Source organism: Amphiura filiformis, chromosome 14 (assembly GCF_039555335.1).
Source record: "Amphiura filiformis chromosome 14, Afil_fr2py, whole genome shotgun sequence".
Lineage (NCBI taxonomy): Eukaryota > Metazoa > Echinodermata > Ophiuroidea > Amphilepidida > Amphiuridae > Amphiura > Amphiura filiformis.
Window position 1 is genome coordinate 58,317,574 of NC_092641.1, and position 144,179 is coordinate 58,461,752.

The 144,179-nt window shown below is 36.9% G+C and overlaps 4 protein-coding genes and 1 long non-coding RNA gene across 7 annotated transcripts in view; 2 read left to right on the forward strand and 3 right to left on the reverse strand.

Annotated features, from left to right (window-relative positions):
- Positions 1 to 1,501, reverse strand: part of LOC140170363 (uncharacterized) — a 57,130-nt gene extending 55,629 nt beyond the window's left edge. For 2 of the 3 annotated variants that reach the window (XM_072193733.1, XM_072193732.1), the window contains exon 1: positions 1,293 to 1,501. In XM_072193733.1, coding sequence (XP_072049834.1) covers positions 1,293 to 1,353 — 61 coding nt within the window. In that variant the 5' untranslated portion in view covers positions 1,354 to 1,501. The remainder of the gene's footprint in view (positions 1 to 1,292) is intronic. The other variant, XM_072193731.1, reaches the window with a different exon arrangement.
- A 2,798-nt stretch (positions 1,502 to 4,299) lies between these two features.
- Positions 4,300 to 26,756, forward strand: LOC140170365 (uncharacterized). Its single transcript, XM_072193737.1, has 14 exons — positions 4,300 to 4,482; positions 9,652 to 9,911; positions 10,250 to 10,361; positions 11,212 to 11,369; positions 12,285 to 12,426; positions 13,066 to 13,250; positions 13,769 to 13,921; positions 14,894 to 16,039; positions 17,208 to 17,434; positions 19,023 to 19,320; positions 20,471 to 20,549; positions 21,085 to 21,212; positions 22,067 to 22,240; positions 22,811 to 26,756. Exons 2-13 carry the CDS (start codon positions 9,699 to 9,701, stop codon positions 22,136 to 22,138), a joined length of 2,913 nt encoding a protein of 970 aa, XP_072049838.1. The 5' UTR covers positions 4,300 to 4,482; positions 9,652 to 9,698; the 3' UTR covers positions 22,139 to 22,240; positions 22,811 to 26,756.
- On the reverse strand, positions 23,851 to 40,619 carry LOC140170366 (uncharacterized). Its single transcript, XM_072193738.1, has 7 exons — positions 40,321 to 40,619; positions 38,893 to 39,012; positions 34,812 to 35,004; positions 33,159 to 33,339; positions 27,034 to 27,230; positions 24,810 to 24,973; positions 23,851 to 24,005 (listed from the first exon to the last, which is right to left on the reverse strand). Exons 1-7 carry the CDS (start codon positions 40,511 to 40,513, stop codon positions 23,851 to 23,853), a joined length of 1,203 nt encoding a protein of 400 aa, XP_072049839.1. The 5' UTR covers positions 40,514 to 40,619.
- Positions 40,620 to 60,525: 19,906 nt separating this feature from the next.
- LOC140170367 (uncharacterized) lies at positions 60,526 to 64,357 on the reverse strand. Its single transcript, XR_011861532.1, has 2 exons — positions 63,773 to 64,357; positions 60,526 to 61,047 (listed from the first exon to the last, which is right to left on the reverse strand). It is a non-coding gene; the product is annotated as an uncharacterized lncRNA (long non-coding RNA).
- Positions 64,358 to 92,357: 28,000 nt separating this feature from the next.
- LOC140170368 (mannose-P-dolichol utilization defect 1 protein-like) lies at positions 92,358 to 105,214 on the forward strand. Its single transcript, XM_072193739.1, has 5 exons — positions 92,358 to 92,458; positions 98,098 to 98,163; positions 99,002 to 99,134; positions 100,921 to 101,125; positions 103,069 to 105,214. The coding sequence occupies exons 1-5, from the start codon at positions 92,362 to 92,364 to the stop codon at positions 103,315 to 103,317; spliced, it is 750 nt and encodes a 249-aa protein (XP_072049840.1). The 5' UTR covers positions 92,358 to 92,361; the 3' UTR covers positions 103,318 to 105,214.
- The last annotated feature ends 38,965 nt before the right edge of the window (positions 105,215 to 144,179 follow it).

Here is a 144,179-nt window from a genome sequence, read left to right on the forward strand (position 1 = left end):
GAGTTGTAGACTTATGTTTGTCCTGGAATGTGGACTGGTGTTTGTCCTGGGATGTGTGTATGCCAACTTTACAGCATAAAGGATTAGATTTATATCCTCCCACCCCCACACCCCCCCCACCTCGTCCACACCCCACACCGGCAACCGGGCGCACCCCACATACGCTTTAGCACCATACAGCCGGGACACACAACTGGACCACATTAGAGAAATTATCACATCTAGGCTACCCCCAGCATTATTGGTCGAATACGATAGGATTACAGTCATAATCACGTTAACACGTCCACCCAATAGGGCCAGTGTTAAAACTTGAATTCGGCAGGCGATCATGCAAGGAGCTTATAGACTTGAAACAGGCGCTGTCATTGATTGGTTAGGGTTAGTTTAGGGTTAGCATTATTGTTAGAATTAGGGTTAGGATTATAGGTTATGAATAGGCTTAGGGTTAGGTTACACAAAATAATTACTTGAAGGTTCGACACCGCCCCCCCCCAAGTTACTTGTTGAATCAAAAGCTAGCTAGTGAGGGCCGCAAACACATTCAAAGCCCTATGAAAAAAGTTTTTTAATTATTAATAACTGAAATCCTATCGTGTTCGACCAGTAATGGGACCGACCTACCGCGGACTGCGGACTCATCAAAGCAATCAAAAACATCTATTGTCATTATCTAAATCAATATATTATTGAAAAAACACTTTGATCTTGATGTTTTGAAAAAGTTCATTCTACAAATCATATACTTTGAAAACTTGCTTGATTTATTATTGTAAATGCGTTATGTACGTTTTACAAAAGTGTTGTTGTTTCAGCCCTCTTTATAACATAACTCAAGAACCACAGGACCTACAAAAGTATATCTGTGATATTTGAATTCTTCTACACGTCCACTATGAAATGATCAATGCAATTTTTGCCAAAGCTCACTACCATTCGCAAGATGCTGTTAACTACCAGATCGCAACAGTTTAAAATAGTTGCTAACCTTAACGTGCAATTTCAGCCAAACTGGAACGTTCTGGCAACCGGAGACATCTTCCCAAAGTTCCTCTGTGTTTACATTTGAACTTGAAGGGTAGTTTCTCAAGTTTGTATCCCCGGTTGTGGTTGTTATAAGTGCACCCCACGTGCATATTACCCACCGTTACACAACCCGACACACCAACATAGCACCAGGTCCATGTTCATAGTAAAATATGCAATCGGTGATTCTAATATTGTTACATACATGTCGCAATTCATAATAATGAAGTGAAAACCTTAAAATCATGTTGTAATTTGTTACCTACCATGAGTAGAAAGTAAATAAAACAACGCTGTGAAACCAGCCAACCAAAAACAGAGATGCATTTTGTTGACTACTATGTGCTTATATTAAACTGCATTAGGCACTTGTGTTGGCCAAAATTACATTTTGCTTTCCCTCGGAAATTCAACTTTCATAGAGGAAGTAAGCTTCTAATACTACTGATCAGAACAACACGTTTGTTATTTCCTGATAAAATGTTTAGAATTAGTTGACCCAGTGTCATGCATGATTATACACCAAAAAATGCCACTTCTAAAGAAATGGAACAAAAAGCAACGTCACATATCTACCGAAATATTTATTTATTTATTTATTTATTTATTTATTTATTTATTTATTTATTTATTTATTTATTTATTTATTTATGTATTTATTTATTTATTTATTTATTTATTTATTTATTTATCTATTTATTTTATTTTGTTTATGCCTATAGGCCTACCTCTACACAAACAGTTCCACTTTAGGGCCTATGTCTATTTATTCAATTAGCCTCCTAGTTATTCTTTTATGGGATATCCTACCATTTATTTCATTTACTGTGCATCATAGCCCTTTACCAGGGATCTGACTATAATAATAATAGTAATAATAATAATAATAATAATGATTATAATAATAATAATATTAATAATAATAATAATAATAATAATAATAATAATAATAATAATAATAATAATAATAATAATAATAATAATAATAATAATAATAATAATAATAATAATAATAATATAATAATAATAATAATAATAATAATAAATCTATGAATATTCTCAATCATCCTTAGTTAGATTAGGTTATAAATCTTTGCAACTGGACTTACTGTTTTTGTTGACTACAGTATCACGTCATATCTCTGGCGCTTCATCAGTTATAGTGCTCGACAAAGAATAGAGGTGGTTCGAAAGAGGGGTAAAGGAAGAAAGTTCGCAGGTAGGAACCAACTTTGAATCGCGGAGGGGGACTGCGCCACAACTTGTCTCACATCTACGAACCACATCAGAAAAATTCCTCGGCTCCAGTATGACCTCACACCCAGGCCCGTACACAGGGGTGCGGGGGGTGCGATCGCACCTCCCCAAATTTACAAAAGTATACAAAAAGTCCCAAAATTTCAGAATTTGCGAGCGTAGCGAGCAAAAAATCAGGTTTTTTACGCTTTTTTGATCAAAAAAGGTCCAAATTTGGGGAAGAAAGTCCACTTTTCACAAAATCACCCTCCCCCTCTGGAAAAAAGTTCACTTTTTCAAAATCAGCACCCCCTCAAAAAAAAAAAATCCTGCGTACGGGCCTGCTCACACCTACCACCGTGAAGTCACAGGTCAATAACACAGAGCATCACTACGCCAGTTGAAGCGTCAGAGATATGACGTGATACTGTAGTCAACAAAAACAGTAAGTCCAGTATGTAGGGCTGTTAAGACCCCCTTTTTCAGCATCGCTGTCACCCAAAGACCCCATATTTTTTTACGAACACATGCTCTGTCACCCGAAGACCCCTATTTTTCCATTTGATCTGTCACCCAAAGACCCTTACAAGTTCAATTTGAACAGCAACTTTCATTTATCACTGATTTTGTTACTTATTTTGAAAAAACAACAAAATTTGAAGCCATTTCGAACTCGAAATTCGATTTTCGAGGATTTTGTGGCGCTATTTCAGCTCTCACCCAAAAATTTCAATTCCAAAAGTCACGTTCTCACTCAAAGACCCCATATTTTTTACATTTTGCTCTCACCGAATGCCAAAAATTATGCTCTCACCCAATGACCCCATATTTTTTACATTTTGCTCTCACCGAATGCCCCTTAGTGCGAAAGTGCCAGCCCTACACCTATATCCATTTCATATTGAAATTTCCCCGGGGCTAGCTATGGGTCTCCTCTATCAAGTGACTAACAAAAGAAGTGCAAACATCACCAACATAATGCCTCTATGCCCATGCAAATTTGGTAAATTATGGCTTTGTACAAAAGTATAGGCAAATTTGATTTTCGGCTAAAAAGTCTACAAAAACGCGATTTTCACCGAATGTTTTCCTCAATCTGTCAATACAAAAGGAAATGACTATTTCAACCTAACTAACAAGTAAAAAGTTGGAATAATTTCACAAGAGGGAAATGGAAATCATTGATTTTACTGTAGAGACCAATGGACACCCCCTCCTCCCCCCTATCTATGGTCATCTTTGACGGTACGGTTATAGGGTAAAAAAGTTTAAATTAGGGGTTCATTCATAGGATTGAGGGCATGATCGCTGTTTATGCCCGAGGCGTGAGCCGAGAGCATAAACAGCGATCATGCCCGAAATCCTATGAATGAACCCCGTTCATACATACCCAACATTCTTAGCAATACAATATAGATGAAAATAATAAGGGTTTACAAGTTTAAATAACATTTCCATACCGTTTTCCTTCATAAATTGGAAGAAAATGAGTAGGCCTACTTGCAGGAGCAGCTCGGCTCATGAGGTCAACGGCCGGGAGTCAACGCGTGATACGCGTCATCTTTTGCGCCCGCGTGAGATGGGCGCGGTGACATGCGCGTATACGCAACACTAGCAAATCGTGGATCGTGTTAATTGGGTTCCAACGCTGCGTGACGCAGCTTGTTTATGCCCTGCGTACTGGTCATAAACGGTATTTATGACCAGCAAAAAAGAGCGCAAATCCAATCAGAAACGTCGTAATATCGTGAGTATGTAGGCCCCTATGAACTAAAATTAGCGCAAGTAACGGATGGATCTACGAGTAGCTTAGGTCGTTTGGGCGTAAAAGTGTGCGTATCTTTGTGACGATAAAAATATTATGGGGTGGTACACCCCCCCCTTCCCCTCGTAGTTCTAGGGGCATTTTGGCGCCCGCATCAGAAGCAAACGACATCAAATGAGAGCTCAGCCAGCTGGTGGTGGCGCGCTGTGAACATGGCCTTGAACTCAGGCTTGCTTGAACTTTGACCACACTGCATAAACAAAATCGTTGCTCACGATTGCGTGACAAAATATCAATGTACAGGCTCAGCTCAGGATGCGGCAGCATGAATCATTCTCATAGTTATTTTCGTGACATTAATGTTTTACAATGTTTTTTGCGCCTGGTTTTTTTATTTAATAAGAAGTAGTGTGCTGTGCCCGGGTGTTGTGCCGGTGACGTGTTAAAATGATGAGGTAACTATAAAACTGAATTGTAACTTTGTAAGCACTGTACAGTTGGTATGATCGTGCTTTGTTTCGTAAAACGTACACGGTAAAATGGTATCAATGCAAGTCAAGATAACGCCGTAAAGGTAAACTAAAGTATCGAAACTATAAGCTTTTAAAATGAACTTCCTTTTAAAGGTAGGTCTTTGCCCTGCTCCGTGTATTATACAGCTTTATATATACGTTGTGTGTTTACATTAAACCATTGACAGTGTTTTTTGTACAACAAACTGGTACTGTTTTTGACTTATTATCTACGACTATAGGGCCTATAGTAGAGCCATTAAATAAGAGTTTTGGAACAAACCGTTTTTATTTTCTGGGAATTTAATCCACAGATTTATTCACAATATTTCGGCCCTATAGGCCTTTATCAAGTGTGAGCTGCGATCCGCGTACCTGAAAACAACCAAAGAAAAGATGGTTGCGTGAAGTGCGTGCGAAAAGCGAGCGCGTGTTGTGCGAGAGCGTAAAGCGCACATACCATATGTGCAAATACTGTGTCATATTATGTAATAAGTAATAAGCAAGCGATTAAATGAGGTGTACTTAGTTTGTACACATGTGCAATGAGAGTGTACAATTTATCTTTCGATTAAGGGATCTAAAATGAGCGTTTATTGCGTTTCGACAGTATTTTTTGTGGGACATAAGAGCACCTCAGACCTATCGAATTGCATTCTGAATACGAAGCATGTCTTTCTGATATCAAATAATTTTCATTTTTGAAAATCAAAATATAATACAAATTTTATGACAAATTATAAAAATTTGCTATTTTTCAAATTTTTGATATAAAACAGTCCTCGAAGTAAATTATATAAATCTAATGATATATTCTTAAAGTGTATGTAGCAGGAAGAAAAGCCGACGGTCAATTGAAAATTTTGACCTTTCATATTGAAGATATGGATTTTTTCCCAAAAAGACCTAATTTTTTTGGTGTTTTGGGGAAAAAATCCATATCTTCAATACGAAAGGTCAAAATTTTCAATTGATCGTCGGCTTTTCATCCCACCTACATACACTTTAAGTATAAATCATCAGATTTATAAAGTTTACTTCAAGTACTGTTAAATATCAAAATATCAATTTTAATGATTTGCCATAAAATGTGTATTAAATTGCGAATTTCAAAAATCAAAATTATTTGATATCAGAATGGCATTCTTCGTATTCAGAATGCAATTCGATATGTCTGATGTGCTCAAATGTCCCAAAATAAATACTGTCCAAACGTTCATACCCCAGCCCTTAATATCATCCGATTATTTCCATCCCGTGAACATGGTTCGATCCATGCTAACACCTTACACCTGTTGCTATCCATGTTATTTATTCCAGATCAAGTGACATCTCATTAATTACACTCGTACACGATGTTTGCATAATTATCAAGAGAAACAAATCTTTAACTATTTTCTTTCTGCAGAAAATCCCTTGGCATGAGTCCATCCGCTGAAGCCACCAACGTGGTTTAACATTCTGCCAATTCAAATAATTATGAAATAAGAATCAAACAATTTGTCACTCAAATGCTATTGTTGATGTAAAATCTTGAATAAAAGAGTAACAGACCTGCATATGGTTCTTAAAGTTATTTAAAATCATAAAGAATTGATGCAGATGATTATTTTAGAACCGAAATAGCATAAAATTGTCCATAATCATTAACATTCAAAAATCTTGATTTAAATTAGTTATTTAAAAAAATCAAACAACCCTGATGTCTGATGTTTAAACCATCCTTATATGTTTATTCATATTTTGTCAATATTTCTGAAAACAAAATGGTTTAAATGTATTTTCCCGATTTATCAGACATTTGATAAACATGAGACTTCTGACAATGATTGAATAAATCGTCGCTCGCAAGACATAGTGTCGTATCAGCCATTTTTGACAAAATGAGATAAGATCAGTTTCATAATCTATGTATAAATCTCTTCATTCTGAAAAACTTTCAAGACATACATGTCATTAATTAATTAAGTATTATCACTAATTAGGTTTGGCGTACATCTCACTCAATGGAATTATTGTGTACAATATTCCCCTTGTTTTGGAAGACATAGTGGCGTATCAGTGACATACGCCACTATGTCGTAAATATGTGACATACGCCACTCTTTTGGTATATCCCTGTGTGGCCAATATGGATATGAATTCAACTATTATTCGACATACTGTCGTATCACGTGTCGTATGTCAATTTTGAATGGAGAATCATTTTTCAAAAAATTTGACATACTGACGTATAACTTTTAATGACTAATAACAATTAATTGGTGAATGACAGCAATGTATTTTATACATTAAATGTAACTTAAATATTTATATTTTCATATCCATTCAAAAAAGGGGACATTTTAATCGAGGCAATGTATGACAAACGGTTAAAAGTTGCAAAAACTTCAGATGCAATTATCTCAAAATGGCCATTTTCGTGATACGCCACTATGTCTTGCGAGCGACGAAATATATTTGCCCAAAACCAGAATTTAACTCACGATTGGCGGTTTCGTCTATCGTGGTCGACAGGCATCTTCAGAATCATACGATGATGGTAGATCCTCTTCCGGTTTGCTGAATCCCGACTGTAGATGGTGTATCAGTCAGGAGAGGATCGTATACGTGACTTAAGTAGTGGGCTCCCTCGTCCCTATGACGTTGGGGCCTCTTTTCCTGATCCAGATAGATTCTCTGATGAGTTTAGACTTTGAATCACACCCTTTACAAAGGATTTTTATATTGACTCAGTTAATGACGTGATTTTGATGAACAGCATGATCTGCTATGACCGATTTTGACTGTTCACTTGACGACTGTTGTAAGTTTGACGGGTGTAGTTTTGCTTAGTCTTAGACACCCTCGCTGGGGTTTTTTTTCTAGTGTTCATAAGACGAGTCTCGAATTTGCGACCATGGTTGCAGTTGATGCACGGAATTTCGTAGACGCAGACAGTCCATTGAGCGCCGCCCAAAGGTATGGGCATGCCTTGGGCATTGTATGGCAGCTGATATATTCTTACGACAGCGGAATAAATGTAAAGCGCTTTGATACATGTACATGCACTCATAGAAATTGTTCGTTGGCATTACTCAGTAAGTTGATGTAAGTCGTTGCGTCAACTTTCCGAGTAATTTCAACGCGTACAATTTTGAGTAACGCTGACTCGATATCATTATGTTGGTCGCACTCATTTGCACTTACTTTATTGAGTTGTTACAACTCAGAAAATGAAACTAGGTTAACATATTTTTCTAGAGGTGTACTATAGTATACAAAATTTTGCACTGATTACAAAAATAAATATTTGAATACTGCTAATTGTGCAGAAAATGATCCAATTACGTGAATTAAGTAACAAAGTACCAAATTGGAATAACTCAAAACAATAAGTACCAGTAACTTAATATGAACGAGTTACATCAACTTACATCTTGAGTTACAATAACTCAACTAATTGGTTCTTTGAACCTTATTTATTTTTCTAAGTTCCCTTAACTTGAATTCAGAAATTAGCATTACTTAAAAAGTTGACGCAACGACTTACATCAACTTTTTAAGTAATGCCAACAAAGTTGATTAGTTGACGGAACTTTTTGAGCTTTTTCAGCATTTTTTAAGTTCGGGTAACTAAGATGAATTTTGTTTTGGCAACTTTTACACTATTTTTGAGTTGTCCAAACTTACTCCTTATGAATTGCGCCAACAAGGCGAACAAGTCATTTCTATGAGTGTGTGAAAGGCGCTGTATAAATACAACAGTTATTTACAGGGTTATTTATATCTAACGAAGAGTGATACACCATCTACAGTCGGGATCCGGCAAACCGGAAGTGGTGAAGATCTACCAAAGAAATTTTTTCAATCTGTTTATCTACAAACCTGGTGAATCTATTCAGTGATTCTGATAAATGTTATTTTTAGTCCTGCATGGGTAAATCTCTAAAAACGCCTGTGTCGACTTCGGCAACGATGACACCAAATGACTGCAGCGCTGATAATTTGAAGTTTAAGAACTTCCCACTTTCAGTACTTCCTGCAAACCCGGACTAGAAACAATCTTGTTAGATAAATGAAAAGTAAAAACATGAAATATATCCTTTGTTTATCCATTCCATATTATTCAATCATTCTTTATTAATCACATCATAAAAATACATCAAAATTAACAAAAGAATGTACGAACACCCCCAGGACACGCTACACAGTGTCGACACCCTAAATATTTTCCCCTGGAACTTAATACTCCGTTGGTGAGCGACGGGCGATTGGTATTTCACCGAACGCAAGAAAAGGAGTCCTATCTGATTGGCTAGGAACCGATCCCTAGATCGCTCAGTGATGAAGTATAAACTCAAAATGTAGAGATGTATTCGATTCTATTTAAATCAATATTCTATTATTGACGCAGATAAAGAAAGTTGCATAGTGTCTCGATATAGTGCATTGTATTAAAGACTTGTGATTTAATATTATATACAGCACGTGGATCTGAGCTTTATATGATTATAATTCTCAAACAGTTGAATATATCACATTTTGAATGTACGAAAAATCGTTATTATGGTGAAAATGCAGTAAAATATAATGCGTGTAAAAACAACAGTGTAGTGACTATTGAAACAAAACCTGGCAACAAATCGAATTTTCTTGTAATGGCAACATCATATATATGGTACTCAGCATGTGCAAATCGTAAAAACGTGTGGAATAGAAACTCTGTGGTATCTCATATCGTGTAAATGGTATGCTTAACCTGAGTCGCTCGGCCTATCTCGAACAAAATCGCCATGCGTAGCTTTTGAAAAACGTGAGGATTCACCGTACTATCGCGGCAATTTTAGACACGAAGTTTTGACGCTGTGCGCTGAAAACCTGCGTTTGCAGGCCATCAAGCAGCCAGGAGGGCCTTAAAAAGGCAACACAAAACACAATATATAAAATACTACTACAATAAAATACATATGCCAACATGGCAAATGAGGACGTGGAGAGAAGCCTGGCAACAAGCAAGGGGAAGCTAGATTTTAAGGTAAGGAGCTGCGTCCCATCGGGGCTCATTACGAGCGCATAATCGCGTTATTAATTTCTGCTGAAATGATATTTTCTTTTCTCCATCCATTGTAGTGTAACAGTGGACTAATCATAACTCACCGTCATAATTCGTCATCACAATGACAGTTAACCTGTCGGAAATCAGTCGATTTCGTTGGCTCATCGTGTGGCTAGCTGACAACTTCGTATCAGAAGATATCCAGAAAGCTCGCACACTTCTTAAAGACAAATTAGGACCCAGGCATGAAGAGATTGGTGATGATGCCCTTAAATTGTTTGATGCATCGGAAAAGGAGAATCTGATTCATGATGAGGATACCCAACTTTTACGGGTAAGAATCTCTGGGTTTCTCAACCCTACCCTCTCTAGCATCGCCCCTGTGCGTGGTGCGCGTTTTCTAACGTTTGCTCTGATTGATTCTCGTTATCTAATAGAGTGTATGGAAATTATTTAATAATGAAATACCAGAACTTGCACGTGCATGGTACGTATATTACACGTAACTAGTTTAAGAAAAACACTTACATTTTGAACCTCTCTTACAAGTTTGCAAGTTGCTAACATTCGTTTCTCCTGACATCCCTGAGGTTGATACACCAAAATAATATCAATGAACTCCATTAATAAAGTCAGTTGGTTTCATACACGTGACTGTTGATATCATTGCAGGTGCTTCTTGAAGGTTTGGAGAGGATGGATTTATTGGAGGATTTAGATGAGTATGAGAGGGAGAGAAAGGCTGTAATACGGAGACTCAACAAGAATGCTTCACTTCTAGAAGGTATGTGAGACATATTGACTGGGACGGAAGTATACAGACCTGTAAACGAATTAAGGTATCAGTTATTTCCCCTAAAACAAAGACAGATATATGTCATAATTAGAACCTGTAGTCAATAGCTGCATCTTTTAGGTTGGATTTAAGACCTCATTCGTGGAAATCGGTCGAGAAATAACGACACGGTGATCCAAAATTCAGAATTTGCAGAATGTGCCATTGAATGCCCTATAGATTTGTACACAAAGCGTTCTCGAACAAAAGAACCAGCCCCATGCTTTCCATTGATTAGAACATTAAAATACAACTTTTGATTTCGTTCCTTCTTTGAGTTTTCGATCACTGTTTCTTTAATTCTCAACCTACAGTAAGCCAAAGAAGGTACCAGTTGTGTTCACCTATAATAAAGACAAATGTCAAAATTGAAACAAGCAGCCAATACCTGTATTCTTTAGCTCTGATTTGTTAAGACCTTATTTGTTGAAATTGATTGAGAATTAAAGAAACGGTGATCTAAAACCTAATGAAGAAACGAATGTAGCCGGTATCTACACCTAGTATTTGAAGCATACTGGACTATTAAAGTTAAAATCCATAAAATAAATTTAAAAATAAATACACCTATGGAATGAGAATTGGACCCTAAGCTTCCACACAGGGAGTGTGAACTTGAACATGTTGAAAATGGATTACCTGAATGGATGACTCCATTTGAAAGTTACACCCTCTATATGGGAGATTAAGATCATATATTCCATATAAGGGATGTAATTGTATTGACATCAACTGGAATAGCCCAATACTTCAGTAAATATTAATCTTTTTTGATAAATCATTTTGATTTCCTCATCAGGTCCATTCTTTGGTTATAGTGACATCATCGAAACGATAGTTGGCATCTTGGAAGAAGAGTTTGAACACATCCATTGTCTGTGCATAAGTGGGATGCCTGGCACTGGGAAAACAAGACTAGCAAAGGAGGCCTGCTTACGACTCAGAGAGTACAGAAAGGTGACGTACTTTATCGTGTACTTTTATGTGTTACCTATGCAAGCGCAAAGGAATGAATTTTGAAAAAGACTCGTTCTTTGCTTATCACTCTATGAATAATACAATATGAGAAAGAAATAACACTCGTGGCTGTCAAAATGTTTGACTTTGCAATATCACCTTTTTATGGAACAGTTGCAACTCAAGCAAAATGTAAAATGTGTGAGTGTCTTCCATCAGTCTTAGTGCAAATCACCTGCCAAACATGCCAAAGGCTACCATCCTACAATTCATTCGTCCAAATGATTATATGTGTCCAAAACAATAAGGAATATTCCACAATATGTTAAAACCATATGTTTATCCACACACTATATTATTGTGGGTGATCTTAGAGAGTTACTGACCATTGTTCTTTGCCATCACGGCACCACTGAGAGCACATTCCTTTATCCACACACTATTATTGTGGTTGATTTGAGAGAGTTACCGACCATTGAGAGCATATTCTTTGCCAACATGTTTAATATCCATAAACTAGTTATTACGGTTGATCTGAGAAAGATTTCGACTATTTGAGAGCATGTTCTTTGCCAACATACAGTAGTTATTGTGGTTGATCTATTAAGGAAAACCCGACCACACTTATTCTTTGTGTACAATGTAATTCGGCCTCCGGGCCGCGATTTTGTGCCAATAAAATCATATCATATCATATAAAATCATATCATATCATATAAAATCATATCATATCATATACCACTGAGAGCATATTATTATTTTATCCACACACTAATATTATTGTGGTTGATCTGAGATAGTTGCCGACTACTGAGATCATATTCTTTGCCAACATATTTTCCACACACAATGACATTGTGGTTGATATAACGAAAAACCAACCACTGAGAGCATTATTTTTTATCCACACACTAGGTTATTGTGGTTGATCTGAGAGAGTTGCCAACCATTGAAAGCATATTCTTTGCCATCATGCACGCATTTGACATAGAAAGCAGAGATTTTGAACCCAACAATTTGTTTGCATTCCTACGAAACTACGACTGCAAAGAACATGGTAAGGACATAAATAGGCCAAATCATAAACATGATAAATCTTAGCAGTATGTAAACTGATATTGGACTCTGTCATATCATAGGTATGTTGATTCGTCTAATGCACTCCCTTCTTCGAGGCTCGTGCATTATGTCATATTGACATATTAAAGCTAAAGAGTTACCTTTTCAGAGTCTGATTAGAGCAACGACGTAGCTTACGGCGCCATCACGGCGTCTTCATTCAGCGTAGTGATTACGATCTATGACGATCCCTCTCCTCTGGCTTCAATCAGGAAGCGTTGAGAGTATTTTCCAGATCCATATCTGCTGTCACTTGACCATCCAACGGGTCGTCAGGAGGAGAGGCATCACTACGCTGAATGAAGACGCCGTGATAGCGTCGCTGCTCTATTCAGATTCTGAAAAGGTAACTTTTTAAGCTTATGATAAATGTTGTTGTTGTTTTTGATTAGTACTGTGTACATGTATTGATATTTTTTCGGTTTTAGTTTTGAACGATTAAGACAAAAAAATACTGTTGTGACATTTGAGCAATTCATAAAGTCTTTCAAATGGATATTGTTTGAAATATGAATAATATTTAACGGCATACACTGTAATTAAAGCTTTCTTTCACCTGATGTAATATTTGTTACAGGTGGGGCCATTATATTCCTCGATAATGTGGACCAGCCACTGGACCCAGGATCATCTGAGCTTCCCAACCCTATGTATATGCAATTCAAGAGTTTCTTAGAAAACATCACCAACCTTCCAAACCCACGATTGAAAGTATTGATGACCTCACGACTTGGAGTGAAGAAGACTGATTTGAACTTGAAAGTAAGACTTTTAAACATGTTTTAACAATAGAGGTTATCCACTTTACTCATGTGTGACTTCTAACAAAAGGCGCTGGTTCCCGTAGTATTTCTCATTAAAACCAATTCAATGTATGACCTCGAAGTTACCTGCATGACTTTGGCGGGTTATTTTGAAACAGTCATGGTTGCAACTTGCACATGCATGTTCTTCTTTGGAAAGTCCTCAACATGGTATAGCAGTCGCTGACATAATATGCAGATTATAGAACACGGATAACCTCTATATAGGCCTAGTTTCAGTGAACCTTGGTATTGGATACTGAAACTACTGTACTCCCAGGCATACTTCATAAGAAGTTAACGATTCACGAATCTGTGACCGACTGCCCGAGAATCATATCTATTTTTCTGCTCATTCGATTAATTTCAGTAATTTGTTTCTATATATCATCGTTAATATCGCAATCATTAAAATAATCTTTCTAAAATCCACTTCCAAAACGGCAAAATTAATTTTTGAACATTTCAAAATTTCAGGTGATCCATAGTTTTCGTCTCGATGAGCACAACGAGTTAGATTTCAACGCTGCCATTGATATGTTCAGATATCATGCCGGTAAAACCAGTGTTGAAGATGAGGAGGTGAAGAAGCTGGTCAACCTTTGTGGCAAAAACCCACTTGCTCTCAAGGTAAGTGTGAGTGTGACTTATGGGCACATTATGGTAACAATCGTAACAGATGTATAGGTGAGATGGCATGGTATACGTACAGAGGTACTGCTAGCTTGTTATACTTTGATCAGCTCGTAAACGGCGGGAATTGTTAGGCTTTTACCACTACGCAGAAAAGTAGACCGACGTTAAAAGTGATATTATAATAGTTAACATGTTTGTCTATATTTTGCGTGTTAAAGAAAATAGACAAAGTGTATGACCTCAATGGATAGCTTGTGGTGCTTCTGGCGAGATGTCACAAGACAATCCGCAAAATAAAATATATTGATATCAATCCGCGATGTTATAAGGCCCGCCGATTACGAGCTGATCAAACTATAGTCATTCAAATAGCTTCAAATGTGTTCCTATGTTAGCTTGCATTATTGGCTCGTCCTTACCTTTAGCAACGGGCTGCTATAGACCAATCCAATTTCAGGCATTCCTACACATCAATGGCAGACATTGTTGGGTTTCATTTCACCTGAAATGTGAAATGATGCAGCCTTGTTGGGGATTTTAAACTGCATTCCATACCTGTGTTAAACGTAGACAAAAGAGTCTGTGAGTTTACAGCACAGGTAGAAGATCGATTTTTAAGCGGCTTATAATCCACCTAATTGGGCAGTCAAAACACCAGTTTGGTACAAATGGAACCCAGTAATGAAATTTGATCATCACTTGCCTCATTGGATTCGTCTATATACGGACGTATATCAGATCAGGTATTGGCCTTGATGCAATGTAAAAGGGGCACGATATGTCGATGATTAGACTGTTCGTCTTTTCTGATCCTCAAAAGCATTTGACAGAAAATTAGACGTACTACAAACAAATCGAATGTTAAACATGCACATGTATTATACCATTTATCATGTTTATTACTTTTAATATTAAAAGTGGGGATTGAATAGTAACGTTTCTTTTACAACCTTATAAACCACACAGGTAGTTGCCAGTCGCCTTCAAGATGGTAGCATTTCACCAAAAGACATGGTGTCTTTCCTGTCAGCAGACGCTGGACCTCAACTAGGCAATGTGATGAGGGCGCTATCACATCTTGGTCTCGCAAAAGATGACCAAATGGCTTTCTGCCTACGAAATTCCGTGGAATCTTTACCGGCAAATCACCGTCGAAATATCATCAAATTATCCGTCATACCAGGTTCCTTCACCCTCGACGCAGCTCGAAACATTCTCGACTACCGAAAACGCGATGTTGTATCACTGCAACTAGATTTGCAAACGCTGAAATACAGAAGCCTTCTTGAGAGTGAAAAAGATGAAGACATGTACCAAACGTCAACGAAAGGTCTTCGCTACCACATGCATTTGCTTCTGAGGTCGTTCATTATCCAACTTGTTGAAATTTCTGGCGGTGAATTGGCAGCGATATATAAAGAAGCAGAGAGGAGCTACCTGTCGTATTACGGGAAGAGGTTACGAAGGTTAACTAAGCGTCTTCAGGAAGATTTTGTCAGTGCCTTAGCAAAGCTTGACGAGGATAGAGCAAATTACATCAGATTCTTAGAAATGCTGAAAACATCAACAGATATGCCAGAAGAGTTCCAAGCACCAGAGACCGTGTGGTGGGTGTATCTAGCCGTCGAGCTTATCTACTTCACTGAAGACCGCTTAAAATTCTACCGATTATTGGCCATCGAGGCTAAAAATCGCGGCGACATGTTAGGTTACGCAAATAGCACGTCCTATGAGATTATGCAACTACTTGACCTAGGTCACGACGCAGATAGTCTCCTACAAAAACTTGCGGAGATAGAGGATGTCATCAATAATCACGTCACAAAAGGTGCAAGCAAGAGCATGAGTCTAGCCACTTGTTATTACGTCAGAGGTGATATACTTAACCGGTATCAGCCGCAGCAGCGTGCAGCAGAGGCTATCCCATGGCTCGAGAAGGCTGTGGATATTCGACGTAATATCTTAGGTGGGGAATCGGGGAATCATCTGCTGATAGCCAGAGCGTTGAATTCATTGGGCACAGCTGTGCAGACAAAAGCAGTGCTAGATCCAGGACCATCCATAGTGCATATTAAGAGCGAGAAGAAGAAAGCTATGAAGTACTTCCAAGAGGTGAGATTTAGTTGCTATGTTTTTCACATTCACCTATGTGGTGCTTGTACGATATGAAGACCTGAGCGTAAGAAGAGCGTAAGTCCATATTTGGCATTTTGAGATTGATCGTTTAAACTTTTTTTAAATAAGATAATTTTGAAACCAAAAAAGCCATAATATTGATACTTCTCAGGTACATGGGTACAAGCAAGAAGAATCATTTTGTATATCAACCAAGCAAATATCTGTAATATTGATCGATATTATATTAATCGATTTATCATTTTTGGACTTACGGTCTTCTTGCGCTCGGATTGAAACAAAAGCTTATAACTCAACTGAATGCAGCTGTTGGAAATATTTAACCATATTGGTAATCTATGTGCACAGACGAGCAATTTGACACCTTGTTTGTTGAATTTGAAGGTTGTTTTAAAATTTGACCTCAGATGACCTTTAACCGGAAGTGACCCACTAACTCATTAACCGAGCTCAAAATGTATGATTTTCGTAATCCTTGTGATAAGACAAGTAATTTGACATATCGCTTGACGACATTAAACATTTTTTTTAATTTTTGTTTTTGACCCCTCTTGACCCCTCACGTGACCCCTATGGGGAGGGCCAAATTTTTGTCTTCATCCTTTTTCGTCAAAAGTGGACTTACAGTCTTCTTGCGCTCTGGTCTTCATATGTCATTAGGCTAACCCCTGCCTCTAGAACAGTACGGAGTATTACACCACCAGATTGGAATTCCGTGGCCAGCCCAGGTGTAGTTGCAGGTGAATGGTATTGTACTCGCGTGTTGGATGATGATTCCAGTTTAACTTCCATTTGGTGGTCTGATGAGAGCGACATCTTGAATTAAATACTCCCAATATAAATTGTTTCACCAATGAAAGACAACTTTCAATTACAAACAAGAAAATCAGTCCACATCACGTGAGATGTTAGTTTATATATTCAAAATACTATCTGAATACATTCATATCCACACACAGGTTAAAATTGAGAGTGTAGGAGAATTTATGTCTGACCTATCCACGCTTGTATACATGTAATCTCATCCCAAATTGACATTGAGCATTTAAGCATAGAACCCTTTTTGTTGTGTAGTGGTGATTAAACCCATTAACCCAATGCTCAACGACTTGTGAAACTATATGATAATCATTTATATTAATAGGCGTACAACATGTGCTGTCGACTAACCCATGGCTCTGACAAACACCTTGACATCCCAACTTACGTCATGAATATTGGAACATGTTCTCACGAGATGGATAAGTATGAAGAAGCAATCGAATATTACCAGAAAGCTCTCAGATTGGAACAAGAATTGGGAATGGATGGCTCTGAGAAGACGTGCCTGACGCTCAAGAATATAGCAATGAGTTATTATGAGCTGGACAGGTATTGATAAATTATACTTAACAGTTTGTCCACACTGAAGTACCATGTGACAACTCGCGTGTATACAGCGCGTTAACAGTGCGTAGTGCTGCGTCTCTGCTGCAGGTATGCGTGCCTTCAAAGTCGGCACAATGTGTGCGTCCGCGTCTGTACTTTGTACTTCAGAGTAGACTGACTGTACCTCGTCTTTTGGTGATAGGCCAAAGGTTCGCTAGTCCGACAGTTCACTACGCCAAAATAAAGTTCGCTAGTCCAAACAATAAGTCGATAGTATACAAATATTAACTGTCTATGAGTGTGATGGTCGAAATATAATCACGAGGTGAAAGATAGATTGTTCCATTCCACGAGCCGGAACGGCGAGTGGAATGGAACAATACATCTTTCACCGAGTGATTATATTTCGACCATTACACGAATTTAAGACAGTTAATATTTGTTTTATATCACTCATGCATAAATTCTATTACTAAAATACTATTTAAGGTAGGAAATACATTTTTCATCAACATAAAAACATGTTTTGCCGTCATATACTTCACATTTTGGGGTCCACCCCATAACTAAATCGGCGGGTCCAAGAGTCAGCGCACGGCTTGGCGCAGGCGCACTACGGCAGAGCACATGATGGTAAAGACTATCAGACGGAGAGGGTGATAGTAAAAATGATAAATGGTAATCAACCAATGAACTGTCTAGAATTTATGTATGAGTGATATAATACAAAATATTTAGTTAGGTTTCGGGTTAGGGTAAGGTTTAGAGTTTTTGGACTATACAAGCGCTCCTTGGGACTAGCGAGCCTTAGGACTAGCGAACCTTGGGACAAGCGGATGTAGACCGTGTGAATCTATAATCTGATTAGCAAAATGGTCTCGGGTTGATTTTAGCATAAGCACTGGTGTTCGGTTTCGTGAAAATATTTTGCCCAATGGAAATTCTTTTGCGCCAATTTCTCGACAAGTGTATGACATAGCATGTGACATATGTCATAACCTGGCAGATTTGGGCATGGAGTTTTAAGGGGTCAAAGGTCAATAACATCTAACAATATTGACCTCTGATCCGCCTGGTTTTGATATACCACTTCGCATAGCTGTCATGTGTTACGAGTTGGTTAATGTTGGCTACTCTTGCCTGTCCTGTTAAAATGTCCCGACCAGCTATCTACGGCAACCTCCTTCACTAGATCACTTGTGCCTGGCCGAAGTTTCGTCAGCGTCATCTCCCAGATGTCAGCTGTTAATGCCTAGATATGCTTGATATAAAAAAGAAAGCATTGGTAATATATAATATAGAAGTGCATGAAGTATGCCAAATAATCGCTAAACCAAATTCCCTACACCCACACAAATCCTCACATGTTCCTGAACGGATAAAGTCACGAAGGAAATACATGTGTCTATCCTTGTGTGGTGCATTACACTAAAGCCTATTGTCAAAACTTCAACATGTTCAAGACCTTAGACATCTAATTATGCAAGCGATATAATCCCTGTTTTGATACTAGACAAGACTACACTGAGTATGATGAATATGTTTACATGAAGTTAATACCAACAATGACTTAATTATTGCAATGGTACAGATTCGAAGACGCCATACCGATAGCCAAACGAGCAATGGAAGGACGTCAGAAAATCTTGGGCCAATATCATCCACAAACAGCCCGCAGTGTTTACTTCGTAGGCTCATTGTATCTCAGTGCTGAAAACTACCGAGAAGCGCGCAAGTTTCTTGACGAAGCGCTGAAGATCGAAGAAGAGTTGTGGCGAAGAGGCATGCCTCATAGTTCAGACTGGTCACGACTTAGAAATCGAATTGAGAAGTTGATGATAACATTGCACAAAAGGCAGGCGCTTTCTAACTACAAGAAACGCTTCAGGGTAAGAAATGTAATGTTTAATATAAATCAGGAGTTTGGTACCACTTGGAGGGAGAACACTTGACGTCATTATTTATCAACAAAGGCGAGGGACTCGTCTATCGATATGCTTGAACGAGCCACTACACTGTTCAATGGCTTTCTTGTACTATATAAAATGTGGCGGGCAATTAAAAATGCACGTGCCCTTAGCAAACTAGGATGCGTACGCACACTGCAAGGCAAAGAGCAATGGAAATTGCCATAATTCGCGCGCATACTGCCGGGCAATGACGTCACATGCCAAGTGGTCTATAATGGGGTACACAATAATGCGTGATAGTAATTGAGCGGGAGTGGCTTTTGATGGGGAAAGCCCTGGGGGAGATCATCAAACTTTATACAAAGTCAAATTTCAAAATTGCTCATAACGAAAGAGTTGTTGATATGTTCGTATTGATATAAAAATGCAACTAAAGATCGGATTGCACAAGATGTTTCGTTACCTAACGAATCATCCTAAATTAAGATCTTTTTGACCCCATAGAGCTTCAAATTTAACATTTGACCTTTTAGAAAGTAACTCAAGAACCACATATCCTATAATTTTCATAAATAATAATTATAATCATACATTTTCTGAATCCTTATGATAATTAGAGGTTTGTAACGTGTTTGACATTTGACCACGTATTAATTCGATGACCTTTCCCGCCAAAAACTACTCCGGTTCAATTTTGCTATCAACATGATCATGCATTTTACCCCTTGATGTTAACTACCTCTGGTAGTGCAGATATGCCCACCCCCTACTCCAGTGGTACCTTCCAAACCTACGTGGATCGCAAACACTATAATATTATGCCTAGTATTCTGGGAATTATTCGAGTACGTACTTACACTTATTCCTACAAATGATATCGTATTTACCATGTTTACGAAAGGGACATTTTCAATACAATCAATCAGAGACATCATTTTTCCATGATGTAAAATGTGTTTGTGCTTTATTGGGTTAAATCCCATTTTCTTCCAAGTCACGTATATTATGTCTATCTGTACACGCCAAAGTCGTCAGTAAATACTAGTAACTACTGTCACTGTTGTTATTGGATGGTTTCAAAAACTTACAAAGCATTAAAAACAGAAACTTGACTTTCTCTACCCAACAGGAAGCCGAGAACGAAGCGAATAAAGGGAAACCGAAATTGGACCTGGATGACGATCAGGAATCAAGCACATCGTCGTCAGGTACATATAGTTTAAATTGTGGGATAGGCTTTTACGACGGGAATTCATAACAATTAGTTGGTTTTTAGCAGGTTCGCCGTCGGACAAGTTTAGAACTGTCAAGCTTTCGTCAGGAGTAGCTCTGACTTCTTCAGGACAAAGTACCTAAGAATGAGACATGTAGACCGACCCTTGCCTACTCTGCTTGTTCTCTGTTGACAAGGGGCAGTCTTCAGAGAACGGTTCTTTTCAGAGCCATAAGTAGGCAAGGGGCGGCATACATGTCTCATTCTTAGATACTTTGTCCTGAAGAAGTCAGAGTTACTCCTGACGAAAGCTTGACAGTTTTTAACTTGTCCCACGGCGAACCCGCTAAAAACGTATAGTGTACTTCAACGTATTTTGAAAATATCTGATGATTCATGACTTATGCAACTAGTACTTGAATCTATTCAAAACCATTATATCATGACCGCTTCTTCCCCACTACCTGAAAACAAACCATGTGCATTATTTTATTTTAACGCCGTTTTTGATGTTATTCTCAAACGTCTAGATTATAGTTCTGGCAAAAAACGACGTGCATCAACGTCCAGCAGCGAGACGTCATCCGAAAACACATCTACAGTTGACCAATCACAACAGAGGAATCTCGCAAAATGCTTCAACTCCCGGATGTTGACCGTAAGTATCATGACAGCGGCAATATACATGTAGTTTAATCACATCGGCGTTATACTGGCGTATTATTTAAATTGTAGGATTTAGTGATTCTTATTAGTATTTGTCTTATTGTTATTAATTGCGTTACTTTTATTGTTTATATTGTTTAAAGCTATATCACAACGAAGTGAGCCGGAAAAGATGGGACTGGAGTATGGATGTCCTGATTTTATAACCATTAGATAGTTATTGTCAATTCCGAAGGCCGGTTGTCTTTACTTATCTGGACAAACTTCTGCGATGGGAACCAAGTTTGGGGTTCTTCTATCGTCTCTGACTCCAGCGACCTTTCTCAAGCTATTCGTCGTATCTGATTTGCTTTACATAATACTGAAGATTTCATGATATTTAACCAACATTCTTTGTCCAGTGTGATATCGAGGGCTTAGAGCCAGAACTAACTATGTCCATTCCATTTGTTTTCTCAATTACATGTTACTCATTTCGGTAACAAATGGACGGTAAATTATGCCCTCCATAATAAATGCAAGTGACTTTGGGGTATATGCATGGTCACTTGAACAGTTAGTTAGACGCAAGTGACCATGCATATACCCCAAAGTCACTTACATTTTCTTATGGACGGCAGAATTTACCATCCATTTGTTACCGAAAATGTAATTGAAAAAACAAATGGACATAGCTAGTTCTGGCTCTAAGCCTTCGATATATTCAGCTAGTGGTATAAAGCCATATCTGATATATTGACTGTTATGTTATCATGGTTATAGTTTAATGTTGGCGAGTCATGCTAGCACATTGGAATCAGGAGTTTCGGTGAAAATTAACCTTTGAAATATCCTTTCTTTTCGTAGTTCGTGATGCATCTGATTCGCGGCGTAGTAGATCAGACAGGAAACGACGGAGATCTCCTGCTGACGGATTAGAAGATACCGATGACTCGTCGTCAAGGACCAGTGGTAGCATTCCTTCTGGTATCTCAATCGAGTTTCCACCACCGGTTGATGACGACGACGAACAAGAACAAGGTATGTCAATCATTGGTCTATTATATTGCCAGGAGTGCTGACGTGGTCAAACGTGGGTCATCCAATCGATCATAAAAAGTATGGTTGTTTTCTACTTAACATGATGCTTATGTGATGTACCCGTAGTAATTTAATTTGATCGTTTATGTTTACATTTAAAGATATTTCATGAATGATGGGAATCCCCTCTCAATCATGAACTACAATAAAGTCAGACCTTTTTATGGATTGGAAATTTCTGATTTTGTCTTACATACACGGCTTTCGGCTGAACCACTAGCAGGCTATGTTTATTAGCACATCTATGACAATGACAAAGGTACCAAATTTTGATGATTTTGACGATCGTCCGGATGAGCAAATCACTGAATGGGCCTTTAATGCTTCCACCGCCACTGCATCCCCATCCCCCCACCACCCCACCCCCACACATACACACAGACAGTTTTACTTGAGCCATGGTATTACATATACCTGTTGACATAATAGATGTAAATTTTAATATAAATTTATAAAGCAAATTATTTCCATTAAACTAATTCACTTCACCATTCATTAACCTTTTTTCAGGTGACATGTTTGACTGGAGTAAGGCATCATGGTGCCGGATATCATAAACACGATGAGATCATTTAATATTGAAGACGGTAATTTGTATGGAAAGCAAGGAGAATAAGATTTTTCTCACATATTACGTATGGATTTTTACGAATGAAGAGCTTGGTTCCAAACCATGTTAAGTCCACAAGCACATGTTTCTGATTTACCTATGCGATATTGCAATGGGTTGTGATGCTATAGGTATAGTAATTTCTGTTGGATGCACCATTACAAATGGATGGATGCTCAGATGAGAACAATAGTCTGCATATTGTTAAGCAGCATTGTTGTGGTAAATAATGGCTTGTTGATGGTACAACTCATTATTGCTAATGTCAAACTTGTAAAAGTAATTGTGATTGTATCACACAAGTAAATGAGAAACATGTGGTTGTGGACTTGCAAGCTCTTCAAATAGAAATTATACAAACGTATACAAGCAAATTTATATTTAGAATCTTGTACATATACCCGGGACATATACACCACTCTGTCATACACTGTCTTATTATTTTGAAAATTTTGCCGACTTGTTGTGAAACATAGCATTTCAATCGATGAATTTTAATGAAAGAAAAAATGATAATTGTATGCATATGCATTAAAGCAGAATAACTTTTTTTAAATTCTTTATAAGTATCGTAGTTCAGTCTCTCCAAAGAGATCATATTTTACATTGGAGTGAAAGTGGAAATTGTAAATATTACCATAAGGAGAAAATATATGGTGTGATCAAGCAAAATCAGTCCGAAGTCGGACATAATTATTAAATTTTCAGTTTCTTATAGGATTGTAAAGGGCATTTGCAAAGCTACATTTTGTAGAAAACCCCATTGAATTTGGAGAACCAGTGCAAAAGATGTGTGCAGTTAAAGAGTTTCCAAAACAATAGGAAACAAAACGAAGTACTTCCTTTGTTTAGCTATATCTCAAAATCAATATTTCCGACTTCCGACTGATTTTGCTTGATCACATCACATGTGGAGTTGATTTATCAATAGTAGTACACATCAAATGTTTGAATTCCAATTGTCTAATACAGCCAGGATATCTTCTTTTGAGCTGTGTAGTCCATCAATAAATCTTTGAGGTATTTGGCGTCCGGCCCTCCCTGACTCTGCTCCTAATAAGGACCCCAAGATTGCACCACGATGAGCATTTTCACCTGAAATAAATAAATGAGTAAATAAATATATAAATAAAGTAAATTATTTAGGTCTCCACTAAACATGCTAAACAAAAAGAGCGAGTCTGTTATACAATCGCTATTTGCGTAAACATTTTTGTGGGGGTGGATTAATGAATGTATCATAATTATAATTATCATGATTATGTGACAATTTCGTGGAATCAATGTACATTGAATAATAATAAAAAATTAATTTAAAAAAGGAATGGGGCGCCCAATGTGAGCTTGGACGTGATATGGTGAATTCCATGGCATGGTGTTTAGATTTGGTTAAGACAGCTCAATTCCAAATTTACTCGTGGGTGCATGCAATATACAAACATTCGTGTGTTAGGTGTCAAAGTTCATACACTTGATGTATTTGTTTAATTTGAGGTCAACTTGTGCTATGGATTAAAATGTACACTGCTCTCTTAAGGATGAAATAAAAACTCGACCGGCGGTTGACCGGGCGGTTCCGTCCGGTTGGAGCCGGTTGCTATTGTTCTGAACAATGGAACACGGTTCAACCGGCGGTCGAGTTTTGATTTCATCCCTTATTATATTTATAGTTAAAGATCGAGCTAAGTCATACGAGGACTGGTATAATACGGAAATCACCATTCAATATAAATTATTGTGATCAATGTTAAGGTAAACTATTGAAGTTTAGGATGCTAGGGGATTAGGCTGGAAACAATGCCCCACATTAATTTCAGTCATTTTGCCACTGCAAATAGACCAAAGGATATTATCAAATCCATGGAAATACCACGTCTTACGGAGGAGTATCAAACTCACCTCCACAGTTAGCGTTGGTCAGCACACCTCCTTCAAAATCATCGTGGAATTCTCTGGCTAAGAAGAACATGGACGGCAGCGAGCCATCAATATAACACGCCATACCGAAGGTTGATATGGCGTCTTGGTATACACGGAGACGGTCCTCTGATCCAGCTGTGTATCTGTGGAGACACAAATTACAATCAAGGAAAAAAATAGTTGCTCACTTGCGTATCATCTGATCATGACCCCGTATCCGATTAACAGTCTGCCGTGTGTTCAAATAGACACTCGAACTCCACCTTTTATGCCACAGCACAACCACCACCCCACCCCACCGTACCCCCATCAATCAACGTTGGGACGTTAAAAAAGTGCCATGTTTTGTTATCTGGAGAGATTTGATCATGTCTCACCTACTTTTTCAACCAAATCGACGGTAATAACTCTTGTAGTGAGGGATCAACATTTAACCACAAATTATCTCAGGCAAAACTCACTTCCTGGGAACCAAATAACCACACAAGGTCATATTATGTAACTTATTGACACATACTGCCCGTAGCTCTAATGACATCCTTGTGATCTGGTCAACTCATTGACAGATATACGAACCTCAGGAGGGAATTCAATTTTTGATCAATTCTCTCCAGGTAGTGAAACGTAATGCCAACATTATTTTCATTGATTGTGATTGGTAAATCTGTTTATGGTCAAAACATGAAATTGCAGTGTGTAAAATAGAGCCCGTCTGCCCGTCTGAGACGGGCTACTTTGTCTTAGGACGTGCAATTTTCCTAACCAGCCGGTCCAACGTACGCCCTGAAATGTTGCCACTATGTCACTATTATAGCTATAGGCCTAACTATAGTAGGAATTCCAATTGAATGAACGTAGCTTTCAACAGCTGCACTCGATCCAACCGCGATCGTATATCGCGTATTTGAAACTACAACGTGAACGCACGAACTTGGATACAATGCTAACCAATCACGAGTGGGTTGGTATGGTTGGATTCACTTCCGCGTTACTCACGCACAGTTGCACACGCTGGCGTACATCGCGCAGTGTACGCAAAAATTCGTCACGGTATTGAAAACTGCGTTCATTCAATTGGAATTCCCACAATAGAGGTTATCCGTGTTCTATAAGCTACATATCCCATCAACGACTGCTATACCTTGTTTAGGACTTTCAAAAGAAGTACCTGCATGTGCTACCATGACTGTTTCAAAATAGCCCGCCAAGAGTCATGCAGGTAACTTCGAGGTCATGCATTGAATTGGTTTGAATAAGGAATACTACGGGAATCAGCGCCTTTTGTTAGAAGTCACACATGAGTAAAGTGGATAACCTCTATAGAAGTGGCGTACCGACCGCCAGAATACCAGGACAAAGTTGACCAAATGTGTGACGTTTATCTTCCGTTTGCCCTTTTAGGCCACAATTACCCTTATTACGGCCCATTTCAGCATTAAAATTACATATTTTCGCACGCTTCGGCGCACACGTCCCGGTTAAGTCATTTTGGTATAGCGGGTCAACTGGACGATTTTGCAATTTTTCCAACCTTTGACTAGACACCAAGACAGCGCATGATATAATTTACATCAAAAGCAAAGTTACACGTGAAATGTATGGACAGGTTACTTTCAGGACGGACAGGCTACTTTTAGAAGCAGACTGTCCTGCGGACTAGTTGCGTTTTGGCTAAATTTTACATACTGGAAAAACTTAAACTAAGCTGAATAACGTTACTTGCTGTGTGTTAATAAATTATGTTTGTAGCGCGTTGTTTTTGCTTGTTTTTTGTTAGCAACTTGTATATTGTGCATGTAACATCATCAGACGTTTTACGTATGAGGTTATCCTTAATTCTCCGTAATAATGGTATTCCTCACTCTTTTATATGTTATAAACATGAACATAAAGATGGATAATAAAACTCAATTAATTTTGTAACAATTCTGAGCTGATCCTTGTTTCACCGTATTAAGCGTTTATTAAAAAAAGGTTTTGTAATAATTTCTATGAAATTCGTTTATAAGCTATTACTACCTTTAACAGCATTCAAATTAGTTACATCTTTAATTATAATGTATCTCTCAATTTTACACAAGCACATCATGCGATGCCATGAGGAGAGCGTCGAAAAAAAGAAAGAACGAGATAAAAACAGCAAAGGACAGTGATTTATTATACTTAGACACAGCAACGTCCTGTCAGATATTATTCTCCTTACCCTGCAGCCTCTTTAGCAAATTTCTCGGCTCGCTTGAGAATAGACGCTCCACCAAGAAGATTAGAGCTCAGAGCACTCTCTGCCACATCCTTCAACTTGGCACCATTAACTACAGCGTGCAGACTGCGTGCATATAATTCGACGTAAGGGTCGAGGCTTTTAGAGCAGTGTGTAGCACGAACAATTCGTACAGCATTCTGAAATCAAATTATACTGAATTTTAGAGGAAGAATGCGGTCAGAGACTGGCAGAGTCAATAGTCAAATAAGAGCTGGGATGGTACCCGAGATCCAAGGCGACCCGTAAATTATTGAGTCCGTATACTAGTATTCAGGGTATTGAAGATTGGACGTACGAAATGAACGCGTGGACAAAAAAGAAAATCCAAACAAATTGCCCAGTTTACATTATATCAAAGACAATTAAGGATATTAAGCATATACGACGGAAAGTCTTACTGTTATGATCTTTCAACCTAAACACCAATGAACACCATGCGCCATCTTTGTGCGACAGCCATGAGGCTGGGGAGGCTAGCCCAGTCCCCTGGAAAAAGTAAACCCGGCTCCGAGACTAAATAGTAGAACAAGAGGTAGCACCACAGACTACAGTCTGTCCACTTAGAAGTACAAACCAAATCTGTGGCATCGGGGTCAATACTTTGCGTCACACGCGAGCGCGACGCGACGCGTAAAGAGTGTAGTGCACAAATCGCGCAGCAGTTGGCGCGTCAAAGAAGCATTGCACTGGAATAATTATTCTCATACCTTCAGTTTCCGAGGTCTATTTACTTTGTACTTCTATGTGGACAGACTATACCAAAGTATTTTCCACCGTGATGTGGCAGTGATGTCAGTGCGCATTTCATTGGGCGCAGCTATAAATTGCTAGTGGTCGGGTCGCTCAAAGCGCGGGCGTACACACGCACGCGCTTAAACACGCCACATAGATTCACGCGCGAGAAACAGCTGCGTCAACGCTTTGACGTCACTGCCACATCTGCAGGGTGGAAAATTGCATACAGACTATTTATCAACAGTCAAAGTGCCCGTGCATTGTATGCTGTGAATTTTCGCATATTCATGAGGGCCGATTGTGCCGTGTCTAACAATCACGCCAGCGTTGCGTGCATTTGCGTATACGCGATAGAGCGGTACGTGCGTAGCAGTTTCGCCTGCGGCCTGTCGCATTTCATGGAACAATCGGCCCTCATTATCGGGTGATGCTGAGACTTTGACTGTTTGGAGTTTGTTATCTCTTTCGTCCATGGGTAGCACAGCCCAAATACAACGAGCTTTTCCAGTTGAAATGCATACACCCCTTACACAGGGAGTGTGAATTGAGTGTGATCGGAATCCGTCCCTCACGTGAGGGACGGACATCAATAGATTAATTGCTGTGTTTAATTAACCCTTGTTAAAATTTATTCCTTTAAGTTAGGTAAATATATAACCCTTCAACCAATAGTTATTTCATGCATGAAAATGTTGCCACATGTGCATCAATTATTTCACTATACAAAATTTTCACGTGTGAGGGACGGAAATCAATAGAATAAGCAATCACTACCATTAGTTACATCTTCAAGTTTTCTATTGAAACTTATACACATGTTTAATCAATATATACTTTTCATGAAAGAGTAATGTTCCATCTCTCCAAAAATTAAGAAATTTGACTCAGTTTGTTTTCAAGGCATCTATGAAGTGGGTCCAAAGTTTATGTGAGGGACGGACATTTTCTATGTGAGGGACGGACAAAATGTTACAAAATTTCAAATTTGGCAAGATTTCTCCAAATCCACCACTAAAGCTATCCTTGACATCTAAATGAAATGCAGTTGTCAAAATAATTCAAGTTAAGTGGAAATATCATATGATTATACCCCCTAAATACTTGTGTGAGGGACGGACAGCTTGTCTGTGAGGGACGGACATATGATGGCCTAAATAGCTTATTCAGTGTGTATTTCACTTTAATTTCAAATTACACATAAGTTTTACTTCATGCTGTTTGTTTTCAATACCCAATTGTAGTGTTACTGATAAAGAAGCAGTAATTTACAATAATATTAATTTTAATAAGTTGGTGTGAGGGACGGACAGACCCTCTTTTTTAGCAACAGGACCTTCAATTCCAAATATTTGGGAGCATGACCTTCTGGGATTGGCCTGAATTTGTTTTAGACAGACTCTCTGACTTGGTAGAAGATTTGGGTTTAATATTTAGTGGCCAAATATTTTCACTCAACATACATTGGTACCTGTACATCCAAAATAAGTTGGTGTGAGGGACGGACATGTTGGTCCCTTTATTAATTAAGGACTAATAACTCTTAGATTTAAAGATTGGTAATTTTAGTTTCTCTATCTCTAGTAAGATGAGCACTAATATTGATAGATAGGGTGTATGCTATTTTAATTCCTTAGAATATTTCTCAGAGAAACAACTTTTTGGATTTTTATCCGTGAGGGACGGACAAAATTTCTAGCATTCACCTTCCATGACCTCCAACTCTCTTCTGAAAGACATCTAATTAAAAATCTCATTGATATTTCATGTGGCAGGGGTTGCACTATTGATATGTAAACAAAAATATTTTCACTCAACATACATTGGTACCTGTAGATCCAAAATAAGTTAGTGTGAGGGACGGACATGTCCGTCCCTCACATTAATTAAGGACTAATAACTCTTAGATTTAAAGATTGGGAATTTCAGTTTTTATCTCTTGTAAGGTGAGCACTAATATTGATAGATAGGGTATATGCTAATTTAATTCCTTGAAATGTTTCTCAGAGAAAAAACTTTTTTGGATTTTTATCCGTGAGGGACGGACAAAATTTTAGGGTTCACCTTCCATGACCCCTCCTATCTTCTGGAAGACATCCAATTAAAAATCTCATTGATATTTCCTGTAGCAAGGGTTGTACTAATAATCTGTAAACAAAATTGACAATAGCATATAATCTCTTTCTAAGAGAAGTATTTTCATAATAATGCAACATAGTGTCCGTCCCTCACACTACAAATAATGCACGCAACTTTAGCGGCACGGAAAACACAACATTTGCGACAAATTTTTCTTTTTTCTTTTAGATTATTAAAATATAAACCTTTCCACCAAATTAAAACCATTTTTTATGGAAATTTGAATAAATCCAATTTTTTCACCAAATGTTACCCAATTTCCGATCACACTCAATTTCAAATGGGGTCACCTGAATGGGTGACTCCACTTGAAATCTGCACCCTTTGTGTGGGAGATCATACAGGTCATGTCTTCCATAGGGTTTGTATGAATTTCAACTGGAATAGCACAATAATAGCAGGAATTCCAATTGAATGAACGTATAGCTTACAGCTGCACTCGATCAAACCGCAAACTACAACGTGAACGCACGAACTTGGATACAATGCTACCCAATCACGAGTGGGTTGGTGTGGTTGGATCACAGAGGTCGGTATACACAAGAGTCGCATTAGTGTACATGTTCACGTAACCTCCTTCAACTAATTTGCATAGAATTGGACAGGATCGTATTCTGATTCGTCGCGCCTTCTAACCTGTTCTAATTAGCATACTTTTGGATGCCTCCATAATTTGGTATTACCTAATTAATCATTAATACCTCTATATGTTGTTTACATAGTGACGTCATTACTGCTGGTCACTTCGTCAAACATCCGACGAACGAACGTTTTGCAGTTTTCTTTTTATTACTGTTATATCGTGAAATACCATATACAGGGTGAGTCAAAAAAAGTGCAATAGAGCAAAGAATCGATATTTATGTTAGAACCAAGTTGAACTTTCCCATTATTGAAAATTCCTATAAATGCCACACTCAATAGCCATCTTCTGTGAAAAAATGAAGTGACTCGCTTTTACCGTTTAATTTTTATGAGTCATTTTGCTGCGATACCAAATTTCATTATTTGTCCATGAAGTACCGTGTATTTTGAATGGGAGCACACAATGCACGATAAATGCACTAGCTCTGAATCTGACTTTAACTTAAGGTGGTTCTGGACCCATTTTGGAAGTGCTCTATTTATGTTTTAAACATATTAATTGAGTAGGGCAGAGAACACTGATCCATATGCCTTTTGTTTGAAGCTAATCGGACATACGGTTTTCATAATACATACATTTTAAATGTCTTTGTATTGTATTGTTTTTATCAATAATCAATACAGTTAATGAGCTAATATGACTTGAAAGTGCTCATTAATATGTAATTTTTGCCAATATTTTGCTAAAATCCAATGCATAAATGTTCATAACATTTTTATTTAACAGAATATTGGTTTCAAACTTGGTCAAAGTGTTCCTAATGACTTCCAGATAATTTATGCATAATTAATGAGCTAGCCGCCCTAATTTGCATAATTAATTAGCATTTATGCAAATTAGCTCATTAATTATGCAAATATGCAAATGAGGGGGCGGCTTCACTATATAATACATTAGAACATATTAGAAACACTTTGACCAAGTTAGTTTCAGGGCAAAAGTATGCAAAATAAAAGTACCATGAACATTTATGCATTGATTTTTAGCAAAATATTGGCAAAAATTACATATTAATGAGCCTTTACAGTCCTTTTAGCTCATTAACTATATTGATTATTGATAAAAACAATAAGATACAAAGAAAATATAATTTGATGTAGTATAGAAACCGTATGTCCGATTTGCTTCAAACAAAAGGCATATTGATCAGTGTACTTTACCCTACTCAATTAATCTGTTTAAAACATGCTCAAAGCATTTCCTTATTTCTAGAAAATGCATCCAATACCACCTTAAATAAGGTTGATTTTTGCGTTATTTTTATTTCTTTTTTACTGTTCAAAGAAACTTTCTAACATTACATAAGTCCTTCATGCCCCACTCGACTCCAACTCCAGTTTTTTAAATCCCAATATGTCCAACTTACTGGATATTTTGAACTTCACTCCACTTCATTTCATTTTGACATTTGAAAAACCCGCCTACAAATTTATATGGTTTTGATAGAGAATAAACATCATTAAAATAAAGGGAAAATGAAAATAACAACAAATAATGTTTCTTCTCCTCAAACAAGACCAAGGGCATTAAACCTTTGGTGCTCCGTTTCATTTTAATGCCAATGAGGTTAAGAAAATGGCAGTGGTTCCAAATCTACCTTACACAGAGTGGACTGACATTCAAATTTTAGGTGTCTCTTGGACAAACATTAAAATTGGGTATCGCTATAAAATGTGTCATAAAAACAAAACGGTAAATGCTAATTCCTTGATTTTTTCACACAAGATCACAAATGGATATGTTAACTATCAAATGTTTTAAAACCTAAAAGGTTCAACTCGGTTCGTTAATAAAAATGGATTCTTTTCTCTATTGCACTTTTTTTGACTCACCCTGTAGCTGACGTGTTAGTCCAATATGATAGGAAAATATTTCTGGTGATTACCCCATGTTCACATTGGCTAAATAGGCTGTATTTTCGCTGGAAAGGGGCCGGGACTTGTCGGCCATTTTGTTTGCAAAAGGCGTGTTCTTCTCCCGCGTTACCCGGAAGTGGCAACACCAGACCAAATGACGTCATTTCTGGATTTCAACCGGGACGGTTATGTTCACTGCCATGCATTAGTATACGCATCAGCGCAGCTAGGTTTTACTAAAGTAAAACATCTTTGGGTTGGATTCACTTCCGCGTTACTCACGACAGTTGCACACGCTGGCGTACATCGCGCAGTGTACGCAAAAAATCGGCACGCTATTGAAAGCTGCGTTCATTCAATTGGAATTCCCACTATAGATGATTCAATTTCTCAAATCGTCTTTAGGGACCGATTACGGTACTTCATGGAAGATTATACTATTTTTGCCAGGAAAAGGTGGACACAGTCCTTTTTGATCGAGCCTTTCAAACTAATGATCACACTCTTGAAAATATCTATTTTACTTTCTTAATCTTATACTTTACATAGGGATATGGCGGTGCGGTCCTGGGGTGCGGTTCTCGGATATATAGTGGTTTCGGAAGCCACGTATCCAGTATAATGATCATAGTAGGTCTATGAACTTGATATTTACGAGCGAATTAGGGGATTGCGAAACTGTTCGCTCTTACCTTAGCTGCAACATCTTCCGTATGTCCCGCATAATGTAGAATGACAGGGGTCGACGTAACAAGTGCGCCTATACAGTCAATGTTATGATCAAGTTTATTGGAATTTAAACGTTTAATTCTCTTCTCCACGAACTCCATGATGTCTTTTGGTGATTTCGGTGATCCTGCAAGTTGCCAATCCCTGAGAACAAGAGGATATTAATACGTATTCAGGTGTTTCTTTGTTTTAAAAGTATCGTGCACGTTAAAAAACGTTTTGACTCTCCTCCTTCACATAAATAACGATTGGAGAGTGAGAAATAAAGTCGCTCAGCCAAGTGACGTAACTTGACTTTCGCAATCCAGGGTGCAGCCGGTCCGCCACCAGGAGGGCCATGCAAATTAAGGATGCAAATACCGATGTATTCGGTCAACTCAGATCATTTGAGCTCATTGGACAAGCGGTGGGAACGAAGCCCCACCCCCCACCCCCGGAAAGCCACTATGCTCATCAGATGTAGCCTAACTCATTTACTCGGGCAGGACAATGAATAAACACCCGTATGTTTATATATTTGAATTACAGTTATGGCATATAGCAATATAAATTGCCGTATAAATGGTTAACGCAATTGGACAAAATGGACACTTCGGGTTGTGGGCAGAGTGAGTTTTGGAAAAGCCGTTTTTCATATGGCATGTCGAATTAACTAATTGAAGTGTTTACAAGTTTTTACAGGTACTGGTCGTACTGGAAATTACATACTGCAGTTACTGTCCGTTTTCCTATACACAATACACAGTGCTCTCACCATTGACGCGTGACCTCTACAAATGATGTATGTTGGAAGAATGGACACTTGCCTATAGTTAACATCACTGTGTGAAAAATAACAGCCAATATTTAATTTATTCTCCAAACTTCTAGCAAATATATTTCTCTAACATGACCTAAAATTACAGCTAGGTTAGATGTTCAGAAATGGTCGCACATTTGTAAAATATGAGTGAGGGCAAGGCATAGCTAGCCAACTCCCCGTGTTAATTGAATGGAGATTTGACCGAAAATATTGGTATCGGACCGCTCACTTCTGAAGAATGCCACAAAAAAACGGTACAAGCTACATTTAATTTATTCTATGAAATTCTAGAAAATATAGTTTTGTAACATGTCCTAAATTTTTAGCTAATTTAGGTGTTTGGAGAGGGTCGCACTTTTGTGTTTTAGGAAGGATATGTAAACGACAGATAACACCAAAAATATGAAGAAATTATTTCCAAACCGTGTTAAGTCAACAATCATTATGTTGCTAATTTTCAAGAATGCTGGTTTACAAAAAGCACGCCATTGTCTCATTTCGTGAACAAAGGTACACATACCATTGTTTCCTTTCGTTTCCTTTATAATCGGTTACCCAACTGAAGCTATAATACCAGCTTTATTGCGATATCGCACATGTAAAACAGACACTTGTGCACAACCAGAGAAGATCCGATTTAATCAGTTGAGCTGTTTCAATGAGTGTTATCTTGGTTTAATAGCTTTTAATGGGGTTTAAGTCCTGCAAAGGTCGAGATGAATTCTACTGTAGACATGACTGCATCATGATTGCAAAAAAAGGGAATACGAAAACTCTCAACACATGCCACGGTTAGGTTTGAAAAGTTCCATACCTGAAGAATTCTCTGTCTGCCGATTCGGCATATGTATCATTGTGTGATCCAGGAGTGGTCATAAATTCTACATAGCGTGTCATGACATCAGTAACGAGATCATCTTCGGATTTCGAGGGATCGGCTTCTGACAGGAGTCTGGCGGTTTGGGCGGCGAGACGTGAATTGAGTGTGTTATCCCCGGGTGCCATACCTAGATGATAAATGGAAACAATATTATAAATTGTTCATCAATTAGGGCCTAACAATCAATTAGTAATAAACAAACACATAAAACATGATTTTTTCTCGAAGTGGACCAGAAAAAGTTCATTTTTTAAGTTAAAAGTTAAAAAAAAAAAAATAAAAAAAAATAGGAATCAGTGCACACATGTTATATGCATGGGTGCTGTATAATATTATACCATGGATCAGTGCACTGCATCACAGTATATGCTGTATTGCTGTATAATATTATACCAGCATCAGTGCACACATGCTATGCATGGGTGCTGTATAATATTTGTGTTGGGGTTCGGACATAGAGTTAGAGTTTGTCGACGACGACGACGTCGTCATCTACCGACGCGCGCACGGCGGCGCGGAAGCGGAACGATGGGAGTTATACGCGTTTCGTGATTTTTTCTGGACGCGTCTCTGTCGTCTCGCTTTCGACGTTATTCTAGACGTACGCTTTTGTCATTTCGCGACGTCGGGCGTCGACTTCAAAATTAGGTTAGGGTTTAGATTTAGGGACGGCTATCGTTAGAAGTACATATAGGATTGAGGGTTATTGCGATGGTTAGATTAGGGGTATGATTGTGGGTATGATTGTGGGTGTAATTTTAGGGCCCCCCCCCCCCCCCCCCATTTATAAAACATTCTTCCATTTAGACAACATGGGATATTTTTAGCATGCAATAACAAGATCCATTTTGCAAAATCACAGGTCCATTGCAATGCAAACAGACAATGTAAACAGCTAGCCCTCATTTCATATTCATAACCTTGGATTAAGGGTGTAAATTACAAAAGGTGTTACATAACAAGCATCTAGATGGCCATGCAGAATCATAGGTTATGTGTGTAGCCTACTGTAGTACATTGTAGTATTGGGACATTTGCCTACTGAATAGAATGCTAAAATGCACAAAAATTAAATGAACATCTGGGAAAAGTTAAATTATATTTTTTTTTAATTAAATGCAGGCTTTTTGCTAATCAATGGTTCGTTGGATGTGTTCGCCATCTCACGATGCGTCACAAATTACAAATAATTGACGCGTCATTTCAAACGGCATGCGTATTTAGCCGATAAAATTCGGTATGCATAAAATTTCATTTTAAAAAGGCTCATAATCTTGTATATGTTGTTGCTACCCTGTGGCGATTACAGATATGGCAATGACATGCATGCGCTCAGCTACATGCAGTTTCGGTCAAAGAAGAACGGCACTTGTTTACATTTTGAGAGCGTGCACAGCGTAAACACGGACGTGTGTTTCTGATCGGTGATTCAATCGTCTGACAATCATAACAACATACGCGGTAATCTGATTGGTGAGGGCACGGTGGCTCAGTGGTTACGGCCTTGGACTCATAATCCGAGAGCTTGCTCGACGTGCGTGGGTTCGATTCCCCGTCCCACCACCGTGTTGCGCCCTTGGGCAAGGCGCTTTGCCTCACCCCACCCAGGTGCAATGGGAAGCTGTTAGGGGTAGTCACAGTCGTTGTACTGATGGACCCTGCGCCACTTGTAGGCTGCAAACGTGGTTCCGACATATTCTAATGACGGTGGAATAAATGTAAAGCGCTTAGAGGCTGTTTACGGCATAAAGCGCTATATAAATGTCTACATTTTATTATTTTTAGTTTATTTTTATTGGCCGATTAAGCGTCAAAATGTCGCTCATTAACAGGGCGCTTGCGTCAATCTGAGTAAGGGACTACCGTTCTTCTCTGAAACTGAGTGTGGTTCAACATGCATGCACGTATATCGCTAATTCTACAAAATCCGGTGCCAATCCACTATAAAAATTGAAAATAAAAGTTGTTCAAAAATACCTGCTTTTTTGTTTATTAAGAGTAAATGTATCACTACTTTCAGATGTAAAAAATTGCCAACACCACTTGCATATTTTTCTTTCAGGAAGTCATGATGTTTTTTAACACTAAAACTCAATGTAATGTGAGCTACGTTACCGACTACAAAATGGGCTGGTTTTACCGTCCAATCCAAGGTCATAAAAAGCAATCTAAAGATCACTTGAGTGAAATATAAAACAGATTTCACCATTTCATAGAAGTTTTGAAGATGCGTAAATGAGGGTGTAACGTAGCTCACAGTAACGTAGTTCACTGGTTTTTAATGTTTTTAATGTGATTTGCGAACGTTAGAACGTTATGTCGGTTAATTCTAATATAAATGGGGTTCGACCACTGGTAGCTTTCACATATTATTAGGAAGTACATCTAATACAAGTGCATACTATAGAATCCTGGTAACGTAGCTCACCAATCTTAACATGGTCGGTCGAAATTTCAATGTTTACAACATTTCTATGCCAAAAATGCTACAGCATCACGATTTTTACTGTGATTTTAAAACCTATGAGTGTTTCCTTTCAAAAACCGCAAATTACATTGATACCTCTGTTTTACTTCTTTCCAATAACGTGTGTTCAAAAGGGGTAACGTAGCTCACAGCGTTTTGGTGGAAAGTGCAATTTATTTTAGAATTACACAAAGACGTTTTAATCACTAAAAATAATGTTGATAAACAATATGATGGTGCGTTATCTAATTAAAAAACAAAAAATATGTAAAGAAATCGCATTTATTCAAAGAAAATATTCAGGGTTAGATGTGACACTTGAGCAGTGGAAACGCATTTTTAGCGATTTTGGAGCCTTTGCAAGGGTTAATCAGGCTGAAGAAAGCATTTAAAGTATGGAAAACTTTATATGTCCGTGTAGATCTCGTTGAGTTCTACCAGAAAAACAACATATTTGATGCCCTAAATGCTCGACAAAGTGTTTGTGGACCAAAGAACGGAAAAAAGGCTATTGGCACCGGATTTTGTAGAATGAGCGATATGTGTACTGTGTAAGTAAGCTTAAACAAATTTTTGTGTACTCACTTCATCAAAATTGAATTCACTATAAATCCATTATAACTTGACTTCGACGAAAACATGGAATTGAATCAGGCCTTATAGTTAAATATATAGACCTAGCCTTTCAAGCACATGACACTGTTCACTTTCAAGTTTCAACTCTTATTATTTGATAAAACCGCCACTTCGCAATGTCGCCATTCTTATTTGATTTGTTTTTCTTGTTGCACACCACTATACATGCAAAAATCCTCATTGAACGACATGTTCATATTGATGATTTTGTCAATGCTGATGGGAACTACAAATGAAATTTGGTATCAAAATAAAGCTATTCATAAGTGATAATGTTATTATATTATCTGTATACCATGCTAATCATCAACTTCTTTTAACCATCAACCTTACAACCCCCTCCCCACCCCACCCCCATTTTATTCTATTAAATCAACCTGGTGTGGTTCTCAGAATAAAACACTGAGTTTGGAGTTTGATTCGAACCCGATTTGGTGGTGTGTAAAATCAAGATTTGTTCAAGTCTACTCACCACATACTCACAACAAGTATGCATTTCTCAATGGGCTAACTTTTTAGCCTGATTACAAGTCTGTCCTTTTTTTTTTTTTTTAATTTTTATGAAACAATATGGACTTTTCATAGTCCATTTCGAAAAAAAATCCTCTTATAAACAAAACAAAAAAAATCAAATTAGCTGTTTCTTTTTTGTTTGTTGGGGTTTTTTGTTTTGTTTTTCTTGTCCTTTATTTTTTTTCTTTTCTTTTTTTTTTCTGTTTTTTTGTTGTTGTTTTTCTTGTTTTGTTTGTTGGTTTGTTTGTTTGTTTGTTTGTTTTTGTTTTTTTGTTTTTTGTTTGTTTGTTGTTTTTCTGTTTTTTGTTTTTGTTTGGTGTTTTTTTTTGGGGGGTTTTTCTTTTTTTTTTGTGTGTGTGTCGGTTAGATTATGCCAAACAAGTTTTTGTCACGTCTTACCTTGATGGTAATGCACTGTCCTGTCATTACTTTGCCAGTATTTGAGTTTATCATGTAATATCACCGATCCAATCACTGGTTTCTCAGATTGACCTTTGAATGTACTTCTTCCAGCACTACCTGTGTGTAAAAAGAATAAATAAATATAAAGTACTCCCCATCATTCCCGAAAAATACAGAACTATATTTTAGAATTTAAAAAATACTATCTTGTTTTGCCAAATGAAACATAGCTAAATCCTAATCCTTTTAATAGTAAGTTCTAACTGCCAATAAAAAAGTCACATTTTAGTATTTTAGCAATTTGAGGGAAAATGGACCATTTAAACATGTAATTTTGCATGGTTTTGATACAATTTTAGTCACAAAATTCTAAGGCTTGGCACAAGTCTAAGCATTTAAAATATTTAGTAAAAGCTAAAAGTTAGCTCATAATTTTAATAAAATATGTTAGTTTTGATAATTGGTTATGAAGCAGATTAGAAATTGTGTTTTCCAAAAATTAGAATGCATAACTTGAAATTATTCTTTGTACAAGTCTCATTTGGCAAAACAGGTTAATGTGTTTTTCTGGAATTGGGTGTAAGTAAGTAGGCCTACAAGTAAGCCAGTCAAGTTTTGAATGAATGAATGAATGAATGAATGAATGAATGAATAAATAAATAAATAAATAAATAAATAAATAAATAAATAAATAAATAAATAAATAAATAAATAAATAAATAAATAAATAAATAAATAAATAAATAAATAAATAGATAGAAAAGAAGACCTCTGCATGTCGCATAAATGTAGGCATAGGATAGGGTCTAAATATTCAACTTAAAATTTAGTTCAAATTTTACTTTTATAATAGGTCTAAATAAGATTGATTAGCATTATTGTAAAATTTAAACTCCAGTAGTCCTTAGTTACTATAGCTAGGCAAGTATATTTATTATTACAAATTTACTATACAAATTATGGATATGACTACATAACAGCTTGTAGCTGTGTGTGAAACACCTGTCTGATTTATTACTATCAGTCCCTATTTAGGGACCGTTCACAAACACTTGTTAGGGGGGCCTGATGCAAAAAGTAGGGCCCTGAAAAGTTTTGACCCTCCTAAGGGGACCCTGAAAAAAATGACCACAAATTGTCCTGGGAAAATTGAGTTTATATGCTTTTCTATGGGGTTGACCCATAATTTTCATGTCAAAAAGGGGGGGCCTGAAATTTTTAAGGTCTGTAAAGGGGGGGGGGGGGCGAAAAATGTTCGCGATGAATTTTTTTGCACCAGCCCCCCTAACAAGCGTTTGTGAACGGTCCCTTAGTAAACACTATCACTATCAGAGTCATTTTTGTTAACTTAATAAACTACATCTTGAACTGTTTATTTATATTTTGAACAAATAAATATTTTTGAATATTTAACCATGCACTTACCTGCAGCAGATATACTGAGTATACTAGTTGGGTGTCGTTGATTAGGTGCTACATAACCGGATAACCACCCATTATATCCTTGCTTGATATCGTCTGGGTTATAATACCAGTGTACAGGCATAGCTAATGCATTTCCAATGAAGGAACCCCATATGGCACCCTGACGACTCATTTTTGTAGCTGATGAAGTCATGATGGAATGCCGAAACGTTTCGTTTGTTAATATATGGCAGACGTTGTAAAATAATATTTGTATCAAAATTAGAGCTCACCAAACAGAACTCCGAACTAAAAATGTTCCTCCTGCTATGTAAGTATTTGATAATTTGTAAGCTTACAAATAATGTAGTATAAATAGTATTACGAATTTCGACAGCCGACTCAATCATGTGCACTTGTAGTGGCAGACCATGCATTGATCGTCAAGCGTTGAATACTGGTATATAAACAGTTTTTAATTTCGTACAATCTGTACCCAGATAGTACTTTTAAGCACTTTTAAGAATTAAAATTCTTCATGTAGTCCGATCGACAGAACTTCTCGTACAAATACGCCTAATTAATATGCTGCATCACTGGTTTATAGCGTACATGTGCCCAAGTAAACAACTTACGTAACTTGTCAATGTGAGTGCTAAAAATAGAATGCTAAATATGTAATGGTAACCTGTCCACACCACCCTACGCCATACATAAATTCGTCTAGCCCAATTTCCCTGAAAGAAAAAATAATTTCATAAAATTAAAATTGGTAGTAGTGAGTTTTGGCAAAAATTGCATTGATCATTTCATAGCGAGTGTGTAGAAGAATTCAATAGTTTTGTAGGTCAACAACACTTTTGTAAATCGTAGATAATTCATTAACTGCAGATAAATCAAGCAAGTTTTCAAAGCATAGGCCTATGATTTGTAGAATGAACTATTGCAAAACATTAAAGTATTACTTTTCAATAATATATTGATTAAGATAATGGAAATCGCTTTTTTTTACTGCTTCGACCAACAATACATCGTGTACCTTTAATACGGGGTATAGAATTAAATATATGACAAGCAAAGACAGAAAACATACTAGATTGTACCTGCTTAAAACATTAATGTGTATGGCTACTAATATATTGACAATACTTGTTGATAATACGATGGGCCCAGACTATATAGTACATACACAATACATAATTATATTGATTTTGACTTCACTGGATTCGCTGCCCGGGGGGGGGGTTCTTCGAAAAATTTTGTACGGGGTGTGCCACGCAGACTTTCGGATGCTGACTTTCTCTATACCTACTTTTTGCTGTTTTTTTGCAACCCATCAGTATACCAATTTTCAAGAAAAAGCACCCAAAATTGCCATAATTGGGCGCTTTAATGGCATTTTTGCCCAAATCCACTGAAAACCCACCCATCGATATACCCAAATCGCTGAAAAGGTACCCCAAAACCGTGGCACATCCACGTATACCTTCAATCAGGAAGAACCCCCCCCGGGATTCGCTGCATGTGGTAGGCATATCGGGTAGAGCGAGCCTACCATTTTCCTTGTTCTGGGGTTTTACCATTTATATAAAAAGCCCGCCACATTAGACCCAAAAGTTTATGTCAGAAAATAAAAGATTAGATTTACCATAAAATCGACACAGCACGGTAGGTACTTTGGCGGGGTCTAATGTAATTTTTACATAGATTTTCACCATCTTTTCATTTTCACTAAAATATTTTGGCGTATCTAAAATTAAAATTAAATACTCTGCCTTCTAAACCTCATCAACTGTATCGATTGGATATCACGAATCACTATATATAGGCCCTACAGTTTTATAATATTCATAATTATTCTTTTTGATGCTTCAGTTTTACAACAAAAATTTTTTTTTAAATCATTGAAAACTCTCCCACTCGGCTATTTCATAAAGGAACCAGGATTCCTTCCTTAACGTGTGTGTAATACATTAACATTAAAATTAATTCTAAAGACATTCTAGAAACACTTGGATTTTGGAGCCCACTGCTGTGTAACCTGTCCACAGAATTAAATTAACAGCGGTGCTCGGGTTGCGCGGTTTTCGGCGTACGCGGTTGGTGGGTAAGGTTGTTGGGTGAATGGTAATAGTAATATGGTTGTGGGTAAAAACCATGCGTGGTCGTGTTTATATATGTGATGTTCTGTTCAGAACCATTTATGCGCAGACAGAATGGTCACCGGAGACAGTGGGGGAGATGAAGAAAGAAAGTAATTAAATGATATGGAAATGTAAGGAGGAATGAACCCCATTATTAATTATACTTTTATTACATAGGGGGAGTGATTTTTGGTTATATTATAAATTGGTAGGTGATTACAATAATTATTAGCCAATTCATTGTCATGCTGAGCTTTAATAAAGAACAACTACCGGTATATGAAACTTGAGATGACTTACAAAATATTTTATTATTTATTGTTTGAAGAAAAAATTACACATATACTTTTGTTTAAGGCACATATTCAAATATGGAACAAGCATAAAATGTTTCACAACATTCTGTGTATAAAACATTTAAAGTTAAAAAGCGACTGCTGTTGAACAGTTTTTAGGGCCTGCTTTCAATCCTAGCAGGACCTTTAGCAAAGGTTTACTTTGTCTTTGGTAATTGAAGATCCTGCTAGGATCTATCTTTGAAAAATATAATAGGCCTTACATTTAAATAACTAACATTTGTGAAACAGTTGTTACAGTAAGTTAAGAGTTGCTATAATATTTTGTAAAATTACTGGCTCAGATCAGTTTAAGTTTTACAAAAAGGTTTAAATATCGGGTTATTTAAAGAGACTACAGTGTAAAAACATTTCTGAAACCGTGATGCAAAACAGTCTAACAGAATGTTATTGTTGACAAAATATTTTGCAATAATTTTTGCCCAAAATATTGTACATAACGTTTTGAAAACGTATTCATGATCTTTATATAACCTGACATTTAAATGTTATCAAAACGTTTTGAATAAGCGTTTCAAGAACATTTGTGTGTTTGCTGGCTTGCCTATTTTTAATGTAAGTTCCCGTTTTTGATTAAATAGCTACGCCCTCAATGTTTCTCGAATTCCTACTTTTACATGATTGTAATGCCCAGTGGCGTACCAAAAAATACCACGTGAAAGACTAAGCCTGATTTAGTGCTTTATTTACAGTTTTTATATTAATCCGGAGATCTCTGGTTTTATTCAGAGTTCACTGATCGAGTGGTGGCTAAACACATCGCGTGCGTGTGTATCATTGATTGAATCAGTGAAGTATAAACTGTGCATATAAATTAGCTATTCGTCCTACGTCTTCAGTGGCGTACCGTGGCCGCTCCTACCCCGGGGGGCTGATGAAAATTAAATTTTGCCGCCCCTTCCTCAACAGCCCGAAAAGGTAGACCCAATTTTTTTTCGGTGGTTTGAAAAATTGAAGAGCAAAAAAAAAACAAAAACAAGGAAAGCAATGTATAGTACCATTTTCACAGTTTTTATACTTTTTCAAATTTTTCCGCCCTTTTTTCTTTACTAATTCTTTTTGCCGCCCCTTCTTCTTCCGCCGCCCCTTCTTCCGCTGCCCCTTCGTTTTGGCTCGCGCCCCAAAGGCCCCCCCAAAAAAAAAATACGCGCATGGTCTTGACGCATAAACTGTAAATATATCGCCATTCGTCTTACGTCTTGTTTGTATAAGGTTATATGACGTTTATAATTGAAAATTATGGGGTGCAACAACCCCCCTCCCTTCGTAGTCAGTGTTACAAAATATGGCTCAGTAGTTCTAGGGTTAAAGTTATGTTCACTTGTCCGTTGTCTTATATGATCACTTTCACAGAGTCATTTCAGATTACATTTTGCAGAGAAAAGAAAATTCCCCGGTACACCCAGTATCGTCCCATGATACGGTCGATTCAGACCAGCCTATCTTGACACAGTCCTGGATGTTGTTCACGTTATTTGGTTGAGGCGCTTTAAAGTTGTTGAAGTGGTAGTGTGATCCATCCACCCATGTGAAGATATACTCAGAAGCACCATGGTCATGCTCATCATGCATGGCATGCTCATGCCCTGTGTGATCACGGGTTAGTCCAATGGTCCAATCCAAGTCTATGAAAGCAGTCCATGATGAAAGAAAAGATGTAATATTGTGTTTAAATTAAACAGTAGGTCTTCTTGAAGACTTCGCTATATAGACTAGCATTATTTAAGATCATTTATCAAAACGAAGATTTTGGCACCATTTTCACCAAGATCGGTGCAAGTTTAAAACGTTCTAAAAACGTTCTTGTGTTTACTGTGATGTTGCAATTTTGATAGCTTTCCTACTTTATAATATCATAACCCGTTAGTCAAAGATACTCTACAGCATGAATTTGTCAATGCATATTATACTAAAGTCTGCACAAAAAGTAACACAACTGTTATAAATACGTCTATATAGCTTCAGAACTAATCATTCTTTTCACAATATTTCAACATAGGGAGAAGGATGATTTATTTACGCACATTGTGATACCCCATTTGTCCAATGTCGTTCAATATTAACAACACAGTATAGTGCTTTTAAAGAAAAATATCCGAATTTAAAAGTTGCAAGTTACAGCCATCAATGGTTATTACGCAAGCATACAATTTGTGGCACTTCAACCCCGCAATTATCTTCGCGCTGACTTCAAATCATAGCTGCAACTTTTAACTTTGCACTTAAAAAATAGCCCATTCGGGTGCTATGTGGGTCTCTTATCTTTTAATAACTTTATTTATACCCAATGTTGGCGGAATTTATGTCTAATAACATCTTTAATTTGGGGCCATACTGCTATTGTTGCCAGATTGGCATGCATTTCAATGAAACATAAAAACCGGGTTTGAAATAAAGTTTTTCTAGGACTTGGAGTTATAAATTAGAGTATTGACAGAAAATTTAGGATAGGAGTTAATGTTTGGTTTGTTGTTTAAGGGTGCATTTCCCATTATTGGTGGTCTTTTGGATTGTCATGAAACATGGTAGATGTAAGCGCAAAAAAGTCATAGATTGTCGTGAAACTTTGCTTGATGTGATCACAATTAAGCGCCCACAATTTAAAGGCATTTTAAAAGCATGTCCATGAAACGTGGTGGATGTGATCACAATTAGGCGCCAAACATAGTCAAGGTCATCTGAGGTCTGCTGTTGGATTGTTGGACGGTAATGAAATTTGGTGGGTGTCATCATCTTTCAGCGGGGAAAATTGTCAAGGTTATCTGAGGTCAACTAAATTGATTGTTGTATGCAACCGACTACATTTTCATTGATTTTGAGGCCAATTCATGACAACATTTCCCTATTTATAGTAAGATTCTGATTTAAATATATTTAGCACACATTTTAAGAGTAAATTTGTATTTGTATTTCTTAGTATATCCTTGGTGGTATTTACCAATAAATACCCATAAATCCCACCCGGTTAATTATTTTACACACAAAAAACAAATTACCAGCATACCAGGCACTTATCAATGCTAAATTATGAAACTTGATCTTCAGCCGTGGCATTGTCTTTTTAAAGACATTTCTTGTTTCTTTTAAAACGCTGCTGTGTTGTGAATATTAAACGAAATTGGACGAAAGGGAATATCAAAATGCGCGTAAATAAATCATCCTTCTTTTTATACTGAACTATCATGACTATTGTGAAAACAATTACTTCTGAAGTTATATGCGTATTTAACAGCTGCGTTACTAAGTGTGCAGTCTTTTATTTTTAAAGCGGAATAAAATAGACCTACTAACCGGTTCTCCGCCGATATATCCACCCAGAATATGACTTTCTTCATCTGAACGAATACTGGCCAAATCTCCTCCTAAATTTTGGCAATGAACACGAGCATCATTCCAGGACATCTTGAACGCGAAATGTCGGTAGCAGAACCCATTGAATCCTACCCAATTCATCGGGCAACATGTTTGGTAATTGTCGCACCCCCGGGCGGCGTCTGTCGCTGAGAAAACTAAGGCGACTAGCAAAAAAAGTAGCATATTTTTGATGAGGCTCATGATGGCTGCCTTTTGTAGAATTTTGGAAATCCGTTAAAGTTGACTCTCAAAAGTTGCAGTTTTATAAAGAAGAGAAAAGCGAGTCTCTTATCTTGTTTCAGAGTGACATGACGTCCAACGATGTTCCAGCACTATGGAATTTTAAAGATCCGCTGTTTTTAGTGTTGCTGTATGCTACATGCAATCATACGCTGAAGGAGACCCCCGGGTAGACCACATTTATAGATATTTGGTATCCATGTACATATATATTAGGAGTGGCAACCCCAAACAATTGTCCAATCAGAACGATGCACATATTATGAGGTCTGACCAATCGGACTCATCGCTGGAAGAGTGTGATGTCATAATACAGCTTGTATGCCTACTTTGGTTCAAGGACATGTTCCCCGTCATGCACGGTTCCTATTGACTTTGTGTTGATCAAAAGAAGTTTACATCCACGTCATATATCTCGAAAACTAGACAGTTTTAAGAGGTAAAAACTTGTCCAGTTATAGTAATTAGTAAAATAAATCATAATATCCTCTTTCCATGTCTTAAAAATGTGAAGTTTTGTAAGAAATTATCCCCGGAAATTATCATATTCTTTTTTACCAACTGGTTGGTTTCCAAAATCAATTGGTCTTGCTGAGTGAACATGGTAAACAGGGGACTGTCCTTGAGAGGTGCTTGAACCAAAACACTTCAAGTTGTATGCAAGGCTGTCTTTATCCAAGGTGATGATGTAATGACTATTCCTGTAAGGGACGCATCATTTGATATCAACAGGGGGGGGGGGGAGTTTTTTGAGAAAAAAAATGATTCGCCTTCTGAGCGAAAAAACAAATGCTCCACCTCAGACAAAAAACAAAATGCTCCACCTCTAGACAAAAATGTTGCTCCACCTTAGACCAGGTAAAAAGATTTGGTGTCAAGGGTGACATTTTTTTTGTCACAGTTAGTGAAAAAGGTAAACCTCATTTGATTATTTTAGCTTTCAAATTGCAAATTTGACGCGTAAAGTAAACTGGCAAAGTAGTAAAGTAGGCCTATTTAAAAACATTTAAAAAATTTAAAATATGGACTTATATTAAAGGATTTGAACAGTATTTATTGTGGGACATTAGAGCACATCAGACATATCGAATTGCATTCTGAATACGAAGAATGTCCTTCTGATATCAAATAATTTGGATTTTTGAAATTCGCAATGTAATACACATTTTATGGCAAATGATTAAAAAATGATATTTTTGATATTTATCATTTCTCGAAGTAAACTTTATAAATCTGATGATTGATACTTATAGTGTATGCAGGTGGGATGAAAAGCTGACGATCAATTGAAAATTTTGACCTTTCGTATTGAAGATATGGAATTTTTTTCCCAAAACACCAAAACAAATTAGGTCTTTGGGGAAAAATCCATATCTTCAATATGAAAGGTCAAAATTTTCAATTGATCGTCGGCTTTTCCTCCCAACTACATATACTTTAAGAATATATCATTAGATTTATAAAATTACTTCGAGGACTGTTATATATCAACAAATGTGAAAAATATCAAATTTTTATAATTTGTCATAAAATTTGTACTATATATCGTGAATTTCAAAAAGTGAAAATTATTTGATATCAGAAAGACATTCTTCGTATTCAGAATGCAATTCGATATGTCTGATGTGCTCTCATGTCCCACAAAATATACTGTCGAAACGCTAAAAACGCTCATTCCAGATCCCTTAAAATAATTCGTTTCACAAAATCAAATAGATTGTTGACAATAGATAGAACTTTACGATTAAAAATTTGTCTCACCGAGGTGCAAAAAAAATGTCCCCCGAGGTGTTAACGTAAAAAAGATTTGCTTCATCGAGGTCTTCACGTAGGTACTAAAAACAACACAGCCCCCCCCCCCGATATCTAATGGTGCGTCCCTAATACACCATAGCCTAAATTTCAAAACGTTACCTCTCGCCATTGTCTTGGTTGATAGAGAATCACGCCACGTACACGTACAAATAAGATAAGATTCATCTTACAACATGATTATGGTCAAACCCGGGGGTTAAACAAACAAGTGAAGACGCATGCATGTTATAAAGGTGTAAATTCCTGATGCTTGACGAACGCTTATGAAATGCAGATTTATTCAGCGAGATGGCCCAAAAAAGGGGTCTTTCCGTGCGACTGGGGAAATCTTGCCAAAACGGGGTAATTCAGTAGCTTTCAGTGAGACTGCATGGGCAAAATTTATAAATATTTTGAAAAATCTGAAACATTTTGAAAAATTTGAAGAAAAATAATGAAAAAACAGGGCTCCATGTTGGATTTTTGGTGATGAATTCTCATCATCAGTAAATGAGCACTAAACACGTAATCTGAGTAAGACAGGTTTCTTAGAACGATTAAGAGCTCTGCTCTGATAACAACGTTTGCACAGTATTTTTGTGGAACATGAGAGAACATTAGACATATCGAATTGCATATATTCTGAATACGAAGAATGTCCTTCTGATATCAAATTATTTTTAATAGGCAATACTTTTGTATTTGTATTATATCGCGAATTTTTAAAAAAAATCTAAATTATTTGATATCAGGACATTCTTCGTTTTCAGAATGTAATTCGATATGTCTGTTGAGCTCTCATGTCCCACAAAAAATACTGTGCAAACTTTCATACCAGAACCCTTAAGTAAAGTAAAATAATTTTCGATAACAAAGCTATGATATTTGAATTGATAGTACGTTCATAATTTAGATAAATTATTATTTATGGAAAATAACCACAATTTATCAAACACTGACTTTAAACTTGAAACAATATATATCACAATTGCTCTTAGAAAAAAGCCATATATCTTCACGTATGATTAAATTTAAAATGTTTTGAGAGATGTAATGAAGAGAAGGAGACGTTATCCCACCTTTTTATCAAATGTCCTGTTTCGTCGTGTTTCTGGATCAAAGTACAAAAATATGTAACAGAAAATACCTCCCATAGCCTATTTGTTACATTGACCCCACTAGCTATTATGTTTGGTAAAGATGGTAATTATCTGAGGAATTTAATTATTGTTGTTTAGGAAAGTTTCATATATACAAATCAAAAATGAACAAAAGGAAACCCGATTTGATCATTTTTAAACAAGAACTGAAGTATTATTATAATACGCTAAAGTGTGTGGCTTCTTGCAATTTAAAAACACAAATTTTCAATAAACTTTGGGAAGGCTGGGTAGAGACATTAGAGAGCTTGCGGAATGAAGTTACTTTAACTTTAACTTTAACGTCTAGAGGATTATAGAGGATTATGTATTCAAAACCACTCTGCCATTAAAGCCGCTTGAAGTTAAAGTTAACGCCAGAATCTATAGTGTGCCGTAAATTATGATGAAAACACGTCATAATTAAAACAATGGTTTGCATATTTCCTCATAGACTACATAATTACCACTTATGTATTGTCTAGTTAATAGACCAATTATTGGAAATCTAATTTGGTTTGGGTAAAAAACATGCCACATGATGCTAAAATTACTGATTGAATTAGATCAAAATAAATTTTGTTCCAAACGTCACACTTGATATATACATTTGTGTGTGCTCATGACGTACACCAAATGAGCTTGCGGAATCAAGTTTTTGGCTTGACTTCAACGCCAAGGGGATTAAGTTCCAGTAACATGGACTGATTTTACGGGACCCAGCAGTGTAGTGAACTTCTGCGAATTGCAGCTACTGTGAACATGTTTTTACAACGTTGCGTGTCTTATAATTACACCTCTATATAACCAAATATGTTTGTACTGTTCAGGTATTTTATTTTATTATTATTTTATTCATTTAGGCCTACATTATGTACCCCAATTCAGCAGAAAGCTGGTCTAACATGTGCCACGCTATTATTATACGCATATTATAGGCCTATGGGTATTGTATGTCAACTAAATTATTCATTATTAAAAGAGGAGGCCTATTTGTTACAAAAAATAAGAATGTCAGAAAAGGAGCATCCAGAAATATGTTGGTTGAAATTCAAAATTCTGGGAGTTTTTGGACCGGGCCAGCATGAGCTGGCCCGGTACTTATTAGTCGGAAATAAAAAATTGTTGTTTCTAGAATATGAATAAGATAGAATTCGTAAAGAAAACAGGTGGACCTGGAGCAAGTTGTTTTGATAATGTTTAAACGTGTAAACATTAAAGTTGTATGTGAAGGGAACTTTTGTGTTGAAACAATGATGAAAAATTAACAGGTTGTTTAATTTTTTTAGGAATTAAATTAAACGTTAAATTGTTACATGTCAGTCGCTCTGACGGTTACAGCATTCACCTTGAGTACTCTTTCATATGTAGTTTCACTTGGGGTTACCAAGTTAAAGAGACTGCCATAGTCAAAGGTCACCATGGTCGAGGTCGGGACACGCTATTAGTATTACATGTACTACCCCCACTGGGTTTAACTTGCAGCTAGCATAGCAGTATGCAACTGTGAGTGAACCTGATAGATAGTGAGGGACTAGTCTCCGTCTATCTTTGCAGAAATTGTACACCCGTGCACTAGTAAAAATTCCCTTTAAAAGGGAAAGCCAGCCTCAATGTAGAAGAGGTCTTGTAATTATTTTGGGTCACCGTAAAAGGCATTTTTAGGATCACGCTTACATCCAATTTACATGACAGTCCTCCAAACCATTAATAATGAGCACATGCACACTGAAACAGCATGTTTCATTCATTACTCCAAATTGTTTGTCTTTTTGTCTTTTCTGCTTTTTACCTATGCCTATTATTAATATTAAGAAATACATTGCAGTTTTTTAGTTTATTCGCTATATAAACTCACCTTACATGGACATTTATATTTTATATTAATTCGCAATGTATAGTTTACTATATATATTACTAGATAGTGTCCAGCACATAAAGGACTGATTACTCACTACCATGACTACAAATACAATCTTCACTTTTAGACTGTATTTTTCTGATTGTGTTGATTGTTAGTCCGAAACTCCAGCGAAGCTATGGACATGGCATCTTACCTACTCCGTTTAATAATAATCTACATTGTGTGTTTTCTCTTCAATCATTTTCATCATGTTGAATGTAATTTTATGAAGTGTCATTTTATTTATAATTAATAAATTAAGACAATAATTTGTTTATTTTCTATTTAAGTGCATGTCAAATGGGCACATTGTTCAATACTATAGGCCTACATTTATAAATTATGCCCATATTATAGCTAGGACTTAAAAATGTTTATCCATAAAACGATACAGGTTAGCATAGATAATTACTTGAACAATACTTGTAATTGTATATTCTAATTTCAAAACAATAACATCAACTGACCGCAGGTAATTGCGCAACTTGCAGAATATTAAAGGAAGATTACCGATATGTTTGCAGAATGATTTCTTTAATTTATCATCAATTACACGTAGGGGAAGGTGGGGCATAACGGAACACTTAACTTTGAGGATGCTCTGTGACGTCACCATAAGTAATATGACTGTAAAAATTATATATTCAGTTGAAGTTTGTATTTACCTTTAATATACCATTAACCAATATAACTTGAATCTTACAATTTTTTATAAAAATGAAGAAATATTTTCAACAAAAAAAATCCGTTTTGCCCCACTATCGGGGCAAAACGGAACCCCCCTATGGGGCAAAACGGCACCCTGGGTGCAAACTTATATTAGTTGTTCCATCGGTAGGCCCTAGTCCTAGTTATATGTAGGCCTTTATTCAGTTACAATATTAAGTGGGCCTACCATCTCTTTGGAGTGAGTGGTTAACTTCTTATAGGCCAAGTAGGCCTATAATATGTATGACCAATATTTGATTAGAAAGAAATATTCAGTAGGCCTACCATCTCTGTGGAGTAAGTGGTTAACTTTTAATCATTAATTCTATCTGTAGGTTTAGTTATATGTCTATGTTTCAGCGAAGTGTTTACCATGTTGGAGTAGGCCCCTAGATAACGCCTACATTTCCTTGAGTGAAGACAAGTTATGTCCAATTGGGGCAAAACGGAACCCATCTGTGGGACAAAACGCCCGGGGCAAAACGGAACCCTGTTCCGTTATGCCCCGCACCTAGGGTTCCGTTTTGCCCCATACCCGATTTTTTAGAAATTGGTTGCATGCATAATACATCGTAGCATATAGGCCAAGCACTTAATACAGCTCTTGGCTAGTACCTTCGTGTTTACAATATACACAATTATTTGGGAATCCGATATTAATGAAGTAAAATTTCAGCGCATTAAACATCTACATATCTTACACCAGACGGGTAGTAATTTTTTGACTCGATCTTGCTCGAATGTCAGTGGATTGTTTCAGATAAAATTTTTGTTGTAAATCCTCGTAGCCATGCTTGTGTTCCTCAATATAATTTGCATAGATGGCAGTATTGCCAAGGCCTATTTTTCCAGGTGGTTCCGTTTTGCCCCGAGGGTCCGTTATGCCCCACCTTCCCCTACATCATTATATTTTATGTCCCAAATATAATTTCAGACCATCTCTTGCCATCAAATACTATCAAAGAAAATAATATATCAAAAGCATTACTCATACTTCACATGGAATCAATACTCTCCCGGTCCATCCCTTTTTAAAGGGATTTTTATTAAAGAACAAAATGAGGATCATTCGGGGAGATATATTTAATTCGATCAGAATGCAAAGAGGAGTCCTTGCCCTCCTAAAAGAAAACTCCTGGCAACGCCACTGGGGAGTGGGAAAGTGAGGATAGATGAATATATGGAGGGAGGGGATGATATGGAGAGGTGGTGATGGTGGTGGTGGTGGGGGGGGGGGGGCTAGGGAGAGCAAACAGATAAAATGGGCTTGTGTCCTGATGGAAATATAAAATTGAATATATGAATACAAAAGCCACCTAAGTCCATACTTTGGCCAAATTGAGTTAAGCATGGGAAATTGTTGCTATACATAGGCCTGTCATATGCATGAAAGAACAACTCAAATTCATTCTCTGTGTCTATTGGGCATGTGAAAAATAGCATGTATGAAAGAATCACCCAATTCCATGATTTGAGTCTTGTAACACATTGATTGAAATCCAGTATGTATAAAAGTCCACTTGTAACACATTCATTGCTAGAGAATGACTTTTGAACAAAAAATGGGTTTAATAAAGGAAAGTGTGTGGTTTATATTACATGACAGAATGCTTATCAACATTATACATACCTGTGTGCTTTATTTTGTATTATCTTACTAGTGGTAATCTCATTCTAACATTGTTGTCTTTGTATATGATTCAAAAAACCACCTAAGTCCAAAATTTAAAATGAACCCCACGAAGTCCCTGAAATGCTAATCGTCATACCTAATACAGGTTAATCCACTCATTTGCACGTAAAACTTACCATATTGACCAGGTAGAGCTAACTGAAGGAATGAAAATGATACACGGGTTTTTCTCTCAAAATAACTTCGCATGGACTTAGGTGGCTTTTGTATTCATGTATTCAATTGACAAAGCTGACGTTTACTGGAATAATAATTGAGCTTTTATTATAATAATCCGGGACAATAATATAGGCATATCACAAGAATATTTAATTGAAACATGTTTAGAAGTATTATATTAGCGTATAGCTCATAACATAGGCCTAATTCCCATTGCATTGGCCATCGCCAAGAGATGTAATCCATGTTTATTCAAACTATTAAAGCGCCTATTGTAATAAGTGTTACCAACAAACCACTTCAGCAAACAAAAGGGAGAAATGTGATGCAGTCGCTTTTACATACCCTTCTTTTGATCACCCATTGATACACTTCCCCTAAACAACAAGACGCTGTTGGTACAGAAACCAATCTGACGTTCGCGTTGAAGTGAAGTTGAGCAAGAAATCGAATCGATATTTTTGAAGTTGCCGTTAAAGTTCCAGTAACTTCATTCCGCAAGCTCTCTATTGTCACGTAATCCTACATGTCTAACCCTTTATATATTTCATGTTAATATATTTCGTTTCCTGCCCGGTCTGTAATTATTTACGTGCCTTTAGAAATAATTTCTTCATTGTATACCATTAAATGTTCATTGTTGTTTGTGTTATATTTTTTCTTTCTCTAAATATCCGGTAAATTTTATACTTGTATAACATTGGTAATGTAAGATGTGTTGAGGGAGGAGCTGGTGGATCCATTTTGTATGTTTTTCTTTCCTACCTTCAGCTCAAAGTACAGGGAATAAAATTTACGGAAATATTTTTTAAAATGTTTTGAATACCAGTAAGTGAAGACCTGAGCGCAAGAAGACCGTAGTCCACTTGGCCCCTCAACATGTATACACTCAAGTTACGTATAGTTTCTTAGGGTTTTATAATGTTTTATACATTTTCAGGGTACAAAACAAATCTTTTACAACCTTTCATGCATGATGTTTTCACCCTGGAACATGTATTAAACATTATAAAATCCTAAGAAACTATACGTAACTTTAGTGTATACATGTTGAGGGGCCAAGTGGACTTACGGTCTTCTTGCGCTCAGGTCTTCAGTTGAGATCACTTATAGAATTGCTTCCAATTGAGAAAGGTAATGATTGCACTGCTCTTCCTTCAACATCTGAGGGAGATCTCAAGTTAGCTAATGACTGTTCATAATCAAATATATAATTATGTCACCGATAACAATATTTTGTACAAAGGTCAATCTGGCTTTCGTAATCACAACTCCCTGTACCATTGTGTATACTGCTCTCCTTTAAACAATTGAGAATGGAGTACAGATATTGATAATGGTAATTATGGTGGCGCAGTCTTTATCGATTTAAAGGCTTAATGTACGATTTCCTTGAAATTTTAAATTTGTCATTAGGGCCTATATACTCCAAATGCTGAAATAATACTAGTAATAATTATCGGGAATGGTTTCTGTCCATTTGGATCTTTTAGCGCGCTTTCGCCGCGAATGTCCTAGTGAAATCTAAAAACTTGGCCAGTTGAGTGCACATGCATACCCCATTCGCTACTTGCACGGTTCCGCCATTATGCACTATGTGCGGGAGAGCCTCGAACTGGCAGCATACATGAATGGGAATTGAACTAGTCATAACGTTCTGTGTAAGGTTACATAATTCTTCCTTTCATGTATGCTGCCAGTTCGAGGCTCTCCCCGCACATAGTGCATAATGGCGGAACCGTGCAAGTAGCGAATGGGGGTGTACCGCTCAGTCCGACACGCCGCTAGTCCGACACACCGCTAGTCCGACACGCCGCTGGTCCGAATCTGAAAAACACTTTTTTAGTCCGACACGCCGCTAGTCCGAATGTGAAATGCAATGCGCTAGTCCGACACACCGCTAGTCCGAATCTGAAAAACACTTTTTCAGTCCGACACTCCGCTAGTCCGAATATGAAAAACACTGCGCTAGTCCGAAACTGAAAAACACGGCGCTAGTCCGAATCGGGAAAACACTCCTTCAGTCCGACACTGCGCTAGTCCGAATTTAAAAAGCATACCGCTAGTCCGACACTGAAAACCATTGCGCTAGTCCGAATCTGAAAAGCACTTCGCTAGTCCGAATATGAAAAACACTGCGCTAGCCCGAATATTCGGACTAGCGCAGTGTTTCTCTGATTCGGACTAGCGCAGTGGTTCAAAGATTCTGACTAAAGCAGTGGTTTTCAATTTCGGACTAGCGCATTGCTTTTCAATTTCGGACTAGCGCTATGGTTTTCAGTTTCGGACTAGAGCCGTGTTTTTCAGATTCGGACTAGCGCAGTGTCGGACTGAAGGAGTATTTTCCAGATTCGGACTAACGCAGTGTATTTCAGATTCGGACTAGCGGCGTGTCGGACTGAAAAGTGCTTTTCAGATTCGGACTAGCGGCGTGTTTTTTAAAAAGTATGTAAACCACGCCGCTAGTCCGAATTTTTGTCTGACTAGCGGCGTGGTTTTCATAATTAAATTTCGGACTAGCGGCGTGTCGGACTGTTGCAGTGGTTTTCATTTTCGGACTAGCGCATGCTTTTTTCGGACTAGCGCCGTGCTTTTCATTTTCGGACTGACGCACCTCTAAGTATAGGGAATTTGTGTTGTCGGACTAGCGGCGTGTCGGACTAACGCCCTGTAGTTCAATAGTAGATGGTCAAAGCGATATTTTAGAAAAAAAACGCTAGCTCCAGATCACAATAAGGTTATTGAACAGTGTATAGAATAAGCCGGTCCCTGTAATTTTAGTCGTTAGCCGAAGCGATCAATGTTTAAAACATATTTTTGCAGTATCTCAGCAGAGACTAAGTTCGGTTTTATACATTAAGCGTGCATTGACAACCTACATTGAGACCCCTTGAAATGATGAAACATATATCGACACTGAATCCAGAGTTGCTCAGAGTGACACATGTTTTCAGTTATGAAGTATTGCAATGGACTTCTACCAGGAAAAATATGGATTTATACTAACGCAAGATACCTATCGGAAGAAAAATAACAACTACAGTGCAACGCTTGTGTTTGGCTATGATGTGTGAAATTTCGAGGAAAGGTGGCGAGTAGGAAATATTAAAATCAAGGAATTTATGCTAAAAAATTCCATAACATCAATTCTGTGGATATGACATATAAAAGCAAAACGCTGCACTAAAGTGGACGATTTGAACAGGATGCATGTACTAAATACACACACATTTGGGTTTCTTCGCGGACGGAGTGGGTGTAGAAGTCTTTTTCGTTAAAAAAAAGTGGAACATTTTTTTAATTTTTGATGGACAAAGTAGCAAGTAGAACTAGTGGCAAATGGTGGTCATAGACCACAAACCTAGCTGGGGCGTGTTGGTGTTGTGGAGGTATCTGATCCCTGCAAAATATTCCAAAAATGTTCCCCTGGTCATGAGGTTTGTTGTCACCAAGTTTGAGTCCCGTACTCCTTACAGATGTCCAGAAAATGCAATTTTAATATTTGACCCCAGATGACCTTTGACATGACCCCTGCAAATGTTCCCCTGGTCATCAACTTTGTTGTCACCGAGTTTGAGCACCGTACCCTTACATATGTCCAGAAAATTCATTTCTAAGATTTCATCTCTGCATGACCTTTGCCCTGACCCCTGTAAAATGTTCCCTGGTCATGAGATTTGTTGTCATTGAGTTTGAGCCCCATACCCCTTACAGATATTCAGAAAATGAAATTATAAGATTTGACCCCAGATAACCTTTGACCTGACCCCCGCAAAGTGTTCCAAAATGTTCTCCTGGTCATTAAGTTTGTTGTCACTAAGTTTGAGCCCGTACCCCTTACATATATCCAGGAAATGCATTTCTAAAATTTGACCTCTGCATGACCTTTGACCTGACCCATGCAAAATGTTTCCCTGGTCATGCGATTTGTTGTCACCGAGTTTGAGCCCCATACCCCTTACAGATGGCCAGATAATGCAATTTTAAGATATTACCCCTTTAATGACCTTTTACCCCAATTCTATATGCACGTTATAGGTGTGTGGTATAGCCGATGCATATATGCAAATGACGTCATTGTATTATATTATATATGGCAGAAGAAGCATTTTGAAGGTATTTGGTTAAATACCAGAAATGCCCCCTTAATGACCTTTGACCCCCATTCTGTTTAGACCCTATGGGCACTGGATATAGCTGATACATGTATGCAAGTTACGTAACTGTAGGGTGTAACATGTAGGAGGAGAAGCATTTTGAAATTTATTGCCAGAAAGAAGAAAGAGCGGATAGCATTACAGTACCTAGCTGGGGGTGTAACCGTGTAACCCCCCAGCTAGGTAAATAGGCGTTTCCATGCTTGCAAAATCATGATGAATTGTGTGCATAGACGATATCCATTAAGGCATTATTCATTACTCTAAAGTTGGAAGTAAGTACCGTAATTATCTATTTAGAGTCCTCAACATATCAAGGCGAACTTCTGGCGAAATCGACGCACAGCAAATTCATGAGATCTTCGTTGCCAAGTACGTGAGCGAATGCAACATCACATATACAAGCCTATTTACATAATTTCCTAAGACCTTACACAAGTGATCATGCTCAAATATAAAACTAGAGAGTTTGGTCATTGATATGCATCATCAATTTTGAACTTATGATCAATATTGCTAGGCAAAATTTCTGAACAATTTGAAAACAGATTGCTCGACCCCTTAATTAAGCTTTCCAAAAAGAAATGAGTTAATATACACGGTGCTTGAATTTAGTAACAAAATCAAACAGAATAAAACGGTTACAAACATAAGAATCCTTGGGCATTTACCTGAATTAAAGATGCACTGCGAAATTATATCCTACGGTGTTTATTTTCAGAAAAACAAAATATGAATGTGGCTACCTCATCAAATCTGAGGGATGGTGTTGTCAAAACATTACGTAACCTTAAAGGAACACTCCGGCAATCACAACATTTTGCCTCATGTTAGATTATAAAGCACGAATCACGTGCTTTATTTAAAACATACTCATATTGACCTTAAAAACAAATCATAAAAATAGCCGTCTCTCACCAGTCCACGCTATATTCAAATTTCCCGGGCACCAAAATTGCCTGTGGCATGGCAATTACGTCACAGTAACACAATGAAGGCTGACGACAATTGAGCACAAATAACCATGACATCATTGTCACATGCAATTTCGGCGCGGGAAATTTGAATATCGCGTGTTGAGAGCCGACTGTTTTTATTCGTTTTGAGGGTACTCGACTTTGGAAGTGACGGGGATGAGCGGACAGCAGTTCAATGAGAGCCTAGACACTAGGGGTATTTCGGTGAGAAGGTCCCGCATAAAGGGCGTCTTTTCGTGAGACTGGGGAAAATCCCGGGGGAAATCTTGCCCAAAAAGGGGGTATTTCAATGAGACTGGAAAAAATTTTGAGGTAAAAAATTAATTTTTGAATAAAACTATGTGATTCGTGCTTGATAATTGTTTTTCTAACATTCTTAAAAGACATAGGCGTATGTTGTGATTGCTGGAGTGTTCCTATGTGTAAAACTGGCACGGTGGCGCAGCGGTAAGGCCTCTACCTCGCATTCGGAGGTTGCGAGTTCGAGCCCCGGCGGTGCCATTGTGTTGTGCACTTGGGCAAGGCACTTTACCTCACTTGCCTCTCTCTACCCAGGGGTGAAATGGGGAGCTGTTAGGGATATTGTCCATTGAGCGCCGCCCAAAGGTATGAGCATGCCTTGGGCATTGTATGGCAGCTGACAATCATATTCTAACAACGGCGGAATAAATGTAAAGCGCTTTGATACATGTGAAATGTGCTATATAAATGTCAACATTTATTTTTTATTTATTTTTTTTTTGCCACTTACTATTTTTTATAGATTCTAAAATCACTGTGAGTATAATTATCATTTCAGATAAACAGTCATCAAAACGTTTTAAATGTTTACTGTTTTGTCAACACCTGAATGACATGTTAGGATGTTTTACACAAGTTTTCAAAAATGTTTTTTGAATATCATTAACGTTTTACTCCCTTTAAAATAATACTTTTATATTATATAAGCGGACATTTAAAGGTTTTCTGTCAAATGTTTTATGCTGATCATAGCCATAATGTTAATATAGATGGACATCGTATGCGTTTTGCGGCAGTGACCAAGCGTAGAGAGGAAACACCACGCCTCAAACAAAGTTCATTACCTTTATCTGAAAACCAAAAATCGACGTCGTGGATAACTCGAGAACGCCGTGAAGTTGTCGCAAGGAAATACGTCCGACTCCGGGGTCCGACTATAACTGACATTGCCGGCCAAAATAGGCTACAATCCGACGTTTTGCGAGCGTCTTGCCGCTGTTGCGTTTCCGTTCTCCGCAGCGATTGGTTGTTGTGGACTTTCAGTCGCTCCCGCAGTCGCTGTGGAGACCCTGGCAAAATTAGCCTCTGTCATGACTGTGTCTGCCACAACGGCAAAACGCTCGAAAGAGGTCAGGCTATATTTGACCTTAAGGTTATGCCCGGGGGTACTCGACTTTGGAAGTGACGGGGATGTGCGGACAGCAGTTCAATGAGAGCCTAGACACTAGGGGTATTTCGGTGAGAAGGTCCCGCATAAAGGGCGTCTTTTCATCCCGGGGAAATCTTACCCAAAAGGGGGTATTTCCATGAGACTGGAAAAAAATTTGAGGTAAAAATTAATTTTTCAAAAAGTCATCAAAATTTGATTTTTTTTTTTTTTTGAAAATTCGAAGAAAAATAATAAAAAAATTGTGGTCAGAGATTATCTGAAATTAGTTCAAAATTCTTGAAAACGGGGTCTTTTGGTGACAGGAAAACAACAAAGGAGTCATTGGGTGAGATGGAGTAAAACAAAAAGGGGGTCATTGGGTGAGAGGAAGTTGGATAAATGGGGTCAATGTGGCCGCACATCCCCGTCACCCATTTCAGTGACCCCCCGAAGTTATGTATGTTCACTTGTTGGTTGACTTTAATATTAAGATCACTTTCACAAAGTCATATCAGATTACATTTTGCAGAGATAAGAAAATTCTCCGGTACATGAATAATCGTCCCATGCCGTCTCAGATTGAGACCAGCCTATCTTGACGCAGTCCTGGTTGCTAGCCGCGTCATCTGGTTGCGGCGCTTCAAAGTTGTTGTAATGATAGTGTATTCCATCAGTCCATAGAAAATGACCCTCCGAAGCACCGTCCCGTTCGCATCAGTTAGTCCAATCCAAGTCTATAAAAGAAAAATGCAATATTATATTCAAAATAAACAGTTGGACTTGTTACAGACTTTGATGTTCCAGTGTCCAGTGATGGTCAGAACATCTGGGTCCTGTGTGATATCACGATACTCCTTTAAAGGAGGTCTCCGGCAATCATAACATTATGCCTTATATGTTAGAAAAATAATAAATAATAACATGAATCACGTGGTTTTATTTAAAACAAACTCATATTGATCATAAAAACGAATAAAAACAGTCGGCTCTCAACACGCGATATTCAAAATTCCCGCGCCGAAATTGTCTAAGTGCAATGACGTAATGGTTATTTGTGCTCCATTGTCGTCAGTCTTCATTGTATTACTGAGACGTCATTGCCACTCGACAATTTCGGCGCCCGGGAATTTTGAATATCGCGCGCTGAGAGACGGATGTTTTTATTCGTTTTGATGGTCACTATGTGTTTGTTTTAAATAAAACCACGTTTTTCGTGCTAGATAATTATTTTTCTTACCGTGATATAAGGCATAATGTTGTGATTGCCGGAGACGCCCTTTAAAGCCATATTATAACATTTCTTTAAAAATAGATTAGTATTCATTTTCAATAAAATGTTAGCATTTACTGTCAGATATGTCCCCTTTTAATTTTGAGCCGAACAAGTGAGGTAAAGCAAAGAAAATTGGAATTTACTACTAACGCCAATGCATGTTACTCCGGCGGTTGTAATACCATATGGTACGATCCTCTGGCGTATGTGTGTGCGTCTCCTGCACGCCGTGTACGTAGGTGGGTGTTGACATCGAATACGCGTTCGACTAATAATTTCCATCGTAATAATAAAACGCCGGTTCCGGCGGTTTATTCAAAATCTCAGATTTTGACAAAACTACAGCACCTAAAGTCTTGATTTTCGCAGAGAATCTTTGTTTACTAAAGTACATTACAATCGTGTAAAACCTGAATTTTAAAAAATTTGGAGGGCGTTCTCCTCAGCAAATGTTATAATATGGCTTTAAATGATTAATCCATCTGTGAGGTCAAATTGTGGCAAAAATGCATTGGAGAAAATCCCCAAAAATCAGTAGCGTAGCCAAAAATGAAAGAAAAAAGTGCCCCTCTGATAAAAAAAATAAAAGAGAAAATCAAGAGGGCAAAGGAAAAGAAAAAGGGCAAGGAGCCCTTTTCTACCAAAATTCAGCCCGAAAATACAAAATTTTTGCGCGCTACGCGAGCACATTGTAAAAATAAAGCCCGTTCTAGCCTGATAATGGCCAAAAATAGTGTAAAATACCAAATTTTTGCGCGCTACGCGCGCACATCATCCCAATAAAGCCTTTTGTCTCTATGTATTGTATGATGCAACTAATTTTTTTCGTCTGTGCCCCCGAAATTTTATTTTGCCCCCCCCCCCCCTGACCAAAAAGGCTGGTTACGCCCCTGCCAAAAATGGTTGTTTTTTTCGGGCAACGTAACAAACCCCACTATTTTACTATACACATGACCATGGTCGTTAAGGTTAGCAACTATTTGAAACTGTTGTGATTTGGTAGTTCACAGCATCTTGCGAATTGTAGTGAACTTTCGCAAATCACATCACAGCTAGCGTGTAAGAATTCAAATATCACAGATATACTTTTGTAGTTTCGGAGTTATGTTGTAAAGTGGGCTGAAACAACGACACTTTTGTAAAACGTACATAACTCATTAACAGCAATAATTCAAGCAAGTTTTCAAAGTTTGCCTATATGATTTGTAATTGTATATTGAATGAACTTGTGCAAAGCATCAAAGTGTAATTTTTCAATATATGATTGATTTAAATAAAATTTAATGAAAATCTATTTTTGTGGGGGGGGGGCTGTTAGGGGTGGTGCCATAATTATGTGTACCCCGGGTGGTGAATTAATGGGGGCAAAGATTTTTGGCAGGCCAAAAGGGAGGGCAAGCATTTTTTGGCAGGTCGAAAGGGGGGGCAAGCAATTTTTGGCACAGATATTTTGGGCACAATTTTTATATTACGCCCTAAAAAGGTGTAGGAAAACGTTAGGAACACGTTCAAATATGCAAAATTTCCTGCTCGCTGCTGCGCTCGCATTATATGATAAGACAATTTAAGCTTTTAAAATTCAGGTTCCCAAAAATCTTGCTGTGTAAGGGGGGGGCAAAGATTTTTGGCACATCATAAGGGGGGGCAAAGATTTTTGGCACGGCCAGAGGGGGGGTAAGCGATTTTTGGCAGACCATTTTGAGAATTCACCATCCCGGTGTACACATAATTATTGCACCACCCCTTAAGCTTCGACCAACAATACCTCGTCTACCCTTAAATGGCATGTAGGCCATATCATTTATAGCCAAATATCGAATTTTGATCATTATGTCTTTTTAAAACACGTTCTTGTGTTTGTTGTGACAACCCAATATACCGTAAAACTTCGTCTACAAGCATTATAGTGTTTTTTATTAAAGCTAAATTAATTCGAAACAAGTGGAATATGCCAATACAATAGCTTGGTCTTAGAACAATACTTGTTTGTATATGCTTGGATCCGTAATTTATTTGCTCAAACTCCATAATGGCGCCTGGATTAATGGAGCTTTCATCAGAAGCACTCTATGTGCTTGTAGACGAGGTTTTACGGTATTATAAGATGCTCATGATAACGCATGAGAGTGGCAATGTAAATACTATTTAAAAAGCATAATAAAAGGGAATAAAATAGACCTACTAACCGGTACTCCGCCGATATATCCACCCAGAATATGATTTTCTTCATCTGAACGAATACTGGACAATTCTCCTCCTAAATCCTGGCAATAAAGACGAGCATTATCCCAGGACTTCTTGAAGGCAAAATGACGGTAGCAGAACCCATTGAATCCTAGCCAATTCATCGGGCAACATGTTTGATCGCAACCCCCGGCGTCTGTCGCGGAGACTGCAACGACAGCGACTACCAAACAAAGTAACAAGCTCTTGTTAAGGCTCATGATGGCTGTATTTTGTAGAATTTTGGAAATCAGGTAAAGTTAACTCTCAAAAGTTGCAGGTTCTATGCAGTAATAAAGCGAGTCTCTTATCTAGTTTCAAAGTCGTTCCAGCACATGGAGTCTTATAGGACTGTTTTAGTTGCTGCGTGCTACAGAAAAGAAAAATCTTACACCGAAGTAGATCCTATTACCAATATTTGGAATCCACGTAGTACAATAATTTGTCCAATCAAAATGATGCACATATAAGAGGTCTGGCCAATCAGACTCTACAGACAGATGGAGATGTTTGACCTCTATTTTGCGTTTAGGTAAGGGGTGGTACAATAATTATGTGTACCCCGGGGTGGTGAATTCTCAAAATGGTCTGCCAAAATCGCTTGCACCCCCTTTGGCCGTGCCAAAACATCTTTGCCCCCCCCTTTCGACGTGCCAAAAAGCCTTTGTCCCCCCCCTTTTGATGTGCCAAAAATCTTTGCCCCCCTTTACACATGTAAGATGTTTGGAAACCTGAATTTAAAACCTCAATGACCTTATATTTGCGAACACAGGATATTTGAATGTGTTCATTCCTACACCTTTTTAGGGCGTAATATAGAAACGGTGCCCAAAATATCTGTGCCAAAAATCGCTTGCCCCCCTTTTCGACCTGCCAAAATCGCTTGACCCTCCCTTTCGGCCTGCCACAAATGCTTGCCCTCCCCCCCCTCATTTTTGGCCTGCCAAAAAACCTTTGCCCCCTATAATTCACCACCCCGGGGGTACACATAATTATTGCATCACCCCTAAAGGACTGTGCAATATTTTATTTATGAGGCCTGGGGTAAAATAGGTCTATTCAAATGGCGTACCACAAATTGCTCCCCCGCCTCTCAGACTGCCAAAATTTGCTTTTTTAGGTCAAAATTGGGGAAGTTAACGAAGTTCAAAAACGGTGAAAGTTTTGGACAAATTTGTTGAATGTTCAAATACAGATTTAAAACCGTTTTAACCATTAAACGAATGTTTAAATCTCTGAAAGTATGAGTGGCAAAAATTAACTTAGTTTACAAGTTGACCAGGTAAACGTTCATTTTAAGCTAAAGTAATACATATTAGACCCGCCGACAACGGGAGGCGGGGTACGGTGAGGAGGGGAGGAAACCTTAGGAGTGGGTGGGTAGCTCAAGTTCAGAACTAGTCAGATATTGATTATTTTTTTCTGCTATGACTATGAGGCTTGCAAATTATATTAGCTCAAAACTACTCCGACGCAACGTTTCCCTCGTTTATCATTAAAATTTATGTCAAGAATAGAGAGGCCCAGGTGAATAGCGTAAATTATTGTTTGAAGGCTTAAAACTTAAACTTATGACCCTATAAAATGCATAAGCAGCTATAAAGCATTCTTTTATTCACATCCATCAAACATGTACAGTCAAATCATTAAAAAACAATATTAAAGTTAACAAGAATTAGGTTAGTATGGGTGTACTAGTATTAGAACGAGTTCTAAGAAATAGGAATTGGCAATTTTGAGTAAACAATCTATAAGAAAGGTGACTCTAAAAGATATTAATAGGCATAACTTTAACTTCATGTGTTTCAAAGGTTTATAATAGGATTATCGCCCAAATAGTGTCAAAATTGGTAGAGGAAAATAATATCCTCACCAGAGTGAAGTCCAAGGTAGTTTTCGTAAAGATAGGCGATGTGAAGATCATATCTTTACTGTTAGAAGCATGGGAAAAATACGTTCATGGCTTTTCTAGACTTCAAAAAGGCCTTTGACACTGTTTGGCGGGATGGCCTATATAGCAGCCAAGAATATTGACATTGATGGTAGCTTTCTGAACATTCTGATGAACATGTATAAAAATGTTAAAAGTAAAGTTCATTTCCAAGACATAGAAACAGATTTCTTTAGTGTGGACATGGATACTACTTCCATGGCTTGGATGAAGGAGTTAAACAAGGATGTGTACTCTCTCCTCTTATTTTCTGTATATATATAAACGAACTTGAAGAGATGATTAAGTCTAAAGGAATTTGATTATGTTTTTATAGTATTCTGTGTTTTCTATAGCCTAATTGTTTGCTTGTATGTAGGCTATATATTGTATTTTGTTAACTTATTTATTTTATACTTTGTATTAAATATATGTGAACGCACCGTCGGATCGAGTGCCGCTGTTGCAAAAGCGTAACAATTTTTAAAATACCATAATCTGTATTTTATACGAATTAAGGTATAGGACATTTTTTGTTTTTACTATAGCCCCCGAATGAAATGTTTTAATTATGTTTGTACTCCCTCATACCTCAGGTAACATTCTGTATGAATTTTACATCCGAACTAAGTACTATTCTTTTTTATGGGCATAATAGTGTCTAAAGTGGCCCAAAATGCAAAATGAGGGTTTTTCAATATTGCCGTCCATATTTTCTATTCATCACCCCCATAGACTTTACGTGTAAAATAAAAAGGCTCATAAAAATTTAATAGCACGTAGTTCGGATGTAAAATTCACACAAAATGCTTTTTGAGTGATTACAAAGATAATTAAATACTTTTCATTCGGGGGCTATGTGGAATTTTTTTAAATGTATTCCTTGTACAATGACATTTCCCCGGACATTTCACAATAAAATGTCCATTGGAAATGACGGTGCATAACTGCCCGGTGCCCGCTTTTAACTGAGAGCTACTGAGAATATGCAAAATATTATAGCAGAGAGGCCACATTCCGGCTACATAGAGTCCCGTGCATCATTTTTGGACAAAGGTGCCAGCCGGTTTAAAATTAGTTTTTTTGTCCCAATTTTCGCCCAAAATGTCAAATTTAAAAGTAGCCATAACTTCAAAAGAAAATTGACTGCAACCTTAATTTTTGTTCTGAGTAATAGCGGGCACGTCACATGAATATGTTATGTGAACAAAAATATTCCATCATACCACATTGAAGCAAAATAAGGGTTAAAACATGCTTTTTCATGATTTTTATCATTTATTGCCAAAAAATACCCACTTTTACGCTAGTTTTTGGAGTGGAAATTTATTTATTTGATATGAAATATAGGCCTATATTAATGTATTGACCTGGCTCTTTGAATTGAAAAGGTTCATCGCGACTTATTTCTGTGACCCATAGTTTTTGACTTTTAAAATGAAATACATGTTATTTGGATTTTCCACTTTTATACATGCATGTATATACATAATCATATAGCAGGAAAGCCGCAATAGAGATTATCCATGTTCTATAAGCTGCATATCCTATCAACGACTGCTATACCTTGTTTAGGACATTCTGAAGAAGTACCTGCATGTGCAACCATGACTGTTTCAAAATAGCCCGCCAAACTCATGCAGGTAACTCCGAGGTCGTGCATTGAATTAGTTTGAATGAGGAATACTATGGGAACCAGTGCCTTTTGTTAGAAGTCACGCATGAGTAAAGTGGATAAGCCTTTTTACGCACCATGTTCACAAGATCAAAAACGCGTTCCATGACGTTTTTTTCAAATGTGCGCCCCGTATAAAACCACGCCGAGTGATTGTTTTCTTCTTTTTTGTATTGTACTACAAATCGATCAAAGAAATAATGTTGCCATGGGGAAGAACCAAATACAGTACCGATTAAAAGCCCGTTTTTGGGAAACATTTTCGAGAATCTTGCTTGAGAAGAAACTGTTTTGTTACATTATCGATATCTGGATTGTGGAACATTAATTCTAAAAATTTGTATAACACAAAAATAATGTTAAGCTACATTCAATGCACCAACATTTCACTCGTGTAACCTTTTAAACAAAAATAGTTTTAAAAAAAAGAAGGGGTCATTTTTCACGGATCAGTGTATATAGTAATTTGTTCCAACTTTCATCTAAGTAACTGTGGACTGACTTGACAACATTTAAGGTTGCATATTGACCCTGATTCTGGACAATAATAAACAAATACCTCATTTTGCATTTAAATTTTTAAGTCAATAGAAAATAATTTTTTAGCCTACTGAACTTTATTCATGGTGTACAGAGGTCCCTACAGGTCCTAATTGACACATGCTTATGATAATTAGGCCTACTTTGCTTTCTTTCCTGCCTTACACTTGGTAAACAACAGTATTGACCGTGCTCACCAATCGGTCAAGTCTATTGTAATAATGTGATTGGCTGCAACCAATGGCACTCCTTATTTAGAAAAAGGCTAAAATTATCTTAACTACCACTGTCTCAATAAAAGATTAGATGGGCTAAAATAGTCCTTGACATGTGGGGCAGGATTAAATAAAGGCATACAAACCTGGGTATGAGATATTAGGAATTATTCCCTAGCCAATTAACCACAGGGTTGGTAGGCTACAATAGCCTTTCAAGACACATTGTATGTAAGGCATAAACTGTACATATGAGATATGGGTACAAAAAGCTTTCTCTTTGAGCTTCTAAATAGCCTTGGCAAACATGGCAAACGAATATATGCCAGAAATGCAAAAATGCAACAAAAAACCTTAATGCAAAAAAAAAGAAAATATCTTTCATCAAATCAAGGAGACTTCAGATCGGATCCATAATAGGTTATTGACCTTAAACTTTACTGTTAACATCTAGATTGATAATCTAGAATGATATACCAGCGATATATGTTTATGCAGACAGTAGGCCTCGTCCAGAGAGTACTAAAAAAGAAAATGTTTGCTGTTTGCAAACCTCCTCGGGATTAACCTAGACCTACAACATACTTGTAATCGACATATCCGTGACAGCAGACGGATCGTGTCTGTGAAATGTTTTATTTTATATAGGTCTACGCCCTTATTTTCCTATCGTCATCAATTCACTTCTCAGTCCAAATATCAAATCATTGAAGACTAGGAAACCAGATTCAGCATACCTTTATTTGACTCCATAGGCCTATATCTCGTCACGTAGGCCTACAAAATATCAGTGGCTTATAGGAAGATTTTCCATTTAATTTTAAAATTATACATTTGTTGTTGACTGACAGAAAATTCTGCAAAGAGTAGGCATACGTCAATAAAAAAAAAAACTTTAAAAGGGAGTGCTCAGGCATGAATGGAAGACATTGTTGTCCAATGTAAGTCGACAGTGGTTGTGAATAAAGCAGTATTCAGACTTTTTATTGTACGTAAAATATTGTATGCAACATATCTACGTTGTTTAATCTATTGCCATTCTATTTCCAGTAATGTTTAAGTTCTAACGAATGTTTGATGACGTAAAATCGATAATATATTTCTACTAGATATTACATGTAACATATTATCGATTTTTTTTTTTTAAACATTCGTTAGAACTTAAACATTACTGGAAATAGAATGGAAATAGATTAAATAACGTAAATATGTTGCATACAATATTGTACGTGTAATACTCGGAGTCTGTGGAGCGCTTAACTTGAAGGTTCTGTTTCTTATTTTAATTATGTGCGAGAACTTCAGTGAAAGTCGGAGGTGCACACCGACATCGCCTGGCTAATAATTACTTTGTCAGCAGAGATACTAAAATCAATACCCGGGATCGATACACGTGACTGTGCTATGCACGAGTTTGATATAAGACGAAAATCTTTGGATACCGGGGGTAGAAAATAATGAATTTGATTTCGTATAAAGAAACCAGATATGGTTACTTGCACTTGAATATTAAGTTTTGAACAGATATGATAGTCGTTAGCTTGCGTCTTGAGAAAGAAGCTTGCGTCTTGAGTCAAAAACTGACAATAATTCTGATTTATATGTGCCGAATTATATAGCGCAGTGTATAGGCCAATCGTGGAGGTAGTCTAAAAGCATATATATGACCTATGGCGTACCATGCTCGACTCGAGTCACACACAGCGAGGTCAGTCACCGGGCTAATCGGGGCTATTGTCAGTAGCCTTAGTCAGATGTCCTTCGGCCCATTATGCGACTCAAAACTATTAAACAGGTCGATACAAAAATATACAAAGTGACCATGCGTGGCGGTGGATTCAACCTACCATGGCGATTTCTGCCATGAAGATATCGGGGCGATGACACTGTGGGTGTATCAACGGCGGGCAAGTTTCCCCATCCCCTCAAAATACCGGGATTAAATTGATCACAAGTAGGCCTAGTAATGGGCATTTTCCCATTTTCCTTTGGCCCGGTTTGAGGCTACGAGTGTCATAATTTTAAATCATTGTAGCTGTGACATCATGACATACAGCCTGTCTCAAAAAAAGTTGTGCAAGTAAAAAGCGCCCTCTTTGGCAATTAGAAAATACCGTTGTGACATAATGCTTACATCAACGTCACGGGCGCAGTCGTAGCTCTCAAATGCCGTTTGTTCTGTTCAATTTGCTTGTTCCAATTTTGAGATATGTTTATTTAACAACAAAAGGGTAAAATCACAATTGTGCCACTTTTACTAGGGAAGAGAGCTGTACATGTAAATCAATGATACCTGATGTTGATGCGTCTAATGCACCCCCTTCGGGCGCATGCATTAGACGCATCAACATCAGCACGCGGGCATTATTTTGTCTAATATCTCTCCCAACAAGTAATACGCTTTCATTAACCTATAACATGTATAAGTGCACAAGATTTGTTTGTCTTTTAACATGTCTTTAACAGTATTTACCATGATAAAATAATTGACACGCACATGCAGAACAGCAGAATGTGAAATCCATTTTTACAGCAGAATGTGAAATATTTATTTACCTTTTAATCTCTTTTAAATGGAAAAAGAGAATCATCATTCCTGCATCATGATAAAACAGTAAAAACAGTCAAAAATTTGTGTATGGTGTAATTGATGCATTCTTTTGATTTCATGAAGGAACTCTTGATAAACTTGATGCTATCACTGTTACATGTAAAGCCCTCTTCCCTAGTAAAAGTGGCACAATTGTGATTTTACCCTTTCGTCTTTAACTAAACATATCTCGAGATTAAAACAAGCAAATTGAACAGAACAAACGGCATTTGAGAGCTAAGACTACACCCTGGACGTTGATGTAAACATTATTTCACAACGGTATTTTCTAATTGCCAGAGAGGGCGCTTTTCACTTGCACAATTTTTTTTGAGACAGGCTGTAGTATGATCCCTAATCATGCTAATTGAGGGGTATTTCGATAAATCACACAAGTTGTTATTCATATTTGTTCACTATTATAAAATGTTCATATTTAGAGATTTAGTTTTAATTATAAATGTATACTAAACAGTATACAAATAATAGATAACACCAGATATTAAGATATAAAGAGAAAGTTAAAAGGTTCACCCTTATACAGAGTTAAAAGTCTGGGGTGAGAAAGTGGAACTTCTCACATAGTAAATTGAGGAAATTCCTAAATGACCATAATCGCCACAACAGATGGCTATATGTTCAAAAGTAATGGTCATTTCGATCTTGATTTCTGGATAATCGGACTAAACAATCATAACTGTGGTTTTGGCCAAGGAAATAACATGTCAGAATATTATTCCTTAGCAATTTGCAAAATTGTTCCTTAGCAATTTGCAAAATTGCTAAGGTCTGTTTCTGTCAAGTTCTTTGTTTCTTTCTTTCTTTCTTTCTTTCTTTCTGTCAATCTTATAATGAGCCACCGTAGCCATATGCTTTGAGCTATGTTGACCATAGTTGGTCATTAGGACCATTGGGTGGGGGGACAAATGAAACATGATCAACTTCAGGTCAAAGGTCATCCACTTCCAGTCAATGGCCAAAAACGTGATTTCACTAAAAATGCTACTCCTTCCACAAATTACACAGCACGATGATGGCACTTTGGTACATGCTTCAGCTATACCCAGTGTCTAAATGTTATTGTCCAGAATCGGGGTCAAAGGTCATTAAGGGGATAGTTCCGGTATATGACCAAATACCCTAAAATGCTGATGCTGTCGCAAATATATATAGTACAACAATGTTACTTGGTAATCAGGACCAATAGCTGGTGGCACAAATGTCACATGACCAACTCAAGGTCAAAGGTCATGGAAAGGTCATTATGGCCAAAAATGTTATTTCCTATTATTTTTACTAAAACTGCTACTCCTTACACGAATTACACAGCAAGATGACGTCACTTGACAAATGAATTAGCCTTGAGGTCAAAGGTCATACAAAGGTCATTATGGCTGATGTGATTTTCTGTTCTGTTACTAAAAATTCTAAGTCATTCCACAAATTATAATATAGCATGACATTACTTGAATACATCCATTGGGGTCAAAGGTCATTGGGTCAAAGGTCATTGGGGTCAAAGTTCATGTAGGTATTACTTCCAGTATGTAGCAAAATACCTTAGGAAGTCGCACTATAATAGCGCATGACCAAAGTTGCACAGAAATATTTACATGAATATTGAATAACTTTTGGTTAGGCCGAATAAAAAAATAATCATGTTTCGCGTCTTCTCCCGCTTCCTTTTTTGAGGTTTCTTCAATTTATATTTTTATTTTTTGAAATTCAGTTAGAACTTTAAAAAAAATATGTCTAGGGAGTAAAGATGCTTTCTATAGCCTTGCTAATATACAAGAAACACTTTTGGAAGGTTTTGTGATAATTAGAAGAGGCCTATCTCATTGAACAAGATATAAAAAGAGGCCTCCTCCTTTTTCTGGGCATTATTGTGTGCTCTAAAAGTAAAACAGTTCTAATATGGGTATTTGCACCAATTTTACGATAAAAAATAAAAAGCCCCCTCTTCCTCCTTTTTTTTAACATGTTTTTTATTTTACTTGGCCTTATCAAAATGATTTCACATACTGTAATGTTATGGAAAATAATTATGTAATATAATTTATGATTATAATTATAATACTACAAACATCTGTTCATACATGTATATTCCAATGAATTATACATATGCTGGACCTTTTGAACTTGCATATGCTATAGGTGAGCTAACAAATTAACCTTGGTCTCTAGCCAAATTCCAAAGTTATAGTGCATTTCAAAAAAGACCTCTCAGTAAAATTAGCATAATATACTACTGCTTACATGCATTCATGCTATATAGCTGGGCTAATTAGCTGTAGGCCTAGTTAATTAGCTATTGCTAAGGTCGCGTATATGTGTATGCGCAATTAGCTCTAGTTTAGTCCTCTTATGGGCCAAACCACCCCTTTTCCAAGATTCAGATAAGCTCAAGGGAAGTTTGCAGGCGCGTAGCAAGCGGGGGGACAGGGTGGACGAAGTCCATGGGCCCCGAGGGTTCAGGGGCCCCAAGCAAAAGAGAAAATGAAATAAGCGGTGATTAAGGAGATGCTAAAAAGCAGGGCCGAATTACCCGGGCCATGCCAAAATTTGGAGGCCCCAAACTCACCGTGAGGAAGGTGGGGGTGTGTGCACTTAAGAGGCCAAGTTTGGTTTACAAATTGTGGGCCTATAAGATCGACAGTGGTGGCAGAAGCATTACAAATTGGGAGGGAGCATATTTTGTTCCGATCTTACTAAAATGAAGGTGAATTTTACTATGTAGGCCTAATGGGCTAGTATGATATGCGCGAAGCACTCAACATTTTGTAATTTTGCCATATTTGTCGGGCTAAGAAAAACATCCACAGGGCAATATTGGGGGCGCTCTGGCCCAAAATCCGACCATACTAAAAGGGTCCCGCACTGTTTCTTGTCCATGGGCCCCCGGGGCTCTTGCTACGCCCCTGGAAGTTTGTGATTGGTCAGGAAAGTTTAGTACCAATTACTGTTAGAAAGATTCCTATTGGATGAGATTAATTATGATTCCTTCCATAATTGTATGTATTTCCTCTCCATCTTCAGTCTACTTTACATCAGGACTCAGAGACCACCTGTCTGAGGTGGTCGATTAAGAAATATAACGCCATCGAAATGTATAAAGCCAACATGAAGAAATAAATGAGTTACGCTTAATGATTGAACTACATCAAATGAGTGTACCTTTGTGTTATTGCCACGCCACCACTTCGTTACACTAGCCTTTCCTTTAAGTTTATTTATAGCAACTATTTGAATCGATCATTTCATAGCGAGCATGTAGCATAAAAAATATTTAAATTCAGAACATATAGGCCTACTCTATAGCTCATGGGAGTGGAAGGTCCTTGAAGCATTGTGCTTATTGTACTTAAAACAATGTTTTGAAACTATGTGCTTGAAGCATTGTGCTTATTGTGCTTAAAACAATGTTTTAAATGGTCTATGATTGAACTCTCTTTGTAAACTTCACCACAATCAAAGATCCTGGTATTATAATAGACACTTGTATTTCAGTCCAGTGTTATAATAGGCATTGTTAAAAAGTTTGATGAATGACTGCTGTAAAAATTATAAGGGCGAGTTTCCCGACAGGAGTCTTAGTAAGCCTTAGGCTTAAGGTGGCCTTGAGGCTACTAAGCCTAGCCCGTTCTCGAAGCCCGAGTCTTAACTCTAGCCGGATTTCTTCAACGCAAATTCAACCTAGTCTTAGTGGCCTTGCGGGCTTAACGCTTGACAACCTCGTCCCTTTCTACCAGCGACTTAATTGTATAGGCTGAAGAGTAGATGCTGCATAAGCTGTTGTCCTTCACGGTTTACCGTACTTTAAAAGTTGCCGTCTCATAATCGCAATGTTCCCAGTGCAAAGACTAGCCTAGACCCTAGCCTCGGTTCGAGGCGTTAGGGCACTAGGATAGTATTTTTTCCTTTTGCTTCTTGATATATTCCTATTTTTTTTTTTTTTTTCCTTTCATTTGTCTTTTTTGCTTTCGATTTATTTTTATTCTGATCTCTGTAAGTGTTGTCCTGTCCACCTACCTCTGATCTCCAGTGGTCCTGCTTGCCATGATTTAAACAGGCAGGGATGTGACTATGTATAATAGAGAAAATTGCTGATCCCAATTTTCATCACTTTAATTGCTCTCAACTACAAGAAGTTCTCAATCTATAATTGGCTCCGTTAGTGATCTTTCTGGTGGCCTCAATGGCAACAAGAAAGAATTAGAAGGAGCCTATAATACACTGAGAACTTTACAGTGTTGTGAGTAAGACATAAAACTGATTGGAATCAGCAATTTTCTCTGGTTATTTTCTCAGAACCATGACAACAAAGAGAGGTAGTAATCTGATATTATCATGTACAGATCAGAGGTGGGTGGACAGGATATGAAGACACAAGAATAAAAAATAAATCGAATAAGCAAAAAAAAAAAAAAAAAAAAAAAGGGAAAAAAAAACCATCCCAGAGCCCAGAAGCCTCGAACTGAGGCTACCTAGACCCGCGGTCTTGTACTTGGGCTTATACCGTAGGCCTACACAACTTGATGAAAGAATATTGTGTCTGTTTTTTGTGTCTTTTATAAATGTATTAATTATTTTATTTCCACTTGACTTTTTATGAGTCCAACTTGCATGAATGATACGTCTAGCCTATGCCTTTTACTCGTGATGTTTTCTTTGCATCCCAAAAAGGGTAAAACTGTAAGCCTAATGGAAAGGAATCTGCTATTCCCCTAAAAAGTAAAGCAAAAATTGTTTCACACTACAAACAAATCATTCGAATGTTTGTCAAAAGTAAAACATTATTTAAGGGTTTTTTTGGTGCAAAAACATAACCAAACATTATTTGACAACCAACGTGCTATCTACTGCTGATATTTTCAGATCTCACATGAAGTTTTCTGTTGGTACAATATTTATAATTATGTCGAAGATATAGCATTATTATGCATCTTAAATTCTGTTTTAATTCTGCATGCAAATGTTTACTATATCTTTACCAATTTTGTCCTTCTTCTAATTCTATTGTATGATGATGATGATGATGATGATGATGATGATGATGATGATGATGATGATGATGATGATGATGATGATGATGATGATGATGATGATGATGATGATGATGAATGAATTTTGTTTTGCGTTGCTCCAAAAAAAATCATCATTCAAAATGAGGCCTTATGATAGCAACAGCAATTTAAAAAAAACCAACTAACTCAAATGAACACTAAAATAAAATGCTGAAATGTTATACTAATTCGAACAATTACTTACTCACAGTGGCGTAACTAGACATTTTCATTTGGGGGGGCAAGCGGGGGAAGGCATCGTTCATGCTGTTTGGGAGTGTAAGCGCGTCAACACCCTCGTCGCACTGGGCGACACAGGTCTGAGGAGTTATCGCTTGGAATGTGTCCCCGGAACAGTGGCGTATAGATTTTTGGGGGGGTTGGAAAAATTGTCTTGAAGTATAGTGAATGCAGCACCTATTGGCGACAAAAGAAGGTACAGATGCAATAGCTAAACTGATGGTGACAAAAGTGGAATAAATGAAATTCATTTAACCTTAAAAATTGGGTTTTAAGGTTAAAATGACCAGTGAGGTTAATTAATAACTCTCAGAAGTATGTCTAATTTACCTTTTTCATTAGGGGGGGGGGCAAGCAGGGGCTCCCCCCTGCACACCCACCCCACCCCCGCTAGTTACGCCACTGCATACTCATGTTAATTGAAAGACCGTCAAAAATATGAAAGAAAACCTTTACATTACAATTTAAACAATTTGTAAATTGAAATAGGCCAAGGCTTACAACCTAAGACCTGCTCTGAGGCAAGGCCAAGAAAAGCCGCTGTAAGCCTGGTCTAACAGGCTTGCGTAGACTACGGCTACAGAAGACTGATTTCGAGAAATGCACATTTTACCGAAGCCTGGGGCTAATCCTACAAGCCTGGCCCACATGCTAACGAAGCCTCGAGGCTATGGTAGCCGTGCTTCGGGAAACGTGTTTTCAGTTAAGCCTGGTCTTACGACCTCTTTTAAGACCTCTTCTAGCCTCAAGGCTTAAGAGGAACTATCTGTTATTTTTGAGAATATAATTGCCACGGTCAAAAATAGATTTTCTTTATACTTTCATATTTGATGGACCTTGACCTCAAACTAACACACATGGGATAAATTTCGGAAAAATATCCCCGTTGCCATGGTAACAGGCAAATTTCAATTTTAGGCCTATTTTCACAATTTTTGCATTATTCAGCAGTCAAATTGTCAAGTTTTGAAGCCAGTGTTACTAATATACGAAATATAAATATGATTTTTTCTTTATAAGGTATGAATAGGTCAAACCTTAGATGCTGCAATGAAAGTATAAAAATAATCACCAGATGTCAGGGTGGGTTATACCATTTATTTGAAATAGGGGTGTTTTTCAATTTTTTCAAAGTATGAAAATATACCAACTTTGTATAGCTTATAAACCATATGGTAGTGTTCCGATTTCAACATCGACCACAGCATGTTGAGATGATACATTGGTCTTATGAAAAAGTTACATTTGAGCTTGGGGAAAACACATCTGTATATACAGTGTTGCCAGACATTTTCCTATTTTTCGAAATTCAACACAAATCTCACCTTAAGTTAAATGATGTGAAAATGAAACATCATCCTTTCAAGGAACATTTATTACAAAGAGAGTTTTTATTCATATCAAATTTGATCAGTTATAATGGTCAGTGTTGTTCTAAACCACATGGGTGTTGCCATAATTGGGGTTTAATTGTGATTTGTGGATATTTTCAACTTTTTACAAGTCATAAAAATACCAAAATGCATTTCTATAATAAAGAAAGAAACATCGACCTCGTCATGTTGAGATGATATATTGGCCTTATGAAAAAGTTATTTTGATCTGGGGCGGGGTAAGACATCAGTTTATACAGTGTTGCCAGATAAACCACATGGGTGTTGCCATAATTGGGGTTTAATTGTGAGGTGTGGATATTTTCAACTTTTTACAAGTCATAAAAATACCAAATTGCATTTCTATAATAAAGAAAGAAACATCGACCTCGTCATGTTGAGATGATACATTGGCCTTATGAAAAAGTTATTTTGATCTGGGGGTAAAACATCAGTTTATACAGTGTTGCCAGATATTTTCCTATTTTTTCAAAATTCAACACAAGTCTCGCCCTAAGTTAAAAGATATGAAAATGAAACTTCGCCTTCATACGGAACATATCTTTTTAGAGAGAAAGTTAATTTCATATTCAATTTGATCATCTGGGATGGTCAGTGTTATTTCTAAGCCATATGGGTGTTGCCATAGCTGGCGTTTAATATGACAATTTAGATATTTCCAGCTTTTTACAAGTCTTAAAAATAGTACACATCCTTAAAATTATTGTGGAATGAACGCAATATTAAGGTTAAAAATTACCCTAAGAACACTTAGTATGTGAATTTAAATTTTAAATTTGAGTTCGGAAAATATTTCCTTCTATACAGTATTGCCAGTTATATTCAAAATTCAACGTATGTCTCACTTTAGGACTAAAAGCACACAAATTTGTCCTAATTTGGCGCTTTTATGGGCACTTTTGCCTTAATGCACCCAATTTGGTGTATTGTCTCCACTGCAAACCCACCAATCGACATACCAAAATTGCTAAGGTACCCCCAAAACCGTGGCACATCCCCGTATACCTTTAAACAGGGAGAACCCCCCCCGGGGTCATGTCATAGGTATACTGTGCCCAGTAGTCCTCTTTTTCTACTTGAAACGGATATTTCCTCAGACAACTTTTATCAACATTTGATGATTTTTTATTTTGCTTTAACCCTGCAAGTATCTGGAAAAGTGTTCATATAAATCTCCTTCAGTCTTGAAAGCTTGATTTTAGTTGCTTCCTTTTTACAAGCTCATACAAATTCATGTCATCAATGAGCAGGGGATGCTTGAATGACAGAGAATTAGCAACAATATCATGCCAGATTTCATTGGTCATTTCTTCTTAATACTTTCGACTCTCCTGCGAGCTCCTCTCGGAAAGGTAACTGGACATTAATTTGTCTGGCTGTGAAAAGGTTCTGTGCGTTATTGTCTTTGACTATTCTCATATCTTTCGAGACATTTGCTGGATCTATATAGTTTTTTTTTCATTTTTTCCCCATATCTTTTTTGCAAGTATAGTTGGGATGTGTGCTTTAATAATATGGGGTAGGCGTAATTTAAACATGATCTTACTCTTATATGCATCTTTGCAATGTAACAATCTTATGTTATTTTAATTTATTTTAGCCTAGCTAGTATGTGTATATTGGTAAAAACATTATGGCTTTTATGTATATTTTAAAGTATACATGTTTGATGTTTTCTGTGTTGTATTTTAAGGGATTGGTCACCCACCTTTTGCACAGTATTTTTGTCGGACCTGAGAGCACATCAGACATACCAAATTGCATTTTGAATACGAGGAATGTATTTCGATACAATAAAAATTTTAGGGTAAATTATGCATATTGAATTTTTTTATTTTTTTGACATATTACAGTTAATTTAATAAATCTAATGATGTGTACTTAAAGTGTATGTAGCTGGGATGAAAAGCCGACCACTAATCAATTAATTAATGTTAATTGAAAAATTTGACCTTTCATAGTGAAGATATAGATTTTCAGTCACCAAAAGACCTTAGGAGTTTTGGTGAAAAAATCTATATCTTCAATACGAAAGGTCAAATTTTCATATGGACGGCTTTTCATTCCAGCTACATACACTTTAAGTACATATCACTAGATTTATACAATTTACTTTTGAGATCTGTTAAATTTCAATATCAATTTTTAATCATTTGCCATAAAATTTGTATTATATCGCAAATTTCAATATATGTCTGATGTGCTCTCAGGTCCACAAAAATATGTGAAAACGTCGCTATTTGAACCCTTATGACTTATAAAAATATCGACATCTCACTATTAAACCCTAATTATGGCAACACCCATGTGGTTTGGAACAACACTGACCATTTATACAACTGATCAAATTTAATATGAAAGTAAATTTCATTTTAATAAACTTTCCTTGTGAAGGTGAAGTTTCATTTTCACATTTAAGGTGAGACTTGTGTTTAATTTCGAAAAAATAGGAAAATATCTGGCAACACTGTATAAACATATGTTTTCCCCAAGCTTAAGTGTAAATTTTTCATAAGACCAAATATGTATCATTTCAACATGGTGAAGTTGATGTTTCACTTCCACATATTTTTTAAGAATGCATACCATGGTATTTTGGTATTTTTAAAACTTGTAAAAGTTCAAAATAACCACATCTCGCTATTTAACCCTAATTATGGCAACACCCATGTGGTTTGGAACAACACTGACCATTTATACAACTGATCAAATTTAATATGAAAGTAAATTTCTTTCTAATAAACTTTCATTTTCAACCTAAGGTGAAACTAGTGCTGAATTTTGAAAAAATAGGAAAATATCTGGCAACACTGTATAAACAGATGTTTTTCCCAAGCTCAAAAAAAAAATTAATGTAAATTTTTCATAAGACCGATGTATCATCTCAACATGATAAGGTCGATGTTTCATTTTCACATCTTTATTTTAGGAATGCATGCCATTGTATTTTGGCATTTTTAAGACTGAAAAATAGCTGAAAAAGCTGAAAAAAGCTGAAAAAAGCTCAACATACGTTGAATTTTTAATTATGAGATAATATCTGGCAATACTGTATAGAAGGAAATATTTTCCGAACTCAAATTTAAAATTCAAATTCACATAATAAATGTTCTTAGGTTAATTTTTAACCTTAATATTGCATTCATTCCACAATAAGTTTAAAGGTGTGTACTATTTTTAAGACTTGTAAAAAGCTGGAAATATCTAAATATTGTCATATTAAACGCCAGCTATGGCAACACCCATATGGCTTAGAATAACACTGACCATCCCAGATGATCAAATTGAATATGAAATTAACTTTCTTTCTAAAAAGATATGTTCCATATGAAGGTGAAGTTTCATTTTCATATCTTTTAACTTACGGCGAGACTTGTGTTGAATTTTGAAAAAATAAGAAAATATCTGGCAACACTGTATAAACTGATGTTTTACTCCCCCCCGATCAAAATAACTTTTTCATAAGGCCAATGTATCATCTGAACATTACGAGGTCGATGTTTCTTTCTTTATTATAGAAATGCATTTTAGTATTTTTATAACTTTTAAAAAGTTGAAAATATCCACAAATCTCAATAAAACCCCAATTCTGGCAACACCCATGTGGTTTAGAACAACACTGACCATTATAACTGATCAAATTTGATATGAATAAAAACTCTCTTTCTAATAAATGTTCCTTGAAATGATGATGTTTCATTTTCACATCATTTAACTTAAGGTGAGATTTGTGTTGAATTTCGAAAAATAGGAAAATGTCTGGCAACACTGTATATACAGATGTGTTTTCCCCAAGCTCAAATGTAACTTTTTCATAAGACCAATGTATCATCTCAACATGCTGTGGTCGATGTTGAAATCGGAGCACTACCATATGGTTTATGAGCTATACAAAGTTGGTATATTTTAAAAAAATAAAAAAAATTGAAAAACACCCCTATTTCAAATAAATGGTATAACCCACCCTGACATCTGGTGATTATTTTTATACTTTCAATGCGGCATCTAAGGTGTGACCTGTTCATACCTTATAAAGAAAACAGTATATATATATTGTGTATATTTGTAACACTGGCTTCAAAACTTGACAAATTGACTGCTGAAAATGCAAAATTGTGAAAATAGGCCTAAAATGAAAATTTGGCTGTTACCATGGCAACGGGGATATTTTTCCCAAATTTATTTCATGTGTGTTTGTTTCAGGTCAAGGTGCATCAAATATGAAAGTTTAAAGGAAATCCATTTTTTGACCGTGGCAAACATTTTAAAAAAATTCTCCAAAATAACAGATAATGCCTCTTAAAAGCCTTGAGGCTAGACAAGCCGACTGCTAAGCCACCCGTCGAGAAATTCGCCCTAAGTGACCACTGCACTGGACTTCAACTAGCCGCAGTCTGTGGCCCTCACGGACTTAGCGAGCGCGTAGCGCGAGAAACCGAGCGCGTAGCGCGAGACGTTCAATCGAGCGCGTCAGCGCGAGGGCCACAGCAATTTCACAACTTTCTCCCTAGCTTTTGCTAGGGGAGGTTCCAAATCTATTCAGCTCCTTTAGTACATTAATAAAGCACACAAATCTTTGTGTGTATATCTATGGACCTTGAAGTACATGGGAGCCAGCCAACTGATCCTAAATTGCAATAAGTGTGCCTGGATTAACCACCTGTGGTGTCAATCATGAGTGAAATCAGTGACCAATAGCCAATCACAGGCAAGAGCTGGACCATTTTGAAAATTAGTTGACTGTTTATCTTGACAACAACCCTATACTCCTCACACATGTGTCTTGATGACAGATTCCCTGGCTATCTCTACATGTGGTCTGGCCATGGTCTGGAAGAGTTAACATTGCCAGCATAATTAATGTGGTTTCATTTATTCACACTTAGAGTGGATAGTTAAGAGTTTAAGCCTGTGAATAATTTTGACCAGAAACATTATTAAAGATTAAAAATAGAGTGTTTTCATGATTTTTATTTTGGAGTTCTTGAAATTACTGGTCAGTTTTCATGTCTATTGGGTTGAACTTAAGTTGGATCTCTGTATTGTCTCTAAATTCGTAACATTTTTTTTTCAACCAAACCTTAAGTGTTATTTTAAACCATTTCTATTATTTATCTTCTAGGATTTTTAATAATTCATGAATAGAGATATTTTATTTCATTTTCTTAAAGTTATGCTAGGGTCTACATCTCTGAACTGATTTCAAGTAAAGGCCTCAATTATGATAAAATCATTATTGTCTTTATAAAATTTATAGACCTACGTATAGGCATGTTAGAGTAAAAAGTAATAAGTGCAGGCTGGCCAAAATATTTGAAAATTTACCTTGTAGAATTTAAAAATATTGCAGCACTGACATTTTAGAGCAAAATGACAGAAAATAGTGAAAATCAGTAATGAATTGTACAAATTGTGTATGCAAATAATAATTTGAACTTTTTGCAGGTAATATTATGGGCATGTCATTCTTTTAGTGTTTTAGTCTTTATCTTATTTTATAGGCCTATCTACATGATGTAGCTATCTGTATCTTTTCTCCTGTGCTAAATTGTTAACTTGCATTAGGCCTACATATTTATTAAATCATTGAAGTAAGAATATTACTTGTATGATTTAATTTAATGATAAAAAAACTATTTATTGTGTGTGAGAACATCTATATCCATATCCTGCTGGTCAATGGATACTGTTTGAGTTTTAGCTCATTCTATTCATGCTGTTTGGTGAGTTTAATTGAAACGGTTGGAAATGGATGGAAATTGGTTGAAATGGATCAAAATACATCGAAATGCACCAGAATGGATCAAATATGTCAAAAATAAAGTCTGACAGAGTCACACTAAATTCTGATTTACAAGTCACAAAAAAGATAAAAATGTGGCATCTTGTTTCCCCAAAATAGCTATTCACATCCCGTAACATTCTTTGTGATGGGTTGTATTGGCGAATACTGGTACATTTTTCATGATGATGATGCGTCTTTACCCACTTGTTTACGGAAAACAGGGCCTGTGTTTACCCATTTTTTATTTATTTATTTCCTTCCTTCTGTTTTTCTTTCTCCCTTTCTATCTCTCACCCTCTTTCTTTCTTTCAGGCATTCTTTCTTTCCTTCCATCCTTGAAGTTTCTTTCCTTTCCTTTTCCTTTCTTTCTTTCTTTCTTTCTTTCTTCATTTCTTTCTTTCCTATTTTCTCTTTTTCTGCCCTTCTTTCTCTCTCTTTCAGTCTGTCTTTCGTTCTCTTTTCTTTTCTTTTCTTTCTTTCTTTCTTTCTTTCTTTTTCTTTCTTTCTTTCTTTCTTTCTTTCTTTCTTTCTTTCTTTCTTTCTTTCTTTCTTTCTTTCTTTCTTTCTTTCTTTCTTTCTTTCTTTCTTTTTCTTTCTTTCTTTCTTTCTTTCTTTCTTTCTTTCTTTCTTTCTTTCTTTCTTTCTTTCTTTCTTTCTTTCTTTCTTTCTTTCTTTCTTTCTTTCTTTCTTTCTTTCTTTCTTTCTATATTTCTTTCTTTCATGAACGAAATTCAAAATTTATTTATTTATTGCCCACCTGAAAAGTCAGTAGGGCTACAGACTACCTGAACTTAGCTGTTGCAGTAAACCTTTAAGCTTTTACCGATATTAATTATCTTTTTCCAACTTTTCATGCATGTTAATTCATTCTTGATTTTGATCCATTCTTATACATTTCGATCCGTTTTGGCCCATTTCCATCCATTTCGCTATCTAATTCCCTTTTGAATTTATATAGCATTAGCAAAGAATAATTTTGATCTTGCTTTTATCAGTTTCATTATTGTTTTGATCATTGTATGCAAACTCAGGCATCTCTCCTTAAATTAAAGGCCTAGACCATTTCTTGGTATTAAATAAGGCCAAAAAAAAAGGTTTGGTTGCCCCCTCAGAGACCGACCCAAAAAATTATAAATTTTGGGTAGGGTTTTTTTCAATCACTTTTAGAAGAAACTTTAAATTTGAACAGAATCAGGGACATTTTATATTTGTTATTAACTAATTTTATTTATCAAATGCACATTTGATTAAAAACAAGAATTAGTTCCGTTTAAATTCAGTCCAAAAATGTACAATTTTCAAACTGTGGGGAAAATGGAGGAAGAGCCCATGAAAAAAAAGGATCGACCTACCGACCCTCCAAATGTTTTTCTTGGAAGGGCAACCAAACAATTTATTTTTTTGGCCTAAACTATAGGCACATGTACTTTGAAAAAGTTGGGTACTACTATTAAATTTTAAAAAAATTCCACTAGTATTCAGAGAAATTTACTCTTAATTTTAGGTCTACTCATTGTTTGCCCAAAATTTTCCGTGTTGCAGATTTTCTGGGGAAAAAAGCAGAATTACGATGAAAAGCAGAAAAGGCAGTTTTCATAAAAAGAATAAAAGACATCAAAACCCCACAAAAAATAAATATTAAAATCAGCTTCAAAATGTAACATAATAGAGATTGTTTTACCATAAAATGTGGACTACCCAGCAAACACAAAAACGTTTTAAGGGGGTACTACACCCCTGGCCAATTTTTTTGCTTATTTTTGCATTTTTCTCAAAAATTATAGCACATTGGTGACAAGTAAGATATGTATATTATAGGGGCAAGGACTACAACTACTGTACTGACAATTCAGCAAATCAAAGCAAGTAGTTATTGATTTATTGATCAAATAGTGGTTTTCCTCATTTTTGACTGTAACTCCACAACTGTTGTCTGTGCTGAAATAAAATTTCCAGTGCAGTAGTTGTAGTCCTTGCCCTATAATATACATATCTTACTTGTCCCCAATGCGCTATAATTTTTGAGAAAAATGCAAAAATAGGCACAAAATTGGGCAGGGTGTAGTATCCCTTAAATAAGTTTTGGTTTAGGTAAAAACGTTTTAAGGGTAGACGAGGTATTGTTGGTCGAAGCAACCTAAAAATCGATTTTCATTATCTAGATCAATATATTATTGAAAAATAACACCTTGATGTTTTGCAAAAGTTCATTTTACAAATCGTATACTTTGCAAACTTGCTTAATTTATTGTTGTTAATGAGTTATGTACGTTTTACAAAAGTGTTGTTGTTTCAGCCCTCTTTACGACGTAACTCAAGAACCGCAGCACCTATAAAAGTATATCTGTAATATTTTCATTCTTCTACACACTCGCTATGAATTGAGCAATGCAATTTTTGCCAAGCTCACTACCATTCGTAAGATGCTGTGAACTACCAAATCACAACAGTTTAAAATAATTAATAACCTTAATAACATTAAAATGTCGGGTTTATAAAGGTCATGAAAACATTTTAAAACGTTTTGTATGAATGAAAACACACTACAGCAAATTTAAAATGTTCTTGTAAACTATATATGTTTGCAAACATTTTTGCCAAATATTTTGTCCACACTTAAATAACATATATGTTAAAATATTTGCACCCAGCAAATACAGAAATGTTCTTAAAATGTTTTTTTTTTCTAAACGTTTTAATATCGGGTTATATAAAAGGTCATGAAAACGTTTTTAAAACGTTATTGCAAATATTTTGGGCAAACATTTTTGCAAAATATTTTTCAACCCCAAAATAACATTCTGTTTAGAATGTTTTGTATCAAAGTTTTCGAAAATGTTTTTGGAATGTCATTAAAACATTTTATACCCTATAACCCGACATTTGAACATTTTCTGTAAAACATTTTGTGTTTGCTGGGTAGAAAGTTTTATATCACCCGCGTACAAAGCCTTTCAAAAAGTACAAGTTTTTTTCATCAGTTGAAAATGGACCCAAGCAAGTAGGCCTACTATACTACATAGCCGCTTTCGCCAAACGTTTGACAAACATTTAGCGATCAAAATGTTTGACAAACGTTTGTGCTCGGCAATTGTTTGGCAAACGTTCGGCGAAAACGGCTGTGGTATACTACATGTTAATATGTGGTTGTTTTCTACCCTATTTGAGCAATTAAGTATTTTTATGTTTTAAGTCGTGATTAACATCAAAAAGCCGGTAGTCATATAGGCCTGTTTTGAGGAGTATTTGAGAACCATTTTACCCAGAATTTTACCTTCATTTCAACTGATTTTTGTATTGAGTAATATCTGTGTGAATAAGGTACCTTTTTACCCCATTTTTTACTGTTTTTGATAAGGCCCTTTACAATTGATTCTTAGTTTCCTGTTTCCCGCCGCGTCCAAAGTAGAGCATTGCAAAATATTTAAATATTTCATTTCAATATTAGATTTTCTCGTTTAAAATAACTTTTAATGACTCCCATTTGCTACTTTCTGACTTTGATCATATCAACTATAATGATGAATAAACAAAGAACATAACTGTACCATTACTCATGTATAAAATCAAACAAAGTTGTTAAATAATTAAATGTATGTTCCTTGTCAAAACGGGTTGATGTAGGTTGTGACCACTTGTTTGAAAATAAAGAAAATAATAGATAATTAATAATTAATAATTAAAAGTCACCTCATCCCTTGTTTTCAACCATGAAACTAAGAATCAATTGTGAAGGGCCTACAACATAAGCGAGATACTTAAGCTTTACACCCTTTGTACACTAGTGATGGTATACAACTTGAAACACAGGTGCTTTTTTTTTGCTATTTGAGAAAGGAAAATTATGAAAATGAGAAAGGGTAACTTTGAAGTCTTTGAGGATTTCTAGATTTCATTTTCTTACTCATATCCTGGAAAAAGTGAACGCCGTAGGACGGGGAGCTTCACCTGTAAAAAGTATTTTCCCCTCTTACCCCCTGTAGGATGCTGGCCGCCCTGATATTCAATGATTTTTAATCCCATAAATTTCCCTGTCCCATGAAAATTGCTATTTCCCATTCCCCCTTTCACATCATAAATTAAACTGGGAAATTAAACTTACATTTATGGTAATAGGTCTTTTTGAGCTGCGAACAAGTAAAAGGGGTCTTTTGGAGCTGTGAATAGTCAAAATCAATGGTCTTTCTTGGCTTTCCAGTTAAAAATTACTAAAAAAAACCCAGAAATTTGAGGAATGAGTAAATTAGGGGTCTTTTGGAGCTGAACTTACCAAAATCAAGGGTATTGGCATGATCATATCTCAATTTATTCTTTTCAGAAAGGTTGTCTGCTTTCTCTTAGATTCTTCACCTAAAGATCACTTTTGTTTTGAGATACTTTGTTGCTGCACATTCTAGGATAAAATTTTAATACACAAAAAAGGTCCCAAACTTTCTTGACCTTTGTTTGCAAATTGTTTTCTAACATTTTTCATACTTTGGTTGCAATTTTTTTATTAAGTCATTTTTTAGATTTGGGACACAGATCATCAAATATAGGGTCTGTGCCTACCCAGCTAACATAAAAATATTTTGGAACAACAAGGGGAATGTTAAAATTCATTAGGCCAAATAAAAAATAAACATATCTCAATTTATTCTTTTCAGAAAGGTTGTCTGCATTTCTCTTAGATTCTTCACCTAAAGATCACTTTTGTTTTGAGATACTTTGTTGCTGCACATTCTAGGATAAAATTTTAATACACAAAAAAGGTCCCAAACTTTCTTGACCTTTGTTTGCAAATTGTTTTCTAACATTTTTAAACATGTTTTACGCCCCTTTCCTGCTTCCTTTTTTGAGGTTTCTTCAATTTTATTTTTATTTTTTGAAATTCACTTTATAAAAAAATATGTCTACCAAGTAGAGATGCTTTCTATAGCCTTGCTAATATTCAAGAAACACTTTTATAAGGTTTTGTGATAGTTTGTGAATGTTTATTATTTTACTTAGCCTTAAAACTTAAAATTTCAAGACAAAATAATTATAAAATGAATCCTAATCTCATCAAAATTTCTAAAAAATTAATTAAAATGAATCATTGCTAAATGGCTATAGGATAGGCTACATGATTTATCATGAAGAATTGGGGTGAAATTGTATTTTATTTCATAGGCATTCACAATAAAAAGAGCCCTTAAGATTTAAAATGCAATTTAATAATAACATAAGCAAGTAGGCGAGGCCTATGTATGTATTTTGTTTTGTAAAATAAATTGATGAAATTGATCAAATATTGGTGCATGTATGCATAAAAACAAAATAGCATAAAAATATCTCCCATTTGACATTTTACATGTACATTTTCAAAATAAAGCCATTTAATAACAGTCCCATTTTCTGGGCCCATGTACAATATTTGTTATCCCTGCATAAATATTTTCACCAAAAACATGAACATCTTTGAATTATTCTGCATACATTTTGTAGGGCCTGCTACTAGAAAAACAAAGTTGAAACCTCAGTGTGAAAAACTATGGTAAAACTTATTACATAACATTGGTCCTATCATAACCACAGTTAATTAGAATCTGTCATCAAGGCCGTGTGTTGGGTTTCATTTTACATCTGGGTGGAGCTATGATTCTGGGGGAGGGTGAAATGAGAGACTCTGAATTTTGACTAATTGCTCACTGCATGTGAGCTATTAAGGACAGTGTCAAGGGAGTAATAAAAATTCAGTTGAATTTGGTAGGGCTCGGTTGCTGACGCAACCTCTCTGGATAGTATACTAATAGCAACAGAGCCCGAAAGTAGTGCTAGACTTCAACTTGAGAGAGGGCAAAAAACTTGACCTGTTTTGGTTAATGCTGGAAAACTCATTAGTGGCCACTGATTTATGATCTTTTAAACTTCCAGATCACTATGTACAAGGGAGTGCTCAGGCTCGACTGCGCTACATTCCTTCTTTTTTTTTTTTTTTTTTTTGATAAACAATTCATACGTTTCCATGCATGAAACCATTTAAAATCTATATATGACGAAAGACATCACATCTTCAGTGACTGCCCTGCCTAGTTTTCTCGTGGATATCTGAGCTGTTGAATCAGAATGATGAGTTTTCCATGGTCAGGTCGGATAGATTAATTTAGGGAATGATAAATTAAACTGGTCTACTACAGTCGACTATGCTCAGGCACGATTGGAGTCCAATGTAAGTCAGTAAGGCCTTATTTTAATTATGTGCAAGATTGAACTAGTGATAGTCAGAGATCATGTCGACGCGACGGTGGGCAAGTTGCCTCATCCCCTCAAAATACCGGGACTAAATTGACCACAAGTTGTAATGGGCATTTTCCTTTAGCCTGGTTTGAGAGCTTTTGAGGCTACTGCGCCTTTACGAGTGTCATAATTTTAAATCACTGTAACCTTTAATTAAAAGCGCAACTTTTCTTACACATGGTAAACATTGTGAAGAAATAATCTTATAATTACACATGTGAATACAATGAATTAGAAAACAATGAATGTGTGAATATAATATTCACATGTATTATTTTAATTGTTTTCTAATTCATTGATTTCTAATTTCAAATACATTATCTTTTGATTTTCTATCAGTCAAGATATTATTTTCGCGTCTGGTCCCAAACTATTCAAACAGTAGGCCTATACAATCAGTTAGACAAATACAATTTGCACATTTTATAATTGAATATATGAATACAAAAGCCACGACAAGTCCATACTGTGGCCAAATTGAGTTAAGCATGGGAAAGTGTTGCTATACATAGGCCTGTCATATGTTTGAAAGAACAACTCAAATTCATCCTCTGTGTCTATAGAGCATGTGAAAAATAGCATGTATGAAAGAATCAACCCAAGTCCATGATTTGAGTCTTGTAACACATTGATTGAAATCCAGTATGTATAAATTAAAGTCCACTTGTAACATCTTCATTGCTGGAGAGTGACTTTTGAAAAAAAAAATGGGTTTAATCAAGGAAAGTGTGTGGTTTATATTACATGGCAGAATGCTTATCAACATTATACATAACTGTGTGCTTTATTTTGTATTATCTTACTAGTGGTAATATCATTCCAACATTATTGTCTTTGTATATGATTCAAAAAACCACCCAAGTCCAGAATTTAAAATGAATCCCACGAAGTCCCTGAAATGCTAATCGTCATACCTAATACAGTTCAACCCACCCATTTGCACGTACAACTTACCATATTGACCAGGTAAATCTAACTGAAGGAATTAAAATGATACACAGGTTTTTTCTCAAAATCACTTCCCATGGACTTGGGTGGGTTTTGGATTCATGTATTCAATTGTTCAGACATAACTCAAGTGCATCTTATATCTCTAATACCCCTATAATTGTCGAGATGTCAAAACTTTCTTATCATTTTTATATTTAATTACCACCAACTACATTTATTTTTATATGTCGACTAATAAAACGCCATGAGAGTACATAATTATACTGGTATTTGATTCCTGATTCTTCAGGTCTGTTTCCATGCCCACAACGCACCCAATCGTCTCTCTGGACCAGACGCATCCCTTTTTAAAGGGATTTTTTTCTTACAGCGTCGTAACTAAACTTCGCAGATGGAGCACATTTTTCGTTGTTGGCGGCATTATAAGCAATTTAACTTAGTAATTTTGTTATTTTTTGTATCAAAATTTAATTTCAAGAACCACTGTCCCACCTACCCCCAAGTGGATAGGGTAAGTGGGACACCATACTAAGTAGGCCCTAATTGGCTAAATTTTATGATTCCATCATGATTTTCTGCTATTAGGCTTGTAAAAAGCGGGGTTTTTTTTGTTTTTGTTTTTTTGTTTTTTGTAAATGAAATATATTATCTCTCAATTTCTCCTAATTCTCAGAAAAGACATTTAAATATTTGGTAATAGGCCTAATAATTCCTCAAAGTTGGCCACATCAAGGTAGTGTTGGTCTCAAGCATATCCCGCATCTCAAATACCAAATAAACTCCAATATGAGCAGTGATATTATAACATAGGCTTACATATTTGCAATGGGGTAAGTCACCATTCGGTATCGTATTGGTTGATTTAGTGCTGCAATGAAGATCTAGTAGCCTACAAGTGTCCCACTTAGGGGTGGTGCAATAATTATGTGTACCCCGGGGGGTGAATTCTCAAAATGGTCTGCCAAAAATCGCTTGCCCCCCCCCCTTTGGCCGTGCCAAAAACCTTTGCCCCCCCCCCTTTCGACGTGCCAAAAAACCTTTGCCCCCCCTTTTGACGAGCCAAAAAATCTTTGCCCCCCCCTTACACATGCAAGATTTTGGGGAACCCGAATTTAAAACCTTAAACTGTCTTAACATAATGCGAGCGCAGCGAGCAGGAAATTTTGCATATTTGAACGTGTTCGTAACGTTTTCCTACGCCTTTTTAGGGCGTAATATAGAAACGGTGCCAAAATATCTGTGCCAAAATTGCTTGCCCCCCCCTTTCGACCTGCCAAAATCGCTTGACCTCCCCTTTCGACCTGCCAAAAATGCTTGCCCCCCCTTGGCCTGCCAAAAATCTTTGCCCCCCCCCCCTGGGTACACATAATTATTGCACCACCCCTTACCCCCGGGGCACTTACCCCACGGCCCACTTACCGGTACCGCTATGTGCGGGGTCATAAATAGGGGGTGGGGAATATTGTTAAGACACAGAAATATGTGGACCATGAAGCTTCCCTTTTCAAATCTGGTGACCCCCCGAATTATTAATGATGTGACCATTAATTTTTCAAAGATTTTCTTGTTTTCTTACTATACATATTTTCACGTACAACCCACAGTGTGAGAAAATAATGACTTTGAAAATTTTTGTTACGTATTTAATGGAAAAAAATACGAAATAAGTCTAGCGTACGGTTGGTGAATGAATTGAGTAAATAGCCAAGTAAAATAAATAATTAAACTCGTATTTTTTGTTTGCTATTGCATCATATATATTCAACTGTCTTTATTTATTTGTTTATTTGGAGAAACTTATAATTATTATTGTATTTCAGTCAACTTCAGCACTTTACTATATTTTTTTCTGAAGCCACTCAATATTATTACATCATGCGCACGTTACTTAGAGAATTTGTTTCCAAGATGGCGACACACGAAGGGTTGTTTGCGTGGCTGGTACTGCTGATTTTACCCGAGGAATGTTACGTGGAATTCTTCGAAAAATTTAATTTTTTGGACGGTATGTTGTACCAAAGACTCGACTGTATGTATCTGTTAAATAGCCAGAGATTCTCTGTGCGAGACCAGTTACTGTACCCCAGCCAGGGGTAGCCGCAGCTCAGAAAATTTAAAAGTTTCCATAGGCCTACTTATACTACACTAAGGGGTGGTGCAATAATTATGTGTATCCCCGGGGGGGTGAATTCTCAAAATGGTCTGCCAAAAATCGCTTGCCCCCCCCTCTGGCCGTTAAAAAAAAAAAAAAATCTTTTCCCCCCCTTTCGACGTGCCAAAAACCTTTGCCCCCCTTTTGATGTGCCAAAAATCTTTGCCCCCCCCCCTTACACATGCAAGATTTTGGGGAACCCGAATTTAAAACCTTAAATTGTCTTATCATATAGTCTGGCGCAGCGAAAGCAGGAAATTTTGCATATTTTAACGTGTTCCTACCGTTAGCCTCCGCCTTTTTATGGCTTAATATATGAACGGTGCCCAAAATATCTGTGCCAAAATTGCTTGCCCCCCTTTTGACCTGCCAAAATCGCTTGACCCCCTTTTGACCTGCCAAAAATGCTTGCCCCCCTTTTGGCCTACCAAAAATCTTTGCCCCCCCTATAATTCACCCCGAGGTACACATAATTATTGCACCACCCTAACAGACTGCCTTACTAGCCTGTAATCCGTATTATCCGTTTCAATGAAAGAACGTCTGAAGTACATACCTGTTTTCAATGACGTTACAACAATGTTTCTCGTGTCAACAATAACACCTTGCATTCATACTTTTGAGTTTGCATGGAGCATTTCCTTAATCATTAATTAGGTGCCCAGGCAAACCTTTTTAATTTAAGGCTTAGCCTTAGTCGCCCATTTGCTAGTCAGCGAAATTCGCCTAGACCGGGGCCCAAACACAATGCATATAATTTACATAGAAATTTGAATTTTTTTTGAGATCAGGTCTGTGAAGGAAACCTACATGTTTTCTATACTTCACTTGACCCAAATATATGATTTTTATGGTGATGATCTAGTCGCACATGGAATTTTAGAGGGATTTTGATAGCAGTTCCATTAAAAAAAGCTGCTATCGCCATGAGACTAAGATCTAGAAACGCCCCCGTAATGCTGTTTTGGGGAATTTTGCTAGCAGAATCTTTTTGATGAAAGTCAATCTTCGACAAGATGTAACTTTGTTATGGAAAGTGCTATGACAAAAATGTTTTCAGTTTTGGCTTTGTTTACTCAAGGGTTTTAATTTGATATGTAAAATGATGCAGTTTGATGGCAAATTTGAATTCACCTAGCATACCTACATTAATGATAACTGAAATCGGCATTGACTGAAAGAAATATAAGTAAAAATTGAACCACACGAAACTATCAGCACCTGCTTTGTAAGATGTCAACATGGCGATCTGATTTGACACAGTGTAATGTCATGAACTTTGACACGACTTTCGTCTTGTTGAATGCAGTTTTGGGCGCCAAGAGCGTGAACACTTATATTGTGGCAATAGCCAACGGGAGCATAGCTTCGGCCTTTTTCATAATTTAACAAGTGATATAAAAGCAATAATGACTGAGAAAAATAGTAAATCTTAAAAATTAACTAATTTGGCCATATGTGTTCAAAAAACTTAATTTTCGCCGCACCGCTAAGTTAAAAATTAACGTGTAAGTTTCACAACGACTGGCATCGTATTATAGGGGAGATTGGGGTTAGTTGGAACACTGGGTAAGTTGAAACATTGTATTTTTTTCTGACACAAAAAATTAATTTGGTAAAATACTGGCACCTAGTAATAGGTATTAGTAAGGGTCATCCACCAAATTAGCAACAGCACTGATGCCCCACCAGTGTTGACTTGGGAAAGGAATATCTGTTTTTTGACTTGCTGACTAATTTTTATACCCCTCAGAAAAGGTGCGTTATCTCCATGTTGTTTGAAGATTCAGGGGATTATTTTTTGAGTATCATAAGCACTAGTAGTAAGTCCCAGAATAATGTTAAATAAAAGTTTTATTGTATTTCTTATTTTGTGTAATGAACTTTGAAATGTAAAAATAGGCATCGGGGTTAGTTGAAACTTTTGAGGTGGGGTTAGTTGAAACATGAAAATCGCATAGAAAAATATGGTTAAAAATTTGACTTTTTAAAAATTTGTAACATGTTTACCATTTCTTCAATATTGCTTTAATATGGTTAAAAAACAATAATACAAGCAAAAAGTGCACACAGAAAGTACATTTTATAATATTTTAGGCTTCTCATATTTTTGTCCATGGTGACACTCGTCACCTTGTGTCCAAAGTATTGACCCGCACTCCCACATATTTATTTATTCATTTTTTCACACTGATTGTATGTTAAAGGGTGCTTTCAAGGGAAGTATAACCCTAACAACACAATAATAATTATTTTGAAATTTTTACAAGCCATGTTTCAACTAACCCCACCCTATGTTTCAACTTACCCCAGGGGTGGGGTTAGTTGAAACACTTTTTTCAAATTTTCAAATTGGATTATATGAATAATCATAAGCAGGTCCAATAAAATTTAAGGCTGTATTTGTAGCATGTATGTATATGTTTATACTGATATGGTTAGTGTTTCTTGAAAGTAATCAGTTTGCGTTAAAAAGACGATTTTGTGAAAAATGTTTCAACTAACCCCAATCTCCCCTACTGTCCACCCAAAGCTCCCCAATTACCTTGCTGATATTCGATCAGTTTCATCACAACATGGATCACAACATGCATACAAGATCTGGAAGAGAAACGGATCCATGGCTTACAGTGTTATCAAGTTAAAAAGATATAAACTGAATTGACACATTCCCTATAATTGACTTACGCAAATGGTATCAGGCTCGGAAAGGGGGGCGGCCCCTTCCTCCCAATAAAAAAGAGGAAAGGAGAGAAGAGAAGAGAAAGAGAAAAAAGGAGAAAAGGATAAATGAAAAGCCTAGGCCTACTACCGGTAGGCTACTAGGTCCTAGGGGGTGCATTGTACCCTGGGGTGGTGAATTATAGAGGGGGCAAAGATTTTTGGCAGGCCAAAGGGGGCGAGCATTTTTGGCATGTCGAAACTGGGGCAAGCGATTTTGGACAAACCAAGAGGGGGACGGAAAGCGATTTTTTGGTGGGCATGGGGCTCATAGTTATTGCACATCCACTAAATATAGGCCTGTGATTATTTTAGGCATTGTTTAAAAACATTATTACTGATATGTATAGGGCCCGCCGTGCTACCGTACATAAATAGTGCATGGTTCTAAAACCTGATCATAATTATTATGAGTCCCTAGGTAACTTGGGGTTGGGGGGCAAAATTGTTTGGCCAGCCGAGGATGGAGGGAAGGCCCGTAACTTGGAGACTACTTGGGGAGGGAATACACCCCCCAATCTCCAAAGCCAAAAGATTCTCCTTTTCACCCCCAAAAAAGGAATCCAATTACTACACTGAAATTTCAGTGACTCAAGACAAGCGGTTCAGTATATAGATAGGAAATGAGGTACATCCTAGCGGTACCTTATTTCTTATCATAAATAACGAACCTCTTGTCTTTGGTCACTGAAATTCCAGTGTAGTAATTGGATTCCTTGCCCCTGTAATGTACATAACTTTTGTTACCAGTGTGTTATTAGTTGGTTTTTTTAGACACAAATTTATCGAGGGGTGTACATGTAGTACCCCCTTAAGACTGTCTTTTATCATATTACGCACACAAAGTTTTGTCAACTTGCCTCTAGAAAGGTCAAATTTTGCCAAAAAAATAATCGCTGTGTAATCCTATACAAGTCTCACAGACTCACATAGATATCGGCGATCAATATTTATTTTTTTTTACTGAAGTTAGGCTGGTTCCCACCAGCGTCATGCACGTGACACAGCTATAATAATCGACCGCAAATCGGGGATCATTAAAACGTCAACCGTTTTAAATACGCAATGACAGTAAACTTAATGGCGAGCGGTCCGAATTTTGAGCCATACAAGTTTACGTGATGAACTATATTCATGTTACGTGAATCACGCTATTGTGGACCAGGATGAGTGTTTGGACAAGCAGAACGGTCTTTTGTCTACCGTACCTCTCTGTTTGTAAACAGACGAGGAGCGAATAGGAAAGAAAGCGTTATAGTACCGGGTACGGCACTAAGGTTGATCCAGCTATCCTCAAACAAAATATATGTGAGACCACCCATTCAAAGTAAAATGTGAATCACCCTATTTAGCCCGCTTAACAATGGAATACCACAATGGGTTTTGAACCCGGGACCTGTGTGATACACAAGTTACAGTAACTACTTTTAGGTCAGTGCTTGCATTTCATTAAGCCATGCATACCATACATGCAGGCCCTGTCAGTCAGATTTCAGATAAAATATTATGACTGAAGTTCCATAGCAAATTATAGCTATGAGACTTGAGAGGCAAACCTCAGTTAACACAATATATTTACATAGAAATTTAAAAGAACAGCTTGCTCAAGGAAACCTGCATAAATATGATGTCTGTACTTCACTTGACCTAAATATATGATTTTTTTTTGATGATGAGACAATTGCACATGGAATATTAGAGGGATTTTGATAGCAGTTCCACATAGAAAAGCTGCTATCATCATGAGACTAAGATCTAGAAACACCACCGAAATGTTGTTCTGTTAGCTGAATCTTTTTGATGAAAGTCAATCTTTGACAAGATGTAACTTTGCTACGGAAAGTCCTACTATTGTTGGACATCCGTTTTACCTAATTCGATAATTCAGAACTATTGGTTGTTGCAAAAACTATCTTGTTCCACACACAGCCAATACGCAGCAATTGGCTAGACTCGCTACCAGTCCTATTATATGCCATACGGTACTGTACGGTACCTATAGTGTATATTAACCCTCAAAATAAACCCAGAAATGACCCCATAGAGGAATATACAGCAATTGGCTAGACTCGCTACCAGTCCTATTATATGCCGTATGGTACTGTACAGTACCTATAGTGTATATGACCCCAGAAATGACCCCATAGAGGAATATACAGCTGGTCAAAAATTAAACATGCTCTGATTTCACACATTTTAGCATCAACTTAATTCTCTGGTCATAAGGATCATAAAAATATAAATTTTGTGCATGTACAATGTATGACCTGTAGTTGTGGATTTATATACCAAAAAGGGTCGAATGTCAATTATCAAGTTGTACAGGGGTCAAATATTAAAGTTGATCTGATTTTCATGAAAAATTGTTTGTCTAGCTTCAGGCAGTGCGAAAAAGATAGGTTTCCTCTATCTTTGATACATGTATAGTTACTGTGGTAGTTCAGACCAATTTAACAGGACAATTGCCATTCAAACCTATAGACCTGTAACTTTTTCAACGTAACGTAACATATTTACTATAAGGCACTTAATCATGTTTGTTTCACTTTAGGTGTAAATGTGTACCGGCCGGAAAGGTAAACATATTTCTACAGGAGCAGAGGTGGGCCAATATATGGAGGGTGTCTGACCCTAAGTCACTTTTCGAAAGAGAGATGAAAAATTAGAGAAACTGGACAGTTTTGCTAATATATACTTTTTTGCCTTTATTTCTGTAGCGAACAGTGATTTCAGAATCAGAACTGACTCAATTTCAAATTCATTATTTTCAGTTCCATGCTTGAAGATTGCTATAAGCAAAGGACTAGGATATGGCATCATTTTGGGCTCTGTTATGGGTAAGTCGATCACTAAAATGGACAGTACTACATGTACATGTAAGTTAGATACAATAGGCCGAAACATTATTTTCAAACTTTTTGAGTTAAGAGCTCGGATAGCAACGTTTGTACAGTATTTTTTGTGGGACCTAAGAACACATCAGCCATATCGAGTTGCATTTTGAATTTGAGGAATGTCCTTCTGATATCAAATAATTTTTTTTTTAATTTGCAATTAATACAAACTTTACAAATCTAATGATATTTTAAGTATATATTGTCAGATTTATACAATTTACTTCAAGGACTGTTAAATTTTAAAAATAGCAATTTTAAATCATTTGCCATAAAATGTATATTATATCGCAAATTAAAAAAAAATCAAAATTATTGGATATACCAGAAGGACATTCCTTGTATTCAAAATGCAATTTGATATGTCTGATGTGCTCTCAGGTCCAACAAAAAATATGGGGGGCACATGCCCTGGGCACCACCCTTAGGGGCGCCGAATTGACCTTTCATCATTGATTCCACGGTCGCTCCTAGCGATGAAGGTCAAACTTTTTGCGCACATTTGCGCCCCATTATGTATCCTTAGCCCTGGGCGCCACAACCCCTAGCTACGCCACTAAATGGGACGTCATTGCCATAGGCAATTTTGGTGCCTTTTTGATGTTTTCTCAAAATTGCTCAAGTGGATGTAGGCCTAAGGGGTTTTGCAACAAGACTTGTATACCCATTCCATTTGATAGGCATGCCAAAATGGCTCCTTAAATACCCAGAAGTTTGATCAGGTATTACAAAAACAATATTTTAAAAACATTTTCCTATAACTTTTTACTTTTTTTTTCAGTCAAGTTACCTCAGATTTTTAAGATCCTGGCATCAAAAAGTGGTGAAGGTATCAGCATCATTGGCGTGACCTTTGAACTTATTGCGATTTCCTCAACATGGGCATATTCTGTTGCGAACTCATTTCCGTTTTCGTAAGTACTAGTAGTTCACATGTTCCAAGTTCCCTCCAAGACTTTTTAACATAATCGTAAAGTGATTTATGATATTAATTATAGGTTTTAATGTGTATCACTAGTTGGGAGTGAAATTGTACAAAATAATGCACACATACTGTCAATGAGATGTTGATGCGTCTAATGCACGAGCCCTGCAGGGGAGTGCATTAGATGCATCAACATCTCAGGACCTCTCATCAACATCTCTGGTCAAGTGCATTATTTTGTACAATTTCTGAGCAACAAGTGATACTCATTTTTAACCTATTTCATAAACCAGAAAAAAGTCCATAATTTTTGCTATTTTTATAACAAAATTGTCACTAAAAATTTTGGAATATACAAGCTAATGTAAATGCGTCAACCCACAAGAAAAATGAATGCGTCCAGCAGCACTGCACATTGTACGCGGAGTCCCTGTCTATGCAATTATGTATACACAATTAATGCATGGTTCACATTTTTCTAACGTTTGCTCTAATTGGTTCTCGCTATCTACGAGTGTATGAAAATGATATAATTATTGGTAGCTTTTTTTTTCACACCTGGTGCAATTTAAAATGTAATATGTTACACATCATTGCATTTGGTCACAATGGCTCATTATGTATTAAGATGTAGTTTACAAAGTTGCACTTTGGTCCATTCAACTTTCAAACAATGCAGTAGGTCTGACCTACTGTAGATTACATTCTTCATACTTTGTGAAAGTTGAATATACCAAAGTGTAACTTTCAAAACTGCATCTTTTCTTACATAATGAGTCAAATGCAACGATGTGTGAACCTGTAAATTGGATGGCAGTTGTGTCAAACAAAATGTGCTACCAATTAAGCGCTTCAGACTCCGAGTATTATGCGTATTAATATTGTGCGTACAATATGTATATTTAATCTATTGCCATTCTATTTCCAGTAATGTGTGAGTTCTTACGAATGTTCTATGACGAAAAACCGATAATATGTTACATACAATATCTAGCAGAAATATATTATAGATTTTACGTCATCAAACATTCGTTAGAACTTAAACAGTACTGGAAATAGAATGGCAATAGATTAAATAACGTACATATTGTACATACAATATTGTACGTACAATAAAAAGTCTGTATACTGCTTTACTTTTAGAATTTTTATTATTTAATTTTGTAACAAATTTTCAGATTTATCCTAAAATGTCTTGGGGAGAACTTTGAGCCATTCTTTTTAGCACTACAGGCATCTACCGTAGCTTTTCTATGTCTTTTCTACAGTGGTCAAAGCAGCCATGTAATCAGTGGCGTAGCTGGTATTTTTTCCAGGGGGGGCAAGCCTGTATGGGGCGGGGCCCAAATCCACCAAACAGAAATTTTGCCGCCCCTTCCTCAAAAAGGTTGACCCAATTTTTTTCCCAGATTTTGAAAAAGTGAAGAGCAAAAAAAAAAAAAAAAGGAATACAAGGGATAGCAACTTCATTTGGATATAATATGGTTCCATTTTTTAACAAAATTTTAAAATTGTTCAAATTCTATCCGCATGCCTTATATTGTTGGGCTATGGATTCTTTCTTTCTCTTTCTTTTCCCCTTTTTTCCATCTCTCTCACTCCTTTATTATTTTGCCCTGCGCTAGGGGGGGGGGCAAATGGGGCGGGGCCCAAATAGGCATTGCCAGGGTGGGCAATTGCCCCGCCTCCCCCCCCCGGCAGCTACGCCACTACATGTAGTAGCATACCTAACTACCACACTATAACCAGAATTTGTCTGTTTTATTCTTCCACAGGGCCTGGGGCGAGGCGTTCTTTTTAGCCGTACAGACGTCCACCATAGCTTTTCTATGTCTATTATACACCGGGCAAAGTAGCCATGCAATAGCATACGTGACTAGCTATCTTGCTATTATGTATGTGCTATTATCAGGGCTCACCCCTATGAGTGTTTTAGCCACCTTTCAAGCTTCCAATATGCCTGTTGTAGTATTAGCCAAAGTAAGTACATATAAATGAAAGGAGCGATTGCCGAATAGGGTGCAACTCTACTAGTCTTATTACAAGACTGCCCCACCCCAACCCTAAACCCCAACCCTAAACTCAGTAAACGAGGACTGGACTCAAGTCTAGCAAGTTGCACCCTATTCGGTAATCGTACCAAATGAAACAAACATACATGTGATTTGATCAAGCTAAATGAGTCATATGTGGCCAAGCCTTGAAATAAGCAGGCGCTGGGTGCAAATTTGCCTTCATAAAGCCAAAAATTGCTCCAGGTCATTGTAAAATTCACATGGACCAGCAGCAATTTTCTAAAACAAATTGCTCCTGGTTCCAGTTTTGCACTTGATGCAGTAGTGTTGGTATATGCTGTATTGTACATATGCAGAAAAGGGTTTACTTTGAAAATTGCTCCTGTTTCTTCAGATAGATATTGCTCCTGGTTCTTGTAAAATCCCAGTGAACCAGATGCAATGTTCAAAAACAAATTGCTCCTGGTTCCAGTCCGCTTATTTCAAGGCTTGTATGTGGCAAATACTGATTTTGAGATATATCCCCGGGATATAGCCAATAACATGTAACTTCCTTTGCATTAGCCACAAATTGGTAAACCTCTGCAAGCTTCAGAATTCGCCTCTGATCATGCAGATCTCAAGCACCGGCCCGGCACCATTGGGCCACTCTGTGAAATGGTAAATTAAAAAATGGTTAATTACAAATATTCAGAACTGGACATAATTAAAAATATTCAGAACTGGACATGCTGAAGTGGTCCATAGATCTCTCTTAAGGATACAAAATACAACATGATAAGTCAAAACTTAAGCGTCCATGTGAAATTACTTAAGGACCCAAAGAATACGGTATTAATTTTGGTTCACTTTAGTTTGGTGGTGACATTAAGGTGGTACTACACCCCTTGATAGATTTGTGACTATTTTTGCATTTTTCTCAAAAAATAATAACACACTGGTAGCAAAAGTTATGTATATTATAGGGGCAATGAATCCAGTTACTACACTGAAATTTCAGTGACTCAAGACAAGTTGTACATTATTTATGATAAGAAAAGAGGTAGCGCTAGAATGTACCTCATTTCTTAACATATATAATGAACCACTTGTCTTCAATCACTGAAATTTCAGTGAAGTAATTGGATTCCTTGCCCCTATAATATGTACACATAACTTTTGTTACCAGTGTGTAGTTATTTTTTGAGAAAAATGCAAAATTAGTCACAAAATTTATCAGGGGGTGTAGTACCACCTTAAGTTAATTGCAAAGAGCATACATGCATTTGTGCAAGCAAGGGCAGTTTGTCTGCCCACTTGCGGCACAACCACAAAATAGTGTTGATATTGGTTAAAATAATCAATGTGAATAAGGTAGTAATAGCATGAAATATGATTACTAAGAATTGAAGATAAGTTTTTTCTTGCAATTTTATTCTGTGTACTTACTTCAACACAAAGAAACAAATAGTACATACATGCATACAATACATACGTACAATAAGGTTTTATATCTAGGGGCAATTTCTTTGTAAGTGTACATTTACCCTATTTCGTCAAATAAATGCCCTTTGTGGGCGTTACATTTTCCAAATGGGGGGCGTTTATTCAAGGTCAATTTTAGAACGATAATTCCCGTTAAAATCATTAGGTAAACTTAAAACTCACGCTAAAATGATGAACTATGAACTAGAAACACTGACTTCTGGTTCACTTCCGGGTTTCCAATCAAGATTTTCGTCAAAAGTGACACTATTATCGACCATGTGTGCAACTTGGTAAGCTTACTACACAAGATAGCATGAAAATACCGGCATTTTTGAAACATCTTGGTTGAAAAAAGTGAGGGGGGGGGGCAACTATTTGACGAAATACGGTAGTAAGAAAACATGACCAATATTTTTATTCTTTGTTTTGTTTTCACACCAGTTTATGCAAGCCAAAACCAACTACAGTAACGGTCACACGGGTCAGCTATCAGCCGTCACAGTCTTCCTTCTCTTCCTGGGTAGCATTGCCAGAATCTTTACCACCATCCAAGAAACGGGTGATACAGTTATGACATTGGTATACATCGTATCGACGCTCTCAAACGGCGTGATAGCAGCGCAGGTGTTATGGTATTGGGAAGCTACCGCAGAACATATGAGGAGACAGAAGACAAAAAAGAAGGAATGATGAGGCTGATTTGGTGGATTTTTATCATAAAAAGGGAGTAAATTATATTAGGTATAACAACAAAAATTGGCTGCAGTTGTATTGAAGCTACTCAACATAGTCCGAAGAGTAGGACCTGTTTTTTCTTAGTTGCCAACTCTACTCAGACTCTGATCGCTCAAGAAAGATTAACCACGAAAATCCACTTACCACCCCATCCAAAATCGGGCGGCGCAGACACTGGACTTTCGCAATTCATCTTTCTTGTGCCATGTGAGATAGTGATCATAGTCTGAGCCAGTATAATCTGGTAGCTAAGAAAAAAAGGGCCTACTCGTCGGACTAAACCAACATGTAGCAGGGAGATTTTCCAAAGTGTTTTTGTTTTAAATGGGTCGTTTGTCCGATCACACTTGTCAATGGAAAGTCATAAATTGCTAAAGATTTTTGCTCTGAAGGATTATTAGTCAGAAAGGTTTTTGGTTTGAGAGGTCCAATCATTTGTCTGGAAATTTCTCTTTAATGTTTATTGTTTTTAAAGATTATTTCTCCGAAAGTTTGTTAATCCGCAAGGTTTTTATTTTAAATGGACATTAATCCGAAAAGGGTATATTTTTGGAGATATGACTCATCAGAGCAATGACCGTGTCGGGAAAAAGATCTTTCTCAGAAATGACCATTAGGATCAAAGACCATTTCAGAACAAAAACTCTTTGGAGCAAAAACCATTTGGAACAAAAACATTTCAGAATATAAACCTACCCTCCTCCCCACATGGCTGAGCATCACTTTTGGTGTGACTGCAGTGAACCATCATAGGTTGGTGGTCCAGGCACTGGTTCGAATTCGTTTAACAATTTTGCGTAGCAGTTTTTGGCCAATTCATCATAATCAGGATACTTCCATATACTAAAGCACTATAAAAAGTGCTATACAAATGCAAAATTGGGTAACAGTTACTTCAAAATAAGGAGCAAACTGCTATGTGATACAGCCGAATTCGAACCCTGTCCAGGCAGTATGCGCAGAGAAAGAGTGATGAGGGGATGGTGTAGCTAGGATGATGTAGTAGGGGTGTTTATGCTTATCGTGCTTTGAACACTCAGTTCTAAAAAGATGACTCAGTCACAGTACAGCAGCTCATTTGTGTTGTTTTGCCTGATTACTAAATGTTTGTTTGTAAATGAAAAGGATCTATGGCTGCTGCAAAACCATAGAAACTTTCCATTTCAACAAGAACAAACATACAATAAGCCATTTCACAATTTCAGATCAAAGTGCATTGTGGGTAATATGCTTGGAATTAATTGGAGATAAACAGCTCAATCTACTCCATTGACGAAGCGTGTGATGAACCGCGCCTGAAAGGGATTCCCTGATGATTTTGCTTTCTTGCTTTCCACTAGAATCAAATTATGTATTTCTTGGCCAAACTGGAACACTGTGAATGCTACTGGCTCCGCAATAAACACGAATATATCGCAGTACAGAAGAAAGTATACATGCGTCTTACACTGCGTACACGCTTGTACAATACATGGACGCAACGCGCATGTTCCAGTTTGGCCAAGAATTATAGCAGTTTCTAGCTGGCTCATCAATAATTTCCTTGTCTTATACAAGTGTTCAGAAGACATCAAGACCCAAAAATATGAAAAACACACGTAGGAAGTGTTTTTTACAAAGTGCAAAGTTCAGCCTCATTGAAATACTATGGCGAGTCTTCGATGTTTATCTCTAATTAATTCCGATCATATTACCCACAATGCACTTTGATCTGAAATTGCAAAAGGGCTTATTGCTATTGAATCCATTTGATGAAACTCAAATTCTGTTATCCCAATATTAGAATTGCCAATTACTCTAGTGTGGTGCTATTGTAGGATTATCTGTCTGAACTCTCTCCACGCGGGGTGTTGACTGCAGGCGACAAGTTTTAATTTTTCTTTCAAAATTGCGTCATCAGCTATGGGGAGAAAATGGGGGGTATTCAGGTCCTTGCCAACGGTGCGCGGAGACAAACAAAAACAATTCTGCGTCTCATCTGAAGCGTCTTGGTACCTGCGTGTAGGTCGCAACAAGTGCCTCTCTCAAATGTGCCCTTAACGAATGTCTCAAGTGCATTCCGAGGGAAACCGAATACCCCCAATTTGTGCTCCATGCCTGTATCAAGATGGCGGTCGAGTCTCGATTCTCTTTCTTTAATTCTGTGAGCTGGGATGGTGTAGGGGAGGGGCAGGTGTTCATGCTGACCTTGTTTTAAACACTAAATTCTAACAAGATAGCTCACAGTACAGCAGCTCATTTGTGTTGTTTTGCCTGATTACTAAATGTTTGTTTGTAAATGAAAAGGATCTATGGCTGCTGCAAAACCATAGAAACTTTCCATTTCAACAAGAACAAACATACAATAAGCCATTTCACAATTTCAGATCAAAGTGCATTGTGGGTAATATGCTTGGAATTAATTGGAGATAAACAACTCAATCTACTCCATTGACGAAGCGTGTGATGAACCGCACCTGAAAGGGATTCCCTGATGATTTTGCTTTCTTGCTTTCCACTAGAATCAAATTATGTATTTCTTGGCCAAACTGGAACACTGTGAATGCTACTGGCTCCGCAATAAACACGAATATATCGCAGTACAGAAGAAAGTATACATGTGTCTTACACTGCGTACACGCTTGTACAATACATGGACGCAACGCGCATGTTCCAGTTTGGCCAAGAATTATAGCAGTTTCTAGCTGGCTCATCAATAATTTCCTTGTCTTATACAAGTGTTCAGAAGACATCAAGACCCAAAAATATGAAAAACACACGTAGGAAGTGTTTTTTACAAAGTGCAAAGTTCAGCCTCATTGAAATACTATGGCGAGTCTTCGATGTTTATCTCTAATTAATTCCGATCATATTACCCACAATGCACTTTGATCTGAAATTGCAAAAGGGCTTATTGCTATTGAATCCATTTGAAGAAACTCAAATTCTGTTATCCCAATATTAGAATTGCCAATTACTCTAGTGTGGTGCTATTGTAGGATTGTCTGTCTGAACTCTCTCCACGCGGGGTATTGATTGCAGACGACAAGTTTTAATTTTTCTTTCAAAATTCAAAAAATTTTAGAATTGTAAATTTTCATGACCATATTTTGAATCGGCATGAAAAATGCATTAAAATGAGTACAAACAAGCCTAGTGGTTCTTAAGATAGCTCTTGATATTTTGAGAAAATATCTCAAAACTTGGGACTTTTTATGTTGAAGCCTATGGCTAGCATGCAGAGCATTAATGTTCAATGAATCATTGAATAGATAGGTGTACTGGGTATTACCTTTGTGTAAGTCTAATCACAATTAGCCTACATGTAGACTTTGATCAGTACCAAATCGGCAGGAATTGTTATACTTTTTAGTACTACGGTGAAAAGTAGACCCACTTGAAAGCGACATAGTTGACCTATGTGGTCTGAATTTTGTGTGTAACAGAAGGTAGACGATGCATAGGGCATGAATTCATAATTCTTGATATACTTCTGGTGAGATGTCAGAAGAAAATTCTCTGAATACAATATATTAATCCATGATGTTATAAAGCCTGCATATTTAGGACTGATCAAAGTATAGTATCAACATGGGGATTATACAGCTTATGCAATAAAACTGTTTAATCCCTCAGTGAAGTCTTGACAATTCTGTCGGTCGGACATCCGGGCTATCTCTAGTCTCGGGCCCAAACTGCATGTGGCTCACGGTTTGTTGTGAACAACAGAAACCGGCTGTGAAGGAGGCTACATAGCGATGTTGCTGGAGTGACCCTCAATTTCGGAAAAAACAACACTCGACCATTGAATTTAATTTTAAGTTTGTCAGTATATAAACAGTAAATCAAGTAAGTTTCTTCCACTCTGAAGACTTAGAAACGGTTGTTTGATTCCACTGACTATTTGCGATCGAAATTTACATAACACCAATGACAGAAATCATCAACAAAAATCGAATGTTTTCACTCGACCGTGAGTCGCATCATCAACCGGAAGTGACGTGGCACGGACCGACAGAATAGATGTCCATCTAGCTTAGATCATGAATGCACTACCAGATTTCTATTGCTGCTGACTCCAGAGGTACACTGCTGCCCAACTACTTTGTACCAGTGTAGTACCAATCCAGTACCAGTGTGTGTACTATACATAGGATTTCGATGTGTACTCTAGATTACCCACGTAGGTACTCCAGAGTACCAAAGAAGCAGCAGGGCAGCAGTGTACCTCTGGGGGTGCAGCAATAGGAATCTGGCTGTGTAGAGTCATGAGGTGTAAGCAGATAAAATTGTATTTGTAGAGTTTGTATTACACTGATCTAAGACTATTGAGGTGACAGAATTTGTTTTTCTCAGGGGATAACTTTGGAATGCTGTGTGAATATCCAAATATATTTTCAGTACAGTTTCCAGTGGGAAAACAAAAAAAACAGTCACTTCATAGACCTGGATGTGAACCCTGGACCTATGTCTATCTAGTCTAGACTGGCACTCTCATCAACATGATCAAGGAACTTAGTAATTCTATTTGGATATTCAAATGGCATTCCAGATATAATTAGCTCACTTGGTCCCATAAAATAATTGCTACTTTTCTATTGTAAAGAAATTTGCATTTTTAATCTGTCAATGTAATTGTGCTGTTGTTGACATGCAAGATGTCAATATCTATGTCATGGGAAATATGATATTTATTTCAACAATAGCTTTTATCTGAGGAGATATCACATTATTTTATATTACCGGTGTGTTAATTAACGTACCTGTGTCCAGGTGGGAACAGGGCACAGATTAGAGAAGGGGAACCGGGACTCGACCGACATCTTGATACAGGCATGGAGCAAAAATTGGGGGTATTTGGTTTCCCTCAGAATGCGCTTGAGATATTCATTGTTATGCAAGCACGACATCACATGATGGGTGCATTTAAGAGACACACTTGATGCGACACTAAGACGCTAAAGATGAGATCCAGACTTGTTTTTGTTCGTCTACATGCACCGTCGGCAAGGACTCAAATACCCCCAATTTTCTCCCCACAGCTGATGGCGCGATTGTATGTGGCAGTATAGAGAGTCCTGGTTCTCCTTCTCTAATTCTGTGGAACAGGGTGATATTTTACAGAATGGTTTTTCCCTCCTGGAAGGATTGTTTGTCCAAATGAACACCATTTTTAAGTGTGACAGGTTTCTGTTCTGTAGAGTTCCGATGTAGCCTACAGGGTGTATCAAAATGATTGGTACTCACCCGTTTTCACTGATTATGGACAGCACTGCCACATCAAAATGCAACACAGGATCTGCATTATTTGTTGATTAATGTCATACACAGTTATATAACAATAACTTATGGTAATTTCCAGAGAATGCAATGTTGAATTTGGAAGAAGCAGGCTTTTTAATAAACATGAAACCTGATGGGTACCAATCATTTTGATACACCCTGTAGCTATGCTCATGTTGATGTCAATATCTGTTTACTCCTACTAGTCATATCGACAAAAAATGCCAACAACAGCACTACAATCAATGTAATTTATTTTAGTATTTCAACATTCTGATCTCAGAATCTTTTTTTTTTTTTATTGAATCTAGGTAAATTCACATAAGAAATCACTTCTTTCGTGTTGAAAATGTTGTCTTTTTGTTATTGTTTGTTGCTGTAGGTTAGCTGAAAGGCTGAAGTCATGTGACATAATCAAGGGAAATAAGTCATGAGTCTAATATCACTAATATTGATTTTAGTTATATGCAAATATGTGTGCAATTTTGTTTTAAGTGTTTTCAGGAACTAATAAATTGCATATAGTTTGGTAAGTCCAATTTTCATGGGGTTTACATCAAAAGTTAATGATCATGTAAAAAGCTTAAAATTTAATATATTTGACATTGGACTCATTTACCTTGATGTCACATTGGGTCATTCCTCGCCAAAGGCCCCAATGAGTGTCTTATGGAACTGAGCTACCAAATGCTGCATAATGTTCATGGTTAACAGGGGTCTTGTGATGAATATAATATCGTTTCGTTGGGCAGGAAAAACCTATGTGTCATTGGTCCCTTAACATGTTTAAAGCAAGACATCTTATGAGAAAGGTTTTTAACACAAGTCAACACATACATAAATGACAGCCAGTGAAAAAATTTCACTGACTATCCAGGATTTGAACCTGGGACCTTCGGATCACCGGACCGATGCTCTACCAACATCTTATGTAACTGGTTGGCGGTTACGTTTTATACATGTTCAGGGGCCACAAACACATAGGTTTTTCCTACCCAACAATGATAAGAAGCATCTGTGAAGTAGATTCATGACACCCTCCATTGTCCCACAAAAGGCAAAATAATACAGCCTTGTTTATCACAGAACACATCTAATCTGTTCAAAACCCAGCTTGTAAAACCTTAAGGTCCGTATGCACAAAAGAGTTAGACCGGGTCTAAAGTTAGACCTGGTCTAAGTGTAATTTAGTTCCAGGAGAAAGGACATTTTCCTTTACATTTGCTTAAGTTATTTTTGTATGATTTTTGAACTTTGCATTTAAATCTTTAAAATTTGCTAGCTACTCTAGGGAGGAAATAAGAGTAAAGGACCATTCCTGATGGGAACTAAATTCCACTTAGACCAGGTCTAACTTTAAGCCTGATCTAACTATTTTGTGCATACGGACCTAGTTGTTTTGTTATTATGCAGCTGCTGCTTGTAGTTCCTATCTACAAGCAAGTTTGATAATATTTTCAGTATTGTTTGCTTTGGAACCAAAAAATCAACCTTAGTCCATGTAGACTCTAGGGTCTTTTGCCTTTATAGTTTTTATCTCAGACCAACAGAGGGTGTATCAAATGTAAACACATGTCAACTCATCTATATGCTCTATGTGCAATGGAGTTAGTCTACATGCAAGAATCTGTATTTCTGCATTGTAATGAATATTGGACATACATGTAATAGAGTAAATTAAGATGACAAAAATATGATGACAAAAGGTCCTGTCGATTACGACTAATCCCAAGATTAGATCAGGAGTTTCCAATATATAGGCTAAGGCTCCACAACTTAGTTCCCCCTGCATGCAGGGCTGGATTTACCTTTTTGGGGGCCCCGGGCCAGGCCAAAATTTGGAGGCCCCAAACTCACTGTGTTGAACATATATATACTCAAATGACCAAGTTTTGGTTTAGGTATAAGATCGACAGTAGCCATGGTAGCAGTGGAAGCATTACAACTTTAGAAGGACACAAGAATAAAAGTTACTAGGAAATTTGCGCACAAAGTGTGCAACAAATTTTCAATTTCAGACTATTTTTGCCCAAAATGAAGGTAAACTTTGCTACATTACGCATGCAAAATTTTTGTTATTTTAGCCTAAAACGTGGTGTTTTTTGGGCTAAAAAGGAATTTGGGGGCCCTGGGCCCGGGCCCATTTGGCCCAATGGTAAATCCGGCCCTGCCTGCATGTAATACTTTATAAATAAATGGAAAAATTATTTTACAAAATGTAAATATGTAAAATAGTATGTCTAGCCTTATTTGTTTTACACATCTGGACCAATCATTGCATTCAGTCATAGTGGTTCATTATGTAATAATGAGGCTGTTTTCAAAGTTGCATAGGAGTCAACTCTAAAACAATACAATGTGTTTGTTTTAGGAAAGTTGATTCCTATGGACTCAACTTTTAAAATGGCCTCTTTTTTTACGAAATCTGCCATTGTGACCGAATGCAATGATGTGTGACGCTATAAATTGGTCCATATGTGTAAAACAAAGAAGGCTACACATACCTCATTACATTTTTACATTGTGTAAAATATTAATTTCATTTAATTGTAAACAATGTTAGGGGGAACTTAAGGTTGTGCTACACCCCTTGATAAATTTGTGACTATTTTTGCATTTTTCACAAAAATAATAACACACTGGTAACAAAAGTTATGTATATTATAGGGGCAAGGAATCCAGTTACTACACTGGAATTTCAGTGACTCAAGACAAGCGGCACGTTATTTATGATAAGAAAAGAGGTATATAATGAACCACTTGTCTTGAATAACTGAAGTAATTGGAATCCTTGCCCCTATAGTATATGTAACTTTTGTTACCAGTGTGTAGTTATTTTTTGAGAAAAATGCAAATTTAGTCACAAAATTTATCAGGGAGTGTAGTACCACCTGAAAGTGTGGATCCTATATTGGATTTAGCTCTTTGGCTCCTTGGACCATATTTAATATCGCACAAATGATTTCTTGTACTTTTATTTTCTGTCTAATCTAGTGTAATCTTTATCCACATTTACAAATCATGACTAGGGTATCGTTTAATTGAGTTCTTCCAGACATGACCTTAATCCTCCACACAGGGAGTGTGACTTTCAAATGGGGCTACCTGAATGGGTGATTTCATTTGAAATCTACACACCCTCTGTGGGAGATTAAGGTCATGTGTTCCATAGGGGTGTTATGTATTTCAACTGGAAGGGCCTGAATACAGGACATTATTCTTTATTCAAAGCCATACATTGTTTTCCACATGGTCCCACAGATTTCACGCCTGCTACGACAAATTTGCGGGTGTGTAACGGACCCAGGTCCATCACAGGTGGGGCTGATCATGGACCGGCATATTTATCGCAGCATGTTTTCTGCTGTACGGCAATTTGGTTTAAACGAATTGTGGATATTTTATATTGGCACTATGAACAGGGATGTAGGTTTGTAGGATTAATCCTGAATTCAGGATTTTTTTGTGTCCAAATTTCTGCACTTTTATTTATTATCAGCCTGTTTTGGGGCTTTTTAACCCAAATTCACACGCTTTTTCAGGATTTTTTCCAGATTTTCAGGATTTTTTCTTCAGGCCTACTTACATCCCTGTATGAACTTCCACCAGATGATGAGTAAACCAAAGCATTCTACTCTGTATAAACTAAGTACTGATGAGCTCAGGCACAAACCTCCTTGCTGAGATTCCAGGAAATTTATCCATTCTTATGGTGGTACTACACCCCCTGATAAATTTTGTACTTATTTTGCATTTTTCTCAAAAAATAACTACACACTGGTAACAAAAGTTATGTATATTATAGGGGCTAGGAATCCAATTACTTCACTGAAGTTCAGTGATTCAAGGCAAGTGGTTCATTATATATGTTGAGAAATGGGGATACATTGTAGCAATACCTCTTTTCTTATCATAAATAACATACCGCTTGTCTTGAGTCACTGAAATTCCAGTGTAGTAACTGGATTCCTTTGCCCCTATAATATACATACATAACTTTTGTTACCAGTGTGTTATTATTTTTTGAGAAAAATGCAAAAATAGTCACAAATTTATCAAGGGGTGTAGTACCACCTTAAGGTATATTAGAATAACCTGAATTTTTCCTGTGAATCACAGGTAGTAATTTTAATTAAAGGATATTTTTATCTCCCAGTACAGATAAACTGTTATGATTTTATCTTATCATGTTAATAATTTTAATGTGTATTATAATTTATCATAATCTTTTAACTGAATCATAAAATTTTATGAAATGATATTGGTGTTTGCAGTGTTGTATTTAATAGTGTATGCGCTGTCGTTGTGCACGTTACAATATGGCCGTTGCCAGGTCAACTGGATCACGCTTTCTTTGCTACGAACCACTGATCGAAAATGATCACAACACAAAGCCAATGGCATATCAAAATTCGGAACAGATGTATGAGCCCAGGCTTGGAGCAGTAACCAATGGTTACTAACGTGCACTACGACAGCGAATTGTCAGGTCTAGGACTGATATTACAAAGAAGATATCTTACACTTCCCATAATGCATTTCTCCCATTTCAATTTAATTTTGTACTGATTTGCTGTCTAGTGCCACCCTGATTTTGCAATATGTTTATTTCTTGACTATCGATCCATATTCAGCCAGTCTATTCTCAACATGAAGACTAGGCATGAAAACAAATGGAACCTTTACAAATTAAGTAAGGAATAGGAGTGTCATATTTGATATAATGAAGAAGTTATCATAATTATTGCAAAGGATTCTGGGAAGGGTAAGATTTCTTCTCTGGACTGATACAGTGCTTGAAATAAAGTGGGCCCTCATTCTTAACAAAAGTGTTAGTGTATGGATTAATACTATTTTAACACCTCAACACATTTATATCTCAAATGAATAGGAGGCGTTGCTTACGATTAGCACCACAACACATTTACAGGGACATTTTTAGTTTGTACCACTATTATTAACACTCCAACATGGTAATATTATTGCTAATATAAACAGGTTACGATGTTAATATTTGTTGTTGAAAATGCCCCTTGATATACATGTAGTCTTAGTCATTAGCAATGCCTCCTATAATTTCATTTATGTGTAAAGCACAGATATAAACGTGTTGAAGTGTTATCCATTTATTAACACTAAGAGTGCTCTTGCCAAAATATGGTGAAAATCACTGGACCCTCCTATATTACCCTGTGAGCCAACAGGGTCCGTGAAATTTTTTCACAATGTACTTCAACATCATTCCAATAATGTCATTACCTTTTGATTTGGGATTCAACAACTCTTCCTATACATTTGTACAGGAGTCAAATATTGTTAATCAGGGATGAATCCACACTTTTTTAGTTTTCCAGAACGCTATTTAACACGTAAAATGCCTGGAACTAGTGTGCATTATCATATACGTGCTCTTGTGTTGAATTCAGTGTTTTGAAGGTAGCAGCTAAACATTGCCATTTTATTCTGTAGCTTTATTGTTGATATCAACAGAGAAATCACTGATCTTCTTGTAAGGTTGAGTGGCAATGATTAACTGACTTTCCTCATGAAATAGTCACGTGAATTAGACGATCTTTAGCTTGTTTTCATTGTTGAAAGGGTTTCAAACATGTTTCACCATTGTTGACCGTTGAACAACTTAACAGGTAAGCAATGCAGACGCTTTGTTAAACATCGATGAACAACAGGGAAACATGATTGAATCCTTAAGTCTTTAGCCTGATGTGTCAGAATGTGGATCAGTGTAACATCAGAATTTTACAATTTCAGTTCAGGCCCATAGCTACCATTTGAGTCCAATTCCTTTTGTGTCCGAGTATGGAGTGCTGAGTCCAAAGTCCGGACTAAGTCAAATTTCATTTCAAAATTGAAGTTAATGGACTTTAAATCACAGATTCCAAACAGAAAAGAATTTTGAACCAATCTGACATGTATTAATGATGTACACAAACACAAGTTTTAAGAATAGTAATGGCACTGTAAAATTAAAAGCAAAACACAGAAATGGAGGAACTGCACCTTAAAATATTATCAGTAATGATGAAGAATGTAGGTTTCAGCAAACAAATTGGGAGGAAATTTGGTAAGAAGTCAAATGAAAATTTAATATTGTCCTGTAGGCTGTGTCACAACCTGGGGTACCTTTGTGTTACGTAGTAAAAAATGAAATGTTTCAAACATTTTACTTGCACGTCTTATTTGAAGTGGTTCATCCTCCTGAGCATTTTGACACCTTTTTTTTTATGGAAATCGGTTAAAAAATGAGAGACTGCAGGCAAAAACAATCACAAAGTAGGTGGGATTTAACCCCACTTCTTCAGGGCCGTTCCTAGGGATTTTGCCGCCCTAGGCAAAGCCTCCCCAACCGCCCCACCAAAGCATACCAAAAAAGTGTTAAGGGGGGTTACCCTCTTGAAATCTCATAAGTTTTGACCTATTTGTATACTGCCCAAGACCGTTTTCCTTCTTTTCTGTATTTGTTCCCTCTCATTTTTTTCTTTTTATCCGCTCTCATTTTTTCTTCCCTTTTCTTTCTCCATTCCCGTTTTTTCTTTTTCGCCCTTTTTTTGCGCCCCTCTGTGTTTGCCGCCCTAGGCGACCGCCTTACCTGGCCTAATGGTCGGAACGGCCCTGCACCTCTTTTTTCCACATTTACAATCATTCTGAGCAAGTATTAGTCTTTTAAATGACCTTCTGTATTTATTTACTTGGTTTAGATGTCTGGGAGTTCATTTAGACACTTTTTTACTATATTCAAATTTTTAATGGGGGTTTTAGATCAAATTTACGATAGAAATCCCTCCTCCTGTTCCTAATCCTCCCCCTCCTAATCCTCAACCACCCTTGGCACATTTCATGCCAAACGTCATAAGAAAATAATTAAAAAATATTTTAAAACAGGATAAAAACATGAGTAATATAGCATAAATTAGCCTCAATTTTAGACCTAATTGAATCTTCTAAGTGAAGGAATACTCAAGCGACACTGTTTTGAAGTCCAAGCTGCACATCAAAATGTAACAATACCACCTTTTTGGGTACCCAAGTATATGACACAGGATCATATACAATTGCAGAAAAAATGGCAAATTGGGAAAGCATTTTAGAAATTTTCTTTTGAAAGTTTTATTTTAATTTTATTATTATTATTTTAATTAAATATGGCCTAAATTTTGTTACAATGGCAATATGTATTCTGTTCATATTAGATACTAGCCAAACATAAATAGCATGTTTTGCTAAATACCCAGGTATTTAGCACCAGAGAGGCACAGATTGAATGTTTTTGATTGAAAATATATGTTAGTTTCAGCTACAAAACCTACTCAGAAACCTTTTAAAATGTGACCTTGAGTTTGGTAAGAAATTGAAAATTGTGCTACCAACTGGCAACACTGCTTTAATGAGGTGCCTTTGCCCAAATTTCTAACACCAGATTACTGCGGGCCAATGTGCCCTGCTTGCCCGCAACTCTCTCAGACCCCTGGCAATTCCCCCTTTTTTGTGAGTTAAAAGTGTGTATTTTGCAAGGTTTGAACAAAACCCGGGGGAACAAAACTGAAAACTACAGTGTTGCCAGATGTTTACACCCTTTATAGCATTTTGCTTGCATTATAAAGCCGATGGATCGAAGTATGTTTCTCCAAAAACAAAAGTTGTATATCTATACCATTTAGATTGCCAGAATGGAAGCTGATCGAAATGTGGCAATTTTGAACATTAAAATTGCTAAAAACAGGCCAAAACAAGGACATTTGATTTTTTGCCTGTCACCATGGCAATGAGCAAAAAATATTTTTTCAGTGTTTTAGCACTGCAGCGTTTCAGTTAACTGGACAAATATATCTCCTGACACCCCACTCACTTAAGGGAAGGGGTATGAACGTTTGGACAGTATTTATTGTGGGACATTAGAGCACATCAGACATATCGAATTGCATTCTGAATACGAAGAATGTCCTTCTGATATCAAATAATTTTGATTTTTGAAATTCGCAATGTAGGCCTAATACACATTTTATGGCAAATCATTAAAAATTGATATTTTTGATATTTAACAGTACTCGAAGTAAACTTTATAAATCTGATGATTTATATTTTAAGTGTAAGTAGGTGGGATGAAAAGCCGACGATCAATTGAAAAATTTGACCTTTCGTATTGAAGATATGGATTTTTTTCCCAAAACACCAAAAAAAATTAGGTCTTTTGGGGAAAAAATCCATATCTTCAATATGAAAGATCAAAATTTTCAATTGATCGTCGGCTTTTCCTCCCAGCTACATACACTTTAAGACTATATCATTAAATTTATAAAATTTACTTCGAGGACTGAAAAAAAAATGTGAAAAATATCAAATTTTAATAATTTGTCATAAAATTTGTATTATATCGTGAATTTCATAAAATGAAAATTATTTGATATCAGAAAGACATTCTTCGTATTCAGAATGCAATTCGATAGGTCTGATGTGCTCTCATGTCCCACAAAAAATACTGTCGAAACGCCATAAACGCTCATTCCAGTTCCCTTAAAGGATTAAGCGTCAAATATTAACATTCTTAGATCAACAGATGGAACTCTCATCTCGTTATTTCAAATCAGGTAAACCTTCATACAAAATGTATATTATTCCAGTTGAAATCCATATACCACCCTATGAAAGACATGACCTTAATTTTCCACACAGCTAGGGAGTGTGAATTTCAAACGGAGTTACCTAAATAGCTAAAACTCCATTCTAGATCTGCATCCCCTGTGTATATGGTGTAGGAAATTAAGGTCATGTCTTTCATGAGGGTATATATAGATTTCAACTGGCATAGCCTAATACTTTCGCACCATTTATTTTGCAAACTATGACTTGATAATTTGAAGAAAATATAACACAAAATGATTGGCTTCTTATAACCACATCAAATAGGCCAAACAGTAAATGAACAGAAGAGTTCCTTCCATCAACGTCCAAGACATGTTCACCAAATTAAATCTAAAATAGGATCATGAAATTGATACATACCTATCCACGTGGGCTTGAAAAGATCCAATTTGAAAACCATCTTCATTACATAAAGGCCTTTTCATGTTCTTCAATTTTGACGTTTTTTTAATTAACACATGTCAGTCTTTGGAGATGCTTTTTGAGCGCTCGTCAACACCCAGCACCGTAAGTTTTATTAGAATCTTTCAAAAGAGTCCTCAACTTTTTATTAAGCAAATAAAGACACTTCTTTTTGGAGTTAAATACGTTATTTTAGGTATTTCAATGAGTAAATAAAGCGGCTTTATGGGATGTAGACGGCGTATGACAGTGCTATATTGAACGCTGGCAATTGCAATGACTCCAGTGTCAGATCAAATGACACACTTATTGCTGATATCCATGTGGGTCTGATGGACCAAATTCCATATTCTTCAGATATTTCTTCCTAAAAATATTAGGGGTTCTAAATTTGTATTCGTAAGTTTCGAATGTTCACCAAAAATTGAGTGTGTTTGTGATACTGAATGAGCTATTCCGGTTAAAACAATACACCCCTATTGGAAGACATATATATGGAAGACATGACCGTAATCTGGCACACAGGGAGTGTAGATTTCAATTAGAGTCGCCCATTAAAGGAACACTCCGGCAATCACAACATCATACCTTATATGTTAGAAAAATAATTATCAAGCACGAATCACGTGGTTTTATTTAAAACAAACACATAATTGACCATAAAAACAGCCAGCTCTCAACACGCGATATTCAAAATTCCCGCGCCGAAATTATCTAGTGTAATGACGTCGTGGTTATTTGTGTTCAATTGTGTGCCTTCATTGTAAACATCTCATCAAAAGTAACTAACCCCCCTTAAGTAATGACCATTGTTAAAAACGGACGATTGTATTGCAAATCTGTAAAATGCGTTGGAAGCAGAATTTATTTCTGCACATTTTGACACCTCATTTGCAGCAATTGGCTAAATATTGACGTCACATCGGTACATTTAAATCAATGTAACCCAAGATTTGAAAGTTGCAGTAAATTCTATTGATTTGTATTCAGTATAATGGAAGGAAATCTGTGTAATGTTTTTGTATTGTTGTAAGTGCAACTTTCAAATCTGGACCTCACTACATTAAATTGACCAATTTTTTTTTCTGGGCTATCGTATCAAATGAGGTGTCAAAATGCACGGAAATAAATTCTGCCTGCAACGGATTTTACAGATTTGTAATACAATAGCCCGTTTTTTTAAATGGCTATTATTTAAGGGGGTTAGTTACTTTTTTTTGAGATGTTTATTACTGGGACGTCATTGCACTCGACAATCTCGGCGCCCGGGAATTTTGAATGTCGCGTGTTGGGACACGGCTGTTTTTATTCGTTTTTATGGTAAGTATGAGCAAGTTGTTTAAAACAAAACCACGTGATTCGTGCTTGATAATTAATTTTCAAACCTATAAGGCATAATATGGTGATTGCCGGAGACAACCTTTAAGGGGGTATTACACCCCTTGCCAATTTTCTTTGCTAATTTTTGCATTTTTCTCAAAAATGATAGCGCATTGGTGTCAAGTAAGATAGGGGCAAGGGCTACAACTACTGCACTGAAAATTCAGCAACTCAAGGCAAGTATTGATTTATTGATCAAATATTGGTTTCCCTCATTTTTCACTGTAACTCCACATCTGTTGGCTGTGTTGAAATAAAATTTCCAGTGCAGTAGTTGTAGTCCTTGCCCCCATAATATACATATCTTACTTGTCACCAATGCACTATAATTTTTGAGAAAAATGCAAAAATAGGCACAAAATTGGCCAGGGGTGTAGTACCCCCCTTAAGGTAACCACATTTGAAATTTACACTCATAGGGTGGGAGATTAGGGTGATGTCTTTCAGGGGGTGTATGACTTTTAACTGGAATAGCTTTTGGGGGGCATTGTGGTTCTTGGGAAGTAGCAGTTTTGGCAGCAAAATATGGACATACGATGTATAGAGTAGACTATATGATATAGTATATCTTCTCATTTGGCTCGGGCGTCGCTTGTTAATTAAGAGTACAGCGTCTGCTTGAATTAATAGTCTCAGCCAAATTGCAATGAATCGTTAACTTCCGGACGGTATATTAACACTTAATTGACACGCACCGTCCGTATGATCATGAATTCATGATATCACCTATAGTGTATGGGAGGAGACGGATTAGATGATATATTAATTGGATCTCAATGAATATACCGGCTAATCTGATGATATAAAGAGAAAGGGACGCTTGTAAATGTTTGGTATAATGTGGTATCAACCCCATGTATCACAAAGACTGCTTTATTTGTACAAAATAGAAATTATGATTATCATGATTTAATAAGAAGACGTCAATGCTCTTTATTGACTCATTCGCTCGCTTGCTCACTCCATCCCTCCCTCATTCAACCCTACTCGCGAACCTCCTCTCTCATTCTCTCGCTCACTCACCCCTCACCCTCTCGTTGATTTCTCACTCACTCGTTCACCCATTTGTTCACCACTCAGTCACTCGTTCACCCCTCACTCACTGGTCACTTTCCCCCACACTCACTCGCTCGTTCACCCTCTCGTTCACCACTCACTCACTCGTTCACCACTTCGTTTACCACCCCTCACTCACTCTTCCAACCTTTCGTTCACCGTCACCCCCTCAGTTAGTCACTCATTCACAGACTCACTCGTTTACCCCACCCTCACCCCTTCATTCACTCACCCTATCTCCACTGATCACCAGTCACCCCTACCTACCAGCACACGGTGATATGTTTGACTGGGTTACTCATTCAGTGGATGCTTTTTAAAGGTACCCTCTGTTTTTCCGTGAGACCCAGGGGGATCAAACAATGTCAGTGTACGTTTTCCAGTCACAGGGTATCCGCTGAAAAACATAATGGTGCAGTTGATGTTGTGGTTGCCACTGTGTGGTTGCCGCTGTTGTTGCTGCTGCTGTTGTCAGTGGCGTAGTTAGAGTGTTCCATCCGGACGACCTAAACAATGAGGGAAATCAGGAAAGGAGAAAATGGAAGAAAGTGATGGGAAGGCGAAGAGACCGAAGAAAATATGAAAAAAAAAAAAACTTTGAAGAGATGAGTTTGAGGATTTTTTTACATTATTTTGCCCACCCGGAGCTACTGTTTTACTTAAGTTTCTGTTTATATTGAAACCGTTACACACAACGAAATTTGTTCACTTACGTGAGCTTTCTGTTTCTGTTTGTTCCCTTTATGTTGTTGTTTTTGTTGTTGATGATTTTTAAACCGTGGAAAACTAAAAATCTACTGTTCGATGCAAGAACTTAAAAAGTCGAATAACTTTCCTAATAATGCCTTTTAAGTTTAGTTAAATCACTTCACAACACTCGAGCTTATCTTCCACCCAAATACGCCCTTTTTATATTTCCTTTTTTTTTTTAATGAAGACATTGAGTAAAATAAGTAGAAATCGCTAGAAAAGATTATTTGTTTCGCAAAATGTTTCAATGAACATTTTCTGCTTGCCATACTAGTACTACTACAGTGATTGCACTATTTGCTAGCGTTGACTGTTCTATGAGACACGATAGTTTATCATACCGACTACTAATAAATATTCGCCAATCATCTTGTCAAGCTACTTTCACGTAATCATTTAATCACTCACTCAATTTCCCATCTAATCAAGCATCTATTCCATCACATAGACAGTTACAATTTGCGTGGTTTCGTCTCTCTTTGCACTTTATCGCTGATGTCAATGAAGTGTGTCGATTATTTGGTTGCCAAGTTGCAGTAGCGTACCCAGGACTTTGGCAGAGGAGGAGGGGTGTAGGAGTGCCCCAGGTTTTGCAGAGGAGGAGAGGGGTTGAGGTGTAGGAGTATCCCCGGTTTTATACCACTTCTGTGTGTAGGTCATGTCAGTGGCGTAGCGTCATATGGGCACTGGGGGGAAGTGCCCCGATCGATCTGAAAATTTAGAAAATCCCATAGGAAAATTGCCGAATTGGCTTGTTCCTCCAATCAGACCCGGTTCCCCCAATCATGGTCGGTGCCCCCCCCCTCCCACTATGATAACCCATGCCACGCCACTGGGGCATGTGCTCTGGCATAGTGCCGATTTTATTTCTTTGATGCCCACAATCATTTACTCATTTCATAAACCTTTCATTAAACCCAATTAACAGATCACCATTTGAGTTTTACTTGTATGTTTCTACCGTTTACTGACGTTTTTACATTTTTTTTTGCTCTGTAGATACATAATAACCGGGGTGTGTTTGGGGTGTGTTTATGTACTCTCTAAATGTAAAAGAGTCAATTTCTGCTCTTTTAAGGAGTTGAACGGGGGACAATTTGAGTGGAATGAGAGAGAGTTCATTTTCCCACTCAAAAAGGGGTTGTCCTCCATTTCACTCTTTCACTCTTTTTTTTCACTCTTTTCACTCGGTGTACATTTAGAGAGTATGGGGTGTGTGTAGGCTGGGTTTCAATAGCATTATATCTTCTGAGGATATCCTTCTATCTTCTGAAGATAGCATTTTATCTTCGGAAAAAGGCACCTTCTGAAGATAAAATTTTATCTTCGGAATAAAGCATTTTATCTTCGGAATAAAGCATTTTATCTTCTGAAGATAGCATTTTATTTTCTGAAAAAAACATTTATCGTCTAAAGATAACATTCTATCTATACTAAACATAGCATTATTCTGAAGAGAGCATTTTGTATAGTGAAGAAAGCAGTCTATCTACTAAAGATAGCATTTTATATTCTGTAGAAAGCATTTTATTTTCTGGAGATAGCAGTCTTTTTTTTAAAGATAGCATGTAGCCACTGAAAATAGCCCTCGGGGGTACTCACATAAATAAGGTATACAGGAATGTGCCGCTCTAATGGGTCGCTTTTGCAAGAAACCCTAAACATGGGTCCCGATTTGAGAAAAAATCCCTAAACATGGGTCCCGATTTTTTTAAGTGGTCAAAATCTGACAAATGAGCCGTTTTTATAGGTAAAAAAATCCCTGAATCTATATACTGACTATCTACTGACGATAGCATTCTTATCTACTGACGATAGCATTCGATCTACTGACGATAGAATTTTATCTACTAACGATAGCATTTTTATCTACTGACGATATCATTCTATCTACTGACGATATAATTCTATCTACTGACGATATAATTCTATCTACTGACGACAGCATTCTATCTACTGACGATAGCATTTTTATATACTGACGATAGCATTCTATCTACTGACGATAGCCTTCTATTTACTGACGATAGCATTCTATCTACTGACGATAGCATTCTATCTACTGACGATGACATTTTTATCTACTGACGATAGCATTCTATCTACTGACGATAGCATTCTATCTACTGACGATATCATTCTATCTACTGACGATATCATTCTATCTTCTGACGATAGATTCTATTTACTAGCGATAGCATTCTATCTACTGACGACAGCATCCTATCTACTGACGATAACATTCTATCTACTAACGATAGCATTCTATCTACTGACGATAGCATCCTATCTACTGACGATAACATTATATCTACTAGCGATAGCATTCTATCTACTGACGACAGCATTCTATCTACTGACGATAACATTCTATCTACTGACGATAGCATTCTATCTACTGACGATAGCATTCTATCTACTGACGATAGCATTCTATCTACTGACGATATCATTCTATCTACTGATGATAGCATCCTATCTTCTGACGATAACATTCTATCTACTGACGATAGCATTCTAACTACTGACGATGACGTTTTTATCTACTGACGATAGCATTCTATCTACTGACGATAGCATCCTATCTTCTGACGATAACATTCTATCTACTAGCGATAGCATTCTATCTAATGACTATAGCATTCTATCTACTGAAGATAATATTCTATCTACTGACGATAGCATTCCATCTACTGACGACTGACGATAGCATTTTTATCTACTGACGATAGCATTCTTATCTACTGACGATAGCATTTCTATCTACTGACGATAGCATTCTTATCTACTGACGATATCATTCTATCTACTGACGATAGCATTCTATCTTCAGAAGACAGCAATTTATTTGGTAAACACTGCATTTTATCTTCTGAAGATCGGGTTGGGTTATGAGGGGAGGGCTGGGGTGCACGCAAGTGTATGAAGTGTGTGGGATGTAACATGTGCGCGCGCATGCTTAGTGTCCTCTCTCCTTCTATGGCAACCTTGTTTCTCATTTTCCTGTCTTAATGTCATCAGCACTATAAGTGCAACTTACTTCCAATTGTAGAAGAAGACACCCGCCCTTTTTATGGTTCATATCATATTAAAATCCTCTTCGATCTTCCTCGTCCGACTGGTTGCTTTCAAGGAAACCCTTCAGTAGCTTCATCCGTTTTTACTGCATCAATCTACGACGATGACCCGCTTAAAGTATCATCAAGTGGCGTGTACGTGAGGGCACATACCAATAACCTCATTACACCTATTACATCTTACTTAAACGCCAATCTAAGTTAAAATGCTATGACCTTATACTTAACCCTCTATAAGCGATGATATCGAGACTACCAAAAAGGGCTTGAAAAACACATATTGTCGCATTTTTAGCATTTTGTATTTCTTGAGAGCCATACTTTAAGCCTTCTGATAAAATATATTCAAATTAGTACAAACATGCCCAGTAATTGCTCGGTGGTTATCAGGATTGGATTTAAGTAGAAATGTGTCGAGTAAAAAGCATATCCGCATTAACACTCGCGATGGTATCAACTGCTATGCTGCAGACGACCGTTTCCAAATTTTCTTTAAAAATTGAAAAATTTCAGAGTTGAACATTGCCGTGAACATTTTTGTAATCAAGATGAAAAATGCATTAAAATGAGTATAAACAAGCCTAGTATTGGTTCAGTGGTTCTTGAGATAGCTCTTGATATTTTGAGAAAAATTTGACATTTTATGTTGAAGCCTATGACCAGCAGGCAAATCATTAAATCAAAGCATTCATGTACTTGAGTGTAGAGCAATTGGTTTCAATTCCATTCAATTAGAGAATGAATTATGTTATGTATCATTGCGTATTGCACTGTCTTCCGTTACCCTTTATTGCAGGAATTACGAAATAATGTGATAGTGAACTTTTATCGGTTAATCCAATATTATCAACTTCTTGTTGTCTGCTAAATACAGACTCTGAAAAGGTAACATTTTAAGCTTATATCAACTTCTTAGTTGTGCCAACAATTCGAGGTTTAAGCTATAGACAGAGAAATGCAGAATAGCGATAGCAGTCTATTTGCAGAAAATAATTAATCTATACTGTAGATAGCATTATAACTTCTGAAACCAGTCGTCTATATCCTGAAGATTTAAAGTATTCTTTATAGTATAAATAATACTTTAAATCTTCAGTATAAATTATACTGACGATCCTGAAGGCAGTATTTCATCCTTTGGCAATATTGTGTTATCTTCTGAAGATAGCATTTTATCTTCTGTTAGTGCGCTTTCTTCTGGTGATAGCGTTATATCTTCTGAAGATAGCCTTCTGTCTGTGTAGATATAGCGTCTATCTTCTGAAGATAGCGTTCTATCTTTTGAAGATAGCGTTCTGTCTGTTGAAGATAGCCTTCTATCTTCTGCAGATATCTTCTGATGATAGTGTTCTACCTTCTGAAGATAGTGCCCTTTCTTTGGATGATAGCGTTATATCTTCTGAAAATAGCGTTCTGTGTGTTGAAGATAGCGTATATCTTTTGAAGATATCCTTCTATCTTTTGAAGGTAGCCTTTTATTGAAGATAGCCTTTTATATTTTGAAGATAGCATTCTATCTTTTGAAGATTGTGTTATATCTTTTAAAAATAGCATATTATCTAATGAAGATAAAATTCTGATTTCCTGATATCCTGATCTTCTTACAATAGTGGTCTATTTTGTAAAGGCGACATTACATCTTTTATTTGGTAAAATTAGATTCTGAAGATCTGACGATTTAAAAGCATTAATTATACTGACGTGCCTGTAGGCAGTATTTCATCCTTTGGCGATATTGTGTTATCTTCTGAAGATAGCATTAATTTTATCTTCTGTTAGTGCGCTTTCTTCTGGTGATAGCGTTATATCTTCTGAAGATATCGTTTTGTCTGTGTAGATAGCGTCTATCTTCTGAAGATAGCGTTCTATCTTTTGAAGATAGCGTTCTGTCTGTTGAAGATAGCCTTCTATCTTTTAAAGATAGCCTTTTATCTTTTGTAGATAGCGTTCTATCTTCTGAAGATAGCGTTCTGTCTGTTGAAGACGGCCTTCTATCTTTTGAAGATAGCCTTCTATCTTTTAAAGATAGCCTTCTATCTTTTGTACATAGCCTTCTATCTTCTAAAGATAGCGTTCTGTCTGTTGAAGACGGCCTTCTGTCTGTTGAAGACGGCCTTCTATCTTTTGAAGATAGCCTTCTATCTTTTGAAGATAGCCTTCTGTCTTTTGAAAATAGCCTTCTGTCTTTTGAAGATAGCCTTCTATCTTTTGAAGATAGCCTTCTATCTTTTGAAGATAGCCTTCTGTCTTTTGAAGATAGCCTTCTGTCTTTTGAAGATAGCCTTCTATCTTTTGAAGATAGCCTTCTATCTTTTGAAGATAGCCTTCTGTCTTTTGAAGATAGCCTTCTATCTTTTGAAGATAGCCTTCTATCTTTTGAAGATAGCCTTCTATCTTTTGAAGATAGCCTTCTGCCTTTGATGATAACCTTCTGTCTTTTGAAGATAGCCTTCTATCTTTTGAAGATAGCCTTCTATCTTTTGAAGATAGCCTTCTGTCTTTTGAAGATAACCTTCTATCTTTTGAAGATAGCCTTCTGTCTTTTGAAGATAGCCTTCTATCTTTTGAAGATAGCCTTCTATCTTTTGAAGATAGTCTTCTATCTTCTGAAGATAGCGTTTTATCTTTTGAAGATAGCCTTCTATCTTCTGAAGATAGCGTTCTGTCTGTTGAAGACGGCCTTCTGTCTTTTGAAGATGGCCTTTTATCTTTTGAAGATAGCCTTCTATCTTTTGAAGATAGCATTCTATATTTTGAAGATAGCCTTCTATCTTTTGACGATAGACTTCTATCTTTTAAAGATAGACTTCTATCTTTTAAAGATAGCGTTATATCGTTTGACGATAGCGTTATATCTTTTGAAGATAGCCTTCTATCTTTTGAAGATAGCATTCTATATTTGAAGATAGCCTTCTATCTTTTGACGATAGACTTCTATCTTTTAAAGATAGCATGTTATCCAATGAAGATAGCATTTTATCTTTTAAAGATATTTTTATTTATTTATTTATTGGAACATACACTTTTATATCAGTGGCACACGCCTAACCAGCGGTGCGTTCAAAACAATATACATATAGAAACGAATTTAAACACAATTAAATATACATGCAAAATTATAAGATATATAAAACAAAAGCAAAAGAAATTGCCTGTCTCAACCCAAGTTGACTTGAAATGGGTTGTAAGCAGGAAAATAAAACAAAATATAAAATATTCAATTATGCAGTAGCTAGCAACGCAGAATTCATCACATACAAATAAATACATTAAATATCAGTAGCGTTCAAACTCAATTCGGATCTTGCCTTCCATGCTCTTTTTACGAAGGATTTGCAGAATTTATCAAAGGTGTGATAGAAATCTTCTGCTTTACTTATATTATCAAACAATTTGACACTTCCAAGGGTCATATTATACTTTACGTCTAAGTTACCAGAGATGAATAATTCCCAAATATCTATACCATTTAAATTGATCAGCTCTTTCTCATATAGTGTTATATATTTTGAAGATAGCCTTTTATCTTTTGAAGATAGTGTTATATCTTTTAAAGATAGCATGTTATCTAATGAAGGCTATCTTCTTACGATAGCGTTCTATTTTTCTTAAGCCGGTAGCATTTTGTAATGTGAAAATAACATTCTGTTTTGTCTGAAGATAACGTTCGAGTTACTGAAGATGGCATACTAAATATGGCATTTAAACTTCTGAAGATAGCATTTTATCTTTTGGTATAAACTTCCTATCTCCTGAAGATAGCATACTGAATATGGCAATAATCTACTGATGATAATATTTCTACTGATAATAGCGGTCCATCCACAGTGGCAGCATATTGATTGGGTGTTATGTTTCTGAAAATAGCATTCTCTTATTATGTATTGAATAAATATAGCATTTGATCTTCTCAAATGCAATAATCAGCTAACTGTATTACCATGATTACTGGAGAAAATAGTTACTGGCAATGGTCTTTTTTTCTGAAGCAGTAGAGGCCTATTTATGTGTTCCGTCAATTTCGTTGTATATAGCCCTCTATCGGTACCACAGTACTCTGTGATTTTTCGTGTCCTTGGCCATTGGAGCGGAGCTAAATGCCGCACATCAAAATGCTTGCCAAAATTTCCATTTTCTCCATGAGTGAACTATCGGAATGGCGCATTAGCCCTCGGGGTAATACCTTCACACAAAAAACCTCTTGTTTCACGTATACTTCTGATAACATGTTGATTCTTTCTGCAACTTGTTAGTGTTTTCTTTTTATGTAGGAAATAATAGAGTGAACAAGTAATATAATGAATAAAGAGCTAGGAATAGAAACGAAGTGCAAGAACAGTGTGATAATGGAATAGAAATTAGACGAATGAAAGAGACAGGAGAAAAAGGTTGACAGATACAATAGTGATTATGAAGTAGTACTGATAAATAACAAGGAAAATCAGACATGTGTCAAAAGGAAAGGAAGAAAGAGGAAAATGAGAAGAGAAGGATACGACAACGACGAAAAAGATGAAAAGGAGGAAGAGAAAAGAAGGACGAAGAGGAAAGCAAGAAAGAACAAGAAAAATGGTTTTGCTGGTGATGATGATGACGATGAAAACAAGGATGATAACAATGGCGTCGATGGTGATGATGACGACGATGATGATGACGATGATGATGAAGAATTAGTTGATGACAATGATTACGTTGATGATAATGAGGAATAGAAGCAAGAGCAGCAGGGCAGGAGCAGAATGGAGAACGACGACTACTATGACAAAAAGGAGGACGTGCATACTACGACGAGGAGGAAAAGAAAGAGGAGGACGTTGATGACGACGGTAATGATGATGATGACGATGACGGTTTTGATTTCTTTTTTCGTTTTCCTAAAATATACCTTTTATATCTACCTTCATTTCCTATTTCAATCAAACAACTTAATTCTTGTTTGCTTTGGCATTAGTCATGTCATTTGTAGGCGTTAGTACAACGTGTAGTCATGTAATATTATAAAATATATTTCTTTTAAGCTTTATTGTGTCACATTACATGAGCTTACATGGTATGTATCCGCGTTAGGTTAAAGCAAGGATTTTGGGGGCAAGTTACCGTCATTTACACTTTTAATTTAATTTTATCTTCTGCTAAAAAATATGATCCAAAAATAACTAAAATGGTGACGCTCGCTATCTAAAAAAGTAATGCTTATTCGTAAGAATCATCTAGTAAGAGCTTCAATAAATCATTATCTCCATTATCACAAATTTGTTAATTGTCATCATCAGTTAATTTCAATGACTAATTAAATTAAAATAATGTTTCACTAATATAGGCCCTATACTATCCAAAAGATAGCTTCATTTTATTTTTTGAATAAAATCTCTTCACAATACAGAATACGGTATAGACTGGAAGACGATGCCGTCGAGTTCTTTCATGAAACAGCCAAATGCTATCTACTGAAGATAACAGAATGAGGCGTTCAAATTTCATCGATATGTACCGTTATTGCTAAATGCATCAATTTTGGACGAATCAAATATTTTCAATATGTTATAGGGATGAAACCAATTTATGAAATTAATATATGTTTGATGATACTTTCTACTGAAGATAGCAAAAAGTTTTAAAGTGTTTTAACATTCAGTGTGGACACCAAAAGTATTTCTAAATGCAGTATCAAGCTCAATGAAGTTGTTTATTCCGTTTATTTTAATTTTCTATCCGTGTTAACGTTGACATAAATGCTTTTCAAATTTGACACTTTCTACTGAAGATAGCAAACGAATGAAGACACATTATTGAGTGGCGTACTACAACCAAGCAATTCAACAAACACAAGCGTAACACAATACCACTATTATGCCATATTTCTTCCCTCGTTCAATTTCATTTGATTTCTCAACAAACAAAATTTTATATTTATCCCTCCAAATGAATTCAACTCTGCCATACAGGTGGGCATCGGAGCGCTACTCGGCCCAGCGTTGCTGTGGTTTACCTATTGTTCCCAACTTTGAAATGCCTCCGGCAAGAAAAATATAACAATAGGTATAGACCCAAACTGGCGTGTTAATCACTCCGAGTTTACCTTAACCCTTCATACACCTGAAGTTCAACAGCTCCAAAAAATTTATGAAAAATTAAAAAAATCACAAATTTTACATTTTTATAACTATATTCGGATTCATCATGAAAAATGCATTTAAACGAGTACAAACATGCGTAGTATTGGTTCAGCGGTTCTTGGGCTGGATGTGGAATTATTTAGGACTAACTTTGAAATTGTGTGAGTTTAGTATGGTTCAGTGTTTAAAGTATTAACAAATTGAGAAATGACCCTGTCACGCTTTGATATATCTAGAGGATTTTGCGGCCCCTCTTTTTCGGTGATTTTGATGGGAAATTTTTGTACTGGAAATAGGTGACTCACAGTGTTTAAAGTTTACTCGAGGTGATTCACTTGGCGGGCCAAATTCTTGCCAAGAAATTTGAAATTTTAATGTAATTTATCATTATTATTATTTTTTTTAGGACAACTTTTGGGTGAAAGTATAATTTAGATAAAACCTGATAAATTTTTTTATAGATTGTATGTTCATTTCAAAACATTTGGCATTCAGGACTAATAATTAATGCTAACACACATAACATACAATTTCTTATAACTTATTAGACTTGCATAATTAACGAAAATGTATTTGCATGAAGTAATGAAATGTATATAGTATCTTGGATCAAAACTGTAAAAGTATGATACCCGCAACAATTTCAGAGCTCAAAATTACATGTCTGGATTATATGGATTATCTCATATTATTACAGGCAACTTATGTGGGGGAACTTATATAATCACTGCAAAAACAAGCGTTATTAGATTAACACTATTTGAGTAACACTTTTTAAACATGTTAAACCGTTAATATGTTAAAATATTAACAATTGTGTGTTAAAATATAAACACAATTGTTAACATTTGAACACATTAACGGTTTAACGTGTTTAAAAAGTGTTACTCAAATAGTGTTAATCTATAATTAACACTTGTTTTGGAGAGTGTTGTTCACGTGTTAAAGCATTTAAAATGAACATCCTCAATGATTAATCATTAGTGTTAATGTGTTAATAATAATTAATAATAATTAATTAAGTGTGAAAGCGTTAATATTTTAACACACAATTGTTAACATTTTAACCTATTAACGGTTTAACGTGTTTAAAATGTATTACTCAAATAGTGTTAATCTATTAACACTTGTTTTTGCAGTCACCAAACGTAAAGCTTTTAAGTTTTGAAAAATATTTTCAACCCAGTTATAAGTGTGTATCTTTTTTCTTACATCAAAATTGTTATTCATTAAATCCATTCTAAAATGGTGCTATTCCAGTTTAAATCCATACACCCCCTGGAAGACACGACCTTAATCTCCCACACAAGGAGTGTGAATTTCAAATGGGGTTACCTAAATGGGTGGCTCCATTTGAAAGCTACACCCCCTGTGCAGGATATTAAATCATGTTTTATATAGGGGGTGTATGGATTTCAACTTGAATAGCGCAATGAATGCAATGATTTTGAAACCCTAAAATATTAAACACGCACCAATATCAACATATATACGTGAACTTATAACCAAGTAAGTTGACGCTCTCAACTTTAAACTTATATATATTATATCCCAACTTATATTCTTAATCGTTTTTTTGTCAATTCATTTTAGAAGATTTTCTATTCATATCGCCTACGGCACGGCTTCCAAAAAGAACACACAAACATATAAACCGTGTATACAATTATGAAATGTGTACAAAAAGAAATAGTTTTTGGCGTTAAATGCCTTTTTGCATTATAATAAACCTGAATAGGCCTTAAGTGTTGCTAATATTTTATTGTGCATTAATTTTTAATAATAATATATAACAGTTGAGCAACATATTTTGTAGAAACGACATAATACTATTGTTAGTCAGGTGGTGCATTTACTTCAGTATGTAATTCAGAGAAAGTAAACTTTTAAAAAAATATAAAACACTAACAATGGGATTTATAAAACGCCTTCTAAAAAGTAGATAAGGGGCATTTCTCAGAAGCAAGGAGGGGCGAACAGCAGAGAAATTTATTGAACTTGATACAACTACAATAAGGGCGGATCCAAGGGGCCTGCGGCTCTCCACTTCCTCTTATAATGAAGGAAATTTGCAGATTTTAGGTGACCCCTCCCTTTTTTTTAAATGAAATCGGGCGGTATTTTGCTTCTGTTTTGATATCCTCACTATTTCATACTTCAGAGTCATCAAGTTCAATATAATATCAATCTGATGTTTAAAAATGGAAATGTAGCATGTTTTGTATGATGTTGACTCCATCTCGATTTGTAACCCCCAAACTAATTTTTTTCATAATATTTAGTCTTTTGGATGGCGTATTGTTTTGTTAATGTTAGACCTACCGCATTATGTAGAACAATCTGTCCACGCATTTGCCTTTAATTATTCAAAGCATTGTCGTATTGTTTCATTAATGTTACACATGCTTACATTTTGTAAAATAATCTTTCCACAAATGCTTTCATTCATCCCATTTTATAAAGAAAAACTGCACAAAAAATCACATTGCACTTTGGTGGTATACGATCAAGACTCGGTTTTTCTTTTTCTAAAGAGGGCCACGACAGATTAGTCTTTCTTTTTTATTTTTTTATTTTTTTTATTTTGACAAGTTACTTGTCAGCCATAAGTCTTAATGAAATTCTCCGAGTAACAGATAGATTAGTCTTATTAAGATGAAATATTAAAATATTTCGGTCGTAAACCGCAAAGTTTGCCAGTAAAACTGTGTCATAAAAAATGACGTATTTAGACTTAGATCTTGGTTCAGCGAGTTTGGAGTCCGTGTTAAGCTGCCGAACCCGATATATGTAATCTGGCGCCACGATGTCGGCACCTCTACGTTTTAATGCTTTACTCGCTTTTACCACAAACTCACTAAAAACTTACATTTTTGATCAAATTTTATTTCCAATTTCAGCAACTTTTGAACCAATACTAGTCATTTTTATACTCATTTTACTGCATGTTCGCATAAATTTCATTTATCGTCATGAACAGTTTTAATTTCTAATTAAAAATAAATAAAACTATTTTTCAACTTCTTGCTTCCCTTGGTCATTATACCAAGAAAGGGCTAACTTGTCTAGGTAAGTGAGCCGGAACATAAATGCCGAGAAAAGTTGAAGATTTTGCACGTAAAAAGTTTAGTTAATAAAATCAGAGGTTAAAATATTATTTATACCAGGAAATTTTCCCACACACTTTTGTTTTTATTTCACTAATAACACAATATTTTCTTTTAAATTTTGAAAGGTGATTACAACACTCATAAGCGCGATAATGACATGCTTTAGAAACATACACCTTGCAAAAAACTGTATTTTTATTTATTTGTTTGTTTCATTTTTGTTTTTATCTTAGCTATAAGATGATGTTTAGTGAATTATCCAATTGTGTCAAAATTAATCAATTTTGTTATTATTTTTATAGTTTCTTCCCAAACATTTTATGCCTTGACTGAACTTTACTGGTATGCATCGAGATTTTTTTTATCTCGATGGTATAAGCCTACATATACAAATGAATTACCAGTAGACCGAATTTGTCCTTGGTGTGTTTGCTAGAGATGTTTGGGGGTATTTGTTTGGGGTGTTTGTTTCTGGTAATGAGTGGTATACTATAATGGGGTGGGTGTGGGTGGAGTGTGAGGGTTTATGTTGGGGTGTGCTCGGTGTGCGTGGGATGTATTATATGCGTTTTTGTCTGTGTATCTGTTCCACCTGCCTCGTTATCACTGTCACATCCCCAGTCACTTCCGATACAGTGTAAACTGCTATCTACTGAAGATAGCACATGGTCTATACTAGCGCCGATTCTGCATTTTTTGTTGCTACTTCATGGATCCGTGCTCCTTGATGTACTTTTGTGAGGGGGCAGAGGGCAAGATTGCAATAGCTGCCTTACAGACATTTTTTGCTATCTACTGAAGATAGCACATGGTCTATACTAGCGCCGATTCTGCATTTTTTGTTGCTACTTCATGGATCCGTGCTCCTTGATGTACTTTTGTGAGGGGGCAGAGGGCAAGATTGCAATAGCTGCCTTACAGACATTTAACAATTTCTGCGTTCTATCAAAATATGACATTTGGCAGCTATTATTGCAGATGGGCTTTCTGGCACTAACCCTTCCTTGTCTAACGGTATACCGTATGTACACAACAAAATGTACACATTTGATCTTGAACCAGCGTTGATACAGCCAAAGTTTATGGTTAGTCCTACAGTGTTGAATGCACTTTGAGCAGCAACGTACAGCAATGTTTAGAGTTTGATCTACTATTATAAGCCACAAAAGCTACAGAAAACCCAATTCTCTATTGATGTACTAGGCACAACAGCTACAAAGGCTAATTCATGCACAATTTAAGCGCAAAAGGTATAATTGTAATGCTATTGTATGGCAATAAAAACCCGGTTATATAAACCGTGTAATAATGAGAATAACCTATACAACTCACCTTTTCATCAGGAATCATTTATTTAGAATTGACTTAAACACTTTAAAGAATTGACTTAAATACTATTCAAAGATTTGACTTTTATTTAGAAGAAAAATCGGTTTTGTGTTTAGCACAATAATGCATAAATATGTGGTATTTAGCCTTTAGTAAACGCCTTGTCGCTCTATTATAAATAAAACCTTGTATACATTGCATTACTACTATAGCCGATTCATAAATCGACACACTTGCCCAATTTCTTTTTACACTCGAAACAAAAAATAATAATAGTGAGGTAAAAGTATAAAAGTAGACTAAATAGGTTGTCTGACAAAAAGATGTCTGAAGTCCGGTCGCGCGAGCATGGCGCAGAGAATAATAGAAGAACACGAGAGTGAATTCTCGCTTGGATTTTCACTTTGTTGGTTGCTCCACCGTTATGCTATTTGTTTGCAAGTTTTTTCAATGCGTTTTTTTTGTATACCGAAGGACAACACAACAAGTGCGGAGTTTATCAACGGGGCGAATAGTCATGAATAAGACCCCCGCAATAAGTGTGGTTGATTGTGAATGCTTCTATTGGGTTGGTGGTGGTTTAAAAAGAAGATATTTGTTACGCTGGAGTTCAGTTTAACAAGAACCGTTATTGTCTACTTCTTGTTCAATGTGAATGCCTCTATTTAGTGATAAAAATGATACTTAAGTGTATATTTAAGCACAATAGTTTCTTAAGTGATAAAGAAATAGTTTGATAGGTCGAATTGATTACGTTTTTATCAATATAGACTAAAGCATATCTCAGCGCATGGATATTGTGTTGACTTTGGGATCATTAGCCCTGCCGATCTAACATTTCCTCTGATTGGTCAATTACATGATATCTTCATTTTTATTACCAATCAGAATGGAGTTTTGCACATAATTCACCTCAATTATTTTGCGTGGTGAAATTATTCTAACAATGTTGTTGATTGGTTCATTTGAAATGAAAACTTCTTTTTGGCCAAATTCTACCTGCTAAAAAAAGAAGGGAGAGATCGTGGAGTGCTAATCATTTCGAATGCACCTCATTATTTCTCATACTTAAACTGACCCGACATGGGAAGATATTTATTACTTAAATAATAATAGGCATATAAAAAGTACACGGGACTTTTCTTGTGCAATACTATACACCTGGGTTATCACCCCCGGGTAATTGACCGCTGAAATGGATGAGTGGTGCGCTTATTTTGGCAGCACGTAAATGACTTGCACACCGCCAATTCCTTACTGCCCAAATTTACCGAACTCTAACTATTCTTTCTAAAATTGGTGACGTCATTCTAAAGAACCGCTGATCCGATACTAGGCATGTTTGTACTCACTTGAATGCATTTATCATGCAGATTTTATTAATAACAATTTTATTATAAAATTCTGAATGTTTAAGTTTTTAATTAAATTTTAACATATAGCGGCAAATATTTTGATATCAGGACTAGACGGGTTAACTTAGCAAGTAAAGTTAGCGTTGTTTATCTTTCCTATACCTGTTGAACTCACGGATAATTTTTCGCACAGTGATTTAGCCAGTGCTATCGCGGATTTTCCAGCTCCTGCAAGCTAACACGGTAGACTACCTTGCGTGACAAGACGCTTGAATGCACCCGTTATTACCTGGGGAAGATTTTGGGCAAACCTTGCGTGGGAGATTTAACTTGGCTTAGCCCCGGAGCTAACGTAATTCACGGCATCCGCCCGTAGGTAAACCGGCGACATGACCTGGTTCTGATGAGTTGTGGTAATGAAAAGAGACAGGTCGACTTGGAAAGTTTAAGTTATGGATGTGGGAATGAATTACATCGGAATAAAATGAAGTGAATATATAAGTTGATTAGAAGAACTACACTCGTCACTCGTCGCGTTTTACACTGAGATATATCTTCAACAATAAGAATAATAACTTATTAAAAAACAGACACATGTCGTCCCTGAAATACCACCGAAATACCTACCTCACTGCAGAAAGTTCGACGAAAGACCCTGATTCAATTTTGTCGGTATTTCAGCGAAAGACCCTTGCCATAATTTCGGGGGAAGACCCTGCTTCAATGTCGGCATTTCGTGACAGACCCTGTCATAATGTCGTCTTTTCGTGGAAAAACTTTGCCACATTTCAGTAAAGACCCTATCACAATACTGGCATTTCGAAAATGACCCTGCCACAATGCCTGCATTTCGTCACTGTCACAATGTTGAGATTTCATCGAAGGACCCTGACACAATGACACGAAAGATCCTTTCTATAATACCGGCATTTCGGGAAAATACACTGCCACAATGTCGGCATTCTGTCTAAAACCACAATGCCGATATTTTGAAAAAAGACCCAACCACAATGCCGGCATGTCGACAAAGACCCTGCCACAATACCGATATTCCAAAAAAGACCCTAGCACAATGCCAACATGTTAACAAAGACACTGCCACAATGCCGATATTTCCAAAAAGACCTTGCCACAATACCGGCATGTGAACAAAGACCCTGCCACAGATGTCGGCATTTCGACATAGACCCTGCTACAATGCCGATATTTCGGAACAGACCCTGGCACAATGCCTGCATGTTAACACAGACTATACCACAATGCTAATTTATTGGGAAAGACCCTGTCACAATGCCGGGATGTGTGACAAATCCTGCCACGGATGCCGACATTTTGGGGAAGACCCTGGCACAATGCCGGCATGTTAACAAAGACCCTGCCACAATACCGATATTTCAAAAAAGACCCTAGCACAATGCCGGCATGTTAACAAAGACTCTGTCACAATGCCGATATTTCGAACAAGACACTGTCACAATGTTGGCATGTTGACAAAGACCATGCCACATACCGTATGCTGGCCTTTCGACAAAGAATCGGCCACAATGCCGGTACTTGTGACAGACCTTGCTACATTTTGATATTTTGAGAAAGACGCTGCCAAAATGTCAGCATTCTGTCGAAAGATCATGCCACATAATGCCGATATTTCGGGAAAGAGGCTGCCACAATGCCGGCATGTTGACAAAGTCCATGCCACCAATGCCGATATTTTGAATACCCTGACATATTGCCGGTATTCTGTTGAAAGACCCTACTATAATACCCGTATGTCGTCTAAAGACCCTGCTTCAATGCCGGCATTTCGTGACAGACAGACCCTACCACAATGCCGGCATTTCGTGACAGACAGACCCTACCACAATGCCGGCATTTCGTATCAGACAGACCCTACCACAATGCCGGCATTTCGTAACAGACAGACCCTACCACAATACCGGCATTTCGTAACAGACAGACCCTACCACAATGCCGGCATTTCGTAACAGACAGACCCTACCACAATGCCGGCATTTCGTAACAGACAGACTCTACTACAATGCCGGCATTTCGTAACAGACAGACCCTACCACAATGCCAGCATTTCGTAACAGACAGACCCTACCACAATGCAGGCATTTCGTAACAGACAGACCCTACCACAATACCGGCATTTCGTAACAGGCAGACCCTACCACAATGCCGGCATTTCGTATCAGACAGACCCTACCACAATGCCGGCATTTCGTAACAGACAGACCCTACCACAATGCCGGCATTTCGTAACAGACAGACCCTACCACAATGCCGGCATTTCGTATCAGACAGACCCTACCACAATGCCGGCATTTAGTAACAGACAGACCCTACCACAATGCCGGCATTTAGTAACAGACAGACCCTACCACAATGCCGGCATTTCGTAACAGACAGACCCTACCACAATGCCGGCATTTCGTAACAGACAGACCCTACCACAATGCCGGCATTTCGTATCAGACAGACCCTACCACAATGCCGGCATTTAGTAACAGACAGACCCTACCACAATGCCGGCATTTCATAACAGACAGACCCTACCACAATGCCGGCATTTCGTAACAGACAGACCCTACCACAATGCCGGCATTTCTGCAACAATGGTAGTGGTAGTGGTTGTGGTAGTGTTGTTGTTGTTGTTGTAGTAGTTGTTATTGTTGTTGTTGTTGCTGCTGCTGCTTCTGCTGTGATCATCGTCTGTTGTTATCGTCGGCTTTAAGCTGATGTCGCTTTAGAATTAACATAACTAAGGCTCTGAAAAATAACTAGATGGTAGAATGAAACATTCGTTTTTTTGGCCGGCTCTACAACCAGCGCCCTCTATAATTTGGTCCTAACCTCAAAAGTTAAATCCAATCGAGCTATAAAGTATTTTACTTATCAAAACAGTTTCTAGGCTATGGGTACACAATTCTACCAATTTGTGAGATATTTTACATATCCATAATGTTTTAAGTACCGGAGGTCTTCACCGCATAAGTACAAATATCACATCGAATTTACCCAACCATAACAGGGCATTATGCTCGACCTATTTTTATTAAAATTACGATAATACATGACATCAATCATAACTATTTGTTCTTGCCAAGTTCGTCCTAATGTTTGGCAGAAGCAATCACGTTACCACTTGGGGGTCTACCCAGGATGCTTTTCGTGGTGATGTAAGTATGGTGACGTTTGGGATTGGATTACAGTGAATTGGATTGACCTTTTCGGTAAATCCCATAACCCTTTGCGAGTACACCTAAGAACTCGTCATTTTGCGTCACGCCGCTCTGCGCCGATGCGCACATCGTTTGTCGAACATCGTTACTGCGCATTGCAAGTCGGCGTGATGTAAAATATAATGACGAGTTCTCAGGTGTGCTCGCAAAGGGTTATGGGATTTACCGAAAAGGTCAATTAAGAATTCCCTATCTCATGGAAAAAACAGTGGCATGATTTTGTTTATTTGTTTGTTTAATTCGCTATCTCTTGAAAAAGGCTAATAGTAATTACTGAATAGGGTGCAACTTACTAGACTTGAGTCCAGTCCTTGTTTAGGGTTAGGGTTTAGGGTTGGGGTATGGCAGTATGGTAATAAGGTTAGTCGAGTTGCGCCCTATTCGGCAGTCGCTCCGAAAGTAATATATTTCACATGAATTGTTAGAAGTGACATTCGTTTCCTTGTTCTTCATCTTCACGTTTTCTTTCTTTCTTTGCCTGCATGTTAATAAAAGACATATGAATCTAGCTTGAGCATTTTGTAAGTATCTGGTCCCATCAGGACTCAAGTTTGTCTCTGCATTTTCAATTTGAAAATGAGTTGGAGAGAAGGGCGTTGATTTTTTGCTGTCAAGAAAATTATAATATATATGTGGCGCACGCAGTGTCCAATAATTGAAAAACAAACTTTCAAGTTTATTGCAAATTAAACGCGTCGATTACGTCCTAACCCGACATTTAAGGATCGTAGCAGGACTGAGTGTTAGCTCTGTAATGTGACGTTCCTGGCATGACAGTTGCATAACATCAACTATTCTACAATCGTGGAAAGCAAGGAAGGACGTAGCCAGAGAGAAAGGGGCAATCATGACTCTGCTGACAAATGAAGACCTGAGCGCAAGAAGAACGTAAGTCCACTTGGCCCATCAACATGTATACACTATAGTTGCGTATAGTTTGGTATAGTTTGGTAATGTTTTATACATGTTCAGGGCCCAAACAAATCTTTCACAACCTTTCATGATGTTTTCACCCTGGAACATGTATCAAACATTTTAAAACCCTAAGAAACTATACGGAATTTTAGTGTATACATGTTGAGGGGCCAAGTGGACTTACGGTCTCCTTGCGCTCAGGTCTTCAAATATTGTCATGTAAAACCTTGACACCAACTTTTAAAAATGGTAACAGATAATTTACATATACTTTTGAGGCAAGGGACTCTACGAGACCTTTTTCCAGAGTTGGGCATCAGTTGTTCTGCTATACGCACCTTCACATAGGCCTAATGTCCTGACATTCGCCAACAATCCTGCCGACACCTGTATCAGTTGTTCAGCCCACTGGGGCTTTGGTTGAAGGTCTTGACTGGGGTCGTGCCCATTGACTATTGTGTGTCATTGACTGCCGAAAGCGGCCATCAACCTTCCCCTATCAGATCTAATCAAAGACACAACCGTAATCGGCCGGCGACATGTTTTTGAACATTTTGAAGTACTTTATTGTCAATTTTCGAATATTTTCGGTGGAAAATTTCGATTTGGTTAGATACGCCTCTCCTACCAACTGCACTGATCACTTTCCGCATAGGTCAAAAATTATTTTTTAGTCAAACGTTACAACATGCATGAACACTGTATGATGGGATACCATCATTCTACTTTGTGAAGTCATTGCACAATAAATAATATAATATATAGGACAAGTTATGAATACTCTTTTTTATTTTGTTGACACGTTTAACTATAAGAATCCCTGGACCGCAATATTCACGTAAACTTGATTGAAACATGATAATCTCAGTCTTATTGTTAAAATAAATACAAGATTTAGCAATATTACTTATTATCTTTATTTTGATCGATTTCTGTAATCATGGTAGGCCCCTAATGAGTTTTACCGAGCAAGTAGAGCGAATAATTAAGTTTTGTCCGTAATTATGTGACTAGATGAACGAGTGAGATCGCTTGAGTTGTCTTTTGAAGGAAATATCACGACAGAAGTAAAACAATAACAAAAACTTTACCCAAAATTATATATAAACTTTACCCAAAGTTATATAGGCCTATCACTCAATGAAATAAATAAATAAATAAATAAATAAATTAGTTAGTTATAATGAGTCTCTTCTATCCAGTGATACCAAAATAAGTACCAACATTCTACAAATAACGCCACTGTGACGTCATAATGTAATTGCGCCCTCGCAAAGTGGGAAATCCAAGTTGAGGAAAGAACTCTCAGATGGCAGCATCAGCAGCAAGAAATGATGGAACACAACACTGTTAAAACACCCTGTCCGGTAAGTCCAGCAGAGTAGATATACCAGTGCTGAAGAATGAATGTCATCAAGTTTACACTACTTCAAAAGACAAAGCTGAAAAATTTTCCCAGACCTTTGCCACCAAATGCCAGCTTGCCAGTGCAGAAGAATATGCTCCTGAAATTCAACAACATGCTCAATGGAAAAGATAGACTTCAAGGTAAAACTTGAGATGTCAGGAAGCTTCTCAGAAATCTGCAACCAGATAAAGCTACTGGTCCTGATGAAATCCCTGCAAGAGTCCTGAAGGAGTGCAGCGCAGAAGACTACTCAGCCTGCTGTTTTAGCTTTGCTTTTTCAAGGGAGTTTTCCCAAGCCAATGGAAGACTGCATCTGTCATCCATATTCACAAGAGATTCGAAGTCTAATCCATCTACGTACCACCCTATGTCTCTGTTCTGCATCATCAGCAAGGTCATGGAGGCTGTTGTACAGAACCAACTTCAGAAGTTCCTCCTTAAAAAACCAAATAATATCATATAGACAGTTTGGATTTAGGCCACACCACAGCACAGCTTACATGCTCACCATTCTGACCCAAGAGTAGTCCAACTCTCCGGACAGAGGTAACAAAGTGTGCCTGGTTGCCCTGGACATCAAAGGAGCTGCCGCATTTGACAAGGTCTAGCATAATGACCTTTGTTCAAAACTCATGGCAAATGGAGTATCCGGCAATCTGCTCACCTGGATTAGAAGCTACCTGACAGATCGTTCCATCAAAGTTGTCTTATCTGGCCAGTCATTAAGTACAGTACTTCCTCCATCAGTGCATCAGTTCCCCAGGGGTCAATATTGGGCCCACTTTTGTTCTATGTCTTCATTCATAACCTGGGTGATGAGTGTGAAATCCATCTCTACCTCTGCGCAGATGAGTTCCACCTTGTTCTGTGAGATTACACATAGAGACAACCCTGAATCCAATACTGCTAGCCTGAACAGAGACCTGGAGAAAATGAGGATCTGGGGAGACAGATGCAAGGTTACCTTCGAGCGATCAAAATGTAAGGCAATGGCAATATCAAGAAAGAGGAATCCAACCAAGCTAGATCTTCTGTTTGGCAACACCAAACTGGCTGAGAAGGAGGAGCTGGAGATCCTGGAAGCACAGTCGACAGCAAGCTGACCTGGACAAAGCACATTTCTAACGTCTCATCAAGAGCAGGACAGAAGCTGGGCGCTCTGAGGAGAGTTGCAAATAAACTTGATGGCAGATGCAGAGCAACCATTTACAAGGCTCAAGTTCACATTGTTATGGAATACGCCTCACTGTCTTGGATGAGTGCCAGCGCCATCACTCTAGTATTACTAGACTCTATCCAGAGGAAGGCCCTTCGAATCATAGGCGTGAGCGAAGAGGAAACAAGTACGGAGCTGAACATCACCTCTCTCCATCAAAGACGTCAAGTGGCTGCAGCAACAGTTCTCTAAATGCACATCAGTTTGTGCCCACCAGATCTAAAGGCACTGCTACCAAAGTCATTTGTATTCAGAAGAGCTATACACGTTCCAGCTTGCCCAAGCCCTGCCATGGTCTCACAGTACCAGTTTCTAGAACCATGTGAAATTTCGTCCCATTTTTAGTCATCTTAATGACACTTTGTAACTCTTTGCCATCCCCATTTTCATCCCTGAATATTTTTGTGGGAGTAATTTGTCATCCTGGCCCCTGGCTACGTCACTTTACAGAACAGGCTATTAATATAACGTTTCTTAAAGGGGAAGCCCCGTCAGAGCAGTTCTTCTGGGGTTAACCAAACCTGCCTGGTTATTAAATTAATCAGTGACAAAGTTATATCTGAATTTGACACATGCTAATTGATGCAATAACATTAAAACATTAATTAGCACATGTCAAATTCAGAGATAACCTGGTCATTGATTAATTTGATAACCAGGCAGGTTTGGTTCACCACAGAAGAACTGCTCTGGCGGGGCTTCCCCTTTAATGTCACGAAGAAGTGTTGTTCTTTATAAAATGAGAAGGTAAAGAGCTCAAGAAATGGTTCGCAGGAAACTCAGAGGTTCTTTAGAAAGCTGAAAGAACACTTGTTTAATATTTCACCATAGACTCATTTTGTCATTTCAAGGAGATGGTTCTACGATTTATATTTTAAGTTTTGGAAGGTTTCCGTATAGGGGCCAAAAAAGGTCCCGAGTGAAGCCTATTATTAGAGATGTGTGGTTAACGAATAAGAAAAAAAATCATTTAAGCATTTAAGAACACTCTCGTCTACTTTAAATTTAAGAACACTCTCTCTACTACTTTAAATCCTCAAAACCTTTTCTTAGAAGAGCTTTCGTTCGAACAAAACTTTATAAATATATGAGAAATTGAGAAACGCGTTTTTACATGGTTCACGCACAGTTCAAAACGCGACCTAAATCGCAATGTTCTCATGCATGTGTATGGATATCTGTGAATGTGTGATGGTCAATGGTAAACCCCTTGGACTGTAAGTTGGTAAATAGGATTTGAGTCTTTACAAGGACACAAAAGATTTCCAAATATACTTAAAAAAAGAAGAAGAAAGTACCTCATGGATATAATAAAAGACTTGTGTGCTTTATAATAGTCAAAATACCAAAATGCCCTAAACAAATATTCGATATGTCAATAATATAAATATTATGATATTCTCAAGAGTATATCCTTTCCTGGGGGAGAAATGACGACTTAACACCATGACCGTACAAAACTAGGGGTACGTAATGACCTTAACCAGGTGTCTAAATACAGATAGCGGGTTGTCTATTTAGGGGCGGGTGGTTGAGGG

Coding starts and splice junctions, on each gene's coding strand:
- LOC140170365 (XM_072193737.1), top strand. CDS start 9,699: ATGACAGTTAACCTGTCGGAAATCAGTCGATTTCGTTGGCTCATCGTG. Junction 9,912..10,249: donor AGGATACCCAACTTTTACGG/GTAAGAATCTCT, acceptor ATATCATTGCAG/GTGCTTCTTGAAGGTTTGGA. Junction 11,370..12,284: donor GACTCAGAGAGTACAGAAAG/GTGACGTACTTT, acceptor TCCACACACTAG/GTTATTGTGGTTGATCTGAG.
- LOC140170366 (XM_072193738.1), bottom strand. CDS start 40,513: ATGACTTCATCAGCTACAAAAATGAGTCGTCAGGGTGCCATATGGGGT. Junction 35,005..38,892: donor GACAGTGCATTACCATCAAG/GTAAGACGTGAC, acceptor TTTATCATCTAG/GTATGGCACCCGGGGATAAC. Junction 24,974..27,033: donor TTTGCTAAAGAGGCTGCAGG/GTAAGGAGAATA, acceptor GTGTCTCCACAG/ATACACAGCTGGATCAGAGG.
- LOC140170368 (XM_072193739.1), top strand. CDS start 92,362: ATGGCGACACACGAAGGGTTGTTTGCGTGGCTGGTACTGCTGATTTTA. Junction 92,459..98,097: donor AAAATTTAATTTTTTGGACG/GTATGTTGTACC, acceptor CATTATTTTCAG/TTCCATGCTTGAAGATTGCT. Junction 99,135..100,920: donor GCGAACTCATTTCCGTTTTC/GTAAGTACTAGT, acceptor ATTCTTCCACAG/GGCCTGGGGCGAGGCGTTCT.